Source organism: Theropithecus gelada, chromosome 12 (genome assembly GCF_003255815.1).
Source record: "Theropithecus gelada isolate Dixy chromosome 12, Tgel_1.0, whole genome shotgun sequence".
NCBI lineage: Eukaryota > Metazoa > Chordata > Mammalia > Primates > Cercopithecidae > Theropithecus > Theropithecus gelada.
The window spans coordinates 12,929,546-13,073,724 of record NC_037680.1 but is presented as its reverse complement, the minus strand read 5'-3'; the positions used below and the strand labels follow the sequence as shown (position 1 = coordinate 13,073,724).

Here is a 144,179-nt window from a genome sequence, read left to right as displayed (position 1 = left end):
GCATTTTGCAGGGCTGAGGCAGGCAGATCACGAGGTCAAGAGATAGAGACCATCCTGGCTAACACAGTGAAACCCCATCTCTACTAAAAACATAAAAAATTAGCCGGGTGTGGTGCCGGGAGCCTGTAGTTCCAGCTACTCAGGAGGCTGAGGCAGGAGAATGGCGTGAACCCGGGAGGTGGAGCTTGCAGTGAGCTGAGATTGTGCCACTGCACTCCAGCCTGGGTGACAGAGCGAGACTCCATCTCAAAAAAAAAAAAAATAATAAAATAAAATAAAAGGCATTCAAACTGGAAAAGAGAAAGTCAAACTGTGCCTCTTTGCAGGTGACGTGATCTTCTATCTAGAAAAACCTAATAACTCCACCAAAAACTCTTAGATCAATTCAGTAAAGTTGCAGGATAGAAAATTAACATACAAAAATCTGTAGTGTTTCTATATACCAGTGAAGTAGCTGAAAAAGAAATCAAGAAGGCAATCCCATTTAAAATGGCTACAAAAAGAAAATAAAATACCTGGGAACAAATGTAACCAAGGAGGTGAAAGACCTCTACAAGGAAAACTACAGAACATTGATGAAATAAACTACAAAACATTGATGAAAAAAATTGAAGACACAAACGAATGCTCATGGGTCACATGAATCAATATTGTTAAAATGGTCATACTAACCAAAGTCATCTATGGGTTCAATAAAACCTCTATCAAAATACCAATGTAATTTTTCACAGAAATATATAAAAAACAGTCCTAAAATTTGTGTGGAACCAAAAAGGAGCTGAAAGAGCCAAAGCAATACTGAGCAAAAAGAACAAAGCGGGAGGCATCACACTATGTCACTTCAAAATATACACAAAATATATACAAAATATATTACAAGTCTATAGTAACCAAAACAGCATGGTATTGGTATAAAAACAGACACATAAACTAATAGAACAGAGCAGAGAACCCAGAAATAAGTCCCATATGTAAACCAACTTATTTTTGACAAAGGGACCAAGAACACATACCAGGGAATTGACACCCCCCTCTTCAATATATGGTGCATATTTATATGCAGATGAATGAAGTTAGACCCCTATCTCACCATATACAAAAATCAACTCAAAATTGATTAAGTACCTAAACATAAGACTCAAAACTATAAAACAACTCGAAGAAAACACAGGGAAACACTCCAGGGTATTGGTCTGTATAGAAGCTCTTTAATATATAGTTCAATTTGTCTATTTTTGGTTTTGTCACCTGTGCTTTTAAGGCAAAAGAAATCACAGAGTGAAGAGACAACCTGTTGAATGGGAGAAAATATTTGCAAAATGTTCATCCAATAAGAAACATATCTCAAAAGAAGACACAAATAGCTGACAGGTATATGAAGAAATGCTCAACATCACTAATCAACAAGGAAATGCAAATTAAAACCACCAAGAGATACCATCTTATCCCAGTTAAAAATGGCTACTATTAAAAACACACAAAAATAACAGATGCTGGCAAGAATGTATAGATAAGGGAACTCATGTACTGTTGGGTGTGAATGTAAATTAATACAGCCATTATGGAAAACAGTATGGAGATTTCTCAAAAACAAAAAAAAAAACAAAGAAAAAAAACAACTAAAAATAGAACTACCTGCCGTATGATCCAGCAATCCTCCTACTGAGTATTTATCCAAAGGAAAGAAAATCATTATCTCTAAGGGATACCTGCATCCTCACGCTCATTGCAGCAGTATTCACAATAACAAAGGTATGGACCCACCTAAGTGTCCCTTAACAGATGAATGGATAAAGAAAACTTAGTATATATATACAACAGAATGCTACTCAGCCATAAAAAAAATGAAATCTTATAATTTTCAGCAACATAGATGGATCTGGAGTTCATTTTCTTTTTTTTTTTTTTTTTTTGAGACGGAGTCTCGCTCTGTCACCTGGGCTGGAGTGCAGTGGCCGGATGTCAGCTCACTGCAAGCTCCACCTCCTGGGTTTACGCCATTCTCCTGCCTCAGCCTCCCGAGTAGCTGGGACTACAGGTGCCCGCCACCTCGCCCGGCTAGTTTTTTGTATTTTTTTTAGTAGAGACGGGGTTTCACCGTGTTAGCCAGGATGGTCTCGATCTCCTGACCTCGTGATCCACCCGTCTCGGCCTCCCAAAGTGCTGGGATTACAGGCTTGAGCCACCGCGCCCGGCCTGGAGTTCATTTTCTTAAGTAAAATATGCCAGGCCTAGCAAGACAAATATCACATGTTCTCACTCTTATGTGGGAGCTATGAAAGTAGATCTCATGGAGATAGAAAGTAAAATGATAGTTATCAGAGGCTGGGAAGGGTGTGTATGTGGTGGGGCAGGGAGGATAAGAGAGGTTGGTTAATGGGTACATAATTAGATAGAAGGAATAAATTCCAGTGTTTGATAACAGAGCAGGGTGACTAATTAACGACAATGTATTCTGTATTTCAAACAGCTAGAAAAGCAGACTCGAAATGTTCCTGACACATAGAAATGATAAATACTCATTATATATCAATAAAGAAAGTGGTTGCACAATGGTGGAGGGTAGGGGAAGTTACCTGTTTGTTAAAGCCTTAATAAATATTTATGTATCTGAAAAAAATATATCAAAAGATAGCTAATTTAACCAAAAGAATGCCTCTGGAATAGGCCATTGAAGCTAATTATTGACTATTTCATTAGCTCATTGGTTCATTAACTGGCTCATTGACTGATACCTTTCTAACATCTTTTGAATTTCTTGAAGTAAAAAATTATGCCACAATAGTACTGAACAACTGTCTCCCTCTATCTTATGTTAATCCAGGAGTGCCCGAAATGGGATTATTTCAATTAATCACCAAAGCATATTTGAATATCTATTTTAAAGAGTCTTTTCAATTCTGGATTTTAATGCTTCTAAATTTTAAAAGTAAATGTAAGTGTGAATTTTACCATATGTAAATTAGACTCCAAACAAATTGAACAAAAGTACAATGGGAAACTAGGGCCTAGTTTTCAATCACAATAGCTACCACTATTCGAACAAGTACCATGCTGTTGTTTAAAAGTTGTATATATATTATTCAATTCTCCCAATGAATTAGGTATTATTGTTATCTCCATCTTACTGATGAGGAGGGTTTTAGTCATTTGCTTAAGGTCACACAGCTAAAAATTGGAGACTGGACTCAACCCAAGTCTGTTTGACTATCATAAGTTGTATTTCCATCTTTAAAGTTTGCATTTAAGTAGATCTCATTGGTAGTCTCATTACTGGGTGCTGCTGTTTCTAATGTGTTTTTCCCTTCTTAGGGACCAGCATGAGCGACCTTCTGCTCTCCAGCTCCTGAAGCACTCCTTCTTGGAGAGAAGTCACTGAACATACATCAAGAGTTTCTTTCCAGTTCCACTGCAGATGCTCCCTTATTGCTTAATTGTGGGGACGATCGATGGCTAAGCGATCTTTGTTTCCCTACTGAAAATTCAGTCTAACCCAGTTTAACTAGATCCTATGGAGTCGCTAAATGGAAGCTTCAGTTACATATTAGCCTCCTCAAGTGTCAGACATGATTACTTATAGTATCAGAAAAAAGTTTCTTAATAACAACAAAAAACATATTTCAGTGTTTACAGTTTTGATTGTCCAGGAACTACATTCTCTATTGCTTTACATGACATTTCCTTTTATTTTTGGCCTGTCCTGTCAATTTTTTAATGATGTTAGTTTAAAATAAATTGTAAAAACAACTTATATTTTCTTGCTTGGTGAGTAAAGACGCTTACTTAATTCGTCCAAAGCAGCCTAAAGGCAGGAAGGTAAGTTAAAGAGATTCTAGATTCTGTACTTTGGCAGCAATCTTAGCCTTAAAGATTCTAGGAGGTTCAAGGCCTAATAGGAGGAGGTGAGGGCCTCGGCATTTCATTATCAGAGGGCCCTTAAACTCCTCAGATGTCTCCAAGAAATTGTGCTAGTTAAGGTGGCATCATAAATCTTGGGCTCTGTTTTCTCTGTAATTTATTTGTAGTGATTTGAAGTTTTTGTTTGTTTGTTTGAGATGGAGTCTTGCTCTGTTGCCCAGGCTGGAGTGCAGTGGCATGATCTCTGCTCACTGCAAGCTCCGCCTCCCGGGTTCATACCATTCTCCTGCCTCAGCCTCTGGAGTAGCTGGGACTACAGGTGCCCGCCACCACACCTGGCTAATTGTTTTGTATTTTTAGTAGAGACCGGTTTCATCGTGTTAGCCAGGACGGTCTTGATCTTCTAACTTCGTGATCCGCCTGCCTTGGCCTCCCAAAGTGCTGGGATTATAGGCGTGAGCCACCGTGCCCAGCGATTTGAAGTTTTTATCTATTTGCAGTGAATCAGGTCATTTCCATATGCAGAACTAGCTAAGCCTAAACCAGTTGGTAGGACAAAAGCTAGTTCTGGTAAGGGAAGGATGAGTCAACACACAAATTTTTCCAGAGACCTTTGCTCATTTCATCTGAATAGTTACCTCTGTTGAGGTCATCCTTCAAATACTGCCATTCCCAGAACATTAGTAGACCTCACAAAAGTGAGCATGGATGAGTTAGTAGTATTACAAGTCATTTTAAGTTGGTGGATTAAGCTATATATATATATATATATATATATATATATATATATATACATACACATATATATACACACACACACACACACACACACACACACACACACACACATATTTTTTTTTTAAATCTGAGTCTTAAACTCTATTGCCCAGGCTGGAGTGCAGTGGCATGATCTCAGCTCACTGCAACAACCTCCGCCTGCCAGGTTCAAGTGATTCTTTTGCCTGAGCCTCCCGAGTAGGTGGGATTACAGTTGCCCACCACCACACCCAGCTAATTTTTGTATTTTTTGTAGAAATGGGGTTTCACCATGTTGGCCAAGATGGGGTTTCACCGTGTTGGCCAGGTTGGTCTCAAACTCCTGACCTCAAGTGATCCACCTGCTTCAGCCTCCCAAAGTACTGGGATTACAGGCGTGAGCCACTGTGCCCGGCCAGGATTAAGCATGTTTCCATTGCTGTTGATCTTACTCATCCACTAAACTTCGCATCTATTGTTGTGGTTTTTTTTTTTTTTTTTTTTTTTGAGATGGGAGTCTCGCTCTGTTGCCCAGGCTGGAGTGCAGTGGAGTGATCTTGGCTCAGCGCAACCTCTGCCACCTGGGTTCAAGTGATTCTCCTGTCTCAGCCTCCCGAGTAGCTGAGATTAAAGGCACCTGCCACCGCGCCTGGCTCATTTTTGTAGTTTTAGTAGAGATGGGGTTTCACCATCTTGGCCAGGCTGGTCTTGAACTCCTGACCTCATGATCCACCCACCTCGGCCTCCCAGTGTTGGGATTACAGATGTGAGCCAACATGCCCAGCCAGCACCTATTGCTCTAAGCTATAGTCACAGATATTTTTATTGGCTGCCATCATTTCAAGGTGGTTCAACTACAAATTACCTTTAGGAGTATTCTAATACTAGTATCAGGATTTGTCAAAACCAAGCTGCTTTAGTTTTTATGAAATAAATGTGAAATGCTGTCCAGGTGAGGTAAAAACAGATTTTACTTTGGACGTGTAACATTAGATGAGTCTTTGTCGGTATACCTTTTCTTAAATTTCTTTTTTTTCCATATTTAAGAAATTAGGCCGGGCGTGGTGGCTCAAGCCTGTAATCCCAGCACTTTGGGAGGCCGAGATGGGTGGATCACGAGGTCAGGAGATCGAGACCATCCTGGCTAACACGGTGAAACCCCGTCTCTACTAAAAAATACAAAAAACTAGCCGGGCGAGGTGGCGGGCGCCTGTAGTCCCAGCTACTCGGGAGGCTGAGGCAGGAGAATGGCATAAACCCGGGAGGCGGAGCTTGCAGTGAGCTGAGATCTGGCCACTGCACTCCAGCCCAGGCGACAGAGCGAGACTCCGTCTCAAAAAAAAAAAAAAAAAAAAAAAAAAGAAATTAAGGGAAGAATATGTCCTTTATTTTACTTGCTTGTATCTCAACATGACCAGAAACAACATAACTTTGAAAGGTTAGGGCTTATTCCTTTTCCATTTTGGAGGGATTTTCAGCATTCTTTCAAATCTGAATATTATATTGGATTTTAAAGCAACTATTTATAATCAAGCCTGTTAAACCCTATGGGGAAAGGGCAAAGAGTAAGACATGTTAATACTGTGTATAGAGATCACAGTAATAGACACATGAAGTTGGTGTTAACAAGTTTACTCCTATTCTACTGAAATATAAGGATACTGAAGACAATTTTGGAATATTGAACAGAAACTTCAAAATGCTGAAGTTTTGGCTGGGCAGGGTGGCTCACGCCTGTAATCCCAGCACTTTGGGAGGCCGAGGCGGGTGGATCACTTGAGGTCAGGAGTTCGAGATCAGCCTGGCCAACATGCTGAAATCCCGTCTCTACTAAAAATACAAAAAATTAGCTGGGCATGGTGGCGTGTGCCTGTAATCCCAATTACTTGGGAGACTGAGGTGGGAGAATCGCTTGAACCTGGAAGGCAGAAGTTGCAGTGAGCCGAGATCGCACCACTGCACTCCAGTCTGGGCAACAAAAGCGAAACTCCATCTCAAAAAAACAAAACAAAGCAAAAAAACCCTGAAATTTTCAATAGGCAAGCCTTGGTCCTCAAAGCTTCTGTGTTTTTGTTATTCACTGTGTTTAAGACATGACCAATTGTTTGGAATTACACTCTTCATTATAATTGCCCATGTGTGCTCTCTTCCTTTTGAAGAGGGTCTGAAAGGATGTTGGGAGTGGAGGTAGGTTGCGGCTGGGATAGCTAGCATTCACTGAGCTCTTGGCAGAAAAAGGCACATCCTTTCTTTGTAGCTGCTGATTGGGATGGCAGTATCATTCTTCCTTTATTAAACAAAGAACAGGGTTCAGAGCTAGCTTTCTTAAGGCTATCCAACTCAAGGTGGGAGTTGGATTGTCACCCATAAAGCTCTTCCCTGCTGCCTCCCACAAACTCATAGTTTATAAATGGTAGCAGTCACATCCTAGTTTTACCGAGTCCAGTGAAAAACCACTGTGATGACGATAGATACAGCAGTCCAGTTCTTGATTTTGAGTACTTTAATGGTGTGAAAAGCTTTTCATTGTTCACTTAGCAGTAATATTGTCCTCCTTTCCATGAGCATCACCCTTTTCACCAGGCACAACCGCTGAGTTTTCAATCACATTGAAAACTCACATTATGTGCTAAATTCCTGTATACTCTGGGCCCAAGCTCAACCAAATACATTTTAACCCCCAAGTTCTAAAAAGTAGATCTACAGCATCTCCTTAACTGTAACCTACTTTAGTCATACACTGTGTAATGAGTAGCTCCAAGATAATAACCCACTTAATCTGCTCAAGGAGCAGCCAAAAGCTACCTACCATCACCTACCAGGCCGTCTTTATTCTTCATACGAGCTGCACTTAATTCAGTTGAAGCAGCTATTTAAATGTAGAAACTTGCATTTTAAAAATATTTCCAGGTGATTCTGCCAGTTAAAAAATCTCTGGTGTAAGCAACTTCTCTCTCTACTGGTAATAAAGTTTTTAAAAAGTTTGTATATGCCATTACACTGTCAAGTTTATAGAGGATAGTGCTTTTTCCTACTGACAGGACATGACATTATGAAAATCCATGGCTGAATTCATCCATAAGGCAGTCACTAACAGGCTGACGTGAAAGATGACATTTGAAAGGTCTAAGTAAGATTCTTAATTTCATGGCAATACAATAAAAATCTTTCATCAGTGAGGCCCTACATTGTATTGGGAGGTGGTGTTGAGGGGAAGGAATAGGCAGGCCATATGCTACAGTTAAAATAAAAACATACAATTTATTATATTGAAAAGTGCAGGGGGCAGGGGTGAAGGAATACACAAATGAACTTGGATGAGTTTGGTTAGATTGAATTACTTGCTTTGTAAAGTTAAAACCCATCCAATTTATTATGATAATAGAACAAGCCCTTACTGATGTCAGTGAGACAAATCTCTTAACTGTGATACAAAAAATATTTGTTACATTTAGGCTGAAAATGTTTTAATTTTTAAAAATTATTATTATTGTTTTGAGATAGAGTCTTGCTCTGTTGCCTAGGCTGGAGTGCAGTGGCGCTATCTCGGCTCACTGCAACCTCTGCCTCCCAGGCTCCAGAGATTCTCTCCTGCCTCAGCCTCCTGAGTAGCTGGGACTATAGGCACGCACTGCAATGCCTGGCTAAATTTTATTTTTTAGTAGAGATGGGGTTTCACCATGTTATCCAGGCTGCTCTCGAACTCCTGACCTCAGGTGACCCCTGCCTTGGCCTCCCAAAGTGCTGGGATTACAGGCGTTAGCCACTGTGCCCAGCCTGAAAATGTATTTTAAAAGTGATTTTTCTATCCTAATTCTACTTTATCAAAGTTATTGCAATTAGCTTGCATTTTCTTTCACGTGGAAGGTGCAGGGAAATTGCTGGGAAGGGGAGGGAAGTTGGCGAGCGGCCTTATTAAAGAACAGCTTATGTTTAAATATTTTTGAAGGGGCCGGGCGTGGTGGCTCACACCTGTAATCTTAGCACTTTTGTAGGCAAAGGTGGGCGGACTGCTTGAACCTAGGAGTTTGAGACCAACCTGGGCAACATGTTAAAACTCCATTCTACCAAAAAAAAAAAAAAAAAAAACAAAACCAAAACCAAAAACCCAACCCAAAATTAGTCAGGCACATGGTGGCACATGCCTGTAGTCCCAGCTACTCAGGAGGCTGAGGTTGGATGATCACTTGAGCCTGGGAGGCAGAGGCTACAGTAAGCCAAAAATCACACCACTGTACTGCAGCTTGGGTGAGAGTGAGACCTTGTCTCAAAAAATAAAAAATTTTAAGTAGGTAATTCCCCTTCCAGATAATTGCAATTATTTGTGCTTTTTATGGGAGTGATGCAAGAGGTTAGACAAGAAAATCTTAAAACAGAAATCCGAATGAACAATTTAAGAGAATTCTGGACACAGCAGGAATGCAGTATTTAATACGTTCCAGTTATACACCTGGATTGGCCTTCATCATTCCATCCAGTATCCCAAATCTACCCGTCTATTAGGATTCTCTTTAATGCTATTCTATCTAGCTTTCCTTGACAATCCAAGCCTTACACAACTCTATGACGAACAGGTACGACTACTAACACTTTATAGGGAAGAAAATCAAAGCATGAGATCAAGTAATTCACCCAGTCATTCTGTTATTAAATGGTAGGGCTGAGACTAGAGCATGGACCATCTAATCCCAGAGCCTGCACTCCTGAATGATACATGAAATTACTTGGGTCAATTATACTAGAGATCTCACATTTCCCAGGGACTGAAAGTTACGTCTGTTGTTGTCAAGGAGTCTCACTTTGTCTCCAAGGCTGGAGTGCAGCGGCACGATCTTGGGCTCACTGCAACCTCTGCCTCCTGGGTTCAAGCGATTCTCTTGCCTCAGCCTCCCAAGTAGCTGGGATCACAGGCACGCGCCACCACACCCGGCTAAGTTTCATATTTTTAGTACAGACAGGGTTTCACCATGTTGACCAGGCTGGTTTGAATTCCTGACCTCAGGTGATCCGCCCGCCTTGGCCTCCCAAAGTGCTGGGATTACAGGCATGAGCCACTGCACCACACCTGCAAGTTACTTCTGATTCACATCAAGACATGTTAGAGCCTTGGATTTATGTTGTCAATAAACACATTTTATTAGTTCCTTATATGGATAAGAAGCTTAAAGTCAATGACTAATTCATGCCATATACACATATTCCTGTTTTAGATTTTCTATTAGCAAACATCCTATTCAATTGTTGGGAGTTTTGAGTACATTCAGAAAATGAAACCCCACAATCACTGTTTACAACAAATGAGTACATATGAAGTTTTTCTAATAAAATGAAGCTGCTTAAAAAACAAAACATGCCTTAAAAATAAGAATGTACTCATCACTTACTAAGAATGTACTCGTTATTAAACAACAGGCAAATCAAACAAGCTACTAAAGTGGCAATGCTCGGGATTTTGAGTTTCCGCCCCATACTTGAAAATAAAGGAAATTAGACGGCCCTCAAAACTTTGAGATAAATGGATTCCACAGTGAAGTTAAGTTGCCTGTATGAGGAGAGAATTACTCCTAGCCATTCAATCTTCGATGCACCTTATCAACCTACTTAAGCAATCTGTCAGGCAGAATAGGTAACAGTAAACTACAGAAAGGTGCCACAGAGGCAAAAACTGGCTGTGCCCAAATCGACACTGCAGAGCAGAAAATGAATGTATGGTATTAGGCCTAAAACATTTTGAGCTCTTCAGTCCCACTGGCAAGATGTATTAAAGATAGATGCTCCAGGGAAACTAACAAAACAAGCAACCTTTTGATTTCAGCTTCCATATATGTTAGCTTACAGAGATTAGGTTGCTCACTGATTTCTGATATTAACGTATCAGAATGTGATTCTCAAATTAGTATCATAGCTTGGTACCCAAGGTCAGAGAATGTGCTGCTTTTCCAATGCAAAAATTCCTGTCTAAATAAGCCCATCTTAGGGCGCATGAAATTAGCACCTACTGTCCTGTCAACTCATTTAATTCAAGTGTGAGATTTGTTGATCCCTCATCTGGGTAAAGGTAGTCAGTGAATCCTACTGCCTCCCAAGACAGCCTCTGAGGCAGTAATCAGGTTAGAAATACTGAATCCACGATTCTTCCTAACAAGAGCCTCCAAATATTCTCAGCAAAGACATCCTAAATTTAAGCAGGTATGCTTTTCATTTGCATAAAATTGGAAATCGTGTAATATCTTGAGAAAGGTTTTCCTAAGATGTTATCACATTTAAAAAGTCCCCATGTCTATAGTAAATGCAAAACCCTGAAATATCTAATCAACTAACTGTACTCATGAAGTGCATAACATTCATGCAGCTATAAGCAGTGGTTTATTTCTAAGATTGCCTAAGGAATACAAGTCAGCAATTTAAGTTCTCAAATATAAAGGAAAATGTGCTTGAAACCTTTTAAGGCAAGGGTATTTGGTACTAACAAAAACATTTCATATTGGTTCTCTGAAAGAGCCCTCAAGTAGTCATTTCTAGTTCAAAGAGGATAGGCCAAAAAAGTTAGGTATTCTACGTAATATTAATACAATCTGTTGCTACAAAGTAATACAAGCAGCTACTCATGACATTCAAGAAACCATACATCATGTTAGAAATTTCTTTTAGATGACTCTGAATAAGAACTTTAACCAGAACGAATCTGCACAGAGGAAGACCAAGGTGCACATTTAATTGCTTTCCAAGATAAATCTATGGCTGACAACAGGACTTTTTTGGTATTTACATACCTGCAATTAAGAAACTGTGAGGTTTTACCACTACAGACTACTACTGCCTGTTAAGTAGGCCTCTTAAGAATGTTTCAGTGAACAAATCACCCCTTTGCTTTGGTTCTGAAAATATCTATTTTGAAATAGCTAAGGCAAATATTTAGAGGGACACAGTTCAATATTGGAAAACTAGCTGGAAGAGGTAGAAGTAAAGCCTTTCTTTGCAACGTGCTTCTGTGTAAAGGTAACAAATCAGTGATCTAGGGAAAACACAACTTAAAAATGACTCACTCTTTTATAGGACGTTTAAAGATAATGCTTTTTAATATTTCAAATATTTTTTTTTAATCTCATCAAAAATGTTATCACCTTAACAGTACTTTGCACATGTGGAATTTCATACCTAAATTTGATTCTATTTTGGTTTATTTATGGCTACTTACAAGAGTCACAGTAATAATGTCCACTCATCAGAGTCTTTTTCTTTGGTAGAGCCTAGTGGGACCAGGCAGATGAACTGTTATGCAAATGAGATGGATAAAACAAATTCATGATAGTATGAATTATAAGGGTTTCTGTTTAATGGAAATAAAACTTAAAAAGGATTCCATATTTATTCCCATTGTTATTCTGGAAGCTTAATATCCTGTTCAGGGGTTAAGGAGTTTGAATAGCTCACACAATCCTGTAAAAATGACAACTGGCTGCCCTTTAATAAATAAAGTCATTGTAAAGAATTACATTTACAGAGTGAAAAGTGAATACATAGCATTTCAAATTCAATTTTGGAAGTACTAATAAGTACTGACCCATAACAATATACACTAGCTATCTTTTTAACTGTCCATCATTAGCACCAATGAAGATTCAATAAAATTACCTTTATTCCCACATCTCAAAACAATTCTGCAAATTCTTAGTGAAGTTTAACTATAGTCACAGACCTTAAATATTCACATTGTTATCTATGTCTACTGAAAATAAGTTCACTACTTTTCTGGATATTCTTTACAAAATCTTATTAAAATTCCTGGTATTATCACCCCCAATTATACAGTAGCACAACCACCTTATGTAGTTTTTACATGATAGCTCTTGTAGAGGTTTCACATCTAAATTATCAAGAAAGCCCTTCCCTCCCTCATCTTGCACTCGCTTAATTCTATACTAGTCCTTGGATTATGTACCACTGTAAAAGTATAACTGTATCAAAATTACCATGTTTATGGATACAATATTATGCCATACAGAGCAACAAAGTTACATATAATGACAAAGATCACTAAAGTTATGCAAGACAAGAACAAATGTTAGGACATGCTACCTAGGCACAGTCCCTACAAAGAGGCTCCTAAGTACCCCAAGTTCAAATAACATTGACAAAATAAAGAACAATTATCTTTAAAAATTATAAAGCTATTAGATAATTGCTAAATAAAGGTAGAGCACAAGATTAAACTCTAATATTTACAACTGCAACATACTTGAGTAAAATTACAATTGTGCACATATCAGTGGCTTTCTAACAAAAATACAGAAAAAAAAAATTGTTTTCAGTTCAACAAGAGGTTGAATCCAATCAATCTCAAATATACTCAACTCAAAGATTTACCACAGAATAAATTCAAGATTAGCTGATAAACAAGAGCCATATTACTGGTGTTTAGGACAAAATCTAAACAAGTTAAAATCCAATGTTTGATCAGAAGTCAGATGACTGTGCAAACTTTACCTCAACAGAAATACACTGAGATGTGCAAACAAATGTAAAACCTCCACTAGTGGTTTGCCTAGGAGGCTGACCTCTTCTTTCTTACAGAGCTTCCTGATAACCATAACTATAAATACAGGTACAATGCACAGTCAGTAATCTTTTCTTTTTTATTTATTGTTAGAATATAAAAGAATTGAGAGAGCATAGGTTTAATTTCATTTTTATAAGGAAGACTACATTTACCTGAAAAAGAAATATGGCATCACACACAAACACGCTTCAGGGAAGGAGTATATTTAAGAATGTGGTGTCATTCTGAATGCTAAAGGAAAAGTGATCCCTGTTTACTGCTAAAATATGTAGTGTAAAATTCTTTAAAGGAAACAACTCACTAAGTCTCTACTAGGTTAAGTTATTGTGAATTTAGTTTTCAAATCACAGTAATCCACATAACCATTATTAACAGCTCTGTTTCATAGAACTGCAACAAGCCAACAAACATTTAAATGCACTTCACATCAAGAGTATGTAAACTTTATTTTTTCCTCTTCAAGCCTTCAGAAAGTTAGGGGCTATTTCAGCAGCCAATCTGGTCAGAACCTCTGAAGGCAAAATTTCAGTGCCTCACAGTGTACGTGACCATCTGTGGCACTGCATACACATCTGGTAGTGAAGTGTCCCCTATCAGTGGCTTCCAGTAAGGCCTAGAGTTTAAGGTTAACATAAAAAAGTGCCACCTTTGTTTTAGATTAGTGATGGACTCTGACAAGATAAAATAAAGTTATTCTGTATATTGTTATACTTACAAGCAGCTCCAATCCTGAGTATTTATGGTAATATCTAAACATACAAAAATGTATGTACATTTTTCTCCACTTTCTTGTAAACAGTTGTCAGTATACTGTTTTATCCCTTTATCTTTGAAACATGCAAATCATACATACAAGTATAAATACACAAAAGAAAACAATTTACACTCATTCAAAAGCCAAGCAACAAAAAATAGCTACAGTATTCAAATCATAAATAATGAATGCTTGAGGCATCTTATATTCCTAGAAGCAGCCAGCCATTCATCCTAATGTTCTTAGCTGCAATTGTAGAAATACTGAGTTTTGCACCTTCCATGCTTTTACAGTATTTATAACACTATCATATGTGGAGATAAAGACTTGTTTACTATAATCTCTTCTTTTCAGAATGAAGAATAAAGCAGCACTTACAAATATTGAAGCAGTGGCAGCAACAGCGGGGGTTACCACTGCTAGATCAGAAGGAATTTTTCCATTCTAACAATTTTTAAATTAAAAAAGTAAAGGAAAAATTGACCTAAACAAATTATTACATGTTCATTCCTTGGGCACTTAACAGCGAGTCCAGCATGTCGAATGTGTCTTTGTAGTCCATATGCTGGCTGCTTGTACTGTACTCGTGATTGGCATCAGGACCGTTGGTCTCCACTGGCTTCTTGTCCAGTTTCACGAGGGTGCTGAGATGTCCGTAGCCCACCTGGTATGTGACAGGGGGAGGAGGGGGTAAGGGATGGTTAAAAACAGAGTTGTGAGAGGATATATACTGCTTAACAGAGGAGGAAGAACTAGATGAACTACCTGAACTTTTGGAACTTTTGCTCATTTTGGAGTGGTGGTTGTGAGATGCATCATTGACATGCAGCCTCTTCCTTGAAGAGCTGGAGCTAGAGGAAATGCCATCACTGCTCAGGCCAACAGGACTCCTCAGAACAGTGGGTGGTATTCCGTCGGCACTGTGTTTACTGCCACCGCTGCTGCTGCCACTATGCGAGTGGGAATGCTTGTGGCTGCTGGTGTGGTGGCGGCTTGAAGGATGCTCCTTGTGCTTCTCCTTATGGTCTCTGCTAATATGTGGGCTTGAATGCTTGCTCTTCCCACTGCCTTCATCAGAAGAGCTGTGTCTTTCTGAAGAGGAAACTTTTATTTTCATTTTCAGTTCTTCTTTACTGGCGCTTTTATCAGTGGGTGGTATTGGAATCCGTAATTTCAGTGATCCACTCTTTTCCTTTTTATCTGCCATGTATTTTTCAGTATTTGCAATGGGTATTTTCATTTTAATGGGAGAAGTAACAGAACTGCTGCTGGCTGCCTGTGACTGCCCTTGTTTGTGCTGCTGTTCTACCTGGGCAGCTATATAATGATCCCTTACATCAAGATCAAGAGTTTCTAGTTTACGCTTTTCTCTATATTTGTCTAAAGACATTTTCTGAGGAATTATTCCTGGAGTAGCAGAAATTGGCCCATGGTGTTTACTGCTCCCTGCTTTATGAGTATATTCTTGCTTAACAGAAGAATGATCTGAAATTTTGTCAGGTCTGTGATGTAATCCTGAATGCAGTGACATAGAAGGTCCCTGCTGGAAGTTGATGTTGTACTGGCTACCAGACAAAGATGTCTCCTGTTTCTGTGAATATATCTGTTCTGTCCTTGCTGAGTCTTGATGTTGAGGCCATTCCTGGTGTGATGACAAACCGTATGAAGTACTTGGCATTCCTGTTGCTAGCACTGACAAATTATCAGATGTATGGCTGTCTTGAACAGAAATATTTCCTGAATTTAGAGGTACTGGTGCAGGGAATGCTGATGTAGATGGTTTCTGAAAACTTGGGTTTGTAGGCACACCAGTGACACTATCTACTAAAATGGAATTCTGGACCAAAGATGAACCAAGAAGTGGTGTCTCTGATACCTGTCCATCTACTTTTGGTTTCCTAGCCGCCTGATTAGCCTATTAAAATAAAACACAGAAGAAGCAGTGATATAGAAAAATAATTTAATGCAAATTTCTTGTCTTATAAAAGTTATACATTAAAAACATTATATATTAAACATATGGAAATAAAATGACCTGGGGTTCAAGGTTTTAATGTTGCTAGTAAATAAGTGCCTTATTTAGAGGTATAAAAGAAAGCTATAAAAAACTGAAAACACCAATTTTAGAATCAGATACAAGTTAAATCCTAGCCCAGCACTTGAGAAAGTAATTTAACTTGTCTAGGCTTCAGTTTCCCCATTTGTAAAATGAAGAGGATACTTTCGTCATAATCACTGCGAAAAATTTTTTAAAAGTATAATGTACTTTAGCAAAGTCTACTGGACTCAGTAATTGAATATGTGAGTATATGTAACTTGAGACACGCTGAATTATTCAGGAATACGGCAAAGATTATTAAACCACAAAAATTCAAACTGGTTAGCTATGTAAATGTTACATAAAAGACTGAAATTCTGTTAAACCCTGTCAATTCTCTTACCCTCCAGTTTCGAATCTTCTTCAACCTATTAGGCGTTTTCTCCAATATTTGTAGAAACTCATGTGTTAGCTCTAAAAATAAAATTTAAATTTGAAACTTAGAAGGTGCCTTTAGGATTTAAACTTCTCTTAAGTGGGCAGTATTAAAAAGGAACGCTAGGAGTTCATCTACTTCACTTTTACCCTCCTATTCAATCCTCAGCATATACAGAAGTACACACAACTCTCAACCGGCATTTTCAAAGCTGAATCCTTTTGTAACGATTACTTTCCCTCCTGATTTTACTTGCTTAATTAGAATCTCTGGAAAATCTAGTAACATTAAAAATAATCCCCCCCCAATAAAAAAATCTTCATTAGGCAAACAACACAGTAATTTTTGTTGTAGGCAAGATCTATCAATAGATTCTTTAAAATTAGTGGACAAAAATTGGAGTAAAAAGGTTATTTGTAAAATCCCAACGTATCTTCCCCATGAAATGTACTAATTACAAAGAGAAAAAAAAAAGTGACTTTAAAGTACAGAAACCACTTTAAGGATACCACTGTAACCAAGTGATCACGGTTGTCATTACCAGTTTTTGTACCCCTTGATATGATGCACCAAACAAGACCCAACCTACTTCTACGGTATTCTTGCTCAAAATACATAACTTCAACATAATAATGAGAAATCATCAGACAAACCCTAGCTAAGGAACACTGTATAAAATGACCATTATTCTTCTAAGTGTCAGTGTTACGAAAGACAAGGAAAGACTGAAGAACTGTCACAGACTGGAGAAGACTTGAAGGGACATGTCAACTAAATGGAACATGGGATCCTACAACAGGAAAAAATATGGAATAGTGAATAAAATATGTGCTTTAGTTAACAGTATTGTACCAATGTTAACTTCCTAGTTTTGATAATCATATATTGTTATGTAAGATGTCAGTATCAGGAGATGCTGAAGGGTATACAGGGAACTATGCAATATTTTGAGTTTCTTTCTTTCTTTTTAAATAATAGAGACAGGGTCTCACTATGTTGACCAGGCTGGTCTCAAACTCCTGGCCTCAAGTGATCCTCCCATCTTGGCCTCCCAAAGTGCTGGGATCACAGGTGTGAGCCACCATGCCCAGACTTTTTTTTTAAAAAGGAAAATCCCTCCAACTATACTCATACTTCTTAGGAATCAACACTATTAATATATTAGCAAACTATCTTGGTTGTAATTTTTTCTATCAATTTTCTTAAAATTTTGATTACAATGAAATGACCCACTTTTCCATAGTAGTGTGGTTTTGATGAACTATAGTTTCATTCCCCCAAAATAATGTCATTAATAGTTACTGGCCACTCTCAAATATTCACCAGTCAAATACATTAGAATACCACATAATATTAATAATGCCAATTCAACTTCAGTACTGGGGGAACCTCTATTAGTAGAGACTACAGGTTCATTTTGTAATAGCAAGCTTCTTTGTAAACTATTCTAAGCCAATGTTAAGATTGACAATTCAGACAAGCTATAATTTAACCATTAATCTTTCAAGATGTAATTTCCTTGACAATGTTATGACTAGTCCCTGCTAAAGTCTCATGAGCTTTTTCATCCAGTTTGGATGAAAAAAAACCCTAATGCCCAGACCTTCACTTCCTCATTTGAAAAGAAAAAGAAAAAAAAAAAGAAAAAGACTATTTTTCTACTTTTGGGTCCAACATCACCAAAATTGTTTTGACTCAATTTCTGTAACAACTTGGTTGTAAAACATTAAATACACTTCAAGTTCTGGTCCAAAATCTGGTACACAAAATGTAAGCTTTGTTTTTCTTAAGTATCCTACTGTATTACATTTTATAGCAGAAGAACAAAAGAATCTGTTAAATAATCCATTAATGTAATTAATTAGCTATATGCACAAAAATCACAGTATGTGCCTAAAATAGAGGCCCTTCTCTCTCAAAGCTACTGTCTAAGCCAATGTTCTTTTCTGGAACATAGTTGTTAAGTGATTTCAGTAAGTAATAATACTAGTATCACTGCACTCTTAAGATTCAGATAAACCTTCATGTCTTTTTATTTTTTTCCAGAGAGGGTTTCCTCTGTTGCCCAGGCTGGAGTGCACTGGCGTTATCACAGCTCACTACAACCTTGACTTCCCAGGCTCAGGTGATCCTCCCACCTTAGCCTCCACAGTAGTTGGGTCTATAGGAGTGCGCCACCACACCCGGTTTGTGTGTGTGTGTGTGTGTGTGTGTGTGTGTGTGTGTCTGTGTGTTTTGTATGTTTAGTAGAAACGGGGTTTTGCCATGTTGCTCAGGCTGGGCTCAAACTCCTGTGCTCAAGATATGTGAGTGACTGCACCCGGCCACATCTTCATGTCTTAAATTTTGAATTGCCTTTTTGTGACTGACACAGAAAAAAAGGGCTGCAAAACATGGTGAAAGTCTTAACGTATCAGGTCTCCAAGATTCTTATTCAACTGCTCTCCAAATTAATAAACTTTACCTTTTTCAGAATGGAAACGAGGTAGCTCCTGCTGTGTCAAAAAAACCCCACATAAACCACAACCTAACCTCTGACCTAAAGTCAGGATAAAAGGCAGATTACTTTTTTGTGATCTTTTTACTTCAGCACCAGGTATATAAACTATTTCTGTTAAGATTATGCCTACTGGCCAGGCGTGGTGGTTCAAGCCTGTAATCCCAGCACTTTGAGGCCGAGGTGGGTGGATCATGAAGTCAGGAGCTCAAGACCAGCCTGGCCAACATGGTGAAACCCTGTCTCTACTAAAAATACAAAAATTAGCCAGGCGTGGTGGCACACGCCTGTAATCCCAGCTACTCAGGAGGCTGAGGCAGATAATTGTTTGAACCCAGGAGGCGGAGTTTGTGGTGAGCCGAGATTGCGCCACTGCACTCTAGCCTGGGCGACTGAGCGAGACTCTGTCTCAAAAAAAAAAAGAAAGAAAAAAAAAAAAAGATTTTGCCTACTTAATCTTAATCTAGTGACTATTAAACTAAAACAATGATCTAGATAACCTGATTTTCAAGCTATAGAACAGATAAGCCCTCACTGAGTTTTAGATGTCATTTCAACTCACTGAAGATTTCCTTTCCTCTGGATAAACTCAGAAAAAGCCTCTAACAATTTAAGAAAAACATTATAATCATGCAGCAATAATACAGCATGAGACATATATTCTGGGATAATTTTTTCCAGGTGGAGAACAAAATAGAAAATAAAGGGATGAAACAAAGAAGCATATTTCACAAATAAGAATAGGCAAACTATGGATAATTGGCCAAACATGGCTGGTCATTTATTTTTGTCAACAAAGTTTTATTGGAACGCAGCCACACACAATCAGTTACAAACTGCCCTATGGCTGCTTTCCGGCTGCAATGGTATAGTCGTATAGTTGCAACAGAGACCTTATGGCCCACAAACTCTAAAATAGTGTTACTCTTTGCAGATCCCTATCTTAAAGAAACACTTCAAGCAGGGCATGGAGGCTCAAACCTGTAATCTCAGCCCTTTGGGAGGCTAAGACAGGTGGACTGCAAAACCCCGTCTCTACTAAAAATACAAAAATTATCTGGGCATGGTGGCATGCGCCTGTGGTCCCAGCTCCTTGGGAGGCTGAGGCACAAGAATCGCTTGAACCCAGGAGGCAGAGGGTTGCAGGGAGCCCAGATTGCACCACTGCTCTCCAGCTTGGGGGGCAGAGTATCTTGTCTCAAAAAACAAAACAAAACAAGGCCAGGCACAGTGGCTCAAGCCTGTAATCCCAGCACTTTGGGAGGACAAGGCTGGCAGATCATCTGAGGTGAGGAGTTTGAGACCAGCCTGGCCAACATGGTGAAACCCCATCTCTACTAAAAATACAAAAACTAGTTGAGTGTGGTGGCTCGTGCCTGCAGTCCCAGCGACTTGGGAGGCTGAGGCAGGAGAATTGCTTGAACTCGGGAGGCAGAGGTTGCAGTGAGCTGAGACTGCACCACTGCACTCTGTCGCCTCGGCAACGGAGTGAGACTGACTCAAAAAAAAAAAAAGTGTTATCTGTTTTCTTTCTGAAATCTACAGTACGTGGTTAAAATGCCCTAATCCCAAGAATCTCCCATTTCTGGCCAGCTTCTTTTACTTCTCAACCAGAGGAATTTCTCATCAAAACATCCCCAAAATTCCATGCTCCTAATTAACAGAACACATATGCACAATTTCTCCTTGTGTATTCATATTTAACAATGTAAGGCAACAATGGTAATACAGAGCAAGAAACACAATCCCCTGAAAATCCCTTTAGTTTACTGCTTCACGGTTAACACTCAACTTTCAGTATACACATTTAAAACTCAACAGAATTAGTATACTTTAAATCACTATTCTTATCTTGTCAGCTTAAGGAATTCTAAACCTTATCTATTTATTTTTCAAGTCCTGAAAAAGCTTTAGATATCTAGTGGTAGTTAATATATACCCAGGCTAGAGTAGAGCAGTGCCTTCAAGGCTTACTGCAGCCTTGACTTCCCGTGCTCAAGCGATCACCCCGCCTCAGCCTCCCAAGTAGCTGAGACTACAGGCGTGCACCACCATATCCAGTCAATTTTTAACATTTTTTTGTAGAGACAGGGTCTATGTTGCCCAGCCTGGTCTTGAACCTCTGGGCTCAAGTGATCCTCCTGCCTCAGCCTCCCACAGTGCTGGGATTACAGATATGAGCACAGCTTCCAGATTCAATTCTTTTTTTCTTTAGGCTGATGAATTCTTGTTTTCATTCTGTTCATTTGATAGCGCACTGACACTTTCTATTGTCAATTCAGACAACTGCCAACTTAGATAAATCCAAATTGTTAAAAATGTATTTTCTCTACTTACCATCTAATAATTCTAGAGTAACTGTAGGATCCACATATTCCCACCAATGCTTTCCATCAGTTGATACAGGGATCTCCCAATTGGACCATTTGCAAGCCAAATGAATGCATACACATGCTATCACTGTTGGTTTGTACTGAAGACAGAAGGTTGTAAGATGCAGACTGTTGCAGAGCAGGTTTGAAAATGGAGAGCCATAAAAATTCAAGTATGTAAAACAAAGAAAAACATTTACCAGTAAGATTAGAGCAAAATTTAAACTCTATCTTTAAGTCTAGAGTATAAAACCTTATTAAATTAAAAGCTAAGTTATAAAATTCTAGTACTAAAAAATCTACATATAATGAACATTTCCCCTCACTCCCAACAGTATATTACTACTACTAATATATTAATATTTAAAATTTTGTTTTTACATCTAAAATTGAAGTATTTTATAAAAGGAGAAGAGGATAGTATATTTGCAATAATCACTATATAGATAACACTGTAAATTTTTTGTGGTATTTTTCTTTTGTAATGTCATGGTAAATATGTAAATGTAAAAATAAAGACTATTTGTAAAACTGACAAAGTAATTTCAATGTCACAATAATCAGGGATTATCCCATCTGATGTGGCTTGATAAGTATTTGGCTTGATAAGTATTTGCTTTCTTTAGTGAAGCAGAGAGAATTAAACACATATCTATGTAAACCTATGCCTTGTTTTTCGGCAAAGCCACAAAGGAAACTTACCTTTTGCCAAACAGCTTCAAGGCTCAATGTTATTAAATACTGCAAAAATACTACCTTTCTCCTTCCACTATATGCCAAATATGGGGCATGTTAATATGTGTCACAGCTGGTCTTTTCTAATCAAAGTTTCAAATTTAAGTCTTTTTATGTTGTTGTTCAGAATTACTGGGGATAGAGGTTAAATCCCAACAACAGATATTTGAGAAAATATAGCAGTATTTGCCAATCCGAAACTGTAAATAAAACTTATCAGTGTCACAAGAAATTAGGGACCCTACAAAGCTGGCGTGGTCCCTTCTCCCCAATGATCCACTCAAAAAAACAAATTTAAATCATTAATAAAATAAATATAGAACAGAATTATATATTAAAGGCTCCTTAAAACTATTCTTCCAGTTCAGTTTCAATGATGGAAATGTTATCTGATCAGCCATAAACGCATACCATTTTTTACTCTACATAAACTGAAAAGGAAGGTTTTTTTGTTTAAAAAAAAAAAAGAAAAATTGTGTTTATGCAAATCCAGGCATGGATAGGACTTGACTACTTTTAACTTGCTACTAGTGGGTATTATCTGGAAAAAAATTTCAAATTACATAAATTTTATTTATTAAAAAAACTTTAATTAGAGTATTTTAAAGTTAAGACTGGATCAACGTGAAATTTTAAAAATTGTCATTTAACTATAATTGTAAACTGGAAATAGCTTTATACTTACCAAGTTGCTCGAATTTCTACGTTAAGTTTAGCTCTTTGTAATCTTTAGCTGCTATTCAGGCTACCAATTTTAGACTTATGCACTCACAAATCGAGAATATGTCATCAGAAAGCACCACTACACTTCACATTGTGCATTTAACCCCTCTGTGCCCAAAGTCCCTTGTACAATACACCGCAAAGCAAACAGGAAGGTACCACCACAGTAGATGGTCCAGTCTCCTGTTGCAACAAGGGTAAGAGACACATTGAGGGGGCCCTGCATTAAAGGAAGCTATAGTGTGCTACAACAGTGCAACAAAGAGGGTCAGGATAACAACCTGTTGGTAGCCATGAAATAGGATGTCTGTGCCAAATCCTTGCTTGCTGTAAGAAAAGAAAAAAAAAAAACGAAGACAATACTATCAGCTTTAACGTGCTACCATCAAAAAGTTCTCAACACAACAAAAACTTCAAAGATTTGTACACAAAAAGTAAATTTTACTTACTACTTACAAATATCACAAGAGCGCCATCATTTTCTATACTACTGAAAATCTTCAACAACATTCACTCAAATGTTTCTTGCTATCCCCCAAAGATCTGAGAAACAAGCCGATTTGCTTTTAGCTAGCCAGTTACAAGGGCTAAACTTGTTACTAAGTTAAGCATCTAGTCAGCTAAAAGTTGCAATAAAGCATTCTCCTGGATTTAAAAAAAAAAGAAGAAGAAGAAGAAAAGATTTTGAAGTCTAATACAAAATACAAAGAGTTGCCTGCCAGACTTAATCCTCAGTCATATTTAAGTTGGCTTAAATACTTCCATCAAAACAAAACAAAACAAAACAAACCCCCACCCCACAAAACACAGAGCACGAACTGCTCAGTTTTTCATCATGCTATTAAGCAACAACAGAGAATAAACCTACAAACAGCATACGGGTATAGATACAGGAGGCTCCACTGTAATTTATTTCAAATTACAGAATGTAATTAAAGACAAACTTAGGAAAGATACAGGTATTCTAGGGAGGATCAGAATGCTTCAACACTGGTCCCCAACAGAAAGGCAATTTTTAATCAGCTTAAGACACTGAAGTTTCCCCTCCCCTTATTCTGCCTCTTAGTCTTCCCAACAGGGATGCCCTTGTTACCATTTCCCTTTTTCCCAATTACATCCACAATCACTGACACACCTTTCCCCTCTGCTCACCTAGGATCAGTTTATCTCAACTCCACCCCTCTAACAGTCCTCAAATTTCTTCCCCCCTCCCCTATTTTTTATTCATGGCACCTGTAATCCCTGCTGCCCCATGTGGATCATCAACATAAAGGTTTTACAAAAGGGACTGGGGTTTAGCAGAGTTGTGCTAAGGAAGAGTGTCAAAGCATCAGATGTCTTGGAGGCAGTGTGACTTTCCTGGTGGGGAGGGAAGGAGAAATCACAGAAGTGAAGGTCCCTGTAAAATGACATTAGCCAATTCTGCAGCAAAGTAGCATAATATCAACTTTCTCATCTCCAGAGGGGGGAAAAAGACTTCACAGAAATTAAATTTATTTTCCCCTCCCCCCCGAATAAAAATACGTAGAGAAGGAAAAAATAATAATTAAAAAATGCCATTAGCAATTTTCACCTAGGGATGTATCTAAATTCAGTGATCTAGAAACAGTCACTGTGCAATAGAGAAGAATAGAGGGGAAATGCTGTTAGCTGAAAGTTGTAAAAGAGTAAAGGAAAAAAAAAAGACACTAAAACATGAAAGAATACTTTTAAAATGGAGTGATATATATTCTATCGTTACCTGAAATGTTAGTCAGACAAAATGACATTAAACATATACACGGTTTGTACTCAAAGAATCAGTCACATTCTAACATTAACAACAACAAATAATCTGGTCTAAATATTTTGTTTTGGATATATCAAATTTGTAGTTTTTGTAAATGTTTTAAAAGTTACTATTTCATTTTTCAAGTAAACTGACTTCATGTCTCTCTAGAATTTTTAGTTGTAGGAGAACAGGTACAAAAAATATTAATCTCTGATAAACAATTTAAAGTTGACTCAAATTTCACAACAGTAACCTGAAAATCCAATTTCCTAAGTTAATATTCATAAGTAATATTTTTAAACATATACTCCCTTCGACTAATGTTTCTTCAATAGGCTCTCAATTTAAAGCAAATTATATGGCTACAATGCTTATAAAGTTTAGCTTACCCTTTTTCAAGTTTTTAAAAAAAACTAACCCTTTTTTCTTAATTCAACATCTACAACTAGTTATGTATACAATTCTATGCTATACTGTAATATTGACATGAAAATGTGCTATAAAACACACTGATATAACCACGAAGAACAGGAACCACAGTTAAAATATGCTCTAGCTTACAAATGATAATGTATGCTACTACAAAAAATACAAATTGAATTTTCAGACGTCCACTTCCTAATGATACTATCAGACAATTTTTAAAAAATTGTAGCCACTAACATAATAAATCATTAGATACAAAATGAATTCAATTTAAAATGAATAAAATGTGAGAATACTTAGATAAATACTAAAAACACAAGACTTTCAAAAGTCTTACTCATTTTGTTTAGGATAAATCTAAAAAAGCTTGGTAGTAAATGAATGAAACTGCAAAATTCTATTTTCAAAAAGGAAGTAACAGAAAATGGCACACTACAGGTCCCAAGTGGCTGCTATGAATACATTAACACTTGAAATGGAAACAGGAAAGTAGAAGTAAGAAGCAGAACAACATGCAACTGTGTAAAAAATGTTTCTAGGGACACAACAGATATATAGGATTTATTCAGGAGTAGAAAAATGCTGTATCAGATACTACTAGATACTTTACAAGCAGCAAAGCAATACTTCTAAAAAGTACTCCTGTTTATAAACAAGAGGCTTAACAGGCACATCACAAACTATATTTTTTATGCCCTATAATTATTTCTCCATTACACATAAAAAGGAAATCACTTTTAGTAATGTCAAAGACCCTCGAAAAATACATTGAATCAATTTTAGTTTGCCCAAACGAATATGGGCAAAACACTTCCCCCCAAAAAATAACTTTTTGAGATAGGGTCTCACTCTTGTTGCCCAAGGTGGAGTGCAGGGGCATGATCTGGGCTCACTGCAACCTCAGACTCCTGGGCTCAAGTCATCCTCCCACCTCAGCCTACTGAATAGTTGAGACTACAGGCGTGTGCCACCAAACCAGCTAATTTTTGTGTTTTTTGTAGAGATGCAGTTTCATCATGTTGCCCAGGCTGGTCTCGAACTCCTGAGCTCAAGCAATCGGCCTGCCTCAGCCTCCCAAAGGGCTGGGATTACAGGTGGGAGCCACCATACTGACAAATCTTTTAACAAAGGCAATTTTTATCTGAAAGGCCTGAGATTGGCCTCAAAATTCTTCAACTATTATCACTTTTCAAAAGTCAAAGTTTGACACAAACCTAAAATTAATATTGTCTTCTGGACCTATGCACTATTGGCCCACACCTGACTGAGAGAGCTCAATGGGGGATGGATAGAGTACTAATACTTGGAAGCCCTCCAAAGTTTTAGTGAAATGAGATTCTTACCTATGTTTAAAGGAAGCTAACATACCAGGTAGAATCACAAGTAGAAGTAGATGAATAGGCAGATGTAGAGCACTAAAAAGTAATGCTTAAAAAATGACATTTCCCCCTACTTTTAATGCAACCTAACAAAAGGATAGAAGAACAAAATAGCACCCAAATCAATTATAGATAATAAAAAGCATTAATACTTATCTTAAAAGTTTTAAGGATCACCTACCTCTTACTAACTGGGTACATTTCACCACATCTGTGTGTGGGTGTTCAATGGTGATCTCAAAACCTGAAATGATAAGCACTTTTTTTTCCAATCACTTACCACTACAATACTTGCCTGAGAAATGCCATAAACATATAATATATTCTTCATTATTAGGAAAAATCCAAAATTAAAGTTTCTCATCACTGACATTCTCATTACTTTTCCAATGACAAGATATAATTTTTCAAATACAATGTCTCAATTATGAAAATAAAGTTAAAAGACCAAGGGTAAATTTGTTTGAAATTCTGAATTATAAATGATTTGGGATTATCTTAAAGTTAAAAACAAATTAAACTCCTGGCAAATACAATTGTTAAGCTGGTCCCACAATTTAAGGACGAAATTCAACTACGTAATATCTTTCTTAATATTCCAAGCTTTCTTTCAGAAGACATGAAAAGCACATTTTTCATAAACATTAACTGTTGGGCCACAGTGGCAGAAATGAGCTTTTAAATGATATGGCACTCTAGATCAAAGGGTTTCATCTTATAACTATACTTCATTAATAATTAAAATCATATGACAAACAAACCCTAGAGGTCTCATGACTGCTTAAACTACTGTTTCTAATACGAAAGACGAAATGTTTAAAAGCTTTCAACGTGCAATCAACCCTTAGGTGTGGCAGGATTTCTGTTTTTATTAAAAGTGAAGATCACATTTGGTTGTCTTCAGAAGCAGTAAGTAAATAAAATCCTAACAAATGGGTAACCTAGATTTATAAAGTTGTTGTGTGGTCTATATATAGTTCTACTGCAATTAAATATGCAAAATACTTTAAATAAAGCCACAGAGGCATATCTTCTAAATTCTAATGTTCCCCTTAAAATACCTTCTCATTCTCTGTGCCTAAGAATATGTCATAAACAATATGGATATTACATTATGATTTTATATAATAATTGCATTATATAATGATTTAAAATTTTTCATTTTCAATTTTTTACCTAAATGAAATTTATATAATTTTGTAAAGTAAAACAATAACATGGTAAATCATTGGATTTGCAAGAAATAAAACCCTCACTTTTTTGGCATCTTTTCATTTTATAGAAACTTCAAAGAATTTACAGTTGACCTTTGAAAAACGCAGGGCCTAGGGGTGCCAATCCTCACACAGTTGAAAATCCACGTACTCTCCTAAGACTTAACTATCGTTGACCAGAACCTGCTTACCGTTGAAGCCTTACTGGTAACATAAACAGTTAATGAACACATATTTTGCATACGTATCATATACTGTATTTTTGCAACATAGTAAGCTAAAGAAACTATTAAGAAAATCATAAGGAAGAAAAAATGTATTTACTAGTATTAAGTGAAAGTGGATCATCATAAAGGTCTTCATAGTAGGCCAAGGAAGAAGAGGGGTTGGTCTCACTGTCTCAGGTTGGAAGACACAAAAGGGGAGGCAAGAGAGGCAGGCAACACGTGGTGTAACTTTACAGAAATATACCATAATTTCTGTCTTTTGCTGGCATTAAATTCTCTGGCTTTAGATCCTTCACCTTCCCTTTGCTTTAAGCTTCTCTCCAATCATATTAGAGTCCATAGGTATACCCTTCTTATAGCAATCCTGCATTCACATAAAAGCTGCATTTTCAATATGAGATAAAGTGCAAGGTTTTTGTGCCTGCTTGTATAGCTGCAGTGATGGCTTCAAAAATGTCTTTTTCTTCTTTCACACTGAACCTTACACTGGATTCATTATTTTGAAATGGTGGGCAACTGTAGCTACAGACCTCAATCTACAATACATATCAAACAATTCAACTTTTTTTTGGTAACATCACAACTTTTATCTGCTTCTTGGGAGCACTTCTGGCATCACTTGAGGCACTCTGTATGGGTCCCATGGTGTTAATCAAAGTTTCCAGTATTGCACTAAATACGGTAAAAATATGCCAGAACTTCTTTTACTGCAATATGTAACTTACTGGAGAGACAAACTGTTCAGAGATAACAAGTGTCACACAGCATTTTAAGTGGATACTCATAACACGTGAGCTCATTGCAATAGCAACAGGAGGTGGCTACAAAATTATCACAGTAGTACAGTTATGTATGTATTAAAGTTAATTTTATGTACCTTTACATTTGTTTGTTTACATTTTCTCTTAACTGCAAATACAGCCATGTATGCTCTGTGCTTGTGTGCCTAAGTTTTTAAAATTTTTATCTTTTAAAAATAGATTTATGTATATTTTATGGCAGTAAATATTAATAGACTAATATCTATATATATTTTATGCATTCATGACATATCCAACTTTTTCTTAATTTTTTCAATATTTCTAGGCTACGGTTCACCTACAAGCTTTTCAAATTGTTGCAAATTTCCAATTTTCCAGTATTGTTTATTGAAAAAAATCCATGTGGACCAATGGAGTTCAAACCTGTGCTGTTTGAGGGTCAACCGTATATGTATTTCACACAAGCTAGTTTTATAATGAAGAGTCTGTCACAATGGGAAGTTGTGACTGATTTATCACACTTCTATGCAACATCTGGGAATGGAACAATAAATTTAAAAAATGACAAATTCACGATATGACTCAGATACTATTCCACGGCCACAGAATGGAGGTATGACAGGTAAAGGAACTTTTGCCCAAGTTTACAAAGCAAATCAGAGGCCTACAGATTTTAACTCGGATCTCCCCAAAGCCCATGTTCTTCCTACCACATCCTAGTGGGTTCTTCCAGAAGTAATGTATGACTTTAGATAAGCCATCACTTTCTTAGGCCTCAATTTCAGTAAATTGAGTAAGGTGAATGATGAGAGTAAATGAACTTGCATACAAAGATACACTTTTAAAAAAGGACGACCAACATTTAAATAATTACTATGTCACATTAAAAATCCTGATAGGCTGGGCGCGGTGGCACATGCCTATAATCCCAGCACTTTGGGAGGGCAAGGTGGGCGGATTGCCTGAGCTCAAGAGTTCGTGACCAGCCTGGGCAACATGGTGAAACCCCGTCTCTACTAAATTACAGAAAAATAACTGGCGTGGCAGTATGTGCCTGTAGTCCCAGCTACTCGGGAGACTGAGGCAGGAGAACTGCTTGAACCCAGGAGGCAGAGGTTGCAGTGAGCCGAGATTGCACCACTGCACTCCAGCCTGGGCGACAGAGCGAGACTCCATCTTAAAAAAATAAATAAATAAATAAAAATAAAAAGGCGATATACTCATAAAATACTGACTGGAAGCTCAAGGAGAACAAGGACTGCTGTGTAGGTTTGTATACATCACAATCATATGAAACAGCCCTAAAGGACCGTTTTACTCTCCAGTGCAAATCCAGAGTGAAGCATAGTACTTCGTACTTCAACTACCTGAAAACCTAAGAAATCATACTGTAGGGTATGTTTACCATTCAATTTAATTATGCCAAATGAAATTAAATTCTAGAAAAGTAATTTCCTTATAACCAGGCAACGTTATTCTGGTCTAAAACCTGTTTTAAAGTAACTTTCTTCAATAATACAATTATTTCAGAAATCTTTTCACTTATTTAGAATGCTTTAGGGAAGTACACACAAAAAGCCATTATCTGATGTAAGTACGTACCTAGAGTTTGTAGCATTATGGTTTCAAGTATAACCAGTTCTTGAGTCTGTTGAAGGTAAGCCTGTCAGATAAAAATATTATCAAATTGATTAAAATAAAAGTAACATTACTAGACTACATGACTGTTACATCTTGTGAGAATTACAGGTTGATTACAAAAGAACCACAGTAGTTTGAAAATATGGAGAAAATAAATTGAGGGTGACAGAGAAAACCTGTATTCTGTGGCAAGCCTAAACTGAATTACTTTCTGTAACAGGAAACAAACAGCAAAAAACAAGAAACTAAACAATATGAAAGGGGGCAATTTAATTGAAAAAAGGAGATGTGCACAGTCTGTAAAGTGAAACAACCTAGGCATTGGTGCTTCAAGAGATATTAAAGACAGGAAGTCCAAGTCAATTAAAAACATCAAACTCAAACCTGCCTTTAACTCAAACCTGGCTTACAAACTCACTCTAGGACATTTCATGTGGTAATTCCTCAAAAGTCACAGTAAGTCAGTGAGTTAATTTTAGAATTAACTTCCCTGCCACCTTAGAAATTATCAAACATACCAAAATAATGTATTTCATACCTATGGGGACATAAATACCAGAGCACCTCCTTACTCAATTTCAAGAAATTTTATCTACTACAATTACTCTGGAAATAAAGGATATGAAAAATTTACTGCTGTCCTATTCTGAAATCATGACAATTGAACAAAGTGATAAGGAAGTACTATATTACCGATATGAATATACCTATATTCATTTTTGTAAGGACATATTGCTAAAGCCAGAGAGTAAAAGTATCTTTCATTTTATTTATGCTCTATTTTGAAAGGTCATTGGGCTGACTTTTAGAACACAATTTCTATTATTTAAACAGTACCCCAAGAAATAGTTCTGAATTTGTACAGTTAATAGAAACTGTAGGAATTATCATTAAATAATGACAAACTATTATTTAATGGCTACATTAATAGTTTACTCCCTTAAAGCCAACATCTATGACAAAACTTGCCATTAATAAAATCAGATATAGTTCCACTGAAGCTTAAATTAATCTGGACTTTGAATTAACATAATCTGTTAGTCATTTAATAGGTAAAGGTTCCTGATTAAGTAACTCGGGATGCTAGAAAAAAAATTTTTTTTTTGAGACGTTTTTTTGCTCTTGTTGCCTAGGCTAGAGTGCAATGGTGTGATCTCGGTTCACTGCAACCTCTGCCTCCCGGGTTTAAGCGATTCTCCTGCCTCAGCCTCCCAAGTAGCTGGGATTACAGGCATGCGCCACCACGCCTCGCTAATTTTGTATTTTTAGTAGAGACAGGGTTTCTCCATATTGGTCAGGCTGGTCTCAAACTCCCGACCTCAGGTGATCTGCCTGCCTCGGCCTCCCAAAGTGCTGGGATTACAGGCATGAGCCATTGCGCCTGGCCGAAAATTTTTAAAGGGCCACAATTCTAACTTCCATCTTAAGATGTCAGAAAAATTTAAAATAGTTCTTTCAAATAAGGTCTATTACAATGTTGATGATAAAGTTGTCTGGAAAGTAACATTACTCTAGGAAAATTAAAATACTAAAAAAACGCTGCTCATGAAAGCATAGCAAAATGCAGCTTTATGTATCAGAGATAAGTAGCAGTACATGCATTTAAAAAGGAACAATACTTTAAAAAGACTACTCATTTAGGGGTAAATTCAGAAGATTTTCTGTTCCTTCATCTGTTGACAAATTAAGGGGTTATTTATAATCTGGTCTCAAATACAGCTTCCAGGGGAGGTGACAGGGCTTACCCTCTACATGTATCATAACTCTGAACAACAAAATGTGAAACAAAAGTATCTCTGAATCAACAAAGCATCTGGAATCAAAGCCTTCTATAATTCAGAATGACATCCAAATTCATGAACATACGTGAAATGTTTTTCTGCCAGACTGCTTCCTGGCATTGCATTCCTAAGAGGTAATAAAATAAGCAGCATTTGGAAGGCAACACTAATTGAACTGTATTTTTGTTAGGCCTACATTATGAAAAAGTTTCAAATTTACAAAGAAAAATAAAAAATCCAGTATTTACATACATCACATTTAGTATCCAGCAGTGGCTCTAGAGGATGAAGACAAGCATGTGCTACTTTGATAACATGTTCAAGTTTTCGAGCCTGTTCTTCCACTTTTGCAGCCAAAAATAATGCAGTAGACGATATTATCTGCAGAAAGAGAAAACTCTGGTGATTTAAAAACAAATACATTTCAAAAAACTCTGTTTTCTTTTTTTTTTTTTGAGGTGGAGGTTTGCTCTTGTTGCCCAGGCTGGAGTGCAGAGGTATGATCTCGGCTCACTGAAAGCTCTGCCTCCTGGGTTCAAGCAATTCTCCTGCCTCAGCCTCCGGAGTAGCTGGGATTACAGGTGTGCACCACCACACAGGCTAATTTTTGTATTTTTAGTATTTTTGTATTCACCATGTTGGCCAGGCTGGTCTCGAACTCTTGAGCTCAGGTGATCCACCTGCCTCAGCCTCCCAAAGTGCTGGGATTACAGGTGTGAGTCACCGCACCTAGCCCAAACCCTCTATTTTCTAACAGGGGAAGCGTGCAAGGAGGGAACGCAGTATTAATAGTATGAACTGTGAGCTGGGTATGACAAGATTGATGTAATAGTTTTAATAAAGTTATTCATTAAATAGAACTAATCTATAAAATCTGTTTTATTCGTTTTGCACATAGAACAAAGGGGAAAAGGGAAAAGACATACTAAATAAGTTGACTGAACATACTAAAAATGCTAAAGAGAAAGTTTAAATAATATTAATTTGCACATTGTGGAGGCAAAGAAAATAACTCAAGCAAAAAGATGATGCTATACATGAAAAAAAAAAAAAAAAGATGAAAAGCAGATCAAGTATACCCACTATTCTTTCTAGGCACAAAGTCACCATTTTCTAGTACTCTTTTAAATCAAGCAATGATTCATTGTGTGGCTTTAACTGCCTGCCTTTATTAGCTTCACTATCTTGTTGAAGGAACAGAAAAAGCACCGAGAGGGCAAAATAAGGAGGATTCTGAACATAAAACTGTTACTTAATTATCTCTATTACTACTTAACTATAGCAATAATGAAAGCAGCTACACCACCAGGGTATAAGCATGTAATATAAACCAATAGTAGAAACTTTGCCAATCAGAGATCCAGAAATTAGCTTTTTTTTTTTTTTTAGCTTAGTAAATTAGGTCTTTGGGACAGAAGTATAAGAACACAAACACTACAAAGATATTGACTAAGAGAAACATCAAGTCTGAATATGTACCCCAAAAGCTAATAATAAACCAAGTTAACTGTGGACTTCTTAGAAAATAGGCATAAAATAAACTCAAATAATATTTTAAGATTACATTCAAGAAATTTCCCATGAGAAGACAATTTCTAAATGTCAAGATTTGAGTACCCATTTTTCAAGAGATGAACATCTGAGCCTCACTGTGTCTTGGGGGGGGGTCAACAATTACTGTACAGAAACAATGCTAAACTGGAGGTGAAGAAAATTTCTGATAGAGGGACAGTGGATCCTTCCAGTATGAGGTCTTTTTAAATGTAATATGAAACTTAATCACTGGATTTAGGATCTGAAAAGAATCTTTCTAGTTCAACTGCATTTGCAGATGTGTAAATGAAGTAAAAATGACTTCAAGAAGTTTTCCTTCTGCTATATCTTTAAAACAGATGTAAAAAAGAGTTTGGCTCCCAAAAACCAGAAATAATGTTACCTTAAAACGAATGAATAATTTTAATTTGAACTTTCAACTTATTTCTTCCTTTTAAAATGACAACAAGGACAGGCTTAGAAAAACTGAGAATGCTCAAAAGAGTAATTTAGTCTGGAAGTAGCTTGAACACACAACAGAGTTCTTTTTTTTTTTTTTTTTTTTTTTTTGAGACTGAGTCTGGCTCTGTCGCCCAGGCTGGAGTGCAGTGGCCGGATCTCAGCTCACTGCAAGCTCCGCCTCCCGGGTTCACGCCATTCTCCTGCCTCAGCCTCCTGAGTAGCTGGGACCACAGGCGCCCGCCACTTCGCCCGGCTAGTTTTTTGTATTTTTTAGTAGAGACGGGGTTTCACCATGTTAGCCAGGATGGTCTCGATCTCCTGACCTCGTGATCCACCCGTCTCGGCCTCCCAAAGTGCTGGGATTACAGGCTTGAGCCACCGCGCCCGGCCACAACAGAGTTCTTTATTTGTGTTCCTAGTATTTAGCACTATGTGGCTGTGGTTCAATTTGTTGAATGAATGAGATATGGATAATATGTAACGGCACCAATATTAAATTCAAAGTATTCCAAATGCTACTATAAAAATCTGAGAGCCGATGCCCACATAGTACAGTCAAGAAAATGAAGACACTCTCAGTTTCCCACAATCTCTCATTTATTATCATTATTCATGTCTAACAGGGGAATGGCTAATCAAGCCTTCAAATGCTAAAACTATTTGTCAGAGTGAAGCAACAGAGGCTCAGGTCAAAAAGCCAAATTAGACCGAATTTAGTACTTAACTTCCTTCCTGTCAGATGATCCAGAATTTCTCTTATTTGCCTAAAAGACACTGATCAAGAAATACTTGCCAACTAAAGACTAATACCCAACACTTTTCCAAAGTTCCTGGTGAAATCCACTAACTCCATTCACATTTCCTTCTCTATAACCTGCAAACATTTTCGTCCATCAAGGCTGTAAAACAAAACAAAACACCTTTTTAGATAAATATTTTGTGAGTATCCATGCAAAGCTTTAATTTCAAGGATGATTAAGGAAGGTGATCAAACTAGGTACTACTGCTTTTTGTATGGAAGGTGATTTTGTTGTGAGGCTTAAAAGAATTCCAAATGTTTTGGGTAACAGAAATATTACTAGTTGGTCCATAGCTTTTAAAGGTGAGCAAACTTTTGAAGCCAAGAAACATTCACTGGCAAGCTTGGTTCAAGCCAAATAATTCACACTAGTATTGCTGGAGGAGTACAGCTGGTTTGGTTCAAGTAACCAAACAATTACAAACTGAGATTCAGTTCACTGAGGACAGGGACCATGCACTATTTATTTTCGTATTTTGGACCTAGTTTAATAAACTTTCCCAAATTACTCTAAAGGGAAAAAAGTAAAAGGAAGTTGATGTGAATAGTGACTAGAATTGTTTGAACTCTGAATAGTGTCATGAGTTTGTTACTCTAGCAGATATATAACTACTTTAAGGAAATGTAACATTCTCAAAACAAGACAAATTTCTATAGAAACATATCATACAAATCATGGAGAGGGAGAGGTAGAGGTAGAGGTGACAAAGCCAGCTGCAGTCATGCTGCCTCAAGTGGAATCTTGGCTCTGTGATCTGACTAGCCTAGACAATTTACTTACTCTCTTTGTGGCTCAGTTTCTGCATCTGTAAAATGGGAGAAATATTAATAGTCCCTGCTTGCAAAGTTATGTGAGGATTACATGAACCAATATACACAGGACTTAGAACAGTGCTCCCTAGTAATATGACTCAAATATTACTACTATGTTGAAAAATTTTAAAAATTGTGCATTAATGTTGATTTTAAATTTAAAAAACAATTTAACAAGTATATTTTTAAAATTCCCTTCTCTCTTGCTCACCTTCTTCCTTTCACGGGTAAACTTAATTCTTGGAGGGTCCTGCTGCAGTCTAAGCAAGCATATCCAAACACGGAAGTTACGATACTTGCCATTACTTCAATGATTTACATCCGCATTACTTTCACTCCTTCTCTTTTTTATTCCTTTTTGTTTCCATTCCTACTTCTTGATCTGACTCCCTTCCTTCTCCGTTTTTTCTCATCCTGCCCATTCCTGGCTGCTGTCTCCCTTCTCTGCTCCTGATACCCTTACTGCTGATACTCTTCACTCTCCACTGCTGGTTTCAACCTTGATAACGGAGGCAAGGTCAGGCTTAGTTAACAAAAAGTCTGGGTAATTTCTAAGTCACCGAAGATGGCTGTATTCAGTTTCAATGAATCATTCCAGTCCTTATTCTCTTAATATTAATAATTAATCCTGTGCAAACACTTTGTGGGTGCATTTGTATTTAAGAACTAGCCAAAGCTATCTGATTACTCTTCAACATTAAATCTCCCAATCCAGGAAAACCCCAACAGAAGCAAATAAATGGCTTCCAAGTTTGCTTTTCATTTACTATTACCAACATGTTCATTCTAACCTGTTCTTCTGTTTCATCTTTAGGTTCTATAAGCTAGCGAAGCCATTTTCTCCCCTTGCCCTTAATTGCCCTAAACACCCCCCATCCAACCCCTAACTCTAGGATAACTATTTTCAGTGCCTTGAAAAGGACTTACTTCATTAACAAATACTCAGCAAGCTCTAGTCATCACAGCTCAGAATTTTGAAATTTCTTGTTAAGGCTATAGTTTAGGAGAAGGGATAGTTGTATAACTTTATTATAGGCTTATAGAAAGGTCTTAGAATAAGGAAAGGAAAGTAGAGGAAAGACAAGAGAGGTAACAGACTCACAAAGAAGAAAGTGGAATAAGTCAAAATGCCCATTTGTTAATTGGTATTTGCCAAGTGTGAGCCTATCAAACTAAAATTATAGCACATTATTAAAAAGTGGTTTGAATCCTTAATTATGCTGCACTAGAAACACCAGCATTAAGGAATTGCAGAAAATATTATTAACCCAGTGTGGCATTTTAGTTGTTTTCTTACTCAAATAATTATGTATGAGTGAAAGACTGACGTGAAAGAAAATTTATATTAAAAATTAAAAAAAAACTTCAAGCTGGATGTTAAGATACCTAATTACATTTAAAAGAAAGCTGGCTTAATAACAGTCCCAAAATATCAGTATTCAATATTGCTGAAAAGCAGTACTGATTAAGAGAATAAGGCTTGATTTCCATAGAGTAACTACATTATACTTACACAATATACTAAAAATGGTTAACATAACCGGCATTTAAAAAATTATTTAGTGGGGAGTACCTCAGCATTATGAATGTTTCTAAAAAGAAAAAATATTGGCTGAGCGTGGTGGCTCACGCCTGTAATCCTAGCACTTCGGGAGGCCGAGACGGGCAGATCACCTGAGGTCAGGAGTTCGAGACCAGCCTGATCAACATGGTGAAACCCCGTCTCTACTAAAATACAAAAAAATTAGCCAGGTGTGGTGGCACACATCTGTAATCCCAGCCACTCGCGAGGCTGAGGCAGGGGAATCGCTTGAACCTGGGAGGCGGAGGTTGCAGTGAGCGCCACTGGGTGACAGTGAGACTGTCTCAAAAAAACAAAAAAGAAAAAATGAAAAAAATCAACTTACAAAGTATACTTAGTATTTCATAGTTAAGGCTCTATCTACTCTCTCTTACATAGACACGGCTCCTAACAGCCTACAATAAATCTAAAAAATACCACTTTAAGTCCCAGCTACCTGGGAGGCTGAGGTGGGAGGACTGCTTGAGTCCCAGGATTTGAGGCTAGCCTGGGCAATAGAGTGAGATCCCTTCTCTTAAAAAACCAAAAGGACAAAAAATGACTTATATAGTATTGTGAAACAAGAACATTAACATTGCATAGGCATTCAAATATACTACATAAATGTTACAAAAGGCCACTTTCCTTCGAACAGATTATCACGAAGATGGCAGTACTCCCCAAATCTATCTACAGATTCAACGCAAGCCCTATAAAAATCTCAGCTCCTTTATTGCAGAAACTGATGAGCTTGATCCTAAAATTCACATGGAAATGCAAGGGACTAAGAATAACCAAAACAATCTTGAAAAAGCACAAAGTTGGAAGACTCATATTTCCTGAATTCAAAAGTTAAAAGACTATGTGGTCTGCATAAGAGGATGGAATAGAATTCAGAGTCCAGAAATAAACCCTTCCATTTATGATCAATTGATTTTCACTAACAATCCCAAAAGAAATCAGTGGGAGAAAGAACTCTTTTTTCAGCAAATGGTGCTGGGACAACTGTATATTCAAATACCAAAAAAAAAAAAAAAATGAGATGGCGAGGTGGTTTATGCCTGTAATCCCAGCACTTCAGGAGGCCAAGGCAGGCGAATCACGAGGTCAAGAGATCGAGACCATCCCGGCTAACACGGTGAAACCCGTCCTCTACTAAAACTACAAAAAATTAGCCAGGTGTGGTGGTGGGCGCCTGCAGTCCCAGCTACTCAGGAGGCTGAGGCAGGAGAATGGCGGAGCACGCAGTGAGCCGAGATCACGCCACTGCACTCCAGCCTGGGCGACAGAGCGAGACTCTGCCTCAAAAAAAAAAAAAAAAAAAAAAAAGAAGTCAAACTCTTATTTACGTCATACATAAAAACTAACTCAAAAGGAATCACAGACCTAAATGTAAGAGCTAAATCAATAAAACTCTTGGAAGAAAAGAGAAAGAAATCTTTATGACTCTAGTTTAGGTAAAGGTTTCTTAGATATGCTATCAAGAACACAAATTATAGAAGAAAAAGATTAATAAATTGGATGTTTGTGCTGCAAATACCACCAAGAACATAAAAAGGACAATGCATAGAATGGGGGATATCATTTCACACAGTTAGGATGACTACAATAAAAAAAGACAAGAAATGTGGTGATATTGGAACCCTCACACATTGTGAGAACACAAAATGGTATGGCTACTTTGGAAAACAGTTTGGCAGTTCCTCAAAACGTTTTTTAAAAGCTATCCAAAAAGATTATTGGAGTCTAAAGTTACCATAGCAATCCAGCAATTCCACTCTCATGTATCTCTCACCCATAAGAAATGAAAACATACATCCATATAAAAACTTGTACATGAATGTTCATAGCAGCATTATTCATAATAGGCAGTGGAACGGCTGTTAAGTGTAATCAACCCAAATGTCCATCAGCTGATAAATGGATAAATAAAAGGAGGTACAGCCACATGACGAATAGAATATTAATTACTCTGCAGTAAAAAGGAATGAAGTACTAATACATTCTACATCATGAATGGACCTTGAAAACATGCTTCGTGAAAGACCGTATATACATGATTCCATTTATATGAAATGTCCAGAATGGGCAAATCTATGGAGACAGAAAATAATTTAGGGGTTGCCCAGGGTTGGGAAGGGGAGTGGGACTGGTGAACTGCTAACAGGAACCAGGTTTCCTTTTGGGGTGATACAAATATTCTAAACACAGATTGTGCTGATGGTTGTATAACTCCATGTGAGCCACTCAATTAAGCATCCTAAATAGGTGGATTTTACAGTATATGAATTGTATCTCATTTTTGTTTTTAAGGAGCAAACGTTAAAGACATCTATTTAGGCCAGGTGCGGTGGCTCATGCCTGTAATCCCAGTACTTTGGGAGGCCAAGCCAGGTGGATCACTTGAGGTCAAGAGTTCAAGATCAGCTTGGCCAACATGGTGAAACCCTGTCACTACTAAAAATACAAAAATTAGCCAGGCATGGTGGTGCATGCCTGTAATCCCAGTTACTCCGGTGGAGGGTGCAGTGAGCTGAGATTATGCCACAGCACTCCAGCCTGGGTAACAGAGCAAGAATCTGTCTTTAAAAAAAAAAAAAAAAGCCCTTCTCTTTATTAGCGCTCTCTCTGTTTTTGAGACAGGGTCTTGCTCTGTCACCTAGGCTTGAGTGCAGTGGCATGAATATGGCTCACTGCAGCCTCAATCTCCTGGGCTCAAGTGATTTTCCTGCCTCAGCCTCCCAAGCAGCTGGGACCACAGGTACACACCAAGATGCCGGGCTAATTTTTTAAAAGATTAATTTTTGTAGAGACAGGGTCTCGCCAAGTTGCCCAGGCTGGTCTTGAACTCTTGGGTTCGGTCCTCCCACCTCTGTCTCCCAAAGTGCTGGGATTACAGGTGTGAGCCACCGTGCCTGGCCAGATCTCCATAGATGTAGTGTACGTGCACTAACAAAAGAAATTTCAAGAAAACCAAAAGCCTAATCATAACAAATACTAATAAACAATATGCACCTTAACTATGTATAACTTTATCACACATTTGTTAATTTAAAAGTAGAATCAGGTTTTGTTTTGACAATATCAATTTACTAAACAGCAAGTAATTTCTTGGCATTTACACTATGCAATTATTTTTTAAAGGGCAATTATTTCATAAAATTATTAATTTGCTTGTTTGGGTAACAAAAATAATTTTACCAGACATTTAAGTCTACATAAAGTGAACCATATCAATTCAAACAGTTACTCACGCTAAGCATTCAAAACACCAATCGCGGAGCTAGAGCAACATAAAGTAACTGAAACACCTACCTTGGGGTGGGGGTGTGGAGATACCTGGTATGCTCTCTGAATCCTTGCATCGTTGAAAGATTGCCCCCGAGCCCTCAGAATTTTCTCTTCCTGCCCTCTCAGCTATTTCTTTTTAAGGATGGAACTACATACAGTTTCATTATCTTCAGATTTTTGGCCACAGAAGAATCATCTTTCCCATTTTTTTTCAACTTCTAAATGAACCCTCAGTTTAAGATGAGTGTGAAAGTGCACATTTGCCTTTGGAAGGATTTACTATAGCGTGCATGCCAACAGTAAATTTTATTTGTTGGTGGATACAAATGACTACAGTCCACATCATCACTATCAAATAGAAATGCAGGCCGGCACGGAGGCTCACGCCTGTAATCCCAGCACTTTGGGAGACCGAGGTGGGTGGATCACCTGAGGTCGGGAGTTCGAGACCAGCCTGATCAACATGGAGAAATCCTGTCTCTACTAAAAATACAAAATTAACTGGATGTGGTGGCGCGTGCCTGTAATCCCAGCTACTCGGGAAGCTGAGGCAGGAGAATCGCTTGAACCTGGGAGGCAGAGGCTGTGGTGAGCCGAGATCACGCCACTGCACTCCAGCCTGGGCAACAAGAGTGAAACTCCGTCTCAGAAAAAAAAAAAAAAGAAAGAAATATAATGTGAGGCCGGGCATGGAGGCTCACGCTGTAATCTCAGCACTTTGGGAGGCCAAGGCAGGTGGATTACTGAAGGTCAGGAGTTCGAGACTAGCCTCACCAACATGGTGAAACCCCATTTCTACTAAAATTAGCCGGGTGTGGTGGCACATGCCTATAATCCCAGCTACTTGAGAGGCTGAGGCAGGAGAATTGCTTGAACAGCATATTGTCACTAAGCACAGACATTAACTTCACTTTTAACAACAAACAGGTGAACTTCTACAGTTCTCATCCATTTTTCTGTATCAGCTCCAATAATTTAGAGAAAAATTCACGTTACATGTATTTCCTCATATATAGCCATAGAAAGAGTATGTAATATATCACTAAACAATCAGAGCCTTAGCTTATTTCAGGGTAAAATATTAGGTTAACACCCCAAAATGTGGAGTGGTAAGGAGGATTCCATCATTTCCCCTAATCCCTAGAAAATGTGTAAATATGTACTCCCTAAAATGTGTATGTATGTTTATAATAAAATGCAGTGATCTAATTGGATTTTCACTTAAAAAATTACCTTAACCAATTTTAGGTATTAATAACTAAAAACAAAACTCCTGTTCTGACGTGGCCTTGAAAGTCAGTTTATAGGCTATATAAAATCTGTCTGATTTTATACTGAGACATTTATATGCCCTGGCCAATGCAAACACTCAATGCACATTTGTTAATATATAAACCTATTCTACTCTATACACCTAAGTTTAGAATTTGTTATGGTTTGAAAGGGCCTTGGATCTTGCAGGACTGGGTTAACTCTCTTGCACTCCTGCCACGCAATGACTCAACAAAAAGGCTGGGCTAGGACCACAGAGAAGCATATAAATTACCAAGGCTAAAACATACACGTATCTGTGTGTGCAGAGAAAAGGCATGAGTTATTTCACAATCATTTAATTTTGCAAAAAAAATTTTAAGCAGCTTCAGGAATACTTCGTAAGACTTGTATAATAATACATTCACTGAAGTCAGCATCCCTGTAATTAGGCAGATAAGAACAGCATGTTTCAAAATAACATTTAAAGCTTTCTGGGGGAAGTTCTAGAGTAGCTTTCAGAATTAATTTGAGAAAATCAATCAAGAATATCATATATACTTTGTAATGCCTATCAATAAATGAACTCTTCCACAGCTTCCTTATTTAACATAAACTTCAAGTGATTTATTCTTTTAAAAAAACAACTTCATTTTCCCAGAAGTATTTATAAGTACATTTAAATGATAGCCTATTGTGGTCCCACTGGAAATGAGTGTATCATCTCCCGAATGAAGATAAACTTCTAGCGATTTACCTGAAGAATTCTGACATGATGGCTGCAGAGGGGATACCTAAATCCCCACAGAAAAACAGAGCAACAAGATAGCAAAACCAAAACCCCATGGATAGTTAAAACCAAATCACATGACAAGCCATTCCAAGGGAATTCCTAATATATATGAATGAGGTCAAAACAGGCTACTATGTCAACATACACAGCACAGTGCAACAAAATGCAAAGGAATGGGGCACGTGCTGGACTTGATTAAAAAAGAACCTCAAAGAGCCAACAGACATTCACTGGAAATCATGACAGGCCAATGTAAGAACAGCAGCTAGAACTGAGAGTTTTGCCAGTCCAATAAGTAGATGGATGCAAGAGACCCACAGTAAGGATTAAAAGACTGAAGCTAACTTCTATGAACTTTTGAAATTGATCTCCCAAGGTTCTCTTCCAAGACTCCATTTTGAAGAGAAACCATTGGGAGGAAAAGCACAATCAGTAAGATAGAGACAAGGGAAAAGCGAAACTAAAAATGTGGAGGGGAAGAGGGCCAGAAACTCCCAGAAAGTAAGCTGCTACACTTCTGAACATTATACAAAATAACAGAAAAGGGAGCTCTGTGAAGTTATTAAAGTACTCTGAAAGTATATCACCTTTTTAAAGTTCAGGAAAGTTAGTATCTCACAAAAATTAGTAACCGAAGAGTATTCAGTTCACACACAGACAACGTAAGAAAAGATTAGAAGAGCAGTGCTTAAAGCGACAAATCACACTGCAAAGAGCTGCTTTAGGCTGAGTGTTGGGAGGCTGAGGCAGGAGGACTGCTTGAGTCCAAGTGTTTAAGAATGGCCTGGGCAACACAGTGAGACCCGTCTGTACAAAAAATTTAAAAAATTAACTGTGTGGTGGCACGTGCCTGTAAGCCCAGCTACTTGGGAGACTGAGGTGGGGGAATCACTTGAATCCAGGAGGTTGAGGCTGCAGTGAGCCATGATTGTGCTGCTGCACTCCAGCCTGGGTGTCAGAGACCTAGTCTCAAAAAAAAAAAAAAAAAAGGGCAGCTATCCAAGTTTCCAGTATTATTGGAATCTAGAGTTACCGTATGATCCAGCAATTCTACTTCTGGGTATAAGCCCAAGAGAAACCAAAAACACAAGTCTACACAAAAACTTGTACACAAATGTTCTTAACCGCAATATTCATATTAGCCAAAAAGTGGCTTACAATCCAAATGCCCACCAACTGATGAACAGATATATAAAATTTGGTCTAGCCACACAGTGGAATAATGGGTAGTTCAGCAAGAAAAATAAACAACCTACTGATAAATACAACACAGATTAACCTTGAAAATACGGTAAGTGAAAGAAGTCAGTCACAAAGAACAACATATTGTACGATTCCATTTATGAAATGTCTATTAACAGGCTGGGCGAAGAATAGGGAGAAATGACTGCTGGGTTGGGGATTTCTTTTTGGTGTAGTGAAAACTTCTAAAAATTGATGCACACCTCTGTGAATATTCTTAAAAAAACCCCACAAACCCCACGGCATCATACTTTCAATGGGTGAAACGTACAGTATGTGAATTATATCACAAAAAGGGCAAAAATCAAGTAATTATCCTACATGATACGTACCACTGGGTGTCCACATAGGAGATTAATCAAGAATTTCAATACAAAAATACCAATTTGCAAGAAAGAAATGACAGAATTAGAGTATCACCAATGAATGAAAGGATCCAGGCATTGAATATCAACAGCCCCTAACACTACAAAGAGAGACAACCAGACGCTAGGCCTTCTGAGGAAAAGAACATTAACACCATCTATAGTCTTGCCTAAGGGATCTAACAGGAGTCTGATTAAGTTTCTGGATCTAATCATCAATTTTTCCAGGAATGCAAGAACAAAGGAACACAGTAAACTGCACCGTGACTATACAATCAGCAATATTCAGACAGGTGGAAACTCTACAGGTCACACACCCTAGGGTCCTTCAACAGATAAAACTTAGGTGACATAGAAGAATGGAGGGGAAACATGCATACTGAGAGACTTCAAAGATTTACCAAATTTTTAATAATGAGCAAGGTCTATGGTATTTGGGAATGGAGAGTTGGGTGCTAAAACTATAAAGAAAGTAATTACTGTTAGAGTAAGAATACTGGGGCTGGGTGAGGGGATCACAAGGTCAGGAGTTTGAGACCAGCCTGACCAATATGGTGAAAACCATCTCTACTAAAAATACAAAAATTGGCTGGGCATGGTGGCGCACACCTGTAATCCCAGCTACTCAGGAGACTGAGGCAGGAGATTCACTTGAACTCGGGAGGCAGAGGTTGCAGTGAGCCGAGATTGCACCACTGCACTCCAGCCTGGGTGACAAGACCAGAATCCCATCTCAAAAAAAAGAATACTAGTTACTTTTGGCGGGAGGGGTTGACACTGAGTTGAGCACATGGAGGCATTCTGGGGTAGTTGGCAAAGTTCTATTTCTTGACTTGGTTGGTGATTACAAGGTTTTATAATAATCCCCTAAGCTATACATTTGTTTGTTGGTTTTATATATTTTATAATTAAAAAGAAAAAAAGTCATCTCATATGTACAGTCACACTATAAACTCCCAAACAGATGGAATACAACTGATGTGAATAAGATTCAAAGGTAAGATCAGAGAGATAAATTCACAAATGGAAAAGAGAGTTATCTGGGGAATGCTTTATGAAAGAGTAGGAACTTCAGCTGAGTCTTAAAACCTGACAGAGAACAGTCACATGAAAGCAAACAGAAAGCACCCTAAAGAAAAACAGTGATACACAATGCATAAATGCTAACACTGATGTATAGTTGAAAAAGAGGAATTTGGGACTTATAAAGAGGACCTCATTGGATTTAGTGCAATGAGGCGGGCAAATCAAAATCTGAGGTTTTTTTCATTGTTTACTTTATAAATCTTACAAATCACTGGCATAAATTGCTATTGTGCTCTACTTCTGAAATACACTAGAATAGGAAAAAGTGAGAACTACAGTTTGGGATTAAGCAAAGGACTTGGGTTCAAATCCCAGCCACATAATAGTTTTAATTTTGGACAAGTCACTTAGTAACTGCGTCTGCTTCCTTAGGAGAATACTTTACCTGAGAAAACAAGACAAATATAAAGTGCCTGTCATAGTGAGATCTTAATAAAACTTCAACCAGGTAATTTATAGTTTAAAAGGAATTTAAAAATTATCTAGGCTAACCGTCTCAAATTTACAAGATAGTACCTACTACATTGAAGAGCACAAATAGACAAAACTTACACTATGCAGAAAGTTCTACTGGACAGCACTGCAGTATTTCTGAGTAATGCTAACGGATCTTGGGCATAAGATTATTCTTGGATTAATTATTGCTTTATTAAACTAAAAGGCAGAAGAAGAAGTGAGCTATAATAAACATCTGCTTAGACTTCACAATGAAACACATGCTGATTTGACGCCTGTAAAACATGACCAGAGTATAACAATGAATTGAAATGCACACTCGCTCTGTTGCCCAGGTTGGAGTGTGGTGGTGTGATATCAGCTCACTGCAACCTCTGCCTCTCAGATTCAAGCGATTCTCCTGCCTCAGCCTCCCCAGTAGCTGGGATTACAGGCATGTGCCACCACACCCAGCTCATTTTTATATTTTTAGTAGAGACGGGGTTTCATCATGTTGGCCAAGGCTGGTCTTGAACTCCTGACCTCAAGAGATCCGCCCGCTTCAGCATCCCAAAGTATGGGGATTACAGGCATTAGCCACCATGCCAGGCCCTGTAATACCTTTAAATCTTGCATATTATACATGGAGTTCTGATTGCTAGAGCTCAAGAAAGAGGCAATGGAACTAAGTAAAGAGAAGATGGAAAAGATCAAGTAAATTGGAGATGTGCTATGAGAACAGACCATGACCAACAAAAATACTTAGAAAAGGGTGTGCTCTTTACAATCTAATCTTAAGGGACTTGGAACTGGTATAAGAAAAAAATGCATCACAAAAGACTAAATCAGGAGTTTGTAAGAGAAGCTGCATCAATATCTACTTAAGTGTGACCTGGGGGGTGGCTGCTTTCCTTCAGTATACACCTTGGCAGCACTTTTGGCTCCGGGGCTTTTACACTTTACTAAATTTATTTTTAAGCTTGATCCAGCAAAGCCATTCTTTATTAATTCCAATTACATGAACCGCATTGCATCTAGTGAACAAAGTGTAGATTTATCTAATTAGGCTACATATAAAAGTCATTTACTGCTGACAGCTATTCAACTCTGAGTAACAGACAAAAGAACTCAATGATAAGAGACCATTTCTGGGTCACCAAAACATGCTGATACTGATTTTATTCTTAAATAGTAATACAACAGCACATTACTTTTGGGGGTTTTAAAACTTTTAATATTACAATATTGGAAAATAAAATTAAGTCACGTGAATATTTAAAAATATTTTCATACAGTTAATGGATGTTATTAATATTAACTATAAGACTAGATAGAGTTTGTCACTAGCGTCTTAACTTATTTAAGCTTATTATTTCATGGGGTTTAATTTGCTGAATGGTGTTCAGTTTGGTGAAGATTCATGCTTTTTTAAGTTTACCATGACATTTCAGTATATAGACAAAAATTTCCCACTGATGGGGAATAATACAAATTTAAAAGTGACTCACATTCAATTTCAGACCACCCCCTTTGCCCTAAAAGAACGGCAGGGAGGAGATAAAAGTGAGGCTGTGTAACTGAAGCAAGTGCACTGACACAAATATAAAAACCACTTTCGATATTATAATAGCAAAGGTAAAAAAGACAACAGATATGAAAAGTATAATACTATTTCTCAAAACAGAAATGAACAGATTTCAATTATTAATGACTCTACGTAAAAATCCTGGTTTACCTTCATCCACAATATGACATTAAAGAAGGTAATAAAAAATTAATACCCTGGCCTTTCTATTGAAGGAAAACATTTAAGTAAAATAGTGAAAGCTAGAATGCAAATGACAATCTAAAGTTGTGAATTCTGGCTTAAAGCAGGGTATTTGTTGTAAAGCACGCCAACCAGGCCATAAAGACAAATTATAAGGAGGGCTCAAAACAAAGAAGTGAAGATGGCCGGGCACGGTGGTTCATGCCTGTAATCCCAGCACTTTGGGAGGCCGAGGCGGGCAGATCACCTGAGGTCAGGAGCTCAAGACCAGCCTGGCCAACATGGTGAAACCCCCCTCTACTAAAAATACAAAAATTAGCTGGGCATGGTGGCATGCACCTGTAGTCCCAGCTACTCAGGAGGCTGAGGCAGGAGAATAGCTTGAACCAGGGAGGCAGAGGTTGTGGTGAGCTGCGGCAGCACCACTGTACTCCAGCATGTGTGACAGAGTGAGACTCCGTCTCAAAAAAAATTAAATAAATAAATAAGTGAAGACTTGTGGCTAGATCATTTATTGGAAGTAGAAACGAGACAGCAAATGAGACATCTGTAGCCATATAAAGAATAGTCAGAACTATTTTGATTTGTAATTTCGACCATTATTATCCAGGATTACATAAGGAAAACCATATTTATATTAACACTCATTAGTTCACTACTGCCTTTGGAGGCAATTTATATAAAAATTAAATTCCCTTAATCTAAATGTAATCACCAATAGCTTCCTTTCTCTTCCATAACACTATCACTGACCTAAGTTATGCACAAGAAATAACTAGGAAAACTAGAAGCAACAGAGCAAGAACTACGCAGATTTAAAAAAGAAAGAGAAGCAAGAAGTCTTCAAAAGACCAAAATGTATATTAAAATATATATGGTCCAAGATAAACCTATATGCCAAACTGATCAACGAAATAGGATCCGATGAGATTAAGGTAGGACTCAATCTAATCCATGAAGCTTTTCTTCCATTTCAAAAATAATATTCTGAGGATCTTTCCTGGGATTGTTCTCTTAGCAAATAAGTCCTAATGACTATCCACATACAGCAGAAAGTCTTTGGTTCATTTTTCTACACATACCTTTCAGAATAATACTCTAAAAATAACTATGATAAAAAGTAACAAAAATAGAATTAAAGCAGGGTTAAACATTTCTAAATATGCAATTTTCTTTATTCACACACAACACAGTATGCATGTTACTTAACATACACCAAACTCATCTTTCATAAATGAAATTAACATTTCAACAAAATTCTATTACTCTATTTGTCAAGGTTTACAGGTTATGTACCTTAATATTGAAGTGTAAATTTTACTACTAATACATAAACATACTCCTGACGTACTCTATCTGAAGCAAGAATTGACGTTTGAATCACCCAAAATTTTAGGAGACAATTGATGCTAACGTGATAAACAGAAAAGTTTGACATCTTAAGAAATTACTGGGTTAGCAAATGAAGAAATGAATTATTTCTGCTAAACAGCTCTTTCAAAAGAATGTCATAATTAATTTAATTTCAATTCACAGTATTTTAAACAATGAGTACAACATAATTAAGATGCATCACAGAACGACCAGACTTGTCCAATTCCACTGTACATTACTACTGAAATTATTCAAATGTTAAGTATAAAATTTAAATGAAGAAAACTTATGTAATAACTCTCTAAAGAAGTAAATTTATTTTTTTAGCCTAAAAGGCCTGGCAGAGCTTAACAGTGCCTTGCAGTTTAATTCATCACAAATTTTAAAAACACAAAAACCCCGCATTTGAAGCAAAATATTTATCACGTGATATACGTTTACCGTTAATTCAGAACACTAAATCCAACAACGCAATGACCAACTTTTTTTCTGCGTATCGATTTACCCTCAAATTTGCGCATAGTAAAAACAGGCAACAAACCAGTACTTACATTTTTGTTGAATTTGGTGAAAGAATGGTGCATATAAAACCTGTGCATATAAACAATCGCAGTGTTTATTGTAAGCTGAGAGCTGGAACACAGTATTTAGGAAATATCTGACAAAAGCAAGATCTCATTCCCAAAACAATTTTGATGGAAAATTCCCAGGTTCTTTTCCAATACCTCCCATTCAAATCCAAACGCCAAACTAGAAATAAAGAAATAAACGCCCGCGGGGGGTGGGGCGGCAGGAAGAGAATAGACTCTACGCCAAATAAATGGGAGGAAGAACTGCTGATCTTTTCACTCTCACAGCGCTGAGGGCCCTGGAACTATTTATCAATGGCTACGACTGACTAAACTCAAAATGAAACAGTTGAAACGCGCGCGCACACACCCATACAAAACCACGCCAAGAACATAAAAGACCTCCAGTGCGCTCCCAAGGTAGAAGAGAGCCGCCATCAAGCCGGCGAGGAGAGCGGGGAAAGGCTGCGGAAAACACTTAGGCCTTTCAGCATCGCTAACCCTTCTACCTCTCAAACCCTTAGGGGACAGGGACAAGTCCAAGGAGCCGCCCCTTTTCTGCAATAATCCCTAAAATTTCTCTTTCGCCTGAGCCACACTCCCATCCCCCGCCGCCACCACCACGCGCTGCCCGAAACAGATTACACAACGCAGACTCCTGGCCCGCATTCCTGGGGTCCTATCTCCTCCTCCCCTCCTCTGCTAGCCCCTCGCGACTGCCCGAGCTGGAGCCTTACTTCCCTGACCGCGGGGCCGAGGTCCAGCGAAGGCCGAGGCCGGCGGCGCCATGTTCGCGGAGCACCAGGCCCGGCGACCGGGCAAGGGAAACAGGGCGTGAGCGGCGCAGGATAGGAAAGGATACACATTGAGACGCTGTCCCATCTCCTGGATGAGGTTGGCCGCCTGCTGGCGGCACGAGAGCTCTTTATCCGCCTCCACTCCGCAGCGGCGGCTCGGCGTGTTCTCCAGCTGTTCCCGAGTAAAGAACCAGCGAGAAGAAGCTCCACGGCCGGACGCCATGACACTTCCTCCTCCGCCCGCTCCCTCATTCACCCCCCGCCCCTCCCGGCTCGCGGACTCCCCGCCAAGGCGCGCGACCCCGCCCCACTCCGCTCGCCGTAGACCACGCACCGCCCTTTTTCACCACCGCCCCCGCCCGTGCGCATGCGCGGGGTCTGCTCTACCGGCTCGCCCTGGTCTTTTGCTTTCTTTTTCCGTCCTCTGCCTCGCTCTCGCGCGCGGGACCACAATGCTCCGCGCCGCTTGTCATTGGGAGGCGCCGAAGGTGGGGGTCGGCTCGGAAGGAAAAGGTCGGCGCAGCGCATGCCGGGTCTAGGGTTGGCTGGGCGGAGGGGCTGGGCGGAGGGGCTGGGCGGAGGGGCGGGGCGGGGCGGGGCGGGGCGGGGCGGGGAGAGTGGGAGAGGCTGGACCCTGGCGGGTGTGGAGAGAGGCAGTCGGGCGGCAGCGTTGTGGGGTCTGGGCGTGGACTTCGGAGGCCCGTCGGGAGCTTCCTTTGACGGGAGGTCTAGCGGCCCGTTAAAAAGAGAAAAATACCCTTCAGTGTCGCAGCCTCACGCCACTACCTCCATTTTCCTTTCGGGTGGGTCCGCGCAGTCTCGTAGGCGTGCGACTCCGGCCTCCGCTACCAACAGCCTCCGCCTAGCGCGCGGCTCTGGCGTGGAGCTGGCCGGGAAAGAGTGCACAGGAAGTCACGCTCCATGGCTGTCCGCGCCTGAGTGCTTTTTTCACCTTACGTTATGTTGTTTAAATCCCAGAACACTCCGTCCGTGGGTTTATTTTTATTTTTTCAAATTACTTGCCAAACGCTATCCAACTAGCAACGAGAAATTGAATTTGTAAATGAGGTGTTGAATCTAGACGAGGCGTGTTTTCAGACCGTGCTGTGGCTTCTGCGAGACAAGGTTGGGGAGAAGCAGATAGGTGCAAGAGGAACTGGGTTAAAATTTTATCTTTAGGATTTGATGCGGGAACATCCCACATCCCTGTTGATTAACTCCTGCATTTCTTCCTGTAAGAAAACTCCACAGAGCTTCACTCGGAGTTTGTGTTGTGAATAGGGTTTCCAAGTTTAAAGTCCTAAGTATTTGGAGGCCGGGCACGGTGGCTCACGCCTGTAACCTCAGCGCTTGGGGAGGTCCAGTGGGTCGATCACTTGAGGTCAGGAGTTCCAGCGCAAGGGCAACATGGTTAGACTCTGTCTCTACCAAAAGTACAAAAATTAGCCGGGTTTGGTGGCGCGCCTGTAGTCCCAGCTACTCCCGAGGCTGAAGTGAGAGGATGGCTTGAGCCCAGGAGGTGGAGGTTGCGGTGAGCTAGATCTCGCTGCTGCACCCCATCCCTCCTGGGCGGTAGAGCAAGACCCTGTCTCAAAAATAAAAAATAAAATATTTATTTGCCAAAGACCATGAAGGCAAGTGATTTTTTGGGGGCTCCCATGCTCAGTATATGCATTGCACAAGAATATTGATTATAGTAGGCAGTTCTTGTGAACAGTTGCCATTTCATACCTCCCTTGCTTTACGTTTTATGTTGCTTGCAATTTCCAGGATAGATTGATTTAAAGCAACATTTAAAAAGTGCACATCCTTGGCCAGGTGCAGTGTTTCATGGCTGTAATCCCAGCACTTTGGGAGGCCAAAGTGTTCTAGACCAGCCAGGGCAACATAATGAGACCCCATCTCTACAAAAGTGTTTTTAAAAATTAGCTGGATGTGGCGGCATCTGTAGTCCCAGCTCCTTGGGAGTATCGCTTCAACGTGAGAGGTGAGGTTGCACCCCAGTTTGGGTGACAGAGTGAGATCCTGTCACACACAAATAATAAGTGCCCCTCCTCAACATCCATTCATAATAAAAACTCAGCAAACTGGGAATAAAGGAGAACTTCCTCAACTTGATAAAGAGCATCTACAAAAATTCTACAGCTAACAATAGATTGTTTCTATTGTGAGAAACTACATTCTTTCCACCTAAAGTCTGACACAAGGCAAGCATGTCCCCTCTCAACCAGTCTTTTCAACGTGGTACTTGATGTTCTAGCTAACAAGAAGTAAATTTAAAGTACACATATTGGGAAGGAAGAAATAAAACTCTAGAGTTTTGGGATACAAGGTTGAATACAAAAGTCAGTTGTTTTCCTGTATACCAGCAATGAACAATTGGAATCTATAATTAAAAACACAATGCTGTTTATAATAGTACTGTCTCCCCAAAGTAATACAGGTTAAGTATCACGTATCTGAAATGCTTGAGACCAGATGTGTTTTGGATTAGAGATGTTTTTAGATTTTGAAATATTCGAATTATAAATTTAGTCATTGAGCATCGTAATCCAAAAATCCTAAATCTGAAATGCGCCAATGAACATTTCCTTTGAATGTCATGTCGGGGCTTGAAGTTTTGGGTTTTGGAGTGTTTCTGACTTTCAGATTTAGGGATGCTCAACCTGTACTTAGATATGGATCTAGGCAGGGCATAGTGGTTCACACCCATAGTCCCAGCACTTTGGGAGGCCAAGGTGGGGGATTGCTTGAGGCCAGGAGTTCAAGACCAGCTTGGCCAATATGGGGATACCTCATCTCTACTAAAAATACAAAAATTAGCTGGGTGTGTTGGTGCATGTCTGTAATCCCAGCTTCTTGGGAAGCTGGGGCATGAGAATTGCTTGGACCCAGGAGGCGGAGGTTGTAGTGAGCCAAGATCACTCCACCGCACTCCAGCCCCCATGGGTGATAGAGCAAGACTCTATCTCCAGTGTGGTATTTGAGAAAGAACAGACACATAGATCAATGGAACATGATAGGGAGCCCACCCATAAATAGTCAACTGACCTTTGACAAAGGAGCAAAAGCAAGTCAATGGAGCAATAATAGTCTTTAACAAATGATGCTAGAACAACCAGAAAGCCATATATATATATATATATATATATATATATATAGTTTTAAATCTACATGCAGAGCTTATACCTTCTACAAAATTTAACTCAAAGTGAGTTGCAGACCTAGATGTAAAATGCAAAACTGTAAAACTTCTGGAAGATAACATAGGAGAAAATATAGTTGACCTTGTGTTCGGCAATGAGGTTTTAGATGCAACACCAAAAGTACAATCCATGAAAGAAAAAACTAGTAAGTTGGACTTCATTAAAATTAAAAACCTCTGGCTAGGCGCAGTGACTCCTGCCTGTAATCCCAGCACTTTGGGAGGCTGAGGCGGGCGGATCACCTGAGGTCAAGATTTCAAGACCAGCCTGGCCAACATGGTGAAACCTTGTCTTTACTAAAAATTAAAAAACAATTAGCTGGGCATAGTGGCGCGCGCCTGTAGTCCCAGCTACTTGGGGAGGCTGAGGCAGGAGAATCACTTGAACCCAGGATGTGGAGGTTGCAGTGAGCCAAGATTGTGCCACTGCACTCCAGCCTGGGTGACAGAGGGCGACTCCATCTAAAAAATAAATGAATAAAATAAAAAATTAACTGGGCATGGTGGCAGGCACCTATAATTACAGCTACTCAGGAGGCTGAGATAGGAGAGTTGATCAAGCAACTTCACCTGGGAGGCGGAGGTTGCAGTGAGCCGAGATCGTGCCACTGCACTCCACCCGGGGCAACAAAGAGTGAAACTCCATCTCAAAAATTAAAATTAAAATTAAAAAAACTAAAACCTCCGTTCTGTGAAAGACACTGTTAAGAGAATGACATCCAAGGAAGAAATATTTGCAAAACATATGTCTGATAAAGAACTGTTAAGATGGCTTAACTGCTAAATTCTACTAAACATTTAAAGAAGAACTAACACCAATACTACACAAACTATTCTGAAATAGAGGAAGAGAGAATACTTCCAAACTCATTCTACAAGGCCAGTATTACCCTGATTCTAAAACCAAAGACACATTGAAAAAAGAAAACTATAGGCCAGTATCTCTGATGAACATTGATGCAAAAATCCTCAATAAAATACCAGCAAACTGAATTCAACAATACATTAGAAAGATCATTCATCATGACCAAAGGGGATTTATCCCTGGGATGCAAGGATGGTTGCAAATAAATCAATGTGATACATCATATCAACAGAATGAAGACTGGAAACTATATCATTTCAATTGATGCTGAAAAAGTATTTGATACAATTTGACATCCCTTCATGATAAAAACCCTAAAAAAACAGGGGATAGAAGGAGCTTACCTCAACATAATAAAAGCCATGTATGACAGTCCCACAACTAGTATCATACTGAATAGGAAAAAAAACAAAGCTTTTCCTTTAAGATCTGGAAGTCGACAAGGATGCCCATTGTCACCATTATTCAACATAGTACTGGAAGTCCTAGCTAAAGCAGTCAGACAAGAGAAAGGTATAAAGGGCATCCAAACTGGAAAGGAAGAAGTCAAATTATCTTTCTTTGTAGATGATATGATCTTGTATTTGGAAAAACCTGAAGACTCCAAAGGAAAACTATTAGAACTGATCAACAAATTCAGTAAAGTTGCAGGATACAAAATCAACACACAAAGATCAATAACATTTCTATATGCCAACAGTGAACAATGTGAAAAAGAAATTAAGAAGTAATCCCATTTACAATATTTACACATAAAATTACATACGTAAGAATTAACCAAAGAAGCAAAATATCTCTATAATGAAAACTATAAAACACTGATGAAAGAAATTGAAGATGACACAAAAAAATGGAAAAATATTCCATGATCATGAGTTGGAAGAATTGTTAAAATGTCCATATTACCCAAAGCAATCTACAGATTCAATGAAATCCCTATCAAAACATCAATGACATTCTACACAGAAATAGAAAAAACAATCCTATAATTTATTTGGAGTCACAGAAGACCCAGAATAGCCAAAACTATCCTAAGCAAAAAGAACAAACCTGGAGGAATCACATTACCTGACTTCAAATTATACTACAGAGCTTTCATCACCAAAACAGCATGGTACTCACATAAAAACAGATACACAGACCAACAGAATAGAATAGAGAACCCAGAAACAAATCCACACACCTACAGTGAACTCATTTGTAACAAAGGTGCCAAGAACATACACTGGGGAAAAGACAGTCTCTTCAATAAATAGTGCTGGGAAAACTGGATGCCCGTATGCAAAAGAATGAAATTAGGCCCTTATCTCTTGTCCTATAAAAAAATAAAAATGAATTAAAGACTTTAAGACCTTAAACTATGAAACTACTACAAGAAAACAGGGGGGAAAATTTCCAGGACATTTGTCTGGCCAAAAATTTCTGAGCAATACCCAACAAGCACAGGCAACCAAAGCAAAAATGGACAAATAGGATCACATCAAGTTAAAAAGTTTATGCACAGCAAAGGATACAATCAACAAAGGGAAGAGGGCTGGGCGCTGTGGCTCTTGCCTGTAATCCCAGCACTTTGGGAGGCTGAGGCGGGCGGATCATGAGGTCAGGACATCGAGACCATCCTGGCGAACACAGTGAAACCCCATCTCTACTAAAAATACAAAAAAATTAGCCAGGCGTGGTGGCAGGCACCTGTAGTCCCAGCTACTGGGGAGGCTGAGGCAGAAGAATGGCATGAACCCCGGGGCAGAGCTTGCAGTGAGCGGAGATTGCACCACCGCACTGCAGCCTGGGTAACAGAGCAAGACTCCGTCTCAAAAAAAGAAACAAACAAACAAAAAAGACAAGAACAATAACAAAAAACAAAGGGAAGAGACAGCCCACAGAATGAGAGAAAGTATTTGCAAACTACCCATCTAACAATATATTAATAACCAGAATCTATAAGGTGCTCAAACAACTCTGTAGGAAATAAAATCTAATAACCTGATTTTAAAATGGATAAAAGATATGGATAGACATTTCTCAAAAGAAATATACAAATGGCACACAAGCATATGGGAAGGTTCTCAGTATCATGGATCATCAGAGAAATGCAAATCAAAAGTATAATGAGATATCATCTCACCCCAGTTCAAATGGCTTTTATCCAAAAAACAGGCTATAACACATGATGGTGAGGATGTGGAGAAAAGGGAACTCTTTGTACACTGCTGCTGGGAATATAAATTGTACAACCACTGTGAACAACAGTTTAGAGGCTCCTCAAAAAACTAGAGCTACCGTGTGATCCAGGAATCCCCCTGCTAGGTATATACCCAAAAGAAAAGAAATCAGTATATCAAAAAGATATCTGCTCTCGCATGTTTGTGGTAGCACTGTTTACAATAGTTAAGATTGGAACCTAAGTGTCCATCAACAGATGAATGGATGAAGAAACTGTGGTACATATACACAAGAAGTACTATTCAGCCATAAAAAAGAATGAGAGCCTGTTATTTGCAACAACATGGATGGAACCAGAGGTCATTATGTAAAGTGAAATAAGCCAGGCACAGAAAGACAAAGATTGCATATTCTCACTTATTTGTGGGATCTAAGTATGAAAACAATTGAATTCATGGACAGAGAGAGTAGAAGGATGCTTACCAGAGGCTGAGAAGGGTGGGCAGAGGGACTTTAATTGGATTGTTTATAACTCAAAGGATAAATGCTTGAGGGGCTGGAGATCCCACTCTCCCTGAAGTGCTTATTTCACATCATTGCATGCCTGTATCAAAATATCTCATATACCCCATAAATTATATATACCTACTATGCACCCACAGAACTTTTTAAAAGATTAGATGGTGAATGAAAAAAAAAAAAGAATTCTTAACGCTCAGCAATAAGAAAATAACCCAATTAAAAAATGGGCAAAAGATCTAAACCAATACCTCACAAAGAAGGTATACAGATGGCAAATAGGCATATGAAAAGATGCTGAACAAATATCATAATGGTGCCAGAGGCGTTTGAACCAGAGTGACTCCCTCTTGAGTAGAGGCTGGGTAAAATAAGCCTGATACCTACTGGGCTGCATTCCCAGGAGGTTAGACATTCTAAGTCACAGGATGAGATAGGAAATCAGCACAAGGTACAGGTCATAAAGACCTTGCTGATAAAACAGTCTGTGGTAAAGAAGCCAGCTAAAACCCACCAGAACCAAGATGGCAATAAAAGTTACCTCTGGGCATCCTCACTGCTCATTATTTGCTAATTATAATGTATTAGCATGCTAAATGACACTCCCACTGGCACCATGGCAGTTCACAAATGCCATCTCATCGTCATGGTCTAAAAAAGGGGATATGGTCTAAAAAAGGGGAGACATGAATAATCCACCTCCTGTTTAACATATAATCAAGAAATAACTGTAAAAAATAGGCAACCAGCAGCCCTCGGGGCTGCTCTGCCTGTGGAATAGACATTCTTTATTCCTTTACTTTCTTAGTAAACTTGCTTTCACTTTATAGATTTACCTCAAATTCTTTCTTGTGTGAGATCCAAGAACCCTCTCTTGGGGTCTGGATTGGGACTCCTTTCCAGTAACAAGGGTATTCTTGGTAACAGTTCATAATTGCAAAAGTTTGGAAACATGAATGTCCATGCATTGAGGACTCTATGATTATGGTGCATCTATGTAATCTGTGTGATTTTCATTCATAGGATCCACCCATTAAAAAGAGAGAGGCAGTTTATATGTGGGATGATCACCAAGGCATTAAGTACCCTGCAAGGTACTTAAAAGGTACCAGAAAGGGTAAATTCTACTGTTTGCTTAAAATGAAAAAAGGAATGTATACATGTAAATACTTGTATAATCATAGACTGTGTTTGCAAGAATACACACACACACACAGAACACGTAAAATTCGTTCCTTCTAGGGGTGTAGACTGGGAGACATAGGTTGAATTTGATCTGTTTGAACTTTTACGTATGTTTGTGTTGACTTTTTAAAAATAAACTTTGACGTTTTTAGGTTGTGAGCAGTCTTATTTTCAGAAATGGAAACTTCAGTTTACCTTTTTTCAATTTTGATTGGGAAAAGTCTTCATAATCGTCTAAGTTAAACAAATGTAAAGCTGGTATTTGTCTTGGTATGTTAATCTAAAGTGATTACGTTGAATAGATTTAAGCTTTCTGGTCGGGGAATATGAATTAGGCTGAGCCAGTACTGGCTTCCTTTTTAGGGGATGTGGGAGAAGGTACTGTACAAGGAAAAGAGAAAGATGCTTGGATGGCTGTGGGGGGTTGTTTCTCTTTTGGAATCTGGTGGTGTTGGGAGTGTTTTAAAAAGGTTGTTTTTGGAGAAGTGCTTGCAGTAGATAAGGAAGGAGATAAAACACTGAAAAGGTGATTTTCCTGAGTGACTTTTCTAGATTCTGTGTTATGAGCAGATTCACTGTGTAAGCAGTGTTGTTCCAGGGCCAGGCAATCAAATATGGTACTGAGGAGGTTATTCTCTTTACCTTTCCTCAGAACCTTGTGCTGCTAATGGCATCTGAGAAGAATGTCTGCTGTCACCAAATGACATCCCTGGTATGGACATTGCCAGATTGGTTTGTGAATATACATAAGGCATTTGTTATGGGCTGAATTGTGTCCCAAAAGTGTTAACCCCAAGTAGCTCAGAATGTGACTATATTTGGACGCAGGTTCTTTTAAGTGGGAATTAAGTTAAAATGAGGTCATATTAGGTCAATTAGGGTGGGCTCTAATCCAGTATGACTGGTGTCCCAGAAGAAGAGTCAATCATGATGTAGACATGTACAGAGGAAAGACCATGTGAAGACACAGGGAGAAGACATCCATCTATGAGCCAAGGAGAAGGGCTTACTAGGCGGGTGAGCCAGGGAGAAAGACTCACGAGGACAGTGAACACTCAAGTCATTGTAGATAGTCACAAATTTGTGAGGCCTCACCATTTGGATTACACTCAGAACTGCATGAATTGCCAACATACTCAGTGAAGATTGATTTCCAGTTCCTTTCTTTGCTCATTTTAGGAGCAAAAAACTGTTTTTTACTGTTTACTTATTTCTGTTTTTACTGTTTACTTATTTTTATTTTGCTATTTATTTATCCAGTGAATGCTAATGGAGCTGTTACTATGTGCTAGGAAATTCAAACTGCATAAGTCTGCACACTCGACTTTCCCTTTTGTATGTCTCAAAGGCATTAATATTCAATATTTCCCCAAACTAAACTCATAATCCTGCCCTTCCAACCTGGTCTTCTCTCTTCTCTCTGTGCCTCTTGTAGTAAAATGGCACTACTTCCATTTGTGCAAGACGGAAACTCAGGGGTCATCTTTGATATCTCTAATCCTCATCTCCCATATCTAACCCATCACCAAGGCCTTTCTGTTGACCCTTCTTACTATCTCTGCAGTCTATTACGTATGTTTCTCCACCAGCAACACTACCACCACCTTGGCCCAAGCTATTTCAGTTAAGCTCCCCTGCAAGCTGTTACCGTCCTGCAACCTGTCAGAGGAATCTTTTCAAAATTGAATTCTTTCCCACAGGAGCAGGATTAAAAAAAAAAAAAGACAGAACAGCTCTAATTAATGCCATCCCCTACTAAAAAACCTTCTCATTGCTTTTCTTTGTTGTTGTTGTTGTTTGTTTTCTTTTGGTATTGTTTTTTGACTTAAAACAAGAGAAATTTATTCTCTCGCAATTCTAGAGGCCAGAAATCTAAAATCAATGTGTTGGCAGGGACTATGGTTTGAATGATTGTCCTCTCCCAAACTCATGTTGAAATTTAATCCCCAGTGTGGCAGTATTGAGAGGTGATTGGGTCACGAGGGCAGAGCCCTCATGAATGGATTAATAGGTTAATGGATTAATGGGCTGTCACAGTAATGGAACTGGTAGCTTTATAAGAAGAGAAAGAGACTGGAGCTAGCACATTCCGCTCCCTTGCCATATGATGCCCTGTGCTACCTTGGGATTCTGCAGAGTCCCCACCAGTTAGAAGGCCCTCACCAGATGTGGCCCCTCAACCTGGGACTTCTCAGCCTCCGTAACTCTAAGAAGTAATTACTCAGTTTCAGGTATCCTGTTATGAGCAATGAAAACTGGACTAAAACAGCAGGCCTGTACTCCCTCTGAAGACTATTGGGGAGAATCTGTTTCTAGGCTCTTTCAGCTTTTGGTGACTCTAGGCCTTTCTTGGCTTGTGACCATAAGACTCCAATCCATGCTTCTTTGCCTCCAACTCTTGTTTTTTTTTTTTTTAATTTTTAATTTTTGTGGGTACATAGTAGTATGGGCTACATGAGATATTTTGATACAGGTATGCAATGCATATTAATCACATTTTGGTAAATTGGATATCTATCCCCCTCATACATTTATCCTTTGTGTCACAAACAACTCAGTTATATACTTTCAGTTATTTTTAAATGTATAATTAAATTATTATTGACTATAATAGTCACCTATTGTGCTATCACATATGAGATCTTATTCATTTTTTCTAACTACTTTTGGTACCCATTAGCCATTCCCATTCCCCAACCCATTATCCACTTCAGTCTCTGGTAATCATCCTTTTACTCTCTATGTGTGTAAATTCAATTATTTTAATTTTTTGCTCCCACAAATAAGTGAGAACATGCAAAGTTTGTTTTTCTGTGCCTGGCTTATTTCACTTAACATAACAACCTCCAGTTCCATCCGTTGTTGCAAATGACAGGATCTCATTCTTTTTTATGGCTGACTAGTACTCCATTGTGTATATGTACCACAGTTTATTTATCTATTCATCTCTTGATGAATACTTAGGTTATTTCCAAATCTTGGTTATTGTGAACACAGCTGCAACAAATATGAGAGTGCAGATATACTTTTGATATACTGACTTCCTTTCTTTTGGGTATATACCCAGCAGTGGGATTACTAGATCACGTAGTAGCTCTATTTTTAGTTTTTTGAAGAACCTCCAAACTGTTACCCAGTGTGGTTGTACTAATTTACATTCCCACCAACAGTGGACAAGCGTTCCCTTTTCTCCATATCCTTGCCAGCATTTGTTATTGGTTGTCTTTTGGAAAAATGCCATTTTTACTGGGGTGAGATGATATCTCACTATAGTTTTGATTTGCATTTCTCTGATGAATCATTATACTGAGGACATTTTCATATGCCTGTCTACCATTTGTATGTCTTCTTTTGAGAAATGTCTATTCAAATCTTTTGCCCGTTTTAAAATCAGATTATTAAATTTTTTTCTTGTAGAGTTTGAGCATCTTACAGATTCTGGTTCTTAATCGCTTGTCAGACGGGTAGTTTGCAAATATTTTCTCCCATTTTGTGAGTTCTCACAGCTTTTCAATATACAAAATACCTCAACTGACTTATGGCCTCACATGATCTTGTCACTTTTTACCAAGAATGTCTTCCTTTGTCATCTTCAGCCACAGTGGTTTTCTTTCTTGCTGTGTTCTCTCCTGCCTGTTCCATGGTGAGCAGGTCTATGCAAACCCACCCCCAAGGTGAGAGGCTGAAGAAAGAGGCTGACAAATTCAGTTTCTCAGAAAGAAATATTTAATAGCTTCTGACAAACAGAAGTATATCTGGGGTAGCCATGCAATGGTGGGTCCCTGCATTCACCGTTCAGAAAGTGTCCTTTGTATGGCAAGCTTTTAGGGTACAAACAGGTGCAGCTGATTACATCTCACCTTCTTGCTGAAACTCATGACTGCTGGGGAGGTTAGATAAGCAGCTTTATGCACGGCTATATATGCTACAGGCATTGCTGAAAGACCTTGCTGCAGAACACCTTGGTATGCTGTGTTCAAACATCAGTTATCATGGCGAGTCCCCTTCCAGATGGAGTCACTCTTGCCATACAATGGCTGTTTTCCTACACAGACACAAGGCTTTCGTTTATCCTGTTTCTTCTGCCTGGAATACTCTTCCCTTCCCTTTTAACCTTTTAGCTCTTGTTTGCTTTCAGATCCTAGCTCAAGCAAAACTTTTTTCTGAAAAATCTTTCTGTGACTCTGACTAGGACAAATCCTTTATAATAAGCTTTCTACACACTGTGCGCCTTTCCCTCATAGCTCCTGTCGTGGTAGCAATTTTATATCGATTTGTTGCTTACTTGCTACATGTCTCCCTAACTAGGTTATAAGCACAACTGAGGGCAGGAACCATGTTTGCTTTTTTCATACTCTCAGAATCTAGCATGGTTCTTGGCCCATAATAAGTGCTGAATAAATTTTGTTGAATGCATGAGTGAATGAAGGCATAGGTCATCCGTCAAGGAAGTCCAGTCTAGAAGGAAGATAGGAATCACAACTCAAAATGAGAGGTGTGCTCTGTTAGAGATAGCAGTCCTTTTTTTTTTTGTTTTTGTTTTTTTGAAGGGGGAGTTACTGAGCAATGAAATCCCAAAGCCTAGAAACCACCACTTTAGATCCTGAGGAATTTTAACAGAGAAAGTGATACAATCAGATACATACTTTGGACATTTTTCTCTGGCATCAAGGTAGAAGATGGGTTGTACCAGACTAAGCCAAGGGGCAGGGCAGGGGTACAAATAAGGGATTATTTCAATATCCTGCTGATAGATGATGACCTGAATTTAGTTGGAAGCCATGTGGAGGAAAGAACAGATAAGAAATAAAAGGTATGAAATGGATTGAATCTTTTGGATTTAATGGTATATTCATATGGGTGAAGGAGAAGAATTAGGTGACTGGTTGATGCCATTCATCAGGGTTGGGACTATAAAAAGTGGAATTAAATTTTGGGATAAAGGGATTGAGTTATATATGAGGCATATGGTTCTGTTGAATACCATAGTATTGTAGCTTTGATTGTGTGTGTGTGTGTGTGTGTGTGTGTGTGTATGCCTAAAGCTGTTAGGACTTCTTGAAACATTGTCTGTTCTTGACTCCTGAGTATATTTTCCTAGTTTTCCTCCTACCTCACTGGCTACTCTTCTGTGCACAAAGCTGGTGCCTTCATCTAACTTTTGTTTTGTTTTATTTTTGTTTGAGACAGAGTCTCGCTCTGTCACCCAGGCTGGAGTGCAGTGGCGCGATCTCGGCTCACTGCAACCTCCGCCTCCCGGGTTCAAGTGATTCTCCTGCCTCAGCTTCCCGAGTAGCTGGGATTACAGGCTCGTGCCACCACGCCCGGCTAATTTTTGTATAGCCTTCATCTAACTTCTAAGTGTTAGTGAATCCCAGGAAATAGGCCTAGGGTCTTTTGCGTCTCTGCTCTACTTTTTCGCCAGGTGATTTCATCCAGTCTCATTTCTTTAAATACTTTTTATACACTGGTGATTTTTCCCAGCCTGTCTCTTGAACTCTCCAGACTAGTACATTCAAGTGCTTACTTGACATTCCTACTTAAATGTCTACAGGCATCTGAAATATAACAAGTTCAACTACAGAACTGTTGATTCTCTTTCCTCTCAAGACTGTTTCTCCCATAGTCTTCTTCATTATGGTAAATGGTAATTAATCTATCCAGCTGTTCAAGTGAAAAGCGTGGGAATCAAAGCACCTATGTTTAAAGTATGGATGAGTTTAACACCATTAACTACCATTAATCATCTCAAAGCTTAAATGTCACCAGGATTATGTGCCCAGGAAAGTCATAGTTAGAAAACCCTCTTTACACCCAGATTAAAGAGGAATTCTCTCATCTTTTCTTCTAGTACCTGCGTAGTTTAATATTTTAGAGTTAAATCTTTGATCCAATCAGAGTTGTAGTTTATCCATATGTATGATTTGGGAAATTAATCAAATTTTATTGCAGTATTATTTATAATTGCAAAACATTAGGAATTATTTAAATGTCCAGATATAGGAGACTGATTGACAAAAGCATGGTGTGCACATGTGTACACACACTTCACATTCACACACCCAGGAGTCAGCCTTGATTTCTTTCCTCCCCTTCCTCCCTCTTCCTCACATTTAGTCCATCATTAAATGCTGTTAGTTCTGCCTACAAACATATCTCATGATCCCCATTCTTATATTTGTGCCTGAGTCACCATCATTTCTTGCCTAGCCTCCAACTTCCTTTCTTGACTCCCTTTAAGAAGTCTCTAAAAAGCTGTTAATGTATATGGGTTTCTTTTTTCTTTTTTTTCTCCCCTCCCCTCCCCTCTCCTCCTCCCCTCTCCTCTCCTGTCCTCTCCTCTCCTCTCCTTTCCTTTCATTTCTTTTTTCTGAGACAGGGTCTCACTCTGTCACCCAGGCTGGAGTGCAGTGGCATGATCCTAGCTCACTGCAGCCTCGAACTCCTGGGTTTAAGCCATCCTCCCACTCCAGCCTCCTGAGTAGCTGAGACTACAGGAATGAGCCACCACACCCAGCTAATTAAAAAAAATTTTTTTTTTATAGAGATTGCTGTGTTGCCCAGGCTGGTCTCAGTCTCCTGGCTTCAAGCAATCCTCCTGCCTCAGCCTCTCAAAGTGTTGGGATTACTGGTGTAAGCCACTGCACCCTGCTATTTTTTTTTCTTGTTTTAAAAGAATAACATAAGTCCGAGCATGTCACAGACCTATTAAAAAGTCTTCAATGGTTTCCTATGAAACAATATAAAAATCTTGGCCAAGCGTGGTGGCTCATGCCTGTAATCCCAGCACTTTGGGAGGCCAAGGCAGGAGAATCACGAGGTCAGGAGATCGAGACCATCCTGGCCAACAGGGTGAAACCCTGTCTCTACTAAAACAAACAAAAACAAAAATTAGCTGGACGTGGTGGCGCATGCCTGTAATCCCAGCTACTCAGGAGGCTCAGGCAGGAGAATCACTTGAACCAGGGAGTCAGAGGTTGCAGTGAGCCGAGATCGCTCCACTGCACTCCAGCCTGGTGACAGAGTGAGATTCTATCACAAAAAAACAAAAAAAACAAAAAAACTCAACCCTTAACCATGATCTACTGATCTAGCCAACTTTTTGGCTTCCTACCCTATCTCTCTTCCTTGCTCACAAACTCATCACGAGCTTTCTTGCCTCAGAACCTTTGCATTTTCTTCCCTGTTCTATCATTCAAATCTCAGTTGAAAGTCCACTTTAAAGAGGCCTTCTCTGACTCTACAATTTAATGTTTTACCCCCATCTTTCTCCTAGTCACTACCATATTTTCGTTTTAATTTCTTCATAGTGTTTATCAGTATAAGAAAAATTTCCTTCCTTTGCTCCTTCTGTTCCTCCTTTTATTCCTCTTTTTCTTCTTCCTTACCTTATTTATGTTTCTCACTCTTCAGATTGTAGGTTTTGTCAGAGAAGGAATTTTATCTTGTTTGTTTACATCTATACCCCCAGTGCCTGGAACATTCCTATAGTCCTGGCACATAGAAAACATGTGAATATGAATGTATCCATTCACTCTGCATGTGATGTGTGTGTATAATATTGAATAAAGTGATTGGGTTACTTTTTATAATAAAACAATCATTAAATGCTATGTTCAGAGTGCTCAAATATAGAATATTTGAAAAAGTGTAAACATTACCCCCAAAGATTGGGGAAGGAAAAAATAACATAGAGTTCATGTTGTTCCTTTGTTCAACTTTGTTTTTCTTTTTGGGCAGATTGGAGCAATAAGCAGAGTGGTGGGTGGGTAAAGTTCTAGAAAGAAATGGTGGGGGGCAGGGTGAGAAGGAGGTGGGGCAGTGAACTATATAAAATGAAAATAATGGCGTGAGCATAGTGAAGTAAGAATTAGATTTCATCTTTATTCTGGAAAGGGGTCAGCACAAATTACATGTCAATACTCAACTCTTGATTTTCTAGATGAATGGAAGGGAAAAGAATGAATGAATCCAAAGCAAGAGGGTGGTTTTGAAAAATCATGCTTGATTTTGAAATTCAATCAGAGGCAGATGAACCATAGATGTTCATCACCCATCCCAGAACCAAGTTCCTTTTCAGCAGCCCAAGTGGAACCATAAATGAAATGGGTAAAACAAGGCTACCCTAGTATTGTCCTATTAACTTTCCATAGTTAACTTTATACATTCTGCTCAATATTTTAAAATCAAAAGAGCTTCTGGTAGAAGTGAATTTATAGACAAAAACTTTTAAAAGGGATGTCTCATTCAGTCTGAAACCACAGCTGTGTTCCCATAGTTTTGCCTTCCTGTTTCCCATCCTCTAACCCTAAAAATTTCTTATTCATTTCCTGGACTCTCATGTTCCACCCTCTGTGAAGATCTGCCTCACAGTTTTAGACAAAGTGAATTCCTCTTCTTTGACACTCAAAGTCAAAGTTTATAGCTTAATAATTATTCCATGAACATCTCTTACCTCCTTAATTGGTCTGGAAGCTCCCTGAGTATGGATATTCCATATGTTACTTATTTTGTGGAGGCTGAAGCATTCCTAGCCCAGTTCTGGGCTAATGGTAGGTATTAAAGGTGGATGGAACAGGTTATTTGAGTCCAATTCATATACCTTTATTCAAAATAGACAACCTACCTGAGCCCTCTAGGATGAATCTTTCTCCATAAAATCATTAATGACATTTTATTTTGTATTTCTCCAGATTAATTAAAAGAGCACTGGGAAAATAATTTTTTATTTGCACGTGAAATAAAGTACTGCTTTTCAGAATGAAAACACTTATGAATCATTTTTATTATGAATAATTTAGGATATTTTGGAGATTCTATTTCTGAGTAAAACAGTTCAAAATAGGATTTTGTTAATACCTGTTGATACATATTTAGAAACAAAAATGAAATATCCTTTTGAAAGTTTGCCATTGTAGTAAATTCAGTCATTCAAATTGTTTTCTCTCAAGACCCAAAAATGCCAGGGCATTGCTGGCTTTGAGTTTATTCTGAAAAGAAAAGAAAATATTTTATTTTAAAGCATTATTGGTTGTTTTTTAAGTACTTGTAAGTACTACATTGATCAGGTTTAAAAAAATTAGCTCCCCAATATGAGAGAAAAATATTAGCAGGTTATACGGTGAATCTCTTAGCAAAATCCTCTTGACCTATGTTTTGCCCCGCTATTTGAAATCTAAATCTGAAACTTGATTGATTGTAGGGGGAGAGAAGAGACTTAAAAAGGGGAGAGCCCTCTTTAGGAGGTGCCCTTGTTTGGAAACTGGACCCTCGAACAGGTTGAATCTTAAGACCATTTGGAGGCAAATACAGAGAAAAGGTACAGTTAGGTCTGTGGGACAAGAGGGCTGCAAAAGGCGCCCCGAAGTCATCTAGCCATCCCCCAGCTGCTAGGCATATGTGTTGTTGTTTTCACATGACCCCAAATAAAAGTTAAGCTTTTTCAGAGCAAGAGAAGTGATATAAATGAAGGGTCTCAGATGAGGGTACAAATCTGTACATCTTAACATTTTCACATAAGAAATGGACTTCCCAGCTATAAACTATATTAACTCTGCGGAAAGAAGAGATTTAAGAAGTAACTTTGTGATACCCTAACTGATTTGTTTATCCAGCTTGCAAAGGACAGGTATGGGTAGCTGAAGATGGAAGAAATGTATGGGGTTGTGTGACATCCATACCATTAATGTGTCCTTCTATATTATGACCACTTCAGGGTTCTTAACACAGTCTTGAAAAGTGGGTGATTTGAGGCTGGACCTCTTAGGGTTCTTCCCCAATGCATACATAGGCCATCCTCCTCTAGAGGAACATTTCAGAAGTGACTATTGTGGCTAGGAGGAACCATATGCTTTATCTTTTAAGATAGCTTAGTACCATGTATCCTTTAGAGTGTTGGATGGAGATCTGCTCCTCGAGTCAAGGGATTTGGGATTGCATCAATTTGCTATAACCTACCAGTTATATTGCCTTTGGCAAGTCACTCAACTCCCAAGTCTTGTTTTCTTTCTCTATATCTTCATGGTAGAATGCATCTACCTGTATACAGCAGTCCCCCCCTTATCTATGAAGGATATGTTCCAAGACCCTCTGTGGATGCTATATAAAATCCTATATATACTGTGCACAAATTTCTTTTTCCTTCTTCACAGTTTCATAGATAGAAGATGCATTCTTACAAAGTAAGATCTCAGCAACCTCAACATATAATTTTTCTTTCTTTTCTTATTAAGTTGAGAACTTTCGCCTTTTCACTTAAAGGAAGCACTTTACAGCTTCTCTTGGGCACATCTGAATTGCCAGCATTACTACTCTTGTGCTTTGGGGCCATTACTAGGTAAAATAAGGGTGAGTTGAGCACAAGCATGGTAATATGGCGACAGTCCATCTGATCACCAAGATAGCTACTAAGTGACTAATGGGGAGGGAGTGGATACAGCATGGAGACACTGGACAAAGGGATGATTCACATCTTGGGCTGGAGAGAGCAGGACAGTGTGTAAGCTTACACCATGCTACTCAGAATTGCAATTTAAAACTTATGAATTGTTTATTTCTGGAATTTTCCATTTAATATTTTTGGACTGTGGTTGACTGGGGTAAGAGAAACTGTAGAAGGCAAAACTGAGGATAAGGGGGGGACTGCTGTACCTTCCAATGTTGTTGTACTTATCAAATGAATTTATGTATTTTATTTTAAATTTCTTTAGTGGTATTTACCTTCGCATGGTTCGAAATTCAAAATGTATAAAATGGATAGATACTTCATTCCACTACTGCCATCCAAATACCTTTTTCTTCCCAGAGTTATCAGTTTCTTGTTTATGTTCCAGAGATATTTTATGTTTATACTGCATAAACAAATACTTATATCCAGGCATATAAAGATTCTTTTTCACAAAAGATATATTCAATCTACAAATGAAAGTATACTACACAAATTGTTTTGTGCCTTGCTTTTAAAAATTTAATATATCTTGGAAATTGATTTCTAATTTATTTATAGTGGCGTAATTTCCATTGTGTGGATTTATTAAGATTTATTTAACTATTCCCTTAAAGATTGTTTTCAGTATTAACAGTGTTACAATGAGTAACCTTGTACAGAATGTCATTGTGAATGTGTGTCAGTATAAAGCCTGTATGCAAGATTATAAAAAAAACTTGAAAGTGATAAGCAATCACTTTTTCTTATGCAAGATTATAAAAAAAAACTTGAAAGTGATAAGAATAAACAATAAAAGGCATGTAGTAATAATTACTATTATTCCATTAAATTTTTAATCAGGATATTTGGGGTCATCTGGTTTCTGTTTAATTTTGGTTAATAGAAAGTTTTTCATTTTCAACCTTTCTTGTTTAAAAAAAAAAAGATCAAAAATGTCTTTACAACAGCTTCCTACTTTAGGAAGGAAGCAGGTAAATATTTAACAATATTCGGTAAGTCAGTTCAAGACTTTTAATGCCAAAGGGGACACTTTCTGTGTAAAATAGTCTGAGGTTTCCTAGTTAATAACTTGTAACTAGTATACTGAAGAATGAATTCTTCTTGGCATCTGTTAATGTGCTTTAAGCCTATTGAGAAGATTTGATGAACAGTATCTTTAATGATTAAGGGAGAGAGAGTTCAAGGTAACTTGGATTCTAGTTTAGAAGAAAGACAAGAATTACGCAAAAGGATTACAACTAAGACTTTTGTAAGATTTATTAAGAGTTTATATAGTCTCGTGCTGTTATTTTTGGCCATCTGTGACCTCTGGGAGTGGTGGGCAGTGAAGGTCTTAGGAAGGACTTATTTTTTTGGAGGATGGGGGTGTGGAAGGAGTGGCAAAGGAGAGGGAACCTGAAGACACTGCATTTTATTTTAAACTCATCTTGGTTTAGGAGTCTAAGGGGTAGACTAGGTAATAGTAGCATTATAGCACATATTAGTATCATCTACCCACCTTAAAAGTCAAACGCTGGTAAAAAAAAGAAAAAAAAAGAAGTCCAGTTACTTGAAGGATCTGACTCCTTGGGTCCTTTTAATCGAGACTTTAGTTTCATTATCTAATGAATTACTATTTCATTACAACTAGAGTTCTTACAACTTTTGAGATTGGTAGATTTGTAACAGAAACAATATAGAAAAAATTTATACATTTTTCTTATGATCCATCTAACATGCAGGGATATTTTATTATCATATGCTTCTATACAATTTCTTGGGTTTATGAATTTAGTTGTACTAGGCTTTCAGCTTTGTCATTTTTTTTTGTCCTTTAATAGTTTTGTCCTCTATTTATGGAGATAGAGTAATAGTTTTAGGGAATTCAGTGTAATGGTTTCTCTGTTCTTTGTTTTCATGTATCAAAGTGCTCTGAAACCAAACTCAGATCAGGAAAAGTCAGTAATAAAACCGTGAAGTAAATGACATTATACCTTTGTTTCTTCATCAAATTCTTCCATGGACTCTATTAGTTTCCCAGGTTCCAGCTCACCTAATGGAAAGGGGTAATCGGTTCCCAAAATGACTTTATCCTAAAAAAAGAAAATATATTATTTCCTGTAATTTTGTAGAACATAAAAGAGCCTCCCCTAAACAATTATATTTACTTATTACAAACATTCCTGTCATAAAATAACACATTTCTTCCTGATTAATAGAAAAATAAAACTGGTCTAAAATTTTAAAAAGATTTAATGGTTCAAATTTTATTCTGACATTTTTTTCCAGCAGGTGTCACTATTAGGTCTCTTTGTTGCAAATCAACCCCATTCTCTCTTTTTAATAACTGAAATATAGAATACTGAAATATAAGAAATAGATATTTATTAAAATATATGTGTATATATTCAGATGAGATTAAGGGATTCTGTCTTTCTTAGAATGATACATTGCAATTGATTCCACAATTTTCCAAAACATACTATTAACAGAGTAGGAAAGGAAAAATAAAAATCAAATAACTAGATAAAAAGTAAAAAAAAAAAAAAAAAAGAAAAAGAAAATCCTCTATCTCTAGATCAATTCCTGTAAACAATTCCTATAAACTAGATCGTAAGTTTTTGAACAGTATAGCTTTGAATTTCCGTTTGACACTTTATACAATAAAACACATAGGCTTGTCGATCTACAAATATATTAAGCAGTATGTCAGACAGTGTGCTGTAATCTAGATGTACCCTGGTCAACAAAACAGACATGGTCCCTTTTCTCAAGGAACGCATAATCAAGTGAGAAAGACATTCTTACATCAATAATGGCAAGTTATCAAAATAAAATAAAAAAATTTCAAACCAGAAATTTTACTTCTCAAAATGTATTCCACTCATACACTTGTGCTAGAAAGATATACAAAGAAATTAATTGCAACGTTATTTGGAACAGCAAAAGACTAGCCAACTAAATTATAGAATATCCCCAAATAAAAATGAATAAAGAATTCTTACATATCCTGAAATGGAATAATCTCCAAGTTACAGTGTAAAGAATGATCTTGAAGTTATAAGGAGGAAAAAAGAGTCTAGAACAATGTGTCTGCTATGCTTATATTTCTGTTTTCAATAAGGGACCTATAGACCCACAAATATACGTTGGTATATATACAGTCTATTTCAGGGATGGTATCTGAGAAACAAGTAACATTAATTGCCTCCATGGAAGAGGACTAGGGCTTGGGGGTCAGAAGATCCCCTTTTCTTTTTTTTTGAGATATAATTCACATACCATAAAATTCACCCCCTTTAAAGTGTATAATTCAATGGGTTTTAGTATATTCATAAGTTTGTGTAATCATTTTCACTAATTATAGAATATTTTAAAAATATTTTATTCATCTTATATAACCACAGATTTTTATCACCTCCAAAATAAATCCTATACCCATTAGCAGTGACTCCCCATTCTCTTTGCCCTCTAGCCCTTGGAAATCACTAATTTACCCTCCGTGTCTCCAGAATTGCTTATTTTGTACATTTCACATAAATGGCATCACATAATATATAGCCTTCTTTCATTTAGTTTAATGTTTTCAAGTTTCATCCATGTTGCTGCTTGAATCAATACGTACTTAAGAGTAGAAGTGTTGGCGCATATGGTAAGTCCATGTTTAACATTTTGAGAAACTATTTTCTACCGTGACTGCAGCTTTCTTTTTTTTTTTTTTTTTTTTTTTTTTGAGACGGAGTCTCGCTCTGTCACCCAGGCTGGAGTGCAGTGGCCGGATCTCAGCTCACTGCAAGCTCCACCTCCCGGGTTCACGCCATTCTCCTGCCTCAGCCTCCCGAGTAGCTGGGACTACAGGCGCCTGCCACCTCGCCCGGCTAAGTTTTTTTTGTATTTTTAGTAGAGACGGGGTTTCACTGTGTTAGCCAGGATGGTCTCGATCTCCTGACCTCGTGATCCGCCCGTCTCGGCCTCCCAAAGTGCTGGGATTACAGGCTTGAGCCACCGCGCCCGGCCGTGACTGCAGCTTTCTACATTCCCACCAGCATGTATGAGGGTTCCAGTTTCTCCAGATCCTTGCCAGCATTGATTATTATTCATCTTTTTTATTATGGCCATCTCAGTAGATATGAGGTGGTATCTCACTGTAGTTTTTATTTGTATTCCTCTAATAAGTAATTATGTTGAACATCTTTTCATGTGCTTATTGGTTATTTGTATTTCTTCTTTGAAGAAATGTCTATTAAGATCCCTTGTGTACATTCATGTCCATTTTGTTATCTTTTTATCATTGAGTTATAAGAGATCTTTGTGTGTTCTGAATACTAGAGCCTTATAGATATATGATTTGCAAATATTTTCTCCATTCTGTGAGTTGTCTTTTTTACTTCCTTGGTATTGTCTTTGAAGCACAAAAGTTTTAAATTTTGATGAAGTCTTCTTTATCTATTATTTTCTTTGGATGATTGTTCTTTTGGTGTCATAGCAAAGAAACTATTGCCTAATCCAAAGTCACAAAGATTTACACCTATGGTTTCTTCTAAGATTTTGTGGTTTTAGTTCTTCAGTTTAAGTCTTTGATCCATTTTGAGTTAATTTGCATGGTGTAAAGAAGGAGTCTAACTATACTTATTTATTTTTTTACATGTGGATATCACTACGATATGTTGAAAAGACTATTCTTTATCACACTGAATTGTATTGGCATCCTTGTTGAAAGTCAGTTGATCTTTATATCTGTCTTTAGGCTAGTCCCACACAGTCTTGATTACTGTGGTTGTGTAGGAAGTTTTGAAGTTGGGAATGTGACTGTGCCAATTTTGTTCTTTTTCTGGATTGTTTGGCTCTTCTGGATCCCTTGCATTTTCTTTTTTGAGATGGAATTTCACTCTTGTCACCCAGGCTGGAGTGCAATGGTGCAATCCTGGCTCACTGCAACCTCTGCCTCCCAGGTTCAGGCAATTCTCCTGCCTCAGCCTCCCAAGTAGCTGGGATCACAGGTGTGCGCCATCACGCCAGGCTACTTTTTGTATTTTTAGTAGAGACAGGGTTTTGCTGTGTTGGCCAGGCTAGTCTCAAACTCCTGACCTCAAACTCCTGGCCGCATTTGTCTGTCCTTCCTTCCTTCCTTCCTTCTTTCTTTCTTTCTTTCTCTTTCCTTCCCTCCCTCCCTCCTTCCCTCCCTCCCTCCCTCCCTCCGCCCCCTCCCTCCCTCCCTCCCTCCCTTCCTTCTTTCCTTCCTTCCTTCCTTCCTTCCTTCCTTCCTTCCTTCCTTCCTTCCTTCCTTCCTTCCTTCCTTCCTTCCTTCCTCCCTCCCTCCCTCCCTCCCTCCCTCCCTTCCTTCCTTCCTTCTGTACTTTAAATTTGTCTTCCACCGACTTCTGGCCTCTGTGGTTTATGAGGAGGGCTAAGGATAGAATCATAGGAATCATCAACATGGTGGGTGGAGTGATTGCAGAAATGGAGGACAGAGGGAAAATGCCTCGGCCTCCCAAAGTACTGAGATTACAGGCATGAGCTACTGTGCCTGGTCCCCTTTCATTTTCATACAAATTTTTGGATCAGCTTATCAATTTTTGCAAAAAAAAAAAAGACAGCTGGAATTTTGATAGTGATTGCATTGAATCTATAGATCAATTTGGGGAGTATTGCCAGTTAGCAATAGTAAGTTTTTGAATCAATGAACATGGACTGTCTTCTCATTTAGGTCTTCTTTAATTTTCTTCAACAATGTTTTGTAGCTTACAGGGTATATATATGTTTTTTTTTTTTTTCTGAGATGGAGTCTTGCTCTGTCCCCCAGGCTGGAGTGCAGTGGTGTGATCTTGGCTCATTGCAGCCTCCACCTCCCAGGTTCAAGCGATTCTCCTGCCTCAGCCTCCTTATAGCTGGGACTACAGGTGTGTGCCGCCACACCCGGCTAATTTTTCGTATTTTTAGTAGAGACAGCATTTCCCCCATGTTAGCCAGGATGGTCTCAATCTCCTGACCTCGTGATCCGCCCACCTCGGCCTCCCAACATGCTTGAATTACAGCAGGGTGTATGTTTTGTGCCTTTTTAGGTTATATTTTTCACAAGTGTTTTTCTTGCTGATGCCATTATAAATGGAATTGTGTCCTCAATTTCATTTATGGATTATTCATTGCTAGTAAATAGAAATATAATTAATTTTTTATTTATTTTGTACTCTCTAAGCTTGCTGCATCTATTGGCCCTGATAGTTTCTTTGTGGATTCTTTAGGATTTTCTATATACAAGGCCATGTCATCTGCAAGTAGAGATAATTTTGTTTCTTCTCTTCCAATCTAGATGCCTTTTGTTTTTCTTGCCTAATTGCCTTGACTAGAGCCTCCAGTACAATGTTGAATAGAAGTGATGAGAATAGAGCCTTTCAGTCTTTCACTATTAAGTGTCATGTTAGTTGTGGGTTTTTTCATGATGCCTTTTATTAGGTTTAGGATGTTCCCTTCCACTCCTTGTTTACTGAGCTCTTTTATAAAGCATTGGTAAAGAATTTGTTTTAATTCTTTTTTACATTTTTCATAGAATTCACCAGCGAAGCCATCTGGTCATCAGCTTTTCTTTGTGGGAAGTTTGAAAATTTATTAATTCAATATCTTTACTTATTATAGGCCTGTTGAACTTTCTATTTCTTCTTGAGCCAGTTTTGGTAGTCTTTCTAGGAATTTCATAATTTCATTTAGTTTATTTCATTTGTTGGCATTTAGTTGCTCAGATTTTTACTTATAATTCTTTTTATTTCTGTAAATTCTGTAGTACTGCCATCCTGTTTCATTTGTGATTTTAGTATTAGTAATTTGAATCTTTTTTCTTTATTTTTGTTAGTCAGTCTAGCTAAAGGTTTGCTGATTTTGTAGATTTTTTCAAAGAACCAAATTTTGGTTTTACTGATTTTCCCTGTTTTTCTATAATCTATTTCTTTTATATCTGCTCTAATATTTATTTATTTTTTCCTTCTGCTTGCTTGGGATTTAGTTTTCTCTGCTTTTTCTACCTCTCAAGGCCAAGTCCTAGGCCACCGAATTAAGGTCTTTCTTCTTTTTTAATATAGGCATTTACAGCTATAAATTTTTCACTTAAGTACTACTTCTAGCTGCATTCCGTGAGTTTTAGAATGTTGTGTTTTTGTATTCATATGTAATATTTTCTAATTTTCCTTGTGACTTCTTCTGTCTAGTGTCCTTCCATTTTAGCCTAAAGAACTCCCTTTGGCATTTCTTGTATGGCAGGTCTACTAATGATGAATTAGCTCAGTTTTTGTTCATCTAGAAATGTCTTAATTTCTCCTTCATTCTTAAAGGATAGTTTTGCTTGAAATAATAGAGTTCTCACATATAGGGTTACAGCATGTTTCTTTCCCTTCCCCCCCTCCCTCCCTCCCTCCCTCCCTCCCTTCCTCCCTTCCTTCCTTCCTTCCATACTTAAAATTTGTCTACCACTGACTTCTGGCCTCTGTGGTTTATTAGGAGGGCTAAGGATAGAATCATAGGAATCATCGACATGGTGGGTGGAGTGATTGTGGAAATGGAGGACAGAGGGAAAATACCTACAAAAGAGGCAGAGAGAGGCAGGGAGGTGGAAAGAGAACTAGAAAGAAGTAATATTTTTTAAAAAATGTAGCCAGCACAGTGGGTCACACCTGTAATCCTAGCGCTTTAGGAGGTCAAGACAGGAGGATCACTTGAGCTCAGGAGTTCAAGAACAGCCTCGGCAACATAGTGAGACCTTAGTAAAACAAATTATCGCAGTGTGGTGGCACACACCTGTAGTCCTAGCTACTTGGGAGGCTGAGGTGGAAGGATTGCATGAGCCTGGGAGATAGAGGCTGCAGTGAGCTGTGGTTATGCACCACTACACTCCGACCTGAGTGACAGAGCGAGGCCCTATCTCCAAAAAAAAAAAAAAAAAAAAAAAATGCAGTGAGATATATTGGAAGGAAAACTATTTAATAGGTAATGATTCACAAGAGACAAGAGGATGACAAAGATAAGGACTAGATAGTGTCTATTGGATTTGGCAGCTTTATTAAATGCAATTTCAGTGAGTGATAGAGAAAAAAATCAAATGCATTTGATTAAAAGTAAATGGGTGGTGAAAAATGCAAATCTATGTGTTAAGTACTTACTTCTTCTCTGTCATTGTCACTCTATTTGTGCTGCTTGGGCAGTCAGTCTCATTCTAAGCTTCAAGCCCTGGTATGTGACTGCCTGCTGGACAGCCACACTTGGCTGCCTCACAGGCAATTAAAACTCAGCATGTTATCCTAATATTGAAGTTGTCATCTAAGTATTTACTCAATATCATGTTCATTCCTATTCTCTCTGTGACTCTCATTCTTGCTTTTGCTCTTTTGGCCTCTCCCCCACCCTGATCCACCTTCATTCTGGATATCTGCTGCTTGCTCTTCCAGATCCACTTTCCATCCTTCTTCACTCCTACTTGTCCCCTGGAGACTGACTTGTATGAAGTATTCAATGGACTCCCTTGACCCTGGGCTTCCAGATGGATTTGGTTAATGAGCAACACAGACAGGAGATTGTAGAATGAAAGGAAAGTACTTAATTACTTAGTGTCTTCCATGGAGTCATCTAGCCTCCAACTAGAAGTCTCAGCTCCTGTCCACAGGCCCGCCTTTCTCCCTTCCTTCCTTCCTTCCTTCCTTCCTTCCTTCCTTCCTTCCTTCCTTCCTTCCTTCCTTCCTTCCTTCCTTCCTTCCTTCCTTCCTTCTTTTCCTTCCTTCCTTTCCTTCCTTCCTTCCCTTCTTCATTTCACAGCAATAGAAACCTAAGACTTCAGCACAGGCCCTTTTTACAGAGCCTCTCTTGCTTCAAGTTGTGGCCTGGAATAGTAATGGAGCTTTTCACAACTTTGTTAATAATCCCTTTATTAATTTCCCTTTATTATTATTATTATTATTAATTAATTAATTTTTTTTTTTTTGAGATGGAGTCTCGCTCTGTCACCCAGGCTGGAGTGCAGTGGCCGGATCTCAGCTCACTGCCTCCCGGGTTTACGCCATTCTCCTGCCTCAGCCTCCCGAGTAGCTGGGACTACAGGCGCCTGCCAACTCGCCCGGCTAGTTTTTTGTATTTTTTAGTAGAGACGGGGTTTCACCATGTTAGCCAGGATGGTCTCGATCTCCTGACCTCGTGATCCACCCGTCTCGGCCTCCCAAAGTGCTGGGATTACAGGCTTGAGCCACCGCGCCCGGCCTAATTTCCCTTTATTAGTTTAGTTTTCCCAATTCATGTATGTCATCTTATTTTCTGCTGGAGCCCTAAATGAGTCACACTGTTTTCCAGTTATACCAGATTTTTAAAAATATAAATTTAAGGGGTACAAGTGCAGTTTTGTTATATGGAGATATTACATAATGGTGAAGTCTGGGCTTTTAGTGTGTAACCATCACCTTAATGATGTACATAGCGCTCATTAAGTAATTTCTCATCCCCACCCCCATCCACCCTCCCACCCTTCCAAGTCTCCAATGTCTATTTTTCCATACTTGATGTCTGTGCATACACATTATTTAAGTCCCACTTGTAAATAAGAACATGCGGTATTTGACTTTCTGTTTCTGAGTTATTTCACTTAAGATGATGGCCTCTGGTTCCATCCATGTTGCTACAAAAGACATGATTTCATACTTTTTTATGGCTGAATAATATTCCATTGTGCATATATATGACAGTTTCTTAATCCAGTCATTCACTGATGGACCCTTAGGAAGGTCCATCAGTGAATTCCATTTCTTTGCTATTGTGAATAGTGCTGTTATAAACATACAAGTGTAGGTATCTTTTTGATATTATGATTTCTTTTCCTTTGGGTAGATGCCCAGCAGTGGGATTCTGGATTGAATCGTAGTTTTGTTTTTAGTTTTTTGTGAAATTTCCATACTGTTTTCCATAGAGGTTGTACTAATTTACATTCCCACCAACAGTGTATAAGCATTTTCTTTGCATTTCCTCACCAATATGTTATTTTTGACTTTATAATAACAGCCATTCATACTGGTGTATGATGATATCTCATTGTAGTTTTAATTTGCGTTTTCCAGATGATCAGTGATATTAAACATTTTTTCATAGTTTGTTGGCCATTTGTATGTCTTCTTTTGAAGTGTCTATTCATGAACTTTGACAAAGTTGACAAAAACATACACTAGGGAAAGGACACCCTTTTCAATAAATGAGAAAATTGGATTGCCACATGCAAAATAATGAACTCGGACCCTTATCTCTTACCATATATAAAAATCAACTGAAGATGGATTAAAGATTTAAATGCAAGACCTGAAAATATAAAAATACTAGGAGAAAACTTAGGGAAAACTCTCCTGGGCATTGGTCTGGCAAATAATTCATGACTACGACCTCAAAGGCACAAGCAACAAAAACAAAAATAGACAAATGGAACTTAATTCACTAAATAGCTTCTGCAGAGCAAAAGAAATAATTACCAGAGTGAACAGACAACCTGCAGTATGGGAGAAAATATTTGAAAACCATATACCTGACACAGGGTATTAATATCTATAATTTATAAGGAGCTCAAAGAACTCAGCAAAAAGCACCACACAGATAACCCCATTAAAAATTGAGCAAAGAACATGAACAGTTAGACAAATATTTTATGGTTTCCCGACTAGTCTGAACTCCCATTTTTTATTCACTAACTGATTAATGAATATGGTGGATTTTTTTTTTTTTTATTTTGGCAAAATTTCAAACTGGCAGAAATGTTGCAAGAAAATTCAAGAACCTTCCATATAACCTTCACCCAGATTTACCAATTGTTTATACTTTGCCTTCTTTGCTTTATCATTTTCTCATAGATACTTATGTATATATACACACTTCTTTGAGCTATATGTCAGTTGGAGACATCATGGCTCCTTACTCCTAAATAACGTAGTGTTTATTTCCTAAAAAAAGGGATATTTTTTATATGACCACAGTATACTTCTCAAAATCAGGAAATTTAACATTGATAACAGTGTTATTTCATTATCCATAGTTCATATTCAAATTTTGTCAATTGTCCCAATAATGTGATTTATAGCTAATTATTGTTGTTAGTCGAAGATCTAATTGATGATCACATATTAAATTTAGTTGTTGTGTCTCTGAAGTTTCCCTTAATTTGGATCAGTTGGCCTTTTTTGTCACTCTTCATCTGGGATATTTTTAAAGATTGCAGATTAGTTATTTTATAGAATGTCCTCAGTTTGTGTTTGTCTGATGTTTCCTCGTGATTGTATACAGATTACACATTTGGGATAGAAATACTACAGAAGTGATATCGAGTCATTCAGTGCTTTATATCAGGGCATATGATATCAGTTTGTCTTAGTATTGGTAATTTTGATTGTTTAGTTAAGTTGATGTTTGCTGGGTTTCTCTAATGTGAAATCACTGTTTTTTCTCTTCATGATTAATAAGCAATTTGTGGGGAGCCACTTTGAGATCATGTAAATATCTTGTTCCTTTTCCAACTTTCATCCACTGGTGTTATCATTCAGTAATACTTTCCTAAGTATCGTTCTTTCTATATTCATTATAAAGAAGAGATTTCTTCATATATACGAACACATTGATTTATATAAATTAAATATATATGGTCACCTATTTATTAATATTTTCATTCTTTTTATTTATATCATTTTGGACTCATGGACTTAATTTTATCCAGGTGGTTATAATCCATTATTATCACTGTTTATTTTGATAGCTAGATCATCTCAGATTTGCTCAATGTGAATCATCTCTTCAAGTTGACTCCTGCATCCTTATGCTATTTTCCCACTATTCTTTGAGTACAGTTATCCCTCAAGACCAAAGTCTTCAGATGCTCAAGTCCTTTACATAAAATGATGTAGTATTTGTATATAACCTATGCACATCTTCCTGCATACTTTAAATCACCTCTTTACTTACATTACCTAATACAGTTTTGCTACGTAAATGATTGTTATATTGTATCATTCTTTATATTTGTATTTGTTACTGTGTTATTTTTATTTTATCTTTAACACTGTTTTTGACCTGTTGGTCAATTCTGTTGGTTGAATCTGTGGATTTGGAACCTGTGGATACAGAGGGCTGACTGTACTTTCTTACTTTCAGGTACAAAATGTTGTTCTAGCTTACTTTGTACTTTCTCTGTCTTGGAAACAGCCTTTTCTCCAATCTGACTAGCTTCCTTTGATGGAAAATGGTAACTAGAAACCAAGATCTGGGTGCTTTAAGTGATAACTGGAAATACCCGCCACACACACACATCTTTATTTCCATATCTTTCTCTATTAAAAACCATGTGTTATACCAATATATCCATTTCCAATCCAAACACTACAGGGTACCTTCTCATCTTCTTCCTACTCTTCATATTTCTAATTACCTTATCCAACAGTGAGACACCTGCTATTTTACTCATGTTGTTTCTTCATTTGCATGAGCCTAGAATACACCTGAAGTATTTTCAGAATTGTTAACCCACACCACTGCAAAAAGCAAATCTACTAGCTAGCATTTAATGTCTTTTTTAAAAGTAATAGTTACATAGAGTAAAATACAAATTCTTGAGTGATGAATTTGCTGATTTTTGACAAACGAATACACTGGCATCGCCCACATCCCTATCAAAATACAACACATTTGCATCACCCCACAAAGCTCCCTTATGCTCCTTCTTGGTCATTCTCTCCTCTCAGTTCTCCCAATAAAGGTAATAACTTGTCCTTTTTTTTCATCATAGACTGGTTTTGCCTCTTCAAGAACTTCATATGAATGGAGTCATATAGTATACACTCTCTGGTATCCAGCTTCATTCATTCAGCCTTTTGTAAGAGTTATCTATGTTGTGGTGTATATCAGCAAATTATTCTTTTTCTTTTCTGTTTTGTTGTTGTTTTTTGCTGAGTAGTATTCCATTGTGTCAAATATATGGTAATTTGTTTATCCATGCTTCTGTGGATGGACCTTTAACACTTTTTCCAGCTTTTGGCTATTTGGAATAAAACTGCCAAGAACGTTTTTATACAAGTTGTATTTTTGTGTGTGTAGATACGTATTTTCAGTTCTCTTAGGTAAATACCTAGGAGTAAAACTGTTTGGTCATAGGATAGAAGTGTATTCTACTAACAACGTGTGAAAATTCTAGTTGTTTTACATCCTTGCTCATAGTGGAGTTTTCAGTCTTTTTTGTTTTTGGCTATTCAGTGAATGTGCAGTGTTTTCTCATCATAGTTTAAATTGCATTTTTCTGATGAATTAATGATGTTGAGCACCTTTAAATATGTTTATTGGCTAGTTGTTATCTTCTTTTGGGGAGTGGCCATTTAAGCCTTTTGCCTACTTTTAAATAGGATTGTTGGACTTTTCATCTTGAGTTTTAGTAGTTCTTTATACATTTTGGATATAAGTCCTTTGTCATGTATATGCTTTATGAATATTTTCCACCATTCTGTGGCTTACTTATTCATATTATTAATGTTGTCTTATGATGAGCTAAAGTGTTTAATGTGATGAAGTCTAATTTGTCAAATTCTTCTTTATGGTTATTGCTTTCTGTGTCTTGTCCAAGAAATTTTTGCCTGCTTCTAGCTTGAAAAGATATTCTTCTATATTTTCTTCTTGAAGCTTTATTGTGTTAGCTTTTTTGTTTAGTTGTATAATCCTGCTCAAATTAAGTTTTGTGTATGGCTGGTATGAGGTAGGGTCCGGGTTCATTTCCCCCGCCATATGATGGATTCTTGCTTCAGCACTATTTGTGAAAAGGTTTTCCTTTCCCCATGTAATTACTTTTGTGCCTTTGTCAAAAATAAATTGATCATATAAGGATGAATATATTTCTGGGCTGTGCACGGTGGCTCATGACTATAACCCCAGCACTTTGGAAGGCAAAGGTGGGAGGATAACTCGAGGCCAGGAATTCAAGACCAGCCTGGGCAACTTTGTGAAACCCCGTCTCTACCCAAAATAAAAAAATTAGCCAGGTGTGGTGGTGCGTGCCTGTAATCCCAGCTACTTGGGAGGCTGAGGCAGGAGAATCGCTTGCACCTGGGAGGCACAGGTTGCAGTGATCCGAGATTGTGCCACTGCACTCCAGCCTGGGTGACAGAGTGAGACCGTGTCTAAAAAAAAAAAAAAAAAGAAAAAAGAAAAAAAAATAGGATATGTTTCTGGATTCTCTAGTTTATTCTATTAATTTATTTGTCTTTCCTTGTGACAATATCACACTGTCTTGATTGCTGTTGTTCTGTAGTAACCCTTGAGGTCAGTTAATGCAAGTTTTTAACTTACTTTTCTTTTTCAAGATTATTTTGGCTCTTCTAGTCCTTTGTGTATCTGTATACATTTTAGATTTTTAGATTTAGTTTGGATTACATTGGCTATAGATCAATGTAAGGAGAATTGATATCTTAACATTATCGAGTTCTCTGATCCATAAACATGATAGAACTTTCCATTTATTTAGATTTTTAAAAATTGCTCTTAGCAATATTTTATAGTTTTCAGTGTAGAGGTCTTACACATCATTTGTTCAGTTTATTTCTGAGTATTTTAGTTTTTCAAACACTATTATAAATTGAATTATTTAAAAGTTTAATTTGTAATTGCTTGCTGTTAGTATATAAAAATACAACTGATTTTTAAAATACTGCCTTTATGTCCTGCAATCTTGTTAAAGCTACTTATTATTTCCAGTAATTGCTTTGTAGGGTCCTTAAAATTTATTACATAAACAATTATGTCATGTCATCTGCCAAAGACACTATTTACTTCTTTCACCAATATGTATGCCTATTAACTTTTTGTTGTGTTCTTGTACTGGGTAAGAGTGCCAGTGCAATGTTGATTGGAAGGCGTGAGAGTGGACATCTTTGCCTCTCTCCCCATCTTAGAGAGAAGGTGTTTAGTATTTCACCATTATTTATGGGGGTAGCTATGATGTTTTTTATGACACCCTCTATCAGACTGAGGAAGTTCTTTTCTATTCTTAGTTGCTGAGTTTTGTTTTCTTAAAAATCATGAATGGGTAATGAATTTTGCCAAGTACTTTTTATTCATCTATAAAATGATCATACTATTTATTTCATGAATATGGTGAATTACACTGATTGATTTTCAAAAGTTAAGGCCATCCTATTCCTGGAATTCCAGCCTCATCCACTTCAGTCAATACTAAATAGTGGAGAAAATTGATCAGGGCATATGCCTGCTTAAACCCTGTCAATAGTTCTCCATTGCCTAGAAGGTAAAGCTTGAGTTCCTTAGCATGGCATAAGCAGCCCCCAATAAATGCGAGAAATAAAGGGGTCCCAAGCCTTTGTGGGGGCAGAACTTTGTGGTCTGATATGACTAGCTGCTTTTCCTCAGGAAATAATTCTTTTCCTGATAAAATACTTGAGCAATTTTCTAAGAGAGTAATGAGCTTAAAAGACCATCTCGGGAAACCCACTTGGCTGATTATTACTCTTGAAACTAGTCTAAGACCTTTAACCAATAAGGCAAAGAGGCTATCATCCTTAACTAGATATTGTTTTCCTTCTGAAAAAAATCTAGTTTAATAATTTATCTGCTGATTTTTTCCCTATAAAAAGTGTTTGTAAGAAGGATTCTTTGAATTGGACTTTTGAGAATGTTTCTTATTTTGATACAAGTTTGGAATAAAACTCTGACACATGTTCATAATCAATATGAGAGTTACTTTAACAAATGTATGTGTGTTGAAGGAATGAATCCTTGAATATATGAAAGATGAAGTCTGACTGTAACTAGACCTGAAAAAATATATATACATATATAATATATAATATATACTTATATATTACATATTTTACATATATATTATATGTATATAAATATATATACACACACACATATATATATATTTCTTAGACAAGGTCTCACTCTGTCACCCAGGCTGGAGTGCGGTGGCATGATCTCGGCTCACTGCAACTTCTGCCTCCGAGGCTCAAGTGATCCTCTCACCTTATCCTCCCAAGTAGCTGGGACTACAGGTGCGCACCACTATGCCTAGCTAATTTTTGAATTTTCTGTAGAGACAGCGTTTCACCATGTTGGCCAGGCTGGTCTCAAACTCCTGAGCTCAAGTGATCCACCCACCTCAACTCTCAAAGTGTTAGGATTACTGGCATGAGACACTGTGCCTGGCCTAGGCCTGAAATATTAAATATATTTTAAACACTCTAAATTTGAGCTATTTGAGGATAAATGACATTTTGATTTCTACCACCAAAAAATATTTTCCTAGGTTTAATGAATACATTATATGAAATAATATGGGAAAGTACATAATACGGTTTAGAGGAAGGCATGATAGACTAACAAGTCTGCTTTTAGATTTCTGTACTCATTGCTGTATGAAACCAAACAAATACACCTGCCGATAAAAGGTGTAAAGACCCAGTTATGTCTACTTACATCTGTGGTAACAGCTGATCTTATTCTGAACTGTCTGCTTGGTATTCACTGGAGGTTCATTTGTCCTTATTTCTAAACTCCTCTTGCTAAAGCTGTTTACAATTCCAAAACACAGCATAATTTTTAAAAGTCTCTTGCTTTTACTACATTTGTCAACTACATTAACATGAATATGAAGTCTAGAAATTAATTTTGCCTTCTAGTCAGGAATTCTTCCATTTCCAGTATTATAGCCTTCTTGGATATAAATATATGTTAAGAGGGGGTATATTCCATTTTAATTTGGAGAAAGCAAATAATTCTGAAGCAGAAGTGAAAATCACCCTTCTGCAATTTGTCCTTCTGGTTAAGACACTTCCCTGCTTTTCTTCCTAACTTGATTTTGGATGCCCATTGCAGAACATCAAACTCAGAGTTTGGCAATGTTGAATTATTATTGAGTAACTATTGTTCACAACTCCTCCCTGTAGGAGGTTAATTATTTACTTGTAATTATGTACGAGTAGATAATTGTATGTACTTGTATTTGGCTTGTGAACTTTTCATTTTTCATACCTGCCATCTATCTGTACATCTCTTATTGATACTTCTGGTAAATCTTTGACCACTTCTGACTTGTCAGTAATTTCATAAGAGAGAGAGCAAGAGGCATACAAAATTGGAAGTGAAATTTTTATTGAGTTTCTTGTTCAGAGGGAGAAGAGATAGTAGCAAGAAAAAATGGGAGGGAAGAGCTTCTTCAAGAGTTATATGATCCTGTAGGATGAAGGTCACATACTCCATTGAATAATGCCAGTCTCCTGTTGATAGATGCCTAATAAATACTTGGGTTAAAATACTTTTTTGGCTGGGTGTGGTGGCTCACACCTGTAATTGTAGTACTCTGGGAGGCTGAGGCGGGGGGATCACTTGCAGCCAGAAGCAACCTGTGTTGACCAGTCTGGGCAACATGGTGAGACCCCGTCTCTACAAAATCAAAAATTTAGCTAGCCATGGTGCCTGTGTCCTAGGCCCTCAGTAGGCTGTGGTGGGAACATCACTTGAGTCCAGGAGTTCAAGGCTGTAGTGAGCTGTGATTGCACCATTGTACCCCAGCCTGGGTGACAGAGACTTTGCCTCTAAAAAAATTACCTTTCCTTTTGCTAGTTCTATCACCTGTTATTTCATAACTGCAAATTGATTATGTTTTAAATGAATTACATGAGGAATCCTGGGTTAAGGAGGTTTGTGATACGGCCTTGGATGATTGTTGCCTCCATTTCCATTAATCTTAGCTCCTTGGGATACCCAAAGCTCTCCTCACATCTTAGGTTTCTCAAATAACGTATCTGATCTTGGCCTCCTCAGAGCTGAAATTTCTTCTGTCTTTTTGTCTGTGATCCAAGATCCTATTCCCTTGGTATCTGCCATGATCATGCACCAGTTTTTAAAGATATCTGTGTTAAGGTAGCATTTGACAACATCTATATTTTAGTAGGGCATTTCTAAAGACTCTATTAAACCCCAAGGAATAATTCTAATTGTCGGGCCTCTGAGCCCAAGCCAAGCCATCACATCCCCTGTGACTTGCACATATACGCCCAGATGGCCTGAAGTAACTGAAGAATCACAAAAGAAGTGAAAATGCCCTACCCCGCCTTAACTGATGACATTCCACCACAAAAGAAGTGAAAATGGCCGGTCCTTGCCTTAAGCAATGACATTATCTTGTGCCTGGCTCATTCTGGCTCAAAAAACTCCCCCACTGAGCACCTTGTGACTCCTACTCCTGCCCGCCAGAGAACAACCCCCCTTTGACTGGAATTTTCTTTTACCTACCTAAATCCTATAAAACGGCCCTACCCTTATCTCCCTTCGCTGATTTCTTTTTCAGACTCAGCCCACCTGTACCCAGGTGAAATAAACAGCCATGTTGCTCACACAAAGCCTGTTTGGTGGTCTCTTCACATGGAGGCGCATGACACTAATGATGGGCATTTTAGCTACCATGGCTGCGTCATCTGGGGTCCTGAAATTCTACCTTCTGGACAGATGCTGGCTTTCCTTATTAGGCAGTAAAGCAGTGGATAGCAACACTTTGCTCCAACATACATTTCCCTCTCCAAAGCCAGCAGCTGCACACATCTCCCTATGAGGTCAAGGACTTACTGAGCTGATAATAATAGTGATTAATATACCTGTCAGGGAAAAGAAATAAACTTCTCACCTGCTGGGATGCATGAACTTTTTCACATTTTTAGGGAGTTCTGCAAACACAAAGATGTGGCTTACAAAATGGTTCTAGTTGTGGGAGAAAGTTTCATTTTTTCTTTTGGAAAAAGAACACATAATTTCCTTCCCATTAGAATATCTCATTAGTAGCATTTGCAGTAAATACAGCATAACTCTGTTATAACATAACTTACTCCAAAAATTCTAGCATACCAGAGATTTAGTTTGTTCCCTGAAACTTAATTTCCTAGAGAAATAGCCTGGTTTAATTCAATCAATGCAAAGTAAAATTAGCTTTATATTCCCAAGATCATTATATAATTCAATTAAACAAACATTAACTTAACACCTACTATTTGCAAAGCGCTGGAGTAGGTAATAAAAATCTCTGACATTTGTACAGTCCTTTGGCATAGTATTATATTAACTCTTCACACCAACTCTGCCTGGTTATCATCCCCATTTTACAGTTTTAGAAGCTGAGGCTGAGAAGGGTAAGTGACTTGATATTTGGTCACCACCTAACTAGTAGTAGAGCCAGGACTTGAACCCTCTCACTTACCACAACTTCTTGAGAAGCAGAAAGGAAGCTTACAGGCTTCAAAAAAGTATTTTTACTCTTTTGAGGATTCCAGTGCACAAGAAAATATCTTGTAACCAAAACACTTGGAAGCCGAAGTATGCAAACAAATTTAAATGTCAGGTTAGGTGGGAATTAGGCCAGAACCCTCCCCCACCTTTTTTTGTTTGTTTTGAGACCAAGTCTCACTGTGCCTCTCAGGCTGGAGTGCAGTGGTGCAATTTTGGCTCACTGCAATCTCTGCCTCCCAGGTTCAAGTGATTCTCATGCCTCAGCCTCCTGAGTAGCTGGGATTACAGGTACCCACCACCATGCCTGGCTACTTTCTGTATTTTTAGTAGAGATGGGGTTTCACCATGTTGACCAGGTTGGTCTCAAACTCCTAACCTCAAGTGATCCAACCGCTTCAGCCTCCCAAAGTGCTGGGATTACAGGCATAATCTGGCTATTTTTTTTTTGTATTTTTAGTAGAGACAGGGTTTCACCATGTTGGGCAGGCTGGTCTTGAACTCCTGGCCTCAAGAGATCCTCCCATCTTGGCCTCCGAAAGTGTTGGGATTACGCCCGGCCTGAGAAACTCTTTTAGTTTTAAGCCATGTTGGAAATATTTCTAACACGTATGGTATGGTCTGCAGCCTACAATAGCTCTGGGTACAATCAAATCTTTCTTTAATGATAAATAACTTTTCAGTGCTTCTGGATCATCCTAGCCCTTCAGAACCCCTTGAATAGAGTAGTCCTGAATATGAAAGATGTAGAAGGTACAGAAAGGGGATGGTGAAGCTTTATCCATTGGACCTGAATGATGTCCAGCTTAGGTTCATCTTCTTACTCACAGATCAAATGCCCAAGACAAGATCACGTTTCTGACTATTGTTGTAAAAACTGACAGTGTTGCTCCTAAAAGTGAACCATTTCTTTTACTATGAAATAAAAATACTTCCTATTTTACAGAACAAGAATTTTGGGATTCTCCATTAAAAATAAAGAAAGGGCCAGGAACAGTGGTGCATGCCTGTAATCCCAGAACTTTGGGAGGCCGAGGTGGGCGGATCACCTGAGGTCAGGAGTTTTGAGACCAGCCTGGCCAACATGGTGAAACCACGTTCCTACTAAAAATACAAAAATTAGCCAGGTGTTCTGACTCATGCCTGTAATCCCAGCTACTCAGGAGGTTGAGGCACAAGAATTGCTTGATCCCGGGAGGCAGAGGTTGCAGTGAGCCGAGATCATGCCACTGCACTCCAGCCTGGGCGACAGAGTGAGACTTTGTCTCTAAATACATAAATAAATAAATAAATAAAGTGAAGAACATATGAATAGATATTTTGGTTGGGATGGCAGAAAGTCTAACTTGCAGAAACAAACCCCTTAAAAAATTGAGGTGAAATTCACATAACATAATATTAACTAAAATGTACACTTCATCCGCATAGAACACATTCACAATGCTGTGTAATTATTACCTCTGTCTTGTCCTAACAACTCCAAGAGTCAGGTACTAAAACACTGTACATGCTCAAAAAGGTTAGACACATGAGGAAAGCATTTAATATGGAAGACTGAGACTTTAAAAAACAGACAAAAAAGCCACCTGGAGGAAGACTTACAGGGATAAGTAAACTTCCTAAAATTCTTAGTATATTCAGAGAGATAAGAAGAGGTATTGCATCCGCCCAACAAGAACAGGATATTTAAAAAAATTCAGAGAACAAGAAAAATAGTAAGCTTTTGGAAATTGAGGGACCAACTAAGTAGAAGGCTTTTTAAATAAAGCTGAAAAAAATCTCCCAGAAAGTAAAAGTTCAAAGAGGTGGTATATAAGACAGAAAACAAAAATAGGTTCAACTTTAGAACAATAGGCATTCCAGAGAGAAAAGCAGAGGGAAGGAAATCATTAAAGAAATAATTTAAGAAAATTTACAGAGTGAAAGGATCCACCAAATGACTAGTGTAGTGGGTGAAAACAGACTTCCATCAAGTCGTATCATTGTGAAATTTCAGGACAAAAAGAAATTCTTGGACTCTTTGAAGTTGTGGTGAGGAGGAGAGAGAAGCAGGTTTTATACAAATTTCAAAAATTAGGATGTCATTACATTACCCAACAGCACCTCTAAAAGTCAGAATACAATGGAACAATGACTTTAAAATTCTGAGGGAAAAAAAGTGACTTCTAAGCTAGAATTATTACCTAGCCGAACAATTAGCTCATTGTGAAGGATGAATACAGACATTTTTAGATAAACAAGGTTTTGAAAAGTTCATCCCCCATACTTCCTTCTCTGAAAATTATTGAAGGATGTTGTCCACCAAGATGAAGGAGTAAAACCAAGAAATGGGAAATTCATGAGATTCAGCAAACAAGGAATCCAATGAGAGAGATTGAGAATATCCTCATGAAGAGAGTTTTCAGGATGACAGCTGTGCAGTGGGTTTAAATAGCAACTCAGTCCCAATTAGAGCATTGGAAGGTTCCTGAAGATATTTCTTTAAGAATACAGAATTAATAGACTAGTGTTAGTCTATGTGTCTGAATGTACTGAGAGGAAAGTTACAAAACTGATGGAGAGTTTGGGGTTAAGTTTGTGTAAGTAGCATGTAAATAAAATAAAATAAAGAAGAAAAGAAATAAAGAAGAAATTGGTGGTCTGCAGTCATCTTATTGAACCTCAAGAGAAACCCTGAGCCAGAATTGCCAAGCCAGAGGGTTCCTGAATTCCTGACCCAGAGAAAAGGAATGAGATAATAAATATGCATTCTTGTTTTAAGCCGCTAAGTTTTAGGTTAATTTGTGATGCAGCAACATGTAACTAATACAGAGTTTGGTTCCTAGAAATTTGGTGCTACCATAACAAAAACCTGAAAATGTGGGAGTGGCTTTGGAACTGATTAGTAGGAGGAAGTTGGGAGGACTTTGAGAATAATAAAAGACCAAAGGTCCTTGTAAAGACTCTTATTAGAAGCCCAGTGGCCTGTGAGAAGGTTGCAGTAAAGGCTTAAAGGAGAATGAAGAAAATGTGATTGGAAACTAGAAGAAGGGTGATACTTGCTATGGTGGTGGCAAAAATTTAGCAACGCCATCTTCTACAATAGGGGTCCCCAACCCCTGAGCCATGGACTGGTACTATGGGGATTGTTGGGCTTGAAAATTTCCAGCCTCTTCTATAGCAAATGATGCTAAAGTTAAGATATGGATTTCTGGCAAAAACTAAATCCAGGGCATAATCAGAAAAATAGAGTCTAAAAATTAAGCCAAGATGTGAGTATAATGTCTTTGCTATAACCTCAAAAGATCTAGGAAGTGCCTTAAAAAGCCATTCAGTCAAACAAGAAGGGCTTCTCAGAAACTTAAGGCTGTTGTCTCTCAGCCACCTTAGCAGAAACCCAAAGGTACAGAAGGGCTTTTCTCAAAGATTTGTGGCTAAGTCTTTTGCCTAATGATGTGAAACTTGATAAGATTCATGAAAGACTCATTTGGTTTTTAAGGGAATTGTATTAGCAGAAGCACAACCAGCTTGGACTTGGACTGAAAGGAACAGATATAAAAAAGGAAAGTAAACCTTTGGACTATAAAACATGTACAGGCATGAAGCAGTCTGTTCAAACTGCTCAGCCACAAACACAGACTTTCATGGAAAAGGAAAGACGACTGAGAAGGTAGAAGCAACAGCTATGTTGAATTGGCCTGGCAGACTGGCTCACACCTGTAATCCCAGCGCTTTGGGAAGCTGGGGTGGGTGGATCACTTGAGTCCAGGAGTTTGAGACCAGTCTGGGCAACATGGCAAAACCCTGTCTCTACAAAACATACAAAAGTTAGCCAGCCGTGGTGGCATGTGTCTGTGGTCCCAGCTACTTAGGGGACTGAGACAGGAGGATCCCTTGAGCCTGGGGGGTGGAGGTTGCAATGAGCTGAGATGGTGCCACTGCACTCCAGCCAGGATGACAGAGCAAAACCCTGTCTCAAAAACAAAACAATACAAACAGAGTTATGTTGAATAGTTTCTATGCTTTGAGTTCTAATAAAGGAACTAACAATATGTGCCTGATGGATTTCAGACTTGCTGGTGGCTAGTAACTCCTCTGAACCTCCTGTTTTCCCCTTTTGGAATGGGAAGGATAGCAAGTATCCTATGCTTGTCTTGCCATTTTACATTGAGTGTGTGAGGAACACAGGAACTTGTCTGTTCAGTTCACAGTTCTTCAGATTTGGAGAAAGTATACATGAGGAACCTCATCCACCAGTTCATCTAAGCAACAAAATCCTAGACTTTAAAGTGATGCTATAAATGGATGAGACTTTTGGGGCAGTCTTGGTAGGGGTGAGGGTGTTTTGGATTTAGGAGGAATATAAATAATTTGTGGCCAGAGAGTGGAATGAGGTAGTTTTAAATACGCCTTCAAATTCTTTAATAAGCCTCCCTTCAAAAGGTGGGATCTAATTCTACTCCCCTTGAATGTGAGCCAGATTAAATGACTTGCTTCTAATGAATAAAATGTGGTGGAATTAATACTACATGACTTCTGTCTCTAGGTCATAAAAAGGATAGCTTCTGTCTGGTGTGTGCTCAATCTCTCTCTCTCTCTTTCTCTCTGTCTTTTTCTCTTCCTCCCCTCTTCTTCTTCCCTCCCTCCCTCCTGTCTCCATTACCATCTCTCCCCATTTCTCTCTCAGACCACTCACTCTTGGGGCCATCCAGCAGCCATGTTGTGAGGACACTCAAGCAGCTGTGCAAAGGGGCACACCTGGAGAGGAACTGAGGCCTCCCACCAAAACCAAGCACTGACATGCCACTCATGGGTAAAATCTACCTTGAATATAAATCCTTTAGCCCCAGCCAAGCTTTTAGATAACTACAGCCTTGACTGACACCTTGCCTGTCTCACCTCTTGAGAGACTTTGAGTCAGTTAAGCTATTTCTAAATTCCTAACATATAGAGGCCATGAGAGATGATAAATGTTTATTATTGTTTATGTGGCTTGTTTTAAGCCACTAAGTTTTGGGGTAATTACAGTCATGCATCACGTAATGATGTTTTGGTCAATGACAGACTGCATATGTGACGGTGATCCCATAAGATTATAATGGAACTGAAAAGTTTCTATTGCTTAGTGATATTATAGCCATTATAATGTGATGTGTTATTACTATTATTATGATGTGCAATGCACCACTCAAGTGTTTGTGGTGATGCTGGTGTAAACAAACCTATCTCTGCCAGTCTTATTAAAAGTATAGCACGGATAGGCTGGGCACAGTGGCTCATGCCTGTAATCCCAGCACTTAGGGAGGCTAAGGAGGGTGGATCACCTGAGGTCAGGAGTTTGAGACCAGCCTAGCTAACATGGTGAAATGCATGTCTACTGAAAATATAAACGTTAGCTGGGTATGGTGGCACATTCCTGTAATCCCAGCTACTTGGGAGGTTGAAACATGAGAATTGCTTGAACCCAGGAGGCAGAGGTTGCAGTGAGCTGAGATCATGCCACTGCACTCCAGCCTGAGTGATAGAGCAAGACTGTCTTAAAAAAAAAAAAGTATAGCACAGGTAATGATGTACAGTATGTAAGACTTGGTAATGATATAAATGACGATGTCACTGGCTTACGTATTCACTGTATTACCCTTTTTAATCATTATTTTAGAGTGTGCTCCTTCTACTTGTTAAAAAAAATTAACTATAAAACAGCCTCAGGCGAGTCCTTCAAGAGGTATTCCAGAAGAAGGCTTTGTCATATGAGATGACAGCTCCAGTTGTGTTATTGCCCCCGAAGACGTTCCAGTGGGACAAGATGTGGAGGGGAAAGACAGTGACAATGATCCTTACCCTGTGTAGGCCTAGGCTAATGTGTGTACTTCAGTCTTAGTTTTTAACAAAAAAGTTTAAAAAGCAAAAAAAAAAAAAAAATTTTTTTAATATAAGAGAGCTTATCAGGATATAAAGAAAAAATATTTCTGTACAGCTGTATAGTGTGTTCTTATTTTAAGTTAAGTATTATTAAGAGTGAAAAAGTTTAAAAAATTTAAAAGTTTATAAAGTAAAAAAGTTACAGTAAGCTAAAGTTAATTTATTATTGAGGAAAGAAAGTTAAAAAAAATTAGTGTAGCTTAAGTGTAGGGTGTTTATGAAGTCCACAGTAATGTAAAGCAGTGTCTTAGGCCTTCACATTCACTCACTACTCACTCACTGACTCACCCAAAACAACCTCCAGTCCTGCAAGCTCCATTCATGGCAAGTGCCCTATACATTTTTCATCTTTTGCATCTTATTTTTACTGTACCCTTTTTATGTTTACATATGTTTAGCTACACAAATATGTATCACTGGGTTACAACTGCCTACAGTATTCAGTACAGTAACATGTACAGGTTTGTAGCCTAGGAGCATCAGGCTATATACCATATAGCTGAGGTGTGTAGTAGGCTGTACCATAAACATTTGTGTAAGGGCACTGTGATGTTCACACAACCACAACATTGCCTAATGATGCATTTCTCAGAACGTATCTCCACTATTAAGTGATGCACGACTGTAATTATGCAGCAGGAGGTTACCAGTGGATCTAGCCAAAATTATGATATACCCATAACGAGCGTATGACCGACCTCTCAAAAATCTATCCATTTAAATAGTGAAGTGTATTTTCTGTGATCCTGTTAATATAGGGAGGAAATAAAGTTTTCCTTTTTTTGTATTTCTCACAGTGTTAGACTGATAATCTATAACCTGCATTCTTTGTATCCATCTTTAAAAATCAAAGCAAAGAATTTAAAAGCTAAAGAATTTTAGAGGTGGAAGGAAGCCAAGAGATTATGCAATTTAAATACTTTCTTATCAAATAGCACAGTGTTTTAGAAATAGTAGGTGCTCAATAATGGTTTTGGTTTTTTATTTATTTATTTTTTTGATATATGACATATATCTTAAGATGTTATTTAAAATTTATTTTTATCAAAGTAAAGTTTATATGTAAACAATCAAATATTACAAAATACCTTTATTATCAAAAGCAGCTCTTTTTTTAAAACATTTTTTTGGCCAGGCGTGGTGACTCATGCCTGTAATCCCAGCACTTTGGGAGGTTGAAGCAGCCAGATTGCTTAAATCTGGGACCTGCTGGGCAACATGGCGAAACCCTGTCTCTACAAAAAATACAAAAATGAGCTGGGTATGCTGGTGTGTACCTGTAGTCCTAGCTACCTGGGAGGCTGAGGTGGGACGATGGCTTGAGCCTGCGAGATGGAGGTTGCAGTGAGCTATGATCATGCCACAGCACTCCAGCCTGGGTAACAGAGTGAAACCCTGGGTCACCTCTCCAACTCTTATCCCCTAAGGCAGCCACTTTTACCATTTTAGCATGCATCGTTTGATAATTACCTTTATATTCCCAGATAATAAGCTTATACTATTGTTTCCTGGTTTACTAACTTTAGAGAGTATTTACTGATTTCCCATTATGGTCGTTGAGAATTTCTTTCTTACTCTCTTTCTTAATAGAATTATGATTTTCATTTAAACCAGTACTTAATATTTACCCTATTATGACTACAAATATTGCTTACTGCTGAGTCAAGTAATATACAGTGATTATCTGCCCTCAAGTAGACTTTTTGTTTTCTTGGAGTCAGTTATTTCCTTTTCTTTCATTGGCTTAATTTTCTATATATATCCTGCATTTGTTCCTAATGCATTAACAGATCTGTTAAATGTCTGGCAGTAATTGTTTCCAACTCTCAGACAGATCAAATCATTCATCAGTTCCATTATTTTCTTTCTAGAGACCTGCCTCCACCGCATTGTGTCCTCTTGCTCAAATCTGGCCAGATTGCTCTCTAGCGCAGATGTCTAGCTAGGACTTTCCTTAGCCATTCTGATTTGGGGATTGTTTTTAAAAGAGAATTTGCTAATGTGAATATGAGTAGAATGAAGAAGTATTAATGTTTTTAAAAGAATCCTAAATTATTAATATATACTGCTCCTATGTCCTGGATTTACCAGCCTGTGAGATCACATAAAATGAGGTCACATTTGCTTTTGATGCCCAAATTATTATGGCTCAAGCTTTCACAGTTTGGATGTAAGATCTCAGCACCAAGAACTTTGTAAAGTACCTGCTGAGTTTTTCTGGAGGTCCCTAATAGGAATGTATTCACATGTGCTCACCAACTAGTCCATCCACTGGTTAACATGAAGTGCTTGCCATATTTTTCCTCTTCTGCTTCTGTCCCCTGGCCAATGCGTATTGCACTGGATGCTTGTTTAAGGTGCTGATAGTATCCCTTAGAAAATGGGCTTTGGATTTGGCAATGGTGTTTTCTCCTGTTGTTTCAATTTCCAAGAATACTAAGGAGGTACTAGGCTTGATGGGATGTAATAAGAAAAGCCCTTTCCCCTAATTCCACATGATTTTCCCTCTTCCTTTCCTCCATTGCTCAATGTCCAGAGCCCACAAAGTCTCTTCCAGTTTCTGCACTATGCAGTCTTCTGCTTACATACCTTCTCATCACTCTATATCCAAACCAAAAACAATCAACAGTCACAACCAATTGCTAACCATCCATCTCTGCAGGGGTGACACAAAAGCTAAACAACTCAGAGACACAGCTCAACCACATAATTGATTACCAAGCTAAAATGCTTAACATTTATATTCTGGTGATTTTCTCAAGCCAGAGAAACAGTCAGCATTAATGTGAGATAAAGTGTCCATTCTGGAGATAAAACACTACTTGCAACTTTCAAATGATGGGCCTCTTTTTGCTAGACATGATTTTTTTAAACCTTAGAGTCTAAACTCAAGTACCATATTGCACATTTTTAAATATGTCTATATACTTTTAACCCCAAAGATTTTCCCTTGGGAAAATTTGGAAATCGTCTATAGATATCTGTAAGTAATAAGATGGAATTGAAATACAAAATATTTTAGACTTGTCACTATGGCCTTTTCCCTAGAAATTCTCGAACTTGCTGAGTTAACATTTTTGAAGAATACCTAAAGGGTGGATGTGCCACCAACAGAGAGATCGGCGAGGAGACGACATCAGAGGAAAGAATTTTTCTTGTGGGCTTTAAAGTACCACCATGCTGGTGTTTTAATTAAATGAGAGAATCAAAAGCCATATTATTCCAGGAAGAAATCTCAAGGCATGATACACAAGACCCTTCACCATCTTCCTCTGACTCCCTGTCCAATGCAATTTCCCAGCTATGCGTTTTCCACCCTTTCAATGTTCCAGTTTTCTCCATGTAGTGGATGAGGACAGTTGCATTCACAATTTACCCAGCTAGTGAAAGGTAGAGCCAGGATTTTAACCCAGGTCAATTTGACTTTGAAACTTGTGACCCTTTCCTGCTTACTACATTGCCACGTGTCATTTTGGGTGTATATAGGAATGTCACTAAGGAGGAGGAGCTGATCTGAGGGAATACCCAGCCATGTAGATTATCTGGGATTTCTCTGGCATATATAATAGTTTCTTAGTATTATATACTCTGTGTGGAGGGAGACCCTGGAGAGAATCCCCTGTGTGAGCAAACCTAATCCCAAACCTCACTGTCTCTCTCCTTTCATCTAATACCTTTCTTCCATCCCTTTTTAGGAGAGAGGCCAAAAAAGGAGCGAGGATGGGTTGCTGATGCAGCATTCTGCTCCCCACAAGCCATCCAAGTGGCAAACTGGGCTTACCTTTCCTATGACATCTGTTAGCAGCTTGAGGGACAGAGGATCATGAACCAAAGCATCTGTGTAAAAGGAACCAAGGTATTTCTTCGGGTTCATTGGGTTGTCCTGGGCACACAGATCTGGGCGCATGCTGAATCCATGGGAGATTCTTCCCACTGTGAAGGGGAAGGCACCACCTGCAAGTAAAACCCATTACTGAGGGGTTAGTGTTGATTGTAAAGGATTCCTTTAGTCTTGATGTTATATGCAAGAAGTTACTGTAGGCCAACTGATTAACAGTAATTACAAAGGACCTATTGTGTTCTGAATGCTGGGAGATGATGGAAGAAATGACATTAACTCATCTAGAAATTCAGATTTGAGAAATTCATCCTAAAGAGAGAAGACAGGCTGGGCACAATGGCTAACGCCTATAATCCCAGCACTTTGGGAGGCTAAGGATGGCAGATCACGAGGTCTGGAGATCGAGACCATCCTGGCTAACATGGTGAAACCCCACCTCTACTAAAATACAAAAAAATTAGTCGGGCGTGGTGGCGGGCGCCTGTAGTCCCAGCTACTCAGGAAGCTGAGACAGGAGAATTGCTTGAACCTGGGAGGCGGAGGTTGCAGTAGCCGAGATCGCACCACTGCGCTCCAGCCTGTGTGACAGAGTGAGACTCTGTCTCAAAAAAATAAAAATAAAATAAAAACAAAAATAAACAAAAGAGTGAAGGCAAGTGTGTAAAGATATGTAATCAAAGTTTTCAAATATAGTGTGATTATAATAGCAAAATATTGAGACAACCTATCAGTTGGGGACTATCTAAGTCATGGTGACATATCCGTGAAATACAAGGCCATACATGACACCATAAAAAATGATGAAACTCTGTATTTGTTGACATGGAAAGATGTCTTCTCTATGCTGTTGAGGAGGAAAGGCATGTTAGAGAATAACATGTATAGTTTGATATTGTGTGTGTGCGTGTGTGTGTGTGTGTGTTTAAGGGTCACAAATTCAATTACCTACAGGGACCAGGCAGGCAATGTAAAAAAATGAAGTAGGCCTATTTGTAAACAACGAAGAATAGTAGGGACTGTTGTAGACTGGAGAGCTCATGATCTAACTAGAGGGATTTAAATAAAAAACAGAAAAAAAAAAACAGTGCCCAAACTAAACTTGCCTACAAAAGTAGAATTTGGTTCCTAAACCATCATATGACTAGAGTGATGGCTGGAAGGATGTTATGAACTGAATCCTATTCCTTCAAAATTCATATGCTGAAGCCCTAATGCCAAATGTGACTGTATTTGCAGAAAGGACCTCTAAGGAGGTAATTAAGGTTACATGAGGTCATAAAGTGGGGCCTCAATCCAATAGGACTGGTGTACTGATGTCCTTGTAAGAAAAGGAGGAGAGACCAAAGGCCATGTGAGGAAGGTGGCCATGTGCAAACTAGGAAGAGAGCCCTCACTAGAAACCAACCCTGCCAGCACCTTGATCTTGGACTTCTAGCCTCCAGGACTGTGAGAAAATTAATTTCTGTTTTCTTACAGTCATGCAATTTGTGGTATTTTGTTATGACAGCCTGAGATGACTAATAAAAATAGGGTCTTACCACCATGTGCGAAACACACTTTCAGTTTAGGAAACTTCTCAAACACTCCACCCATGATCATGGAGCAAATGGCTATGGTGGTCTCTGCTGGCATTCCTGGAGAGGAAATAGTTGCAAGTCTCAGGGATGACCAAGAAGAAGTTCAGTGACGTTAGTGGCTGGGGAATTGTCAGTGCAAAGAAACTTGAGGCCCCTGTACCCTGGCATGGTTTGGCTGTATTATAGGGCATTACTTTGGCAAGGAGAACCACGTGAAACTTCCTACTTGCCACTTGAAGGGAGAGTCATCTAATGGCTAGAGAGGTCGAGGAGCCAGAGGACTTGGCATTTGCCTTAATTCCCCCAACTTCAGTTTGGGATGCAGTGGGACAGGTGGAGTGTGCCAAGTCCGAGCTGAACCCTAGCTCCTCCAGTTTTCTGCCTCCTGGCCTCTGGAGGCCAGTTATTTAATGGCTCTGAGCCCACATTTCATCTGTAAGATGACATCTGTGTTGCCCATTTTGCAAGACTGTTGTGGAGCATTGCAAATAATGATGTCAGCCAAGTTCCTGGACAGAATTTCACAATGGAGGTGCTCAACAAAAGTATTAGTTGCTTCTCTCTCAATTTCCTCATCTGTAAAATGGTGAGTTCCTGCCAGCGAGTTGTTTTGAGGATTGGCAGACAGCACCTGGCATTTAGTAAGGGCTCACTAAATATTAACTATCATTATGATCATTGCTGCCAAATCTTTGCTGCCTCTTGTAGCTGAGGTTGAAAATAACTGGATTAAAATGAATTATTTCAAGTGCTTTGTGCTGCTAGGAGAAGCAGCTGGTCCATGTCTAATGCCTTCACCCCGAGGAGCCAGTCCAAGCTACATTGCCATTGACTGCTTTTCAGACCATGACTCAGAAATCCGACCGCTCCACAGCTGTGCCCTGCACCTTCTGGGGAAGCCTGACTCTGTAGGCTGCGGAGCTAGGCTTCAGAGGATGCTCATTCTGCCTGGGGCTGGTCACTGCTTCACAGGCAGAGACACCCCTGGCACCCAGCTGCCTGGGAATTCTGGAAGCATGATAGATTTGTACCCATCTGGGAATAATTTGTGGGCAGAGCTTCCTGGAGGCAGAGAGATGGATGACATCACTTTCTTCTAGTTCTGTGACTCTACTTTCTCATAATTACTTGAACGATAACCCCACAATCCATTCTCCATACAGCAGTCAGAGTTACATTCCTAGTGTGAATTGGATCATGATGCTTCTCTGCTGGGGATCCTCCAATCCACTAATGACCACCTTTGCATCCAGAATAAAATTCCAAAATTAGCCTGTTTTCTTGTGATATATATACTTGTTTATAATCTCTTTCCTCTAACCAGAATGTAAGCTCCATGAAAGCAGAGGTTTTGTTCATGTCTGTATCCCCAGTGCCTGGGACAGGGCCTGGCATGCTAGAAGGAATCAATGTATTTGTGTTGCATAAATGGATGATGAAATGACTCTATATGCAGATGCTCTCCTGTTGCAATATAAATAAGTTTATGGGCCGGGTGTGGTGACTCACATCTGTAATCCCAGCACTTTGGGAGGCCAAGGTGGGCAGATCACTTGAGGTCAGGAGTTTGAGAACAGCCTGGCCAACATGGTGAAACCCCGTCTCTACTAAAAATATAAAAATTAGCTGAGCGTGGTGGCATGCACTTGTAATCTCAGCTACTTGGGAGGCTGAGGCAGGAGAATCACTTGAACCTGGGAGGCAGAGGTTGCAGTGAGCTGAGATCACACCACTGCACTCCAGCCTGGGTGACAGAGTGAGACTTGGTCTCTAAATAAATAAAGAAGCTTGTGGGACTTGTCAAAGTTTTGTGAATAAGGGTGACATTTTTCTTTGAAGCTTGATGGCACTGGGCATCTTGGGTTATCTCATCCTATTAATTATTGCCCAAGAATTTGGTGGGGAATGAGTAGGAAGCCTCCTTACTAAATACTTTGGTTTCCAACAGCAATCACAGGAATATAAAAACATCAGAGCAGAAAGAGACCTTTGGAGGAATCCAGACCAGCATTCTGATTTTACGGATGAGGGATTGCGGCCTATGGAGTTAAAGTGGTTTACTACAAGCAATACAGTGAAATAGAGACTTAAGTTGGAACTAAAATCCCATTTTTTTGACTTCCAATATATTGCCCCATTTAATTCTTCATGGTGATTGCTATTTTGATTACTTAATGATTACTAATTGTACTAGTTGGGCTGAGGAGAGAAAGAACAATGGTCTCCTTAAAGAAAATCCGGTGCAGTGGTTCACACCTGTAATCCTAGCACTTTGGGAGGCAGAGGTGGGTGGATCACTTGAGGCCAAGAATTTGAGACCAGCCTGGCCAAGATGGTGAAACCTTGTTTCTACTGAAAATACAAAGATTAGCTGGGCATGGCATTGCACCCCTGTAATCCCAGCTATTTGGGAGGCTGAGGCAGGAGAATTGTTTGAACCCGGGAGGCGGAGGTTGCAGTGAGCTGAGATTGCACCACTGTACTCCAGTCTGGGTGACAGAGTGAGAACTTGTCTCAAAAAACAAAACAAAACAACAAAAAAAACCCCCAACACTTTTCATTTGGGGACCAAGTTTTCATTGGGTTTGTAGATGAGCTCTATTTTTCACCTATAGCTCCAGAATTTTACATCTGTTCTCTATCTCTTCTTATCATAACTGATAATGAGAGACTGGATAGAGCAAATGGAGTTTTCTCCTCTACCCTTTTGTGGAACTATGGATAGTGCAGGAGGCAAAGGGCAGAAGAGCAGATAACAGGAAAATTACAAGCCTGGGCCATCTTTTATATAAGATTTCAGATCTTTGGGTGGTGGAAGTTGACCTTCTACCTTTAATTCTAGGATTCTCGTTTGTATGAACTGATGCTATTATCATCTTCCAAAAAATCTACTAGACAGGCATGGTTACATTTTTTGAAGCCTCTTTGGGAGTCTGTGTAGCAAGACTGGCTTTGGAGTCAGATATATCTGTGTAAATTACATTTTCATGTATTAACTGTGTGATTTGGACAACTTACCTAAACACTCCAAGCCTCAGTTTCTCCATCTGTAAAATGATCATTGTAATGTCAACTTTATAGATTAAATATATGATTTATTTATGATGGTATTGGATATGTTTAAAATTAAATGAGGTAATGTATATATATATAGCACTAATCCAAGTAAGAGCTCAGTAAGTGATAGCTGCTGTTACTCATAATCCTGTTAATTATTCATACTTTCCCTATTTGACCTAATAGGTTTCCATGGATGATTGGAAAAACCCAAGAGTTGGTCCTCTGTTCCAGACCCCACACAGACACAAACCTACGAGCCAAGGGAGCCAGTATTTGGCCATTCGTCCATCCATCTGCATGTCCCAGGGATGCACGAACAGAGAACACTTCAGCCTTTCAGCTGCCTTCAAAGAAGCAATGAGAGAGAGAGAGAGAGAGAGAGAGGGTTACTTTGATGAGTGGGCAGATACCAGGTACTGTTTTGGAGAAACTGCTTTTCTTTGAGTCTATATTGGTCTGTAAAAATAAATTAAAATGCTTTTGAAGTTGTTTTATGATCTATTTAAAAGAGATACTGACAAACTTCTCCTGCTTGGAAAATAAAAGGGACACTTAGAATTAACAAAGGGGGCTGGTAGACTTACCACTGAGGTCGATGAACTTAATATATCATCTGGTAAAACAAGTGTCCGGAAATATCCATTATTCAGATGTTTTGGCTGAGAGCAAAATGCTCAAGGACGAATCCCACACCTGAAATGTAGGGGAAAATTTCCCCTACATTTGGCTCCTTCTGGCTCCTACTTGGTCTACTCTTTTGGAAGGATTGCTGAGATTGTATCCTTGGAGTCAGGGCGAGAGTGCCCCCTCCTTTTCCCCACTTGGAAACTAGAGTTTGTGGAAAGTGAGGAAGTGATGTGCTGGAACCAGAGGCTCAGTGCTGGGCTGGGGCTGGCTGGCCTGACCCAAGCCACCTGACTACTCAGAGCCCAGCGCTGGGTGGAATCCCTGGGGTCTGTAGGCACTCTTCCCACCTCAGGAGCCCAGCTGAGTCTCTGAACAGTCAGCTGTGAGTGAGATGACCTCAGAAAGGGAAGAGGTCAATGCCTTAGCCAGACAGGCACTGAGATGAATGTCATGGGCATGCTCCGGGGCCTTCTGAGAAATGGAAATACCATCTGGATGGAATGACCTTTATTCAACAAAAAGTTTAATTAAAAGAAGTCCCCTCAACAGGCATTGAATATTAGCACTCATCAAGATTCAAAAGAGATTTCCCTTAGAATAATTCCTCACTATGTATATTGAGGCTCTGGAGTGACTCCTCCTACCCTCATACATAAATGTTTGTGCTAACCAGGCTGATGCAATGTGACTTGTGTACATAAGCATTTTTAAAACAGAAAACCAATTCTGGGACAACAGGGGATTCTGGTAAGTTGAAGAAAGGACTTTTAATTCAACAGGTCCTGGGGAGCAGAAGAGATATAAGCCTTTTAAAGAGAGAGAAGCTAATTGGTTTCTGATCATAGATGCAGGTTGGAAAGAAAATACTGACTTCTTGGGATGGTTTGAATTTGGCAAAGGTGCATGGTCATGGTATCTCTGTGGGATTTGACTCCTCATTTGGATACAGCTTTATTCTGTGTGCCTCTGGTGGTTCTTTTCTTTTTAAAATTTTTCCTTTTTATTTTTTGTAAACTCTTATGTTCAGAGTACATGTGCAGGTTTGTTATAAAGGTAAATTGCATGTCACAGGGGCTTCGCATACAGATTATTTTATCACCCAGGTAATAACCATTGTACCCAATAGGTAGATTCTTGATCCTCACCCTCATCCCACCCTCATTTCTGTTCAATTCAAATTAACATATTGTTGATCTCCTTCTGTATATGGGGTTTGTAGAGAATAGAAAAAGAAATTATACTCTCACAATTACAATTAACATTGAGAACTTATGTGCCCAAGCTGTTATAAGAATTTTATAATTATTAACTAGTTTAATTTTTTTATGAGATGCATACTTTTACTACCCTCATTTTATGGAGAAGAAAACTAAGGCAGATAGAGGCTAACTTACTCAGGCCTTGTGGCTGATAGATGGTGGAGCTGGGCAGTTGGCACTGCAATTCTGTCTGCCTTATACCAGTGACAAAGTTGTTTTTGTGCCTGAAAACTGACCTGAGCATGTATGATTGGGTTTACTCACTAAAAAGGGGGGTCTAGGAGATAAAGGGGACAGTTAGACCTTTGGAGTGCCAGGATCACCTTGAAATGACAAAGCCAACCTCGCTTATGAAAATTCATTTCAACACATTATTGACACAAACTAGAGAGCAGAGAGGCAGGCAAACCTTGCTAACCAAACAAATATGCTGCCACCCCCAGGACATCGTGAGCCACCTGGGGACAGCATGTGCTCCTGAATCCCCTCAGAGACTGGATGTCCCCAAAACAGCCCAGTTAGAATGATTGATGGGTCGAGCTAGTCACGCAAATGAAAATATCCATGTGGACCCCGACCGGCTGCTGTTGCTTCCTAAGCCCCTTAGTAATTCATAAACCCAAATCCAATGAATGCCAACATGACTTGCAGCTGAAGTCTCGCTCACTCTGTGCTGAAACAACTTGGATGCATAAGTAAATAAATCCTCTTTCAAAGCTCATTAAAGTTTCTAGAAAACATTCGCTACATCAGCTAAGCCACTGCAGCCAGTGAGCTTCAGGGAGTTCAGTATTTTGAGGAACATTAAATCTTTCAAGTCATTAGGAGGCAATTTAACAGGCAATCCCCTGACTGGTGGGCAGTTGCCATAGATACAAACATGGAAAATTTTTTGCCGGTAGTTAGACCTCAATAAATACTAAATGAGTAAATGATCAGTAATCACAGTGCCTGGTGAGTCCACAAACATCTATGTAAGTCATTATTAAAGATTTTGCATTTATAATGAAAATAATAGAAAGCAATATTATTATAATTCTAGGAGGGAAATAAAAAATTTAAAAAATGCAATTGAGTAGAGTTATGCATCGTGAATCCTGGTACTGAGATGAGAAGATTTGGTTATAGAAAGAATTGAAAGTGGAGGAGGAAGAAGAAGACTGATGGAGATGACTGTGGAACTATGGATACTTGAAGTTGGATATTTCAGAAATGAATGGCACTGAATTTTTGATCATACATTTTACCATGAAATATTTTAAGTGTAGAAAGTGTAAACAATAACACAATGAGCATCCATATACCCACCACCTAGTTTCATCAAATGTTAACATTTTCATGGTATTATTTTTTATTAGGTATTTTAAAGTACATTTTCAAAATATATGACTTAAAAAATATCTTAATTACAGGTTGGTTAAATAAATCAAAACATAGCCATATATTGGAATATTCTGCAATTATTTAAAAATCATGCATTAAAAGAATTTTCACTTACGTTGGAAATTTTTAATTAGCATACAAAATCACATGTGTAACAGAATTTCAGTTTCATGAAAATATAGATATATGTATATCAAAAAAGTAACTGTGTATGATAACAGTGGCTACTTATCTTTGGGAGGCTGGATTATGGGTAATGTTTATTTTCGTCTTTATACTTTTCTGTATTTTTGAAAAATGTTAAGTATTTTTTTTTTTCCAAAGCAGATTTTTTTTTTTTTTTTTTAGAGTGTTTTTTTTTTTTTTTTTTTTTTTTTTTTTTTTTTGAGACAGTGTCTATCTGTGTCGCCCAGGCTGGAGTGCAGTGGCGTGATCTTGGCTTACTGCAACCTCCATCTCTGGAGTTCAAGCAATTCTCCTACCTCAGCCTCCCAAGTAACTGGGATTACAGGTACCCGCCACCACGCCCAGCTAATTTTTGTATTTTTAGTAGAGACGGGGTTTCACTGTGTTGGCTAGGCTGGTCTCAAACTCCTGACCTCATGATCTGCCTGCCTCGGCCTCCTGAAATGCTGGGATTACAAGCATGAGCCATCGCGTTTGGCCGAGTCTGGCTCTGTTACCCAGACTAGAGTGCAGTGGCACAATCTTGGCTCACTGCAACCTCTGTCTCCTAGGTTGAAGATGTTGTCATGCCTCAGCCTCCCAAGTAGCTGGGATTACAGGGGTGTGGCACTACACCTGGCTAATTTTTTTGTATTTTTAGTAGAGATGGGGTTTTGCTATGTTGGTCAGGCTGGCCTCGAACTCCTGGCCTCAAGTGATCGGCCCACCTGGGCCTCCCGAAGTGCTGGGATTATAGGTGTGAGCTGCTGCACCCGGCCGAAATATATATATATTTGTATGTCATTAACACGATTCTTTTGCACAGTGGCTGTAAAGAGGGTATTTTGGCTTCCAAGTGAAAGATTAAAAGGAGGGCAAGGGGGATGGAAGGAAAAGAGATTTCACTGTGTTAACTCAGCGCTGGCCTAGGAACCATTCCACCAGTTCCTCTTTGGAATGGCCCACTCCTTTGCGGGGGCTATTTCTACACCTTCTACCTACATCTAACAAGTCATAGATGCCACTCTCCCCTCCCAGTGGGGTGACGCTTCCCCTCCTCCCCGCCAGCACCCAGCAGTGCCCCGGGCCCAGGCACTGGGCGGCTGGCATTGGCTGAGCAGCCCCGCTACTCACCGCATAGACAGGAAAGAGCTCCCGCGCATTCAGGTCCCACTCGTTGACGTGGGTGCCAATTTGGACCCCAGGAAAGCCCAGCTCTTTCACACAGCGCTCCATCTCCTGGACCGCCAGCTCAGGGGCCTGCATGGGCAACGTCCCCAGACCCACAAACCTCCTGGGGTAGCTCGCAACGGTGGTGGCAAGGTCGTTGTTTAAAAGCTGGCACAGGTTTAAAGTGTCCTCAGGTTTGGCCTGGTGGAGACAGGAAAGGGAAAACCGCATTGTTGAAAACCTACTTCTTTTAGACATTTACTCTGAACAGTGCCTCCTTGTGGCTATAATATTTGTCATTTTCAAATGACAAATTTTGATGAGCTTTACCACATCAGAAAACAGAGGCACAGATTGGAAAGGTGCTGGCCACAGAAGACCCAGAAGCCAATCTTTGTAAAGCAAAGAAAACAGAAGGTATATTGCTGATTCATTGGAAAAATTGAGGCCAGAATCAGAAGGGAAGGACACAATTACTGGGCCTGGTATCCCAACACTAGAGATGGAATGAGCATGGGCCACCTCCGACTGCAGAAAGATCTTAATGCCCCCCTACCTCCCAGGAGGTCAGGCCTGGCCAAGGGTCCCAGGCCACCATCAAGGCACCTCCTTATCATGCCTCGTTGGGGGCAGCCAGGCTGGCTCACTGACTTGTCCTGCTGCCTGCCTGTTCTCCTGTCTGTCCTTCTTGTTGGCTGTGACATTCAGGGCTGTCCTTGGCAAAATGCTGAGGCAGATGAAGTTTCCCTAATGCTCGCTTCTTCACTGTTTTCTTTCCTCTGTCACCCCACTGCCCACTGCCAGCCTCAGTTGTCTAATCAGAGTGGTAACCAATCTGATAAATTCAGGCATATTGAGGTCTCAGGGCACTTTTAAGTAGTGAATGCAATCGCAGGAACAGGCAAAGACTGAGTCACTCACTAATACTGGATTTGTGAACACAGATCACGGAAGTATGTATAAACAGGTGGTGTTTCCACTGCTCCTTAAATCATGAGAGTGAGTATCTGTTTGGATGAGCAGGGACTTAGCACGCTCCCGGCTATGTACAAAAATTTTCCTCCACAGGCTGGAAATCATGCCTGAAACTTTTAGTGCTTGAGATTTATTCACTTGGGAAAGGGCATCCAACCTCAGGATTCCCCTTCTGAATTCTGTTTTTCCCTTGGAGAGCTGATATATTAGGTCATGATTATTATTCCTACCTCAAAATCATTCTCATCTCAGAAGATATTGGCTTGTCAGTTCCCCAGCAAGGCACTGCAGGAATGAGTCATCAGACAGGTAAGTTCTGGTGGAGAATAAAGCTGACCTAGAACCACCGTACGGTGGAACTATAATGCAAGTCACATAGCAACACGTGACTACTGGCTACTGTACTGGAGTGAAGACACGGCTAAGAAGACAGGCCTGAGAGGGGACCCTGCTGATCTCTGAAGGGGAGGACAGTTAGTTGTTGGGGGTGGTCAGTGGTACTGGCGTCCAGACTTGAGGCATCTGTTCACTTTTTGGGAGCTCAGCACGAACCTTCAACACCAAGGAGATGGCTTGAGGTTTCACACTCACCCAGTAGCTAAACATGACAGGAACTGTGGAAAGGGCTTGCACTGTTACTCCTAGACATGGACACAAAGAAGGGCAAAACTGGTGAGAAGAATGGCCTGGACACTCCTTCCTTTCCCAAGGCCCAGTGGCAGCCGGCTTCCACCCTAAACTCCTGCTGTCCCTCCCTGCATCTCTCTCAGTCCCATCCCTAGACCCCCCTCAGCCCCTAGCCCCAGATTCCAGGGAGGTAAGTAAAGGTTGGATACAAATGAGATCATTGAAGGAAAACTAACTGACCCCATTTCTGAAGAGTTATTTCTCCCCTCCTTCCTGTGAAATTTTATTTAAGCAAGACGTTTTCAGGCTTTCCATCTTAGGGTACGCACAACAGAGCATGTCTCTCAGCCACCTTCCCTGCCCCTTTAATTCAGCTCCCAAGTGATCCTAGAAGGAGTCCCATGGTCTGAAATACCCAGAATGGGACCCTGAGTTTGACTCCAGCATTCACGATGCCAAGCATCTTTTGTCTTCAAGAGGGCCTACTTCCTAGGGTTGTTGTAGGGATTAAATGAGTTAATACATGTTAGGTTCTTAGAATAGTGCCTGGCACAAAGTAAATACTCAGTGAGGGTTGGTCATGACTGTTCTCTTAAGGACAGCCAAGGAATGAAACACACAACAAAAACCAAAGATGACACACACACGTTGTTTACCATGCAGCCATAAGCTGTGGTTTCTGACACCAGTCATTCAAGTCTCATGCTCATTAGTTTTCTCCTTGAAAAGGCAGGCCCTTGCTGCAGCTTCCTATTTACTACAAAACCTTGCTCTTTGCTGTAGGTTAGGGAAGCATGTTCTTTCTCCAGCTCTCCTCCCACTCCAATATACTTTTAGAGGGATATATGCTATATTCTGTGGAGTACTCCACAGAGGTGCTGCAGGGTTTCTGCCAAGTTCAATTTAAATGCCATTTAAATATATTTTTAATTAAAAAGAGTTTTTTTAGAGACAGGGTCTTGCTCCACCACTGGGCTGGAGTGTAGTGGTGCAATCACAGCTCACTGCAGCCTCAAACTCTTGGGCTCAAGTGATCCTCCCACCTCAGCCTCCTGAGTAGCTGGGATCACAGGTACATGCCACCACGCCTAGATAATTTGTGTGTGTGTGTGTGTGTGTGTGTGTGTGTGTGTGTGTGGAGACAGGGTCTCACTGTGTTTCCCAGACTGATCTTGAACTCCTGGGCTCAAGTGATCTTCCTGACGTGGCCTCCTAACATGCTGGGATTATAGGCATGACCTACCACACCTGAGTCTATTTTTAATTGTTAAAAAATATGTAAAGCAAAACCTGGACAAAAGTATCTACAACAAATTCCAACATGCCGGAGACTACCTACTCATTTTAGGCTGACAGTTTGATTCCTTTTCTGCAGACCTTGGAATAAAATGTCTCCTGCCATCTCTTTGTATATTTGAACTCCTTATAATTTGTCTTTGATTAGAAAGGTGGTAGTGCTAAACTGCTCTTTTATTTGTGTGTTTGAATTATTTCTTTTCTGGTTGAAATCTTCCACCAATGTAAACATTTAGTTCTGACAATGTCAGTGGTGGTCAGTTCCCCATCACAGCCCATGGACACAGCCCACATGTGTCTGGAAGGCTCAGGCATTTTCTTAGAGCATGTTCTCAGGTGGCACAGTCAGCCAGGCAGTCACGGTGAAGCATAATATGGCCATCATGTCATACTTTAGATAGACTTGGAAATTTCATTTTGTTTTGTTTTGAGAAAAGTCTCACTTTGTTGCCCAGGCTGGAGTGCAGTGGCGTGATGTCGGCTCACTGCAACCTCCACCTCCCAGGTTCAAGCAATTCTTATGCCTTAGTCTCCTGAGCATCTGGGATTACAGGCATGTGCCAGCATACCTGGCTAATTTTTGTATGTTTAGTAGAAATAGGGTTTTGCCATGTTGACCAGGCTGATCTCGAACTCCTGACCTCAGGTGATTCACCCGCTTCAGCCTCCCAAAATATTGGGGTTACAGGTGTGAGCCAATGTGCCTTGTCTGAAATTCTTTTAAATTGTGAGGACTTGTTTGATTTTTAGATATAAGGTAAAAAGTGCAAGATGTTCTTAGAGCTTTTTAGCAATTCACCTTTGAAACAAACACTTCCTAATTCTCTTCTTTCAAATTTCTGGATTGATTTTATTGTAGTGTATTCTGAGATTACACAATAAACTATTTTTAACTGCTTCCATTTCCAACTCTGAGGTGTCAGTGGGAATGTTCTGTGTATGGGTGCACCGAGACAAACTACAGAAAGAAATTGGATCTTAAGTCTTACTAAGCAGGCAATTGTCATTCTTAGTTTGTGATTTCCAATTTTTACTATTTTAATTGATTTTATAATACGTAAATACTATACATTTGAACTAATTTTTAAAAATAATAAAATGCCATTTTTGTCTTTTTCGTGATATAACATTCTATTTTAAAACAGGGTATAACTCATATAAAACATTTCTAATCCACACTCTAAAAACATTGTTGTGGAAGGCCCTGTCTCTCCCACAGTGAAGCTGGAACAGCCTGTCCTGGCAGAGAAAAGGGGGTCAGAAGTTACCATCACATAAAGTTGTCAGCAAACTTTAAGGGCAGACATTGCTTTTACGTCAGATGCTAACATTGGTAGCATTTCTCGTCGTACCTTTTTGATCCATTTCTCTAATACGAACTTCTGGATCCCAGCAATTCTCTCGCACCACTCTGAAGACCTTCCCATCTTTCAACAACTTTGCTTCTCCCTGGGGCAGAAAACCCACATTACTAAAATGCGACCTAAGCCCACTTGGACTAGTCTTTCCTCATGTGCTTCAGAACCTGTTTCTTCCCTGATATTTGAAAAGATTTGTACTTAATCCTTGTGGAAGTAGAACTCAGTAATTTAACAAAAATCAGCTTTCCTTCCTCATGCTTTTCTTTGGCCTGGAGTTGAAGGGGTGTGCTCTGTGGGTGTCAGTGGCTGGACACAGAGATAGCAAGGTTGAGGTTATCTTTCTTTGGGCTGCATGACTGAGAATGGCTGATCACCTTGCTGATCTGAACCCTTGGCTACTAGATACAAGAGGATGGCCCGGCGTCTGGAAAATGGTAGTTCTATAACATTTAGAATTGAAAAGAACCTTTGAGATAGACCACCTAGTCCAACCCTCTCATTTTATGGAGAAGCAATGTATGGATAATGGGAGTATATGATCTGTCAAACAGAGCAGGGCCCACTAGTGTCAACACCTGTGGGAGGAGGTGGGCAAAGAAGTCAGTCTGGTAGCATGCACAAAATTTGGTACTGAGCTACTTCTTCCACCAGGCGTCATGCTTGCCTGGGTACTCTGCAATAATTTTTATACATTTTAAATGACAAAAATGGCATATATTTATGCTGTACAACATTATCTTTTGATATATGTGTGCATTGTGGAATGGCTAAATCAAGCTAATGAACATGCCCGTTACTTCACATACTTATATTTTTTTGAGGTGATGACACTTAAAATCTATTCTTTTAGCAATTTTCAGGTATACAATACATTATTGTTAAACTATAGTTACCATATTGTGCAATAGATATGAACTTATTCGTCCTGTCTAACTGAAATTTCATATCCTCTGACCTTCTCAATTTCTCCCCAGCCCTTCAGCCCATGGTAACCACCATTTCGCTTGATGCTTCTGTGAGTTAGACTTTTTCAGATTCCACATATAAGTGCAGTATTTGTCTTTCTATGTCTGGCTTATTTCACTTAATATCATGTCCTTCAGTGTTACTCATGTTGTTGTAAATGACAGAATTTCCTTTTTATAAAGGTTCAATAGTATTCCATTATGTATATATGCCACATTTTCCTTATCCATTCATCCACTGATGGACACTTAGATTGATTCCATATCTTGGCTATTTTGAATGATGCTGCATTGAACATGGGAATGCAGATACCTCTTCAACATACTGGTTTCATTTCCTTTGCGTATAGAGCCAGAAGTAGAATTGCTGGATCATATAGTATTTCTATTTTTAATTTTTTTCAGGAAAACATATGATCATATCAATAGATACAGGAAAAAAATGACATATTTGTGTGTCCTTTTATGACTTTAAAAAACCTCAATAAATTAGGTGTAGAAGGAATAAAGCTGTGGGATTGCCGTACATGAACTTTCTTGTTTATCAACACAATAAAGTCTATGTATGGCAATCCCACAGCTAACATCATACTCAGTGGTGAAAATGATGAAAAGTTGAAAACTTTTTCTCTAAGATCAGGAACATGACAAGGGGGCTCACCTTTGCCACTTCTACTCAACATCATAAAGGAAGTTCTAGCCAGAGCAATTAAGTAAGAAAAATAAATAAAAATCATCTAAATCAGAATGAAAGAAGTTAAATTGTTTCTGTTTGCAGACAACGTGGTTTTATATATAGAAAACCCTAAATATTCCACCAAAAAACTGTTAAACTAATAAATTGGGTAAAGTTGCAGAATACAAAATTAATATTTAAAAGCCCATAGCATTTCTATATGCTAACAGTCTGCAAAAGATATCAGGCAATCCCATTATTTATTTATTTATTTCTCAAGACAGAGTCTTGTTCTGTTGCCCAGACTGGAGTGCAGTGGTATGATCTCGGCTCACTGCAGCCTCTGCCTCCCGGGTTCAAGCTATTCTCTTGCCTTGGCCTCCCAAGTAGCTGGGATTACAGACATGCGCCACCATGCCCGGCTAATTTTTGTGTCTTTAGTAGAGATGGGTTTCATCATGTTGGCCAGGCTATTCTTGAACTTCTGATCTCATGATCTGCCGGCCTCGGCCTCCCAAAGTGCTGGGATTATAGGCTTGAGCCACTGCTCCCAGCCTCAGGCAATCCCATTTAAAATAGTATTTAAAAATACTTAGGAATGAATCGAACCAAAAAGGTGAAAGATCTGAAAACTATAATACATTGATGAAAAAATTAAAGAAGACACAGACAAATGGAAAAACATGTTCATGGATTGAAAAATTGATATTGTTTAAATGTCCATATTACTCAAAACAATCTATAGATTTAATAAAATGCCTCCCAAAATTCCAATGACATTTTTACAGAAATAGAAAAAAAACCCCATAAATTTCATGTAAGCTGCAAAAGATCTCAAATAGTCAAGGCAATTTGGAGCAAACAGAACAAAGCTGGAGAAACTAAAAACCTTTTGCACAGCAAAGGAAACAATCAACAGAGTAGAGAGACAGTTTATGGAACAGGAGAAAATATTTGTGAACCATATATCTGATAAGGAGTTACTATCCAAACTACGTAAGGAACTTAAAGAACTCAATGGCAAGAAAACAAATAACTGGGTGAAGAAATGGGCAAAGGACTACAAATGGCCAACAGGTATATGAAAAAATGCTTGACTTCACTAATCATTGAGAAATGAGATATCATCTCATACTTGTTAGGGTGGCTGTTATCAAAAAGACAAAATATAGTAAGTGTTGACAAGGATGTGGAGAAAAGGGAACCCTTGTATACTCTTATTTGGTAACTGGTACAGCCATTACGGAACACACAACTTTTTAACACTCAGAGCAGGGGGCCAAACTAAATGGTTGCGCAGAACATGGCAGTGACATCTACGTTGGGCCTCCAGTTTGTGATTCCTAAAGAAAAGGGAAAGAACTAGGGCAGGCCCTAGAAATAAAATTGCCTGAATTCAAATTCTTGTTCTGCCACTTACTGTGTGATGTTGAGCGAGTTAAACAATATCTTCAAGCTTCCATTTGTTTATCTTTAAAATAGGGATGATAATGACTTACCTTAAAAAATTAATGTGACTTACATTAAAGGGATCATGTGAGCATGAAATAAGATAATCCATATAAAGCACTTAGTGGAGTATCTGACACATAGGTGTTAGTTATTATGATTATTTGTTATTAATGTTGTATAGCTAATTAGGAGCTAGACAGTGTTCCTCTGCTTTGAGGGCACACCACCTTTGGTGGTGCTTCAGGGCCTCAAGGTTACCTTTGGGCCCCATAGAATGTCCATGTGGGTGTGCGATGATCAAAGGCTTTGAGCTGTGCTTGGTGGAGTCCACTGCCCTCCTCCTCCTCCTCCTCCTCTTGGCTTGATCATGAGTTGCATCCAAGCCTTCATCCTTCTACTCCATAGACAAGACCTTCCCCATCTTCTGCATGAAGAAGGCTGGACACTTTTCACCTTTAAGTGCTGTAGCCTGTTCACTTTGCACATATATGAGGAAGACCTCAGATCCACATTTTATTTCTCAGGGATGGGGAACAGGTCAGTGAGCAAGTTGACATGTGTAATTGTGACAGGTGTCCACACACTAGCAGAGGTGGGTCTCTGACATCATGACACCAAGACTGATGTGCTTCAGCTCCGATCCTCTGTTTACCATGCCAGCATCTGAACCACTTCCTAGGTTGGGGAATCTCCTGCAGGAGTCTTGGTGGAGGCAGGGCCTAGCCTCCCTCTGCAGAAGGCCAAATACTTGCTCTCCCTGCCCCAAGCTTGGCTAATCAATGCTTGGTTTTGCATTAAGTGATGCAAAAACACCAGGAAGAGTTGGATTTATTCTGCCAGTGATTCCAGTAGTGGCCAGGTACAGTGGCTATTGGCAGTGGTGTTGGGGGCAGTATCCAGCTGGGGCAGCGGCCTCCTAGCCAGGCTGTTCCTGTGGTGTTGCCTTGGCTGTGGCTTCAACCATGGGAATTCCCTGAGTTTCTGCAAGTTTTCTGAGCTTGATTCCACAGATACTTTGTAATTCTTGAGGGGCTTAAAATATTTCAACAAATATCTTTTCTTCTTACACTAATGATTGTTGGTTTCTGTTGCCTGCAAGCAAGAGTCCTGACTGACAATGATTGCACAAATAGGACACAGGAACACATGTCTCTTCATTTCGCGAAGAGGGGAGAGGAGAGGAGTGATGGTGAAAAAAAAAAGTTAAGAAACAAACTTTGATTTGTCAAATTGGAGGTTTTATTTATTTTTGCTCCTTGCTGGGAAAGCTTAATCACTATAAAAATACCCAGTATAGCAGAGTGCCAAAGAGCACAGTCTTTGCATTCAGACAGCTCTGGGTTTAAATCTCATTAAATTACTTACTAGCAGCGCTGACTAGTGAAGTTGTGGGCCCTCTAAGTTTAAGCCTCACTTTTTCTATCTGTAAAATGTGGATCATTATACTTGTCATGCTTGTGGCCATCCAACGTCCTTGGAACACATCCTATGTGTGAAGAAATGTTCACAATTATACATTCTGCTTTCTTGAGGTAGAATCCAAAATATCCTTTCCCAGTCTCCCTTGTAACAGGGCACTGGCATGTGCTCTGGGCTTTGCCAATTATATGCACCCACCCGTGCATTTAACTTTGACCTGGAAGTGTAGTCTCCAGCCTTGGCAGCATTAGCTGAGCATCCTTTCCATGACTGGGAGTGGCAACACTTGCATCCTTGCTGAAGCAGCTCACCAGGTGAATGTGGGCATTGATCATGTTAGCACAGCCCTCAGAGTTTGATCTCTGGCCCTCACAGGAACTCTGTGAGCTGCTTTTCTAATTAAACTAGCTAGAGTGAATTCTGTTGTTTGCAATTAAGAACACTGAGTGATAAAGAAGATTCCATTATAGAATGTAAAGAACTTAGCACCAGGCCAGAGAGCACGCTCAATAAATAACAGCCAGATTTTACCACGTATTATCAACTGCAAGGGAGGAAATTGGGTTTCTGTGGGAGATACCTGAGTAAGTTTTGATTTCAAACAAAGCAGAGTATCTTAAAGCTGCAATAGATTATTTAGTTCAGCCCTTGCATTTTACTAATAAGTCCACAAGGTGCAGTGACTTCTCCAAGGCCATATGCTTAGTTGGTATAGAGCCCCGGTTTATGAAGCCATTTTCCATCTCACAAGGCTGATATTTGGTGATTGGTGTCTACGTAGTAGGCTAAAGTTAATTACTATAATTTCCTAAAGAGTTTGATCTTTTAGGGGCAGGGAGTGCCTCTCATTACATAGCAGGGAAAGCAGACTCACCAAACTTTGCTTTTTCACATCCTTCATGCTAGATCCATGGTAAGAAAAAGGAACCATAGCAAGTCGGTAGAACTCCTTCTGAGTAAAAATCACTGCAGAGCAGCTGAGCCCCTATGATAAGCCCCCAATTCTCATTGCTTTTTTTTTTTTTTTTCAGCCGGAATTTTGAGAGCTGACAGCCATTGTAAGGAGTCAGTCCCTGATCTCTGTCGCTTTACATTCAGGTAAGGCTGTGGATTTGCCTCAGGGGTCAGCACTTGTTGCTGGAGGAGGAAACAGGGATTTCTTGGGTCCTGTTTTTTAACCTTGACCTCAGCATTAACCAAGATCTTAAACTAAACTAATAACCAAGTAATGGGAGCAAGCTGCTTTAATTTACACAACCAGAGCCCAGTCTCGTTTTTTCCTAAACTCTCAAAAGAAAATCAAGTTGTTTTTTTTTTTTAAAGAATTCCTCCATGCAACTATTACTATCCAGATAACACACTTTAAATACACCTTTTATATTTTTAAAGCCAGAACTTCATCTTGGAGTCTGATTCCTAGGGAACCTAACCTGTGAACTTCTGACTTTTGAGTTCTAATTCTAATACTATCCACAAACAAGCCCAAATATGGCTGGTATTTCAAATATCTGATACTGCATGTATCATCAGACATGTATTTTCTTGTCTTCCTTTTTTTTTTTTTTTTTAAATTGAGACGGAGTCTCTCTCTGTCGCCCAGGCTGGAGTGCAGTGATGCGATCTCGGCTCACTGCAATCTCCACCTCCTGGGTTCAAGCGATTCTTCCACCTCAGCCTCCCGAGTAGCTGGGATTACAGGCGCCTGCCACCACACCTGACTTATTTTTGTATTTTTAGTAGAGATGGGGTTTTGCCGTGATGGTCAAGCTGGTCTTGAACTCCTGGCCTCAAGTGATCTGCCCTCCTATGCCTCCCAAAGCGCTGGGATTACAGGAGTGAGCCACTCCATCTCAGATCTTGCCACTGCCCCACTTAAAACTCTTGAATGGATTCCCTTTCCCTGAAGGTAAAATCCAAACTCCTTAACCTGGCCTGCAAGGCCCTACATGATCTAACCCCTGCCTACCTCTGTAAAACTTCCTCACGTTTTCACCTTTATAAATAGTCTCTGTATGAACTCTTCTCAAAATAGTCTAATTTAAGTGTCCATTTGTTTTCTATTTGGAACCCGATTCATCTAGCTTTAAAAACCAGACCTATCACATACTAATAATACTCTGTCATTTTTAAAGGTGCATTCATATTTAAGTAAAACCATAGGAGAAGATCTGGGAAGATATCCACCAAACTGTTAATAGGAATTCCTTTGAGAAGATATACAAGTGACCAACAAACATGAAAAAATGCTCCACATCACTGATCGTCAGAGAAATGCAAATCAAAACCACAGTGAGATACCATTTCACACCAGTCAGAATAGCCATTATTAAAAAGTCAGAAAATAACAGATGCCGGTGAGGCTGTAGACAAAAGGGAATGTAGGCCAGGCGCAGTGGTTCACGCCTATAATCCCAGCACTCTGGGAGGTCAAGGTGGGTGAATCACCTGAGGTCAGGAATTTGAGACCAGCCTGGCCAACATGGTGAAACCCCATCTCTATTAAAAATACAAAAATTAGGTGTGGTGGCACGTGCCTGTAGTCCCAGCTACTTGGGAGGCTGAGGCAGGAGAATCGCTTGAACCTGGGAGGCGGAGGTTGCAGTGAGTTGAGATCACGCCACTGTACTGCAACCTGGACGAGAGTGAAACTCCTTCTCAAAAAAAAAAAAAAAAAAAAAAAGAAAAGAAAAGAAAAGAAAAGGGAATGCTCCTACGCTGTTGGTAGGAATGTAAATTAGTTCAGCCACTGTGGAAAGCAGTTTGGAGATTTCTCAAAGAGCTTAAAATTGCCATTCAACCTAGCAATCCTATTACTGGGTGTATATATAGAGGAATATAAATTGTTCTGCCAAAAAGACACATGCACCTGTATGTTCATCATAGCACTGTTCACGATAGCAGAGACATGGAATCAACCTAGGTGCCCATAACAATGAACTGGATGAAGAAATGTAGTATTCCATGTATGTTACATATGCACCATGGAATACTATGCAGCCATAAAAATAAAGTCATAGCCTTGCAGCAACACAGATGCACCTGGAGGCCATTGTCCTAATCAGATTAACACAGGAACAGAACCAAATACTGCATGTTCTCACTTAGAAATGGAAGCTAAACATTGGGTTTACATGGACATAACGATGACAACTATAGACACTAGGGGCTATCAGAGGGGGCTGGGAGGGAGGGGACAAGGCCTGAGAAACTGATCATTTCCGATGGTTACTATGCTCACCACCTGGGTGACGGGATCAATCGTACCCCTAAACCTCAGCATCACTCGATATACCCAGATAACAAACCTGCATATGTATCCTCTGAACTTAAAATAAAAGTTGAAATTATTTTTTAAAAAAGTACTTTTGAGAACAGGGAGTGCTGGTCCAAGAGAATTGTAGCTTTATCTCTAATGGCTTGAATCTAAAAAGGAGCATTTAGTCAAATATTACTTACATAATAATAATAATAAATTATTCTTAATAATGAAAACATCTGAAAGTATTGGATGAGATCAGTGGCTTTCAGCCAGTTTTGGCTGTGACCCCACATTAAGAAATCTATTTTTCGGCCGGGCGCGTTGGCTTACGCCTATAATCCTAGCACTTCGGGGGACTGAGGCAGGTGGATCACTTGAGGTCAGGAGTTAGAGACCAGCCTGACCAACATGGTGAAACCCCGTCTCTACTAAAAATACAAAATTAGCCAGGCATGGTGATGCATGCCTGTAATCCCAGCTACTTGGAAGGCTGAGGCAGGAGAATCACTTGAATCCGGGAGATGGAGGTTGCAGTGAGCCAAGATGGCGCCGTTGCACTCCATCCTGGGCAATAAGAGCGAAACTCCATCTCAAAAAAAAAAAAGAAAAAGCTATTTTTCATTGTCATTGAGAATACCCATATATATCTATTTGTACAGACACAAACTGAGACAGAAGTTTTATGAAACAATATTTATTCTTGCCATAAGCAGTGCATTCTGCTATTTTGTTTTACAATCTATTTCATTTTTAAAGGGGTTAGTACTTTGACATATGAATTTGGGGTGGGGGAACACAAATATGGTCCATAAGAGTGAGGGGTCGTGGTCCATAAGAGTGAGGGGTCTGACAATTATGTATGTAAAAATCCTAAGTGTGATGTAAATGTTTGCGTGTGTGTGTGTGTGTGTGTGTGTGTGTGTGTTCCCAAGTCCCTGGGACGAACTCATTGTGTGTTTCTAGATGCTGTTGACCTACAGCTTTGAAGCAGGCCCGTGTCTACCCTCCTGGGTCGGAGGCTTTAAAATGCTCCCAGGTGTCTTTGCCATCAGGGCACAATTCTGCCCCCACCCCATGCAGCTCCTGGCAGGTTGTCATACAAACCAAGGACTGGCCTGCTACTTATACTTTAATAAATATTCAATCAAAAGACAAATAATGTTTTTCAGTTCTGAGCAAGGCTTTATTGTGACAAATGACTACCCCTCAATTTGTTTGGGGAACACTGAAAAACCAAGAGTTAAGAAGAGAAATGGGACAAACCAGAGAAATGTTTTGGAAAGACGTTTGAGAGAACAGGAATCTCCAGGTAAGCCAATCCTGGGGGCAGAAAATATTTCTTCACTAGAGGAACACAGGAGAGTAAGAATTATTTTCAAATCCCAAATCCTGGATTTTCTCATCGCTCTCAGCCTGATTTGTGTAATTGCATACATTTGCATATCATTTACATTTGCATATTGTTTTCGATGGACTCGAATCCCTGACAACTGTAATTATGAAAAATACAGACTGAGTCTGTTTTGGTTTGCTTTGTTTTGTTTTTGAGAGAGAGGGAGTGTGTTACTCTTTTGTCCTATTTGATTACCATTGTATCAAATTTTGCTGGAAATAAATAAGTCAGTAGATGTGACTGGAAAATATTTCCTTTTTGTTTTCTTTTGGAGATTTGGCTACTAAGTTTATGAAATTTCTTGGTATTAAAACAAAATGAAATGAAGGCCATTCAAATCCACTATTGAAGGACAAACTGAAGACAGGGACATGGAGTAAGAAAAAATCGCAGCTCCCTGTCCCTGCAGCTGGGGCTTCCTAGCTGCTTTGCCGTCAGCTCCATTCATATCATACTTTCCATCGGAGAGACTTGAGGCCAGCTTAGAGCATCAGACCCTGGTCTAGAAACTAGCATTTTGAATGGGAGAAGTGAAGCACAGTGTTTGAATTGGCACTTAGTGGACACACTGAAGAAGATGAGGATGAACTGCCTCAGAGACAGTGATGTTTAAAACTCTTGAAAACCTAGGCAATACCATTCAGGACATAGGCATGGGCAAAGACTTCATGACTAAAACACCAGAAGCAATGATAACAAAAGCCAAAATTGACAAATGGGATCTAATTAAGCTAAAGAGTTTCTGCACAGCAAAATAAATGATTATCAGAGTGAATAGGCAACCCACAGAATGGGAGGAAACTTTTGCAATCTATCCATCTGACAAAGGGCTAATATCCAAAATCTATAGGGAACTTTAACAAATTTACGAGAAAAAAACAACCCCATCAAAAAGTGGGCAAAGGATATGAACAGACACTTCTCAAAAGAAGACATTTATGTGCCCAACAAACATGAAAAGAAGCTCATCATCACTGGTCATTAGAGAAACGCAAATCAAAACCACAATGTGATATCATCTCACAATGAGATACCATTCTAACTAATGATAGCCAGTTAGAATGGTGATCATTAAAAAGTCTGGAAACAACAGATGCTGGAGAGGATGTGGAGAAATAGGAATGCTTTTATACTGTTAGTGGGAGTGTAAGTTAGTTCAACCATTGTGGAAGACAGTGTGGTGATTCCTCAAGGATCTAGAACCAGAAATACCATTTGACTCAGCAATCTACTGGGTATATACCCAAAGGATTATAAATTATTCTACTATAAAGACACATGCACACGTATGTTTACTGCAGCACTATTCACAATAGCAAAGACTTGGAACCAACCCAAATGCCCATCGATGATAGACTGGATAAAGAAAATGTGGCCAGCTGGGTGCAATGGCTCACGCCTGTAATCCCAGCACTTTGGAAGGCCGAGGCAGGCGGATCACCTGAGGTTGGGAGCTCGAGACCCTCCTGACCAACATGGAGAAACCCTGTCTCTACTAAAAACACAAAATTAGCTGGGCCTGGTGGTACATGCCTGTAATCCCAGCTACTCGGGAGCCTGAGGCAGGAGAATCACTTGAACCTGGGAAGCAGAGGTTGCAGTGAGCCGAGATTGTGCCATTGCACTCCAGCCTGTGTGACAAGAGTGAAACTCCATCTCAAAAAAAAAAAAAAAAAAAANAATCCCAGCTACTCGGGAGCCTGAGGCAGGAGAATCACTTGAACCTGGGAAGCAGAGGTTGCAGTGAGCCGAGATTGTGCCATTGCACTCCAGCCTGTGTGACAAGAGTGAAACTCCATCTCAAAAAAAAAAAAAAAAAAAAGTGGCACATATACACCATGGAATACTATGCAGCCATAAAAAAGGATGAGTTCATGTCCTTTGCAGGGACATGGATGAAGCTGGAAACCATTCTCAGCAAACTAACACAGGAACAGAAAACCAAACACTGCATGTTCTCTCTCATAAGCGGGAGTTGAACAATGAGAACATATGGACACAGGGAGGGAAACGTCACACAATGGGGCCTGTCGGGGGTAGGGGGCTAGGAGAGGGGTAGCGTTAGGAGAAATACCTAATGTAGATGATGGGTTGATGGGTGCAGTGAACCACAAATCTGCATATTTGGCACATGGGTCCCATAACTTAAAGTGTGTGTGTGTGTGTGTGTGTGTATATATATCTCCCAAAAAACTCTTCAGTGGTTCCCCACTGTCTTCAGGATCAAGTTCAAAGCCCTAAGCTCATTTCGGGGCCTAAACCCCTAAATCCTTCATGACCCTGTCTGATGAGGTTTCTGGCTTCCTCTCCATCTTCTTGCTGCTTCTTCGCTCTCCCTACTCTTGTCTGCATCTATGTGTTCTCCACAGAGCAACCAAAGTGGTCTTTTAAAGCCACTAAGACCCTCTGAAGAATTTGCATTATTTTGAGAATGCAATCCAGACTCTTTAGCATGCCCTGCAAGTCCCCATGTGTCCAGGCCTCTGCCTACCTTGCCAGCCCATTTCCTACTGTCTCCCCCTTTCACTGCATTTCAGCCACATTGCCTTCCTTTCTGTTCCTTGAACACATAAACTCTTTACCAGTTGGTGGCCTTTGCAACTGCTGTTCCCCCAGCCAGGAACACTTTTCCAAGTGTTCCCTTCTCATCTTCAGAGCCTTTGCCAGGTCACTGACCAGCCAGCCTCTTGCTCTCTATCACATCACTGCTTTATATTCCATTCTCTGAATTGATCATGTTGACTCGTGACCCCTAGAATCTGAGCACCATCAGAGCAGGGACTATGTCTGTCTTGTCCACCAGCATATTCCCAGTGTCTAGGTTGGTGGGCCTGACACAAAACGAGTTTCAATAAAAAGTAGTGAGTCAGTGAATGAACGTGCGAGAGCCAGTGGTTCTCAAACTTGAATGCGCTACTTTGGGAGGCTGAAGTGGGAGGACCACTTGAGGCCCGGAGTTTGAGGTCAGCCTGGGCAACATAGTGAGACCCCCGGTCTAAAAAATAAAAAAGTAGTTAGCTGGGCGTGGTGGTGTGCACCTGTAGTCTCAGCTACTTGGGAAGCTGAGGTGGGAGGATCACTTAAGCCTCAGAGTTGGAGGCTGTGAGTGAGCTGTGATTGTATCACTACCCTCCAGCTGGGCAATAGAGCGAGATCCTGTCTTTAAAAAAATTACTAATTAAAAAAACCCTTGACTCTGCATCAGAATCACCAGGAGGCTTGTTAAAACAAGTTGCTTGCCCTACCTCTTGAGTTCTGATTTGGTAGGACTGGGGCAGGGCTTGAGAATTTGCATTTCTCCCAAGTTCCCAGGTGATGGTGAACCTGCTGGTTGTGGGACCACAGTTTGAGAAATGCTGGTACCATCCATAGCTGAGTGCTTCTGAGCTCACATATGTTTAATATTTCATGCCTTTGTTCCCTTTCTTTTTTCCTAGAACATGGTTTCCTCGTTCCCTGGGCAAGCCTCCCGCCTGCTTTAAGATGTGGGATGGGCATCATTTCCTTCAGAAGGCCTTCTCTGATCCTTGGTGCCCAAATCTCTGCCCCTTAGAACCTGATGTAAAGGGAGCCCTAACCTTTCCATGCTGCGTTGGGTTAACTCTGCACATTAACTGGATTTCCAGACCACAAGTCCTCCAGAGCATGCATTAGTCATGTCTGTATGCCAGCTGGAAGCTCAAAAATATTACCTCTGAACTTGAAGAGGACGTATGATGCCTCTGAAAATGAAATCAGACCCATACCCTGGGCAGATCTAGACTCCCAGCTCACTCTTGGGCCTCATTATTTCTACAGGGCTTTGCCCACAGCCGCCTTCTTTTTGCTTTTTCCTCTTACCGAACTCAACCCTTAGTAACACTGTCTTCTCTCCTCTGTCTCCATTGTTTATTTTTTCCAGCTTATGCTCAAACCTAACTGTCCCATTTATTTGGTCAGCCTTAATGTACTGTAATAACTGGTAGCACTAGGTCACTTCCTTGAGGCAGAGCAATAAATGCTGAAATTGGTTGGTGGCGGGGGGAGGAGTGAGAGAGAGAGAGAGAGAGACTTTTTGATGGGTTCTCAAATTCCAATTTTATCTTCCTAAATACTACTCTTTGAAGTCACCTCCATTTTTCCCAATTATTCTGAGAAATCTCAGTGCTATTCCCTTGCCTACAACAAAGCTAATACACGGGCAGAAGAGTGGGGTTCCCTGGAGGCCCAGCCTGCAGTGAGGTATCCCATGGCTTAGCTGTCCCTGAGTCCTACTGATGTTCATGCTTTGGAAGAAACTCACCTTGCTGTGGTGTTGGAGCTGCACCCAGCCTTCATAGCCAAACCTCTGCAGTGGGGAGAAGCACAGTTAGAGTCAAAGAGCGAAGACCAGGCTGCAATCAAGGGGCATGCTTAGCACAGAGGATCCTGAGCTCCACCTTTCAAGCATTGCCTTCCCATTTCCCCCATACCCATGTATCGCCTATTTAGTATTTACAATTAAATTCACTTACATTTTTCCTTCAGTATATTTACACAAGAAGAAAATTCTGTTATCTCAGGAGTGCTGCTTTTATCTTTTCCCCTAATGCAGCTTGAATTTTTTAAATGAAGATTAACATGAAAAAATATTGTTCATGTACCACCTAAAATCACGTCACAGGTTACCAGGAGTACATCGCCCCTAAGGACCACTCTTTAGGAAATACACTGCTTTTCAAACTCTGCATTGCAATCCATGAGTAGATTGTGATATCAGTTTAGTGGATAGGGACTCAAACATTTTAAAACAGGAAATCATGTATGTAGCAGATGCTGTTGGTGTCCCGCTCGTATCCCTTCGCTTTGACACTTTCTGTGCATACCAGCCCACCTCCATCAGCCAGCGCCTGCATTTCATTGGCTGAGGGCTTTCCCCGGGAACCTGCTTTGATCAAGCCAACCTAGCAGGTAAGAAGTACTATGAAATTAGCTCCCTGCATCCCCTCGGCCCAACAGCCCTTAACAGATAATTGAGGGAGTTGTATATAAATACACTGAACACACCGTACCCCACCCCTCGGTCTGGATAACGCAGAGATGAGGCACACATTTTGCTCTGGAATGCAAACTTTTCACTGGCTGCCCTATTTTCCCTGTCTCACTTCCTCACTCTCCTGTTGTTTCCTGGGATCACCTCCAAAGCAAACTACTTGTATCTGAATCCTTGTCTCAGGGTCTGCTTCTTGGAAATCATAGAGTAAAGGAATGGAAAGGAATAGAATAAATTAGAATGTCTCCCATGTAGTAAGTAATGGTTTCATAACATTTTTTCTTCCCATTTAGTGTCTATAAATGTTTGTACTGAGTCACAACGTAAAATAGATTTCCGCCTGGGAATCATGCATAAAAACTGTGGAAAGCCACCGACTGAAAACATAGGTAAGTATGACTCAAATAACTACTGGCTTTATCATGTATCATACTGCATCATATCATTATTCCTTCTTCACGCTTTCATGGAATCCCATCTGTGACAAGTCTTACTAGGGAAGAGAAAATAAAAGGGAAGGACAGTTCCAGCCCATGTGGAGCAGAGTCTTGGGAGGTTAAGGCTGGGGGAGGCAAGGAATCAAAGGGCCACATCATGGCATGTGAGACGCACTGTGACCGTGAGGCACAGGTGCTCTGGGGGCCTTGGGGAGGGAGCTGACTTCACACCTTGGGCTGCGGTATTGGGAGGGACATTGAAAAGGTAGTCCTGGCGTCAGATTGGAGAGGATCTTCTAGTGTTCAGGATTTCCACGCTTCCTGCATGGCTGTCACAGTGTGGTGTCAGAGGGAAGGAATGGAGGCAGGAGATAGCTACATGAGGGAGCTCCTTAATGACTCTGAGTTGGTCAGCGGTGATGGGTCAGTGAGTAAAGCAAGCTGAACATCAGCTCAACCTCTCGTTTGTTGTGGCTGGATGAGGCCAGGGTACAGCAGTTGATTCTCATGCCTCAGTGCAGGGAAGTTGTCTGTAGGGAGTCAGGTCTTGGTGGACCCCTTTCTTAGCTCCCTTTACCTCTAGACCGAGGGGAAGGTCTGGGCCTGGGCCACAGTGCAGCATAGAGGTGTTTGTGTCTCTGTATCTGTGCCTGGGGTCTGCCTCAACAGCTTCGTAAGGTTTGGATTAATTCTATACCAGTCTTATTCCACCCAGGTAAAAGGTCTGTTCTTGAGTCCTAGCCCCAAATAATCATATTACCTTTAGAAATCTATCTTCTGTTTCTTCCCCAGTGACATCCGCAGACTCGGTTTTGGAGGCTGGGCAGGCAAGGGAGACTGTCGGCTGAAACTCAGCTTCTCCTCCCTGCACCCAGCCTCTCCTTTGCTCGTGCCCCCAACCCCTGCTCTCGCCCTTCATGCATTCAATACCTTTGTACTTTTTCCTTCTTTTCCCCTGGAAAAAGCTGCCAAGAGAGATATGTTGGGGGCGGGGGATGGAATATGACCTTAATCAGTTACACTTTAGAGTAAACTTAAGACTGTGCTCTTTAACTGGAAATTTGCCATTGAACTTTTATCCTTCATGTAGAAGAAAGGGTTTTATTTCCTTCTTTCTCTACTGCCTGCTTTCTCCCCCTTCTTCCTCACTCTCTTTCTTTGTTACTTTTTCATAATTCTGTAAGGAACTCTAACCCATATGCTAGCAGGTAGAGAAGTATTCCATTTGGGGAAGGGCAGGGAGGTAGGAAAGGCAGAGCAGAGGGATCCCCCCACATGCAACAAGTCACTTACAAGACACTTGACTTTGTTGGCGTGAAATGTCTCCACGTCACTGTTTCCCTATGTGTATTAATAAAAATGAGGCTAACAGGAGTGGCTGGGACATAAGTTTTCAGGGGAATTAGGTGAGATAGTGCATATAAAGCTGCTGACACCAGGCCTGGCCAGTGGACAGGGCTTCATTCATTCCTGCTAACAGTGATGCTGATGGTGATGGTGGTGACGGTGGGGGCACTAATTGCATGGTGGAGGGAGTGAGGTGGCTGTAGTGGTGTGGCTGAAGTAGTGAATGTGGTGGCAGTGGTGGTACCCATCGTGGCTGATGGTGATGGTGGTGGCAGTGACAGCCGTGGTGATAGTAGCAGTGGGGATGGTGGTAGGGGTGGCAGTAGTGGTGACAGTCTTATTCCAACCCCAAATAGAATACCCTGGGGTCAGAACTAAGGAGAGCTGTGAAGAAAGGAGCCCTTTGCCCCTCTGTGTCCCTCCCTCCCTTTCCTGGAAAGTGTAAAGTGCCAATTTACCTCACAGGCCCCTTGCAAAGACCCAACTTATTCAGGGCAGTTTTATTCTTCTCCAGGTCTGTGCTTGACATAGACCCTCAGTTCTCATCCCAGGTTGAGCCGAGCCTGGGGTCTAAAATTTATGACCCTGGGAGTGGTTTTGGTCCGAGCATATGCCCCAGGAAGCATCTAAAATCTGAAAGTGTTTGACAATAACCAGTGTCTCGCGGGCATTTATGAGCATGCCAAATAAAAAGCAAATTGAAAACACTCCAGGAAATTCAGTTTTATATACAAGAGATATGTTTCTGAAATGCACATATATGAATCAAAGTGGATGAACTGGATGACCATTGTTAATGTCTTGAGGACATCACACCTCCATGAGGTGAATAATGAGCCTCCTGGGTGATGAAACCAGATATTTATCTCCTCAGAAGGATTTTCTAAAAATCAAATGATGTCTAGGATTTTGTCTTCTAAAGCCTTGTACTGATCAAGTGCAATTGCTAACAAAAGAAGGTGTAAGTATATGATTTTTAAATTGGAGGTCAGAATTTTTTGCTCCATTTATAATTAGAAGAATCTTTGCAAGCCCTACTATTGGGCAGACAGTAGGCTGTCAATAAAGCCTTGCTGGAGGAAAAAGCTGAAACTGTATCATCCTCATTGTTGCTGTGAATAATCCATTGCAGATCAACCTGAAACATCTTTTGCCACGGTTTGTTGGGCCCCACCTCCTGTTTGTGACAGCAGAGAGTGTGGGTCCTCATTCATCAGAAACAATTTGATCAAGTATCCCTGAATCCACTGTCTTTATACTTTGGATACATATTTTTTTCAAGGATCCTACTTGTAACTCTGACTAACATTATGATTAGCAAGTGAACATGAAAAGATTTCTCAAATCCCAGCCCTTTGTCATCATTAGTTAACCATCACTTCAGGCATGTTGATTCTACTTTTCTGGCTCTTCATTGTATAAGAAGGTCAAGGTTATTCCAGCAGCAGCACTCTCTCAGGCCAGTTTTCTCAGGGTGGATGTGGTGATGGAGAGGCTCTTGAGGGACTGTGGTGGCCCACATAGCTCTGGGATTCTAGGTTCATTTCTGAGTCTCAAGCATCTCATCTGTCAAGTGAATAGTATAAATCTTATCTGCATATTTTGCAAGGTTTATGTAAATTATTTCTCCCTCTTGTCTCTCCCTAGAAGTACGAAGTATTGTAACTGTAATGATGAAAATGATGTAGATGGTGGTGATGAAGTGTCAGCTGTCTGTTTGCAGCATATGAGACTACTACATAAGAAGAAATCTGGTTTGGAATGAAAAACCAAACATCATATGTTCTCACTCGTAAGTGGGAGCTAAGTTATGAGGATGCAAAGGCATAGGAATGACACGATGGACTTTGGGGACTCAGGGGGAAAGGGTGGGAAGGGAGTGAGGGATAAAAGACTACACATTGGGTGCAGTGTATACTGCTTGGGTGATGGGTGCACCAAAATCTCACAAATCACCACTAAAGAACTTACTCATATAACCATACACCACCTGTTCCCCAATAGCATATGGAAATAAAAATAAATACATAAAAATAAAAAAAGAAGAAGAAACCTGGTTTATTGGGACAAAATTTCTCTCCCTCTTTAAAGCAATAGCTGATGATAGAAAGGAGAGGGAGTTTGGAAGCTGGGGAGTCCAAGCTCTGGTGAGAACCGGCTTCCTGGTTCTAAGATGGTGCCTTCTTGCTGTGCCCTCACGTGGTAGAAGGGGTGAACAAGCTTCCTTGGGCTTACTTTATAAGGGCACTAATCCCATTCATGAGGGCTCTGCTGTCATGACCTAATCACCCCCAGAAGGCTGCATTTCCTAATACCATTGCCTTGTAGGCTAGGGTTTCACCTGAATTTTGGGGGAGATGTACATATTCAGACTGTAGCTCTCTAAGCCTCAAAATCCTATCTGCACAAGGAGGTGTATGCCCTGGAGCTTGGAGCCCTGCTTGGAGGGTCGGTCATGCTAGCTAACTCTCTCAATGGGATAGTACAGGTGGGCATTGTCCTCTAGAGACCACCATGGTGGTTTCCAAAGCATTTCATGTGGATGTTCTTTCATACTCAGACAGAGAAAAAAGCTGTAACAGAGGAATTAGTGCCATTTGCTAGGTATAGATTATAGCTATTTTAAAATACCAAATACTAAAATTTGGATTTTACCAAAACTCTTAGATTAGGGAGTATAATCTATTTCTTCTTGTGTTCACAAATTAATCAATGTGTTCATTGCATCATTCGTCAGGCAAATACTCATAAACGAGGGGTAGAAAGTGGTGGGCACCACATGATGTAAGAAACTGCATGCAGCTTCTAAATAACGCAGATGCACTCTCACAAAGGAACTGGTGCATTCCCTTCATGAAATCATTAACATTGTGAAGCGGTTTACACTTCAGTAAACTCTGATGAGGACAACAGCACTCAGAACAGCATGTTCCTGTGTCAACATGTAGAGTCCTTTTAGGAAGAGCAGGTTGAGTGGTTTAGCTTTTATCCTTAGCTGTATATAGGATAGGCTTTCAAAGATCACTTGTATTTTTCAATATACGGTTTCTACCACCCATCTTACCTAAGATACCAATGGACAAAGAAATACTTAAGATAAACATTCTTCTATGAGACAACTATGAGAAGAAAATACTTTCATCTACCTGCACAATGAACCACATTTAATTCAAGTTTGGGTTAATTCATTTTCCCTTACTTGGGATAAAAAAGATGAAACATTATTGGTGGGGTGAAAGTACTGGCAGAATGCTGAAGATTGGGTAAAACCTGATATTAAGCCTGAACAAGCCTCTAGCCAATTTTACATTTCCTTCATGTTCCTCACCTTCCTCTTTTTGTATTCATTCAAAAGTTCTTAATGACAAAAGGAAATTTCCATCTTTAGAGAAACACAAAGAATACTCTTTTAGTAGATGTCACTGTGCAAAAGTTTCATGTCATTTATTCTGGGGTTTTTTGATGTACCTACTTCCTAGTTCTTCATGACAAAGATTTATAGAATAAAGAACATCAAAAAGTAAAGGTTTCAGGCAGTGTCCTAAAATAGACTAAAAAAAAAAAATTCACAAAGCTGTCTCTTGGTGCTTCTAAAACTTATTTTAAACATTTTGAAAAGGAGATATATTTTAGAAGTCCTCAAAACCGATCACATTCCATTTTTAATAGTCTTTTATTTAAAATTGTAATTTTAAATTCTGTAGTTGGCATGTATCTTCCCAGCAGCTGAATATGTGATTTTAAAAAAGGTAAATCTGCTTTACTTAAATTGTCTGGAAATTTTAAAGAATGGTTCATTTGAGGGAAAAAAGGGATTCTGAGAAAGCGCTTATTTCTTTAATCCAATGTTCTTTCAAAATAAATGTAAAAGTCATTTTTAAAAACTAGGAAATCAGAACTACCAAATAATTTAAGTCCCCCTACCCCCCACCAAAGCAGATAAACTAGACATCTAATTCCATAAAGAAGAGAAAGGCAATGAGAAACCCTGGAGAAGTTTCAGAAATAATTCAGCAAGTTAATTACCATTACCTTTTTTAGATCTGGCCATTCTTTTGGTAGAATATGACTATGGATGTCAATTTTCATCTCCACAGGATCAGAGAAGCATGTAAGGAAAGAAGTTTTGATATCAAGAGACCTTTTTGAAAACTGTGGAGTTAATTGATTTACTTAGTCCCTTTACAGCCACCTTCAGGCAGCAGTCAGTAGGCCTGCCCAACCCAGTCTAGGTCCATTAGAACTTCCTTATTAAAGTTCAAAGTTCTGTTTATTTGTTAACCAAGCTTTGGTTAACCAAGCTTTGTCAACCAAGCTTAGGGTCAACACACTTTGGTAGTCAGGACTCTTGGCACAAAACTTTAAAAAAAAAAAACAACAAAAAACTGTACTCAACTGTATGAGGTCAAAAGCACAGCAGGATGCTTTGACTTATAGCAGGCCAAAAATTGACTAATTTTTCATTTTAAATATTTTAACTTTTATAAAGCTATACATAGTTAGTAATTAAATAGTTTGTAGTTAAAAACAAAACCATGTAGAGGGCTTTTGCAGAAAAAGGATAGATCCCTGACTCACCTTTTCTTACCTTTCCTTGCACGATTCAGAAGCAGCCAGTTTTTTTGCTTTTGCTCTTTTTTCAGTTAGTTACTCCCATATCTTTAAATAATATTTAGCAGTTGGCTTGTTCATGAAAATTTAGCATCTTGAAAAGTTGTCCGGAAGTTTCGTGTTTACTTTTAAATCACAGAAAGGGTCCACTCTTCATATATGTTTTGTCCTCCAGTGCCTTTGTCTTGGACTCATTCATTCATGCAGTTTTTTCCTTTTTTTGTTTTTTAATTTGAGACGCGGTCTCACGGTATTGCCCAGGCTGATATCGAATTCCTGGGCTCAAGCAATCCACCCACCTTGGCCTCCCAAAGTGCTGGGATTACAGGCAAGAGTCACGGCACCCAGTTTCATTCATGTATTTAACAAACACTTATGGAGAACTGCTATGTGCTGACGATGTAAAGTTGACTGAGAGATAAGATGATACATATCCTATAATAGATAATTGTACACAGCCTAAAGTGTAGGGAAAAGAAGATAGTAGCCATTTCCATTTAGCATTATCAGAGCAGTCAGGGAGGGCTTCCAATACAGCAGAAAGTGGGGCTTATGGTCATGCCTCTAAAGAGAGCCTGGAACAAAACAGCCCTTGATTGTTCTGTGTTTACCCTTTCCTCTTCCTGGACAGCTTAAAATGTTGAAGGGACCCCAGGTCCCCTGGCAAACCCTTAAACATACCTTGGATGTTCCCTTCACTTCAGACTCCACAACACATAAATTGAGTAGTCAAAAAGCTTCCTTCTGTAATTCAGCTAGATTCTGGATAAATTGTAACAGACAGCTTGAAAGAAAATAAAGGAAATCCTTGAAATCCATTTTTTTTTTTTTTTAAAGTTCGGGAGCTGCAAGATGGCTGAATAGGAACAGCTCCAGCCTCCAGCTCCCAGTGTGAGTGACACAGAAGACGGGCAATTTCTGCATTTTCAACTGAGGTACCGGGTTCATCTCACTGGGGTGTGTTGGACAGTTGGTGCTGGTCCACTGGTGCAGCCTGACCAGCGAGAGCTGAAACAGGACTAGGCATCACCTCGTCTGGGAAGTGCAAGGGGGAAGGGAATTTCTTTTCCTAGCCAAAGGAAATTGAGACACACAACACCTGGAAAATCAGGTAACTCCCACCCTAATACTGCACTTTACCACGGGCCTTAGCAAACAGCACACAAGGAGATTATATCCCACACCTGGGCCAGAGGGTCCCAAGCCCACGGAGCCTCCCTCATTGCTAGCAGAGCAGCCTGAGATCTAACTGCAAGGCGGCAGTGAGGCTGGGGGAGGGGCACCCGCCATTGCTGAGGCTTAAGTAAGTAAACAAAGCTGCAGGGAAGCTCGAATTGGGTGGAGCCCACCACAGCTCAAGGAGGCCAGCCTGCCTCTATGGACTCCTCCTCTGGGGACAGGGCATAGCTAAACAAAAAGCAGCAGAAACCTCGGCAGAGGTAAATGCCCCTGTCTGATAGCTTTGAAAAGAGCAGTGGATCTCCCAGCAGGGAGGTTAAAATCTGAGAATGGACAGACTGGCTGCTCAAGTGGGTCCCTGACCCTTGAGTAGCCTAACTGGGAGACATCCCCCACTAGGTGCAGACCGACATCTCACACCTCACATGGTGGGGTACACCCCTGAGACGAAGCTTCCAGAGTAAGAATCAGACAGCAACACTTGCTGTTCAGCAATATTCTATCTTCTGCAGCCTCCGCTGCTGATACCCAGGCAAACAGGGTCTGGAGTGGACCTCAAGCAAACTCCAACAGACCTACAGCTGAGGGTCCTGACTGTTAGAAGGAAAACTAACAAACAGAAAGGACACCCACACCAAAATCCCATCAGTATGTCACCATCATCAAAGACCAAAGGCAGATAAAACCACAAAGATGGGGAAAAAGCAGGGCAGAAAAGCTGGAAATTCAAAAAATCAGAGTGCATCTCCCCCTCCAAAGGAACGCAGCTCATCACCAGCAAGGGAATAAAGCTGAACGGACAATGACTTTGATGAGTTGAGAGAAGAAGGCTTCAGTCGATCAAACTTCTCAGAGCTAAAGGAGGAACTATGTAACCAGCTCAGAGAAACTAAAAACCTTGAAAAAAGAATGGATGAATGGATAACTAGAATAATCAATGCAGAGAAGACCTTAAAAGAACTGATAGAGATGAAAACCATAACACGAGAACTACGTGACAAATGCACAAGCTTCAGTAACCAACTCGATCAACTGTAAGAAAGAATATCAGCGATTGAAGATCAAATGAATGAAATGAAGTGAGAAGAGAAGTGTAGAGAAAAAAGAGTAGAAAGAAATGAACAAAGCCTCTAAGAACTATGGGATTATGTGAAAAGACCAAATCTACATCTGATTGGTGTGCCTGAAAGTGACAGGGAAAATGGAACCAAGTTGGAAAACACTCTGCAGGATATCATCCAGGAGAATTTCCCCAACCTAGTAAGACAGGCCAACATTCAAATTCAGGAAATACAGAGAACGTCACAAAGATACTCCTTGAGAAGAGCAACTCCAAGACACATAATTGTCAGATTTCACCAAAGTTGAAATGAAGGAAAAAATGTTAAGAGCAGCTAGAGAGAAAGGTTGGGTTACACACAAAGGGAAGCCCATCAGACTAACAACAGATCTCTCGGCAGAAACTCTCCAAGCCAGAAGAGAGTTGGGGCCAATATTCAACATTCTTAAATAAAAGAGTTTTCAACCCAGAATTTCATATCCAGCCAAACTAAGTTTCATCAGTGAAGGAGAAATAAAATCCTTTACAGACAAGCAAATGCTTAGAGATTTTGTCACCACCAGGCCTGCCCTACAAGAGATCCTGAAGGAAGCACTAAACGTGGAAAGGAACAACAGGTACCAGCCATTGCAAAAACATGTCAAAATGTAAAGTGCATCGATGCTAGGAAGAAACTGCTTCAACTAGCAAGCAAAATAACCAGCTAATATCATAATGACAGGATCAAGTTCACACATAACAATATTAACCTTAAATGTCAATGGACTAAATGGTCCGATTAAAAGACACAGACTGGCAAATTGGATAAAGAGTCAAGACCTATCAGTTTGCTGTATTCAGGAGACCCATCTCACATGCAGAGACATACATAGGCTCAAAATAAAGGGATGGAGGAAGATCTACCAAGCAAATGGAAAACAAAAAAAAAGCAGGGGTTGGAATCCTAGTCTCTGATAAAACAGACTTTAAACCATCAAAGATCAAAAGAGACAAAGAAGGCCATTACATAATGGTAAAGGAATCAATTCATCAGGAAGAGCTAACTATCCTAAATATATATGCACCCAATACAGGAGCACCCAGATTCATAAAGCAAGTCCTTAGAGACTTACAAAGAGACTTAGACTCCCATACAATAAAAATGGGAGACTTTAGCACCCCACTGTCAACATTAGACAGATCAACGAGACAGAAAGTTAACAAGGATATCCAGGAATTGAACTCAACTCTACACCAAGCAGACCTAATAGACATCTACACAACTCTCCACCCTAAATCAACAGAATATACATTCTTCTCAGCACCACATCGCACTTATTCCAAAATTGACCACGTTGTTGGAAGTAAAGCACTCTCAGCAAATGTAGAAGAACAGAAATTACAACAAACTGTCTCTCAGACCACAGTGCAATCAAACTAGAACACAGGACTAAGAAACTCAATCCAAACCGCTCAAGTACATGGAAACTGAACAACCTGCTCCTGAATGACTACTGGGTACATAACGAAATGAAGGCAGAAATAAAGATGTTCTTTGAAACCAATGAGAACAAAGATACAACATACCAGAATCTCTGGGACACATTTAAAGCAGTGCGTAGAGGGAAATTTATAGCACTAAATGCCCACAAGAGAAAGCAGGAAAGATCTAAAGTGGACACCCTAACGTCACAATTAAAAGAACTAGAGAAGCAAGAGCAAACACATTTAAAAGCTAGCAGAAGGCAAGAAATAACTAAGATCAGAGCAGAACTGAAGGAGATAGAGACACAAAAAACCCTCCAAAAAATCAATGAATCCAGGAGCTGGTTTTTTGAAAAGATCAACAAAATTGATAGACCACTAGCAAGACAAATAAAGAAGAAAAGAGAGAAGAATCAAATAGACTCAATAAAAAATGATAAAGGGAATATCACCACCAACCCCACAGAAATACAAACTACCATCAGAGAATACTATAAACACCTCAACACAAATAAACTAGGAAACCTAGAAGAAATGGATAATTTCCTGGACGCTTACAATCCCCCAAGACTAAACCAGGAAGAAATTGAATCCCTGAATAGACCAATAGTAGGCTCTGAAATTAAGGCAATAATTAACAGCCTACCAACCAAAAAAAGTCCAGGACCAGACAGATTCACAGCCGAATTCTACCAGACGTACAAGGAGGAGTTGGTACCATTCCTTCTGAAACTATTCCAATCAATAGAAAAAGAAGGAATCCTCCCTAACTCATTTTACAAGGCCAGCATCATCCTGATACCAAAGCCTGAGGGAGATACAACAAAAGAAAGAGAATTTTAGACCAATATCCCTGATGAACATCGATGCAAAAATCCTCAATAAAATGCTGGCAAACCAAATTCAGCAGCACATCAAAAAGCTTATCCACCATGATCAAGTGGACTTCATCCCTGGGTTGCAAGGCTGGTTCAACATATGCAAATCAGTAAACGTAATCCAGCATATAAACAGAACCAAAGACAAAAACCACATGATTATCTCAATAGATGCAGAAAAGGCCTTCAACAAAATTCAACAGCCCATCATGATAAAAACTCTCAATAAATTGGGTATTGATGGAACGTATCTCCAAATAATAAGAGCTATTTATGACAAACCCACAGCCAATATCATACTGAATGGGCAAAAACTGGAAGCATTCCCTTTGAAAACTGGCACAAGACAGGGATGCCCTCTCTCACCACTCCTATTCAACATAGTGTTGGAAGTTCTGGCTAGGGCAATCAGGCAAGAGAAAGAAATAAAGTGTATTCAGTTAGGAAAAGAAGAAGTCAAATTGTCCCTGTTTGCAGATGACATGATTGTATATTTAGAAAACCCCATTGTCTCAGCCCAAAATCTTCTTAAGCTGATAAGCAACTTCAGCAAAGTTTCAGGATACAAAATCAATGTGCAAAAATCACAAGCATTCTTATACACCAGTAACAGACAAACAGAAAGCCAAATCATGACTGAACTCCCATTTACAATAACTTCAAAGAGAATAAAATACCTAGGAATCCAACTTACAAGGGATGTAAAGGACCTCTTCAAGGAGAACTACAAACCACTGCTCAGTGATATAAAAGAGGACACAAACAAATGGAAGAACATACCATGCTCATGGATAGGAAGAATCAATATTGTGAAAATGGCCATACTGCCCAAGGTAATTTATAGATTCAATGCCATCCCCATTAAGCTACCAATGACTTTCTTCACAGAATTGGAAAAAACTGCTTTAAAGTTCATATGGAACCAAAAAAGAGCCCACATTGCCAAGACAATCCTAAGTCAAAAGAACAAAGCTGGAGGTGTCACGCTACCTGACTTCAAACTATACTACAAGGCTACAGTAACCAAAACAGCATGGTACTGGTACCAAAACAGAGATATAGACCAATGCAACAGAACAGAGTCCTCAGAAATAATACCACACATCTATAGCCATCTGATCTTTGACAAACCTGACAAAAACAAGAAATGGGGAAAGCATTCCCTATTTAATAAGTGGTGCTGGGAAAATTGGCTAGCCATAAGTAGAAAGCTGAAACTGGATCCTTTCCTTACTCCTTATACGAAAATTAATTCAAGATGGATAGAGACTTAAATGTTAGACCTAAAACCATAAAAACCCTAGAAGAAAACCTAGGTAATACCATTCAGGACATAGGCATGGGCAAGGACTTCAGGTCAAAAACACCAAAAACAATGGCAACAAAAGCCAAAATTGACAAATGGGATCTAATTAAACTAAAGAGCTTCTGCACAGCAAAAGAAACTACCATCAGAGTGAACAGGCAACCTACAGAATGGGAGAAAATTTTTGCAATCTACTCATCTGAAAAGGGCTAATATCCAGAACTTATAAATAACTCAATCAAATGTACAAGAAAAAAACAACCCCATCAAAAAGTGGGCAAAGGATATGAACAGACACTTTTCAAAAGAAGGCATTCATACAACCAACAGACACATGAAAAAATGCTCATCATCACTCGCCATCAGAGAAATGCAAATCAAAACCACAATGAGATACCATTTCACACCAGTTAGAATGACAGTCATTAAAAAATCAGGAAACAATGGGTGCTGGAGAGGATGTGGAGAAATAGGAATACTTTTACACTGTTGGTGGGACTATAAACTAGTTCAACCATTGTGGAAAACAGTGTGGAGATTCCTCAAGGATCTAGAACTAGAAATACCATTTGACCCAGCCATCCCACTGCTGGGGATACACCCAAAGGATTATAAGTCATGCTGCTATTAAGACACATGTACATATATGCTTATTGTGGCACTATTCACAATAGCCAAGACTTGGAATCAACCCAAATGTCCATCAGTGACAGACTGGATTAAGAAAATGTGGCAGATATACACCATGGAATAATATGCAGCCATGAAAAAGGATGAGATCGTGTCCTTTGTAGGGTCATTGATGCAACTGGAAACCATCATTCCCGGCAAACTATTGCAAGAACAGAAAACCAAATACTGCATGTTCTCACTCATAGGTGGGAATTGAACAATGAGACCACTTGGACATAGGAAGGGGAACATCACACACTGGGTCCTATTGTGGGGAGGGGAGGAAGAGGGATAGCATTAGGAGATATACCTAATGTAAATGACGAGTTAATGGGTGCAGCACACCAACATGGCACATGTATACATATGTAACAAACCTGCACGTTGTGCACATGTACCCTAGAACTTAAAGTATATATATAAAAAAAAACAAACAGTTCTGTGAGCTAAAACTGAATGAGTAAGCCTTAAACTAACATGGAGGCACTTACTAATTCTGAGTAAGGAAGTGCAAGCACTTTTAGAGCACTCCCAATGGGCCAGGCACTGGTCCATGAATTTTAATAACATCATTTCACTTATTACTCATAACATTCATGTGAGGGAAGAACTGGGACCAATATTCATTTTATAGAAGAGGAAACTGAAGCACAGAGAAGTAACTTGTTCATGGTTACACAATAGTGTGTGGGAGAACTGGAATTAGAATCCAGACAGTGTGGCTTCAGAATCCTAGAGATTTTGGGGTTAATATCCCACAAGGGAATGGGAGATAATATGGGCTTGTACAAAACTGAAATAACCTCATTACACTAAAAGTTTTGAAGGGTCTAGACCCTTAGGGAAAAAGTAGTCTAGGAAAAAAACCATTGGCTAAAAAGAGGGAGTCTGTAATGAAACCTGTCTTCACTATGAGGGGAAAAGAAGAAGTAACAGTTTTCTCTGAGAATTTCTTTGACAATTACTATTCAAGGTCACCCACTAAGATTTTAGTTAAAGTGGTACTAGGTTAGTACCACTCCCCTGCTTCCTCTCACCCTGTCTTAGTCCATTTAGTGTTGCTTTAACAGAATACCTGAGTCTGTATAATTTATAAAGAAAAGAAAGTCATTTGGCTCACAGTTCTGCTGACTGGAAAGTCCAAGAATGTCACACCAGGAGCTGTTTGGCTTCTGGTGAGGGCCACATGCTGAGGCACAATATGGTAGAGAAGCAGAAAGGTATGCAGATGTGTGCAAAGAGAGACAGGACAAAGGAGGCTAATGAGTTTTAGAACAACCCACTCTTGGAAGATCTAATCTATTTCTATGACAATGAATCCAACCTAACGAACTATACCAGTCTTGTGAAAAACCCATCTTAACAGCCTAATCACCTCTTGAAAACTCCACCTCCCAATGCTGCTACATTGGCAATTATATTTTAACATGTTTTGGTAGGGAGAAATTACATCCAAACCATAGTACTACTCTTGACCAGAAAAAGGAAATGTAAATCCTCCCTGAAGAAAAACATCCCAAGTCTATCTCCTCAGTATTGCCACAGATTAAGCACTCCCAACAAAGTACTGTCTAACAATAAAAAAAATTCTACACACATGAGAAAAAAAGTCACTATGAGCAAGAGTCCACAGATATAATAAATAATAGATTTAAACCTCCAAGAAGGTTTATGAAGTTTGAAAATCAGCAAAACGAAACTTTAAAAATGAAATCAAAATAATTTTAATTTTAAAAGTCAGTGGATGGGTTAAACAGCAAAATAGATGTAGCTAAAAATAGAATTAATGAAGTGGAAGAGAGACTTTCACACAGAGATGAGAGAATTAAGCATATGTAAGGCACAAAACACAAAGGTTAGAATAAGAAAGTTTAAATACAGTCCAACTGGAGTGCTAAAATAGAGGAGACAGAAGTTGGAGAAGAGATATTCCAAGAGATAGTAGCTGAGAATTTTCTAGACCTAGTGAGCCAACAGATCCAGGAATCAAAACCTGTATGAAGAAGAACTGACAAAAATTCATTTGTAGAAATCTTGTAGTGAAAACTACAGAACAACAAAATAAAAATAAGATCCTTTGAGCTGTTAGAGAGAAAGAAAGAGAATGCCTCCAAAACTCAAGAGTTAGACTGACAGCATACTTCCTAGAGCAATAATGACATCCATAGGACAATAGGATAATATGTTCAAAAGGTTGAGAGATGTTCACTGTGAACTTAGAATTGTACACCATGTGAAGTTTTAACAATGAAGGGGGAGTAAAGACATTTTCAGATAAAAAATGATCAACAGAGCCTCACTGAAGAAATTTTTAATGACATACTCCTGAAAGAAAGAAAGAAAGAAAGTGACTCCAGAAAGATGGTCTGAAATACAAGATTGTATGGGGAACACACAAACTGGTAATCTTATAAGTAAACCTAAATATATTAAGCACTACTGCTGCTGCTACTACTACTACTACTACTACTACTACTACTACTACTACTACTACTGTCTGTTTTAAGGAGTTAAGACACCAGTAAAATGTTATCCAACCACATCTTTGGCATGCTGTTCCAACAGTGAATCTCCTACTCTATCATCTTTTGCAATTTGGATAAACTGAGAGTTTCTTAAATCATTAAGTCCTGATTCCTTTTAGTTTACCATTTTATCAATCTGTCTTTTCCTTTTGCATGTACTATAAACAAGAAGAAACCAGGACGCATCTTTAATACTTTGCTTGGAAATCTCAGCTAAACATCCAGTTTTATCACTTACAAGTTCTGATTTCCACACAACTGTAGGGAACACAATTGAGCTAAGTTTTCTGCCACTATATAATAGGGATTCATTTTCCTCCAGTTTCTAACCTGTTCTCATTTCCTTCTGAGCCCTCACCACACTGCCTTTATTTATTTATTTATTCATTTATTTTGAGATGAAGTTTCACTGTTGTTGCCCAGGCTGGAGTGCAATGGCGTGATCTCAGCTCACCGCAACCTCTGCCTCTGGCCTTCAAGTGATTGTCCTGCCTCAGCCTCCTGAGTAGCTGGGATTACAGGCGTGTGCCACCATGCCCGGCTAATTTTTGTATTTTTAGTAGAGATGGGGTTTCTCTATGTTGGTCAGGCTGGTCTTGAACTCCTGACCTTAGGTGATCTGCCTGCCTCAGCCTCCCAAAGTGTTGGGATTACAGGCGTGAGCCACTGCACCTGGCCCACATTGCCTTTAATATCCATGTTTCTACCAATGATATGTTTATGATGATTAAGGTGTTCTCCAAGACAATATAGGTTCTCTCTACCAGGCTCCTCACTCCTTCAAGCCCTCATTGTCAGGATCTATAACATCCATATTTCTACTAACAGTATCTTCAAAGCAGTCTAGGATTTTCAGTATTCTTTCACCCTCTGCCTAATGTCCAATTCCAAAGCTGCTTTCACATCTTTATGTACTTATTACAGCGGTACTCCACTTTCAGGTACCAAAGTCTGTATTAGCTTCCAATTGCTGTTGTAACAAATTACTGCAAACTTAATGACGTAAAACACAGGAATTTATTCTCTCATAGATCTAGAGGTAAGAAGTCTAACATGGGTCAGCAGGGGTATTTTTCTGCTGGAGGCTCTGCAAAAGAATGTTTCCTTGCCTTTCTAGCTTCTGGAGACTATCTGCATCCCTGACTCCTGTCCCCTGAAACCCATCTTCAAAGACATTGGCATCCTCTAGTCTTGTCTGCTTCTATCATCACCTCACCTTTTTAAAATTCTAACTCTCCTGCCTCCTTCTTATAAAGGCCCATGTAACTACATTGGACCCACCTAGATAGCCCAGGATAATCCTTACTTAATTACATTTTAAAAGCCATTTTTACCATGTAAGGTAACATATTCACAGGTTCTAGGGATTAAGATGTGGACATCTTTGAGCAGGTAGAGGGAGACATTTTCAGCTGTCCCTAATTAGGCATTGTAAAATGTCCAGAGTAACTACTGAAAGAATACAAATAGAGTATATAACTTAAAAGCCAGTGAAGTGGAAAATGGAATAAGAAAAATATTAATTCAAAAGAAGGCAATAAAAGAGAAAAAAACCAGAAATAGTAGGGCAAACAGAAAACACAAAATGAAATGGCAGAAATAAAATCCAGCTACATATTGTTTATAAGGAACACTTTTAAACTATAAGAATACACAAAGTTTGAAAGCACAAAAATTACAAGAAACTAAAGCAAATTCTAATGAAAAGATAGCTATGCTAGGTTTTGTTTTTTGTTTTTTGTTTTTGTTTGTTTGTTGTTGTTGTTTATTGAGATGGAGCCTCCCTCTGTCACCCAGGCTGGAGTTCAGTGGCATGATCTCTGCTCACTCCAACTTCCACCTCCTGGGTTCAGGCAATTCTCCTGCCTCAGCCTTCCAAGTACCTGTGATTACCGGCATGTGCCACCATGCCTGGCTAATTTTTATATATTTTTTAGTAGAGACAGGGTTTCACCATGTTGGCCAGGCTGGTCTTAACTCCTGACCTCAAGTGATCTGTCTGCCTCAGCCTCCCAAAGTGCTGGGATTACAGGCATGAGCCACCACGCCTGGCTGCTATGATAGTTTTTTATCATAACATTTTATGGTAGCAGGAACATATGTCAGATAAACAAGACTAAAAAATGTAAAGCATTATTGGGACAAAAGAGGACCACTATATAATATATAGAGGACCACTATCAATATAATATGTAGAGAGGACCACAAAGTAATATATATAGAGGACCACTATAAATAATATAGAGGACCACTATAATAAAAACTAAAATAAGTAATAATTCTAAATTTGTTACAAATTGCTTCAAAATACATAATGCACAAATACACACACGCACATACAGACATACATCACTTAACAACAGGGATATGTTCTAAGAAATGGCTCATTAAGTGATTTTGTCATTGTGCAGAAATCACAGAGTACACTTATACAACCTAGATGGAATAGCCTACTACACACCTAGGCTAGATGGCATAATGTTGCTTCCAGGCTACGAATCTGGACAGCACGTTACTGTGCTGAATGCTATAGGCCATTGTAACAATGGAAAGTATTCATGTATCTAAACATAGAAAATATACCGTAAATACACAATATTATAATCTTATTGGACTTTTTTTTTGTATTTTTTTGTAGTTTTTGCATTTTTTTGTATATATAGTCCATCGCTGACCAGAATGTCCTTATGTGACACATGACTGTATATATGTATATATATATTTGACAAATTTTCCAACATATGTCTTTCAATTATTGGTAAGTCAATCAAATAAAAATTATCTACAAGGAACGGCAGCAGAGTGTCCCAATGCTGAAGAACCACCAAAGAACTTCAAAAGCATTCCACAAGAAAAGGGGAGTGCTTTTTAAACTCCAGCCTGGCCCACAGGGCTCTAAGCCATCTTGCCAGAGAGTCAGTCAAGGCTACAAGTAATGTAGACCTCACATTTCCTCCCTCTCCCTGCTTTGACCCTGCTAGAGAAAGAGATCAAGCTTAGAGTGGGGAAATGTCAGTTAGGGAAGGAAAAGAAAGATTCATCTGCTCATTTTTAGGGAGAGAAGCCTTCCTTCCTGTGAGGATTGAAAAGAGTCCTAATATATTGTACTGGGCATTTTTACTTTGTGAACAGAGACTTGGTTTTGGATTTAAAGCAGCCTAAAAGTGAGTACAAATGCCTTGAATGATGGGTTGATCGGGCACAGCGAACCGCCATGGCACACATTTACTTATGTAACAAATCTGTTCGTCCTGCACATGTATCCTGGAACTTAAATTAAATTAAAAAAAAAACTGTCTGGGCCGGGCGCGGTGGCTCAAGCCTGTAATCCCAGCACTGTGGGAGGCCGAGACGGGCGGATCACGAGGTCAGGAGATCGAGACCATCCTGGCAAACACGGTGAAACCCCGTCTCTATTAAATACAAAAAAAAAAAAAAAACTAGCCGGGCGAGGTGGCGGGCGCCTGTAGTCCCAGCTACTTGGGAGGCTGAGGCCGGAGAATGGCGTGAACCCGGGAGGCGGAGCTTGCAGTGAGCTGAGATCCGGCCACTGCACTCCAGCCTGGGTGACAGAGCGAGA

At 39.3% G+C, this 144,179-nt stretch overlaps 3 protein-coding genes across 8 annotated transcripts in view; 1 reads left to right on the top strand and 2 right to left on the bottom strand.

Annotated features, from left to right (window-relative positions):
• MAP3K19 (mitogen-activated protein kinase kinase kinase 19) overlaps positions 1-3,750 on the top strand; it is a 60,582-nt gene extending 56,832 nt beyond the window's left edge. The window contains 1 exon segment of the mRNA XM_025404803.1: positions 3,313-3,750. Within this exon segment, the coding sequence (XP_025260588.1) occupies positions 3,313-3,379 (67 nt within the window). The 3' untranslated portion in view covers positions 3,380-3,750.
• A 5,975-nt stretch (positions 3,751-9,725) lies between these two features.
• Positions 9,726-50,324, bottom strand: CCNT2 (cyclin T2). Of its 5 annotated transcripts, none has more exons than XM_025405100.1 (10): positions 50,134-50,324; positions 49,254-49,335; positions 32,182-32,310; positions 30,110-30,170; positions 26,487-26,549; positions 23,179-23,272; positions 23,011-23,056; positions 21,237-21,400; positions 16,370-16,440; positions 9,726-15,843 (listed from the first exon to the last, which is right to left on the bottom strand). In XM_025405100.1, the coding sequence occupies exons 6-10, from the start codon at positions 23,237-23,239 to the stop codon at positions 14,425-14,427; spliced, it is 1,761 nt and encodes a 586-aa protein (XP_025260885.1). In that variant the 5' UTR covers positions 23,240-23,272; positions 26,487-26,549; positions 30,110-30,170; positions 32,182-32,310; positions 49,254-49,335; positions 50,134-50,324; the 3' UTR covers positions 9,726-14,424. The 5 variants fall into 5 exon arrangements, with proteins under 5 accessions (XP_025260885.1, XP_025260887.1, XP_025260884.1 ...); XM_025405102.1 differs by having other exon boundaries at positions 23,186-23,272; XM_025405099.1 differs by lacking the exon at positions 23,179-23,272 and having other exon boundaries at positions 9,726-14,592; positions 14,694-15,843; positions 50,134-50,318.
• Positions 50,325-66,757: 16,433 nt separating this feature from the next.
• On the bottom strand, positions 66,758-131,060 carry ACMSD (aminocarboxymuconate semialdehyde decarboxylase). 2 transcript variants are annotated; one of them, XM_025404890.1, is made up of 10 exons: positions 130,937-131,060; positions 125,200-125,306; positions 124,392-124,436; positions 110,937-111,033; positions 106,651-106,887; positions 102,333-102,426; positions 98,984-99,079; positions 97,386-97,558; positions 70,426-70,524; positions 66,758-66,995 (listed from the first exon to the last, which is right to left on the bottom strand). In XM_025404890.1, exons 4-10 carry the CDS (start codon positions 111,009-111,011, stop codon positions 66,933-66,935), a joined length of 837 nt encoding a protein of 278 aa, XP_025260675.1. In that variant the 5' UTR covers positions 111,012-111,033; positions 124,392-124,436; positions 125,200-125,306; positions 130,937-131,060; the 3' UTR covers positions 66,758-66,932. The 2 variants fall into 2 exon arrangements, with proteins under 2 accessions (XP_025260675.1, XP_025260674.1); XM_025404889.1 differs by lacking the exon at positions 125,200-125,306 and adding an exon at positions 108,253-108,302 and having other exon boundaries at positions 130,937-131,054.
• Between the last annotated feature and the right edge of the window lie 13,119 nt (positions 131,061-144,179).

Excerpts from the sequence above, each read along its gene's own strand:
- CCNT2 (XM_025405098.1), bottom strand. The coding sequence starts at position 50,291 with ATGGCGTCCGGCCGTGGAGCTTCTTCTCGCTGGTTCTTTACTCGGGAA. Across the intron at positions 16,441-21,236 it reads TACTCTAGAATTATTAGATG|AGCTAACACATGAGTTTCTA; the intron begins GTAAGTAGAGAA and ends TTTTATTTTTAG. Across the intron at positions 15,844-16,369 it reads AGAAGATTCGAAACTGGAGG|GCTAATCAGGCGGCTAGGAA; the intron begins GTAAGAGAATTG and ends TTATTTTAATAG.
- ACMSD (XM_025404889.1), bottom strand. The coding sequence starts at position 130,993 with ATGAAAATTGACATCCATAGTCATATTCTACCAAAAGAATGGCCAGAT. Across the intron at positions 124,437-130,936 it reads AATGGCCAGATCTAAAAAAG|AGGTTTGGCTATGAAGGCTG; the intron begins GTAATGGTAATT and ends TCCCCACTGCAG. Across the intron at positions 102,427-106,650 it reads AGCTCTTTCCTGTCTATGCG|GCAGCTGAAAGGCTGAAGTG; the intron begins GTGAGTAGCGGG and ends GCTTCTTTGAAG.